This window comes from Equus przewalskii, chromosome 15, assembly GCF_037783145.1.
Source record: "Equus przewalskii isolate Varuska chromosome 15, EquPr2, whole genome shotgun sequence".
Taxonomy (NCBI): domain Eukaryota; kingdom Metazoa; phylum Chordata; class Mammalia; order Perissodactyla; family Equidae; genus Equus; species Equus przewalskii.
This window is the reverse complement of record NC_091845.1, coordinates 57,284,296-57,428,474: the sequence shown is the minus strand read 5'-3', so window position 1 is coordinate 57,428,474 and position 144,179 is coordinate 57,284,296. Positions and strand designations below refer to the sequence as shown.

Genomic DNA, 144,179 nt, shown 5'->3' with positions numbered 1-144,179 from the left:
ATAGGAATAGAAAAATCAAGTGGGAACTTGGAAAAGGGCAAACTTCTTACCAGCTTTGGGATCAAATTATATGTGTAAGGCATAACCAATGTATATCTATTGATTCTGTAGGAATTTAAAACAACTAATGTACTTGTCTATTTATTTAAAATTATGTCAATGAATTCCTTTTTGTAAAAATGTAAACAATACAGACAAAACTAAAATTCTTTACCCTACATCGAAATCCCCTATCTTGATGTAAACATTATTGTGTTTTGATTTATCTTTCTAAATTTTTTCTATACATTTCTATAAATATATATGGACCTATAAAAAATATAGAATTATAATGTGTTTTTTTTAAACTAAGTTGCATCACACTTTCTGTATTTTTCTCCAACTTGCTTTTTTCAGTTTAATATTAATTCTTGGAAAGTGTTTCATGTTAGTGATCTAGATCTAATTTAATCTTTTTTTTTTTTTTTGAGGAAGATTAGCCCTGAGCTAACTCTGCCAATCTTTCTCTTTTTGCTGAGGAGGACTGGCCCTGAGCTAACCTCCGTGCCCATCTTCCTCTATTTTATGCGTGGGACGCCTACCACAGCATGGCTTTTGCCAAGTGGTGCCATGTGCACACCCGGGATCTGAACTGGCAAACTCCGGGCCGCTGAGAAATGGAACGTGTGAACTTAACTGCTGCACCACCAGGCCAGCCCCTAATTCAATCTTTTAAATTGTGAAATAATTTTCCAAATATGGATGAGCCATCATTTGTTCCATTCTCTTACTGATAGAATTCTAAGTTATTTTCAGTGGGTTTTTTTCCTTCTTTTTTTTTAGTGAGGAAGATTGGCACTGGGCTAATAACATCTGTTGCCAATCTTCCTCCTTTTTTCACCTGAAGAAGATTGTCCCTGAGCTAACATCTGTGCCAACCTTTCTCTATTTTGTAGGTGGGATGTTGCCACAGCATGACTTGATGAGTGGTGCACAGGTCCCTGCCCAGGATTCGAACCTGCAGACCCCAGGCCGCCAAAGCACAGGGTGCGAGCTTAACCACTACACCACCGCCAGCCCCTGTTTTCAGTTTTTAACTATTACAAATAGCGTCAAAATGAACAAACTTCCACCTTCATAGAATTTATTCTAGTTGGGAAAGAGACAATAAACAAGACGAAATGTAAAATATATAGGATATTAGAAAAAAATAAATTCTCGGAAAAAATTGAGGAGGATATAAATGTCAGATTTGGGGGCCAGTAGTTATAGTTTAGGCAAGGAAAGGCTTTGTTGAGATGATGATTTCTGATAAGACCTGAAGGAAGTGAGGAAGTGACACACTGACATGTAAAGTGATATACTATGTTTTTGCTACTTAATTGGGAGTCCTCAGAATCTTTGAAATCCCCTCAGCTTCACTAAGATTATTTTTAAGATATAAGTAAGGGACAATTTAAATATTTTTAATACTACTCTATTTTAATGTGTGACTTTAATCTTTTCCAAATTGTTTTTTTTTAAATAACTCTTTAAGTTTTCCATTTTTCAGCTTTGGTTAACCACCATTTATTAGCTCCCCTTCTTTAGTTGCTAAATACACTTCCCCAATTTGCTAAGTACAAGGAGCTTTGGGATTCCCAACTGAGACTGTATCAAGTACTTTTATGTCATAGCTTTTTCTACCTATGTGGAGCTGAGCAGACTCACTAAAGTATTTTTACTTGTAGCATAAATGTTCTATCTATTCCTCCAGGAAAGTGCATCTCGATGTAGGGGCTCACAGACTCCATTGAGAATCTGATGAAAGCTATGGATCATCTCCCTGAAAAATAATATATATATATTTTGCCACTTCTGCCGCAAGATTTTGCACCTGACAACAGTGGGTTCAGAGATATCCAGAAATCCAAGCACAGATCAGGGTCCAGAGACCTTGTGTTAAGAAACAAAACAGAACAAAAAGGAAATCTTTCTGAAATCTATCCCCAGTATAAAAAGACCCTTTAGAGAACTTTGTAGCTAAATCATAGATCATAAAGCCTCTGAAGGACTGCCTTATTTTATGTGTTTCAGCTTAAAGCTGGAGCCCCAAGTGAGGAGTAAGATTAAAAAATAATCATAATAAAAACTTTCTGTAGCTTATTACCATGTTTGCTTATAAGGACATTTAACTCGTGTTTTGTTGTTAGGAAACTTCTTTGTCTAGACTCACATTGAGGAAACATTTTTCTAATTATCTAGAACAATGGATTTGTTTTAATTACAGTGTCTCCTGTAAATTTTATAATCTTGGTTGCTGCTAGAAAGCTTAGATCCTATGTGGGGGCCTCCTGTCGTATGTGGAAGGGGTTACAATAGAAGGTCTTATTTACCAAGCACTATCTGATAAACATTGTGATAAATACTTTATGAGAATTTTCTTGTTTATTCCTCATAAGAGGACTATGAAGTACGTGCTCTTTTCAGTCTCCATTTTATAGAGGAGAAAACTGAGACTAAGGTTAAGCAGACTTGCTCAAGGTCACAGAAGAATAACACAGCAGGAACACAGACCTAGTTTTGTCCGACAGCAAAATGCTCTTAACCACTCTGTAACAGTCTCCGAATAGCCAGCATTTCCGATACTAACCTCTCCCCTTTCTCTGTCTCGCCGTCCTACCTTTATTCTCAGTTTAATTCCTCTTCTTTGTCTTAAATTTATTTTATCTCAATATATTTTATACTTCTTTATAAGTTATCTTAAGTTCTTTTTGGAAAAAGGGAGAGTATAAGCAAATAATTACAGATATTTCTGGATATTTGTGTGCTGAGTAGACAGATAAAAATTTATAGCCTCTCCTCTCTTTTCCTTCTCTCCTAATTTATTTCCTCTGCCTCACAGTGCTATTAATACTTAGATGCATTCAAAATCTTATCTAATTAAGACACTGAATATTTTATTTTGTTTGAAAAAATTCCGGGTCCCAGTTTTTCTTGCCTTTCCCAGACACGTAATTTTTGCCACTCTTTCTTCCTCTTTGAGATATTATGCCTATAATCTCCTTGTTTAAGTTATCTTTAAAGCCCTCACTGCCCTCAGCCATCCTGTATGAACTAGCAGAGGTTTTTCTGAGACGTTGAACCTTCTTTAATGAAGGGTAATAAGTTGGAGTCTAAAATGTGCACTGCTCAGAATTTCTTGGAAGTTCACTGATCTATTGGGTATATTTGCGTCAAATTGCTTAATTTCTCAGAGCCTCAGCTTTGATATCTAGGGAGTGACGGTAATGACATTCACTCTATTTTTCTCACAGAGAAGTAGTAGCTAAGGATCCATGGGACTGTCTGAATGGGCAGGAAGACATGATGGGCACCCAGGGCAGTGGGGCTCAGTGCTGTCCCTGGATGAGCAGAGACCTAGGCTGTCTTCTTAAGCCTCTTGTTCCTTCTGTTACTGCACAAACCTGGATAGAGGCCATGGGCAGGGACAAGGGACGGCGGTGGAGGTAGGGCAAGGCAAAAAGGTGACGTACATGTGTTTTCAAAGAGAAAGGACTTCTAGGGACTGTTGTACCCCCTTGGCCATAGTCAGAAAGGATCTGAATGTGTTTACCCTCAGAATGGTAACGATGCCTTCTGGATGCTTTTTCTCCATGTTTCCCAAGTCTGCAGAACAGACTTTCTGCCCTTCTCCTCATTACCCTCCTCTCTCCCTTGCACCACGGCACACACTACTCCACCCTGGGTGATGCTCATCATTCTTCATTGCGGAGCCTTCAACTTCCATGCAAAACCCACTCAGAAATCTGCTGCTGCTTTCACTTGCTCTGTGTTCTATGTGTTATAAACCTACTCAAAGGATCTCATTGAACTTTCACATTTGTTACTGTCACTTAGAACATTTTCCTTTTCTTTTTTGCATCGTTTGTCACCTCTCCGGGTATTTCTCTCCCACTCAGGAGAGCTTGATCAGCTCCCACTTCCTGTTCCTGGAGAAATCTTTCTCTTGCTCTTGTCTTGAACAGAAAAGCACAACTTGTTAGCAAAACTTCTCTTTGTCATACCAAGGTAAAATGCAGCTGGTGGAAAAGTCAATTCTGTAATGAAGGCAAGGGAACATCTCTCTTAATTCTTGTCTGCTCTGTGAAGCTCTGGAAGTAACTACACAGCCCCCTTTTCACGGTAGCCTTGCCTCCTTCTGCTCCAGTCAGCCTAGGATTTTTATTTCGGGTCTCACATTAAACAGTGGCACGGCCCTCGCCTGATGGCGACTGCTTCAGCCAGTAACATGATATGAGTTTGATCTACTTTGCTTTGGTTTCTTTTTAATGACTTCAGGCCTGTTGCCTTTGGGAACCATGATTTATGGAGCTATGTGGATTAGCATCTTCTCCCTATGGCAGTCACACTCCCCACCCCACCCCCTTTTAAGTTAGTTTGCCAGTTTCTCTTCTCCACATGGTGAGGGAACTGTTCCAGCATCTCTTCCACATGGCATGTGTGCGCCTGGACTCCGATCCCTCCTCCAACTCTTAGAATTACAATAATTACTGTATTTTCTTTCTCATTAAATCCTGTATTCAAGAAGATTCCAGGATTTACCAAACAAATAATGTATAAACTGAAAGAGATGCTAGCCAGGAAGACGGGTCAGGATTCTCTTTGGAGATGGGTGGTAGCTAGGTCATCAGACTCACCGAATTTGGCAGAACTTCTATGGTAAAAAAAAAAAATGAGTAAAAAAAAATATGTTTTCTCTTTCCAATACCACAAAGAGCCAGTGGATCTCAAGGCCTCCCAGATTCTCACTTCTTGCTTTCTTCCGATTTGGGTCAAGAAAGTGAGTACTTTGTGAAATTAGGTGTACTTAGGTTTCTTGCAGTTAGGGTTTATGAGTTCTGCAGCCATGGCTGAACGAGTCCAGATCTACAGGGAGAAAAGAGCAGCTAGAGACAGGGCATCTGTTAGTTGGAATCCAGACTGGTTGCAACCTTTGGGGAGGGGACGGAGTCACGGGCACTAGTGGGTTAATATGGAGTCGTGACCTTCAGGACCTTCGCGGCAAGCTGGGCACTGAGCATGCTTGTTGCCTGCTTGAGCACACAAGAGCTGAACTCCAGGCCAGTTTATTTTTGACTTATTGAACAACCACGGTGTCAGAAGATGGCTCTTTGCGGGGGGGGGGGGGTCTCTGTTTCAGTGTTTGACATCGGTTGGTGGGAGAAAACACTTTACTTTTCTCTTGGTGATGTCAATTCTGATTCCACATCTTCAAAGCTTCTCATTGTGCCTCCTTTCTTCTTCTGATCACCATTCTCTTTTCTCTTCCCTTTCTATGCTTATTTTTTAAAGTATGAGGTGGAAACAAAGGGAAATCATGGTCAAGACAGGTCAAGACGGCTTGGATTCACAAATATAACTTGTTTCTCTTCCTGCATGTTTGGACAGAGATCTCTGGAGTCCTGAGTCCTTGCAGTATAGTCTGAAAGGATCTGGATGGATGTGTCCCCTTGGCCCACAGACTCCTTGTCCCATGGGGAGATGCATGGCAAAGCAGAGCCAGACAGGGTCCTCTAAAGCAATGCATCTCAAGCTATATATTGGGAAGGTCTGTTTCTTTAAAATTCATGATGGATATTATAAATAATATGTAATAATTGTGGACCAGCAATTTTGTACAATTTAAAGTCATGTGCTTGGATGTTGTGGCAATGTGTCAGGTTTCATAGAAGTTTTTGAATCCTCAGGCTTCCTTTCTGTATTTCCCTTCTTGCATACAGGTAACTAATGGTTTCTAGACTGACGCTGGGCTGTGGGTCACATTTTGAGGAGTCCTGCTCTAAAGCCCTCCTCCCTGGTTTTAAGCATCGGGATTGACACCTGCTACTTTAATAATAAATTCCTCTTTTCACTCAAACTCATATGGTTTCTGTTATTTGAAACCAAAAGAGTGTATGACTTATGTGCAAAGTAGACAGCTCTTTGCTCTATTTTAAAGGGCCCACCCTTTTACACAGGATGCATTCAAATAATAGATTTGCATGCTATAATGCATATTTTTGTTTCCAGAGAGTTAAAATATATTATAATATCCTTAATTACACCTCACATTTTAGATATAGTCTTTAACAAGATATTTCCATACACTATGTATATTCTTTAATTGCATTATTATTATTATTTTTAATTGCATACTTTGTAAATAAATTGAACTCTAGAGAATCTCACTGAAGGTAAAGATTTTATGTTTTTGAGATACTAAGTGGTTTTTGCTCTTGTATCAACTATATTAATTTGTGATACTTATGCTACATAAAAGCAGTGCCAGCACTTTCATTTTTCTGAATGGAATCATTCATCTCCAAAAGTTCATTCATCAAACAATGTACGAGAGTCCATATTCAGTCATGAATAATGACAAATATATATAAAAATAAATAGATAAATCTGTCCATCCCCTATCGATCTATCTATTGATCGATCTATCAATCTATCTATTGAATTAGTGGTGTGAATGTACAATAGTCAAAAGAGTGAGGAGTTCCAAAGCTGCGTATGTGAACTTTCACAATAGTGTCTAGTAAGAAAAGAAGTAAAAAATTGAAAATATTTCAAGTAAAATAAGGTAACAAGAATTGTGCCACGGTGTAACTAAATATATAATGATTATGTACATGTGAATAAATCAAAGCTTTTTATTCAATTACTTAAGTCTATTATTTGCATAAGATATTTATCCTAGAAGCACATTCCACTTTTGTTCTTCTCGTTTCCTCTTCCAATCTTATCTTCCTTCTTTCTCTAACTCTCGTCTCCCCCCTCCCTGCCTCAGTTTCTTTATTCCTTCTGTAATTACTAACCAGTTGTCTACTTTTGCCTTTGCACAGTACTAAATGTGAATATGGAAAAATACAGCAAATTTTCCTTGCCATTTGCAAAGTCATTGGGGAGACCAGATACATATAGCTCTGCAGAGTTAAGCAGTTCCACATGAGAGAAATAAGTAGATTAGGTATTATAATAGAGATAGCAGAAAGTAGTGTCTGTGATGATATATGCAGTAAGGGGCCCCAGAGAGGTGCTCCCATTAGGGGCTGTGAGTTTACAGGAGGCAGAGAAAATATTACCTGAGAACTTGAGTAACCAGGGAAAGGGTCTCTGAGAAAGCACATTTTGAGCTGAGCCTACAAGGGAGGCTAAGGCTTAGATTAGCAGAGAAGGCTGGGCAGGAAATTCGAGAGGATGATACTGGCCAAAGCAACCTGGTGTTCTAGGGGTAGAGTGTAGACTAGAGAGAGGAGGTGATTGATATGGCTGAGGATCAAGATTTGGTTCACACTATGGGCTTTTTAATTACCACCCTAATGATCTTGTCCCAACAGGATTCTTAGACTATGGCTCCTTGTTTGGAGTTCTCCAAGGCCAAACCTCAGTGCCCTGCTATAAGTCCCTTGATATTCATCTCTACACATATAAGTCTGTTTACTGCAAACACCTACAACTTTCTTCCTATGGGCGCTTCTTTTTTTTTTTTTTTTTTTTCCTGGCCATGTAAGTATGCTTGGCTTGCGCAGAGGACAGGCTGGAAGTTTCAGAGAGTTAAGTCTATCAATCAATGAACCAATGTCAGACGGTGGATACCTATTCCAGCTTCTTCACTCCTCAGTTGGGATACAACTGTGGCTTGTTTTTATCTCCCAGACTTCCCCATCAGGGATGAAATCTAGTGCCCCACAGTGGACGCTGTATTGGTAATGCACAATTTATTGGCTGCCTTCCTTTTCCTGTTGCACCTTCCTACTCTCTTACTGAGGTTTCCCAGTGTCATTTCCCAGATGAACTGCTTGCACTTGAATCCATGTCTGAGTCAAATTCTGGGGAATCCTAACCAAGATTCCACATAAGCTCATTTTCTGCATATCAGTTCCATTCATTGAAAACTGCTCCTTCCTGTATGCAAGATACCTCACTCTTGAAAGGCATTTCAGTGGGTAAGAAGATGGTATGACTTTTGGATAAAATGGAAACATTAACATATTCATGTTTAATGGTAAGTGTCCTAATAAATAAAGCCCCAATAGTAGTTATTTCTCATTCATATAGCACTCCAAGGAAATTTTCTTCCAGGCAGTCAATCAGGGACCCAGTGTGGTGGTCTCTGCCATTGTCAAAACCATGCGACTTCTAGGGTTTTTCTGGGGATCATCTCCACCCCAGTTAGTGGGAAGCAGAAAAGAGCATGTGGTGGGAAAGTGCTCATGAGAGAGGTCTTTTTGTTTGTCTCTGCTCAGTCCTGGAAGTAGTACATCACTTCCATGCACGTTCTATTCTACTCAAAGTCAGTCACATGGTCAAATCCAAGTGTAAGGGAGGCTGGAAAATGTAGACTAGCTGAGCCCTGGAAGAAGAGGAAGTGGATTTTGGTGTACAACAGTCTTTGTCAAAAAGGACATATTGGGGCCTGCCCTGTGATGCAGTGGTTAAGTTTGGTGCACTCTGCTTCAGTGGCCCCGGTTCAAGTGTTCAGATCCTGGGCATGGACCTACATTGCTCATCTGCCATGCTCTGGTGGTGACCCGCATAAAAAGTGGAAGAAGACTGGCACAGATGTTAGCTCAGGGCTAATCTTCCTCAGCAAAACCAAACAAACGAACATGACACATTAATTAAACCAATGGGTAAAAAAGGAATGTAAAAATAAAAATAAGTGTTCCATGAGGGCAGAGAGTGTTGTCTGTCTTGCCCATCTTTGTATGCTCAGTGGCTTGCACAGTGCTTGACACATGCAAGGCAATAAATATTTGTGGAGTGAATACCATGTCTTACCAGTTCCTCCCTGGGGGTTTACTATGGGTCCTTACTCTTATCTCTTATTTCCGTAGTTTTCTCTGACATTTACCTGTCGTCTGAATTCACATGGCAATGAATTTGGTTGGAGCTGCTGCTATTTCTTCACTGGGGGAGTGTACAGCCCGTACTGGCCAAAGCAAGAGAGCATTTTTTAAAATTTCAGGATTTGGAGTTTCAAGTAGGCTTCTCATTTAGACAGGGAGACCATTTAAAAAGGTGGGAAAAAAGAATGAAAATGTTTACCTCCTAACAAATGCTATGTATGTCTTAACTTTCGTGGCTGTGGAATATCAAAAAAGCTCCACCACATGGTAGCTGAGATAGTGTCATAAGATCACAGCAAATTTTTCATGCCTTAAATATAATGCACTTTCAAAGCTTTCCCAGTATGAAATAAGCGGACTGTTTCTGGGGATTTTTGAGAAATCCTCTAACTCTGTTTAATATTTTAAAATTTTTTATTGAAGTAAAAAATATATGTCAAAAGTCTACAGCTTAATGGATTTTCACAAGCTGAATACACCTGTGTAGCCAGTGCCCAGCTCAAAAAGCAGAAATTACCATCACCCCAAATCTACCCTCAAGCCTCTACCTCTTCCTAAGGGGTAAGTGTGGTTCTGACTTCTATCAGCATAGCCTAGAATTGCCTGCTTTTGTCCTCAGATGAGTTAATAACACAGTATGTACTCTTTTTTGTCTAGCTGCATTCATTCAACAGGATCTTTGTGAAATTCACTTTGTATTATTGCACATAGTCAGTCCTCATTGCTGTATCATTTAATTATACCATGATTCAAATATACCACGATTTATTATCCATTCTGTTGTTGGTGAGCTTTTGGGAAGTCTCCATTTCTGGTTATTGCAACTAGCTAGCACTGCTGAATTTTTTAGAAAGCAATGCCTTGTTAAAAAGTCACTCTACGTTCAACCCATGATCTGGTTACCAGATTCTGTTAACAGAGTTCTGTTATTGTAAGTTATTCTTTCTTCAGTAATTAGATTTCTTTTCTATTAGTAAAATAAACAGTGGGTGTAGTAAGGAATTAAGTGAGGGAATTAAAGAAACTGTTATTTCTTGCTGCACAATAAAGAACTCCGAAACTTAGTGGCTTAAAAAATACCCATTTTATTATTTCTCAGAATTGTGTAGGTTGATTGGAAACAGTTGAGCAGTTCTTCTGCTCCAAGTGGTACAACTGGAATCCTCATGTAGCTGCAAATCAGCCTGGGAATATCCAAGATACTTTCACCCACAGGTCTGGAATCTTGTCTGGTTCCAGAATGGCTAGAATGGCTGAGGGCTGCCTACTTCTCTTTCTCTCTCTGTATATGGTCTTGTATCAGCCCAAGCTTCTCTACGTGGGGGGTGAATCCCAAGAGAGGGAAAATGGAAGCTACATGGCCTCTTGAGGCTGAGGCTCTAGAACTCACAGAACATCACTTGTATTCTGTTGGTCAAAGCAAGTCGCAAGACCAAACTGAGATTCAAGAGGAGGACAATTAGACTCCCTGACTTAATGGCAGAAGCAGTGTGCTTTTACAGGGATAAAAAGAATTGCTGGTAGCCATCTTTGCCAACAATCTATCACAATAACTAATCCAAAACTTGGGGGAGGGAGTAAGACTGCTCAAAGCCTTTAAGGTTATGTGGAGAAATGACTAGTTATCAGTATAGAAAAGGGGCAAAGCTGATGGCATAGAGGAGGAAGGGTTGCTGCAAAGAGTTGGACGTGGCAATGGGGAGTCAGGATAAATACATTATGTCCTGCCCTTTGTTGCTGTGGATGTATTCATTCATTTAGGAAACATTTAATGTAGGAGACATGTGACAGTGTAATAGACTGTTAATCAATTTCTGGAAGCAGCATTATCTTTCAAGGCTTCCTGTTCAGAAAGCAGTCAACATTCAAAAATCAGCTTGCTCAAAGCACAGAGAGAGGGACTGAGAGAGGGACTCAGATAAAATTAGGACACACAAGAGTCAGGGAGTAAGGATTGTTACAGAAGCTAGAGAGGGAAGGGTCCTGAGGTCATTCCTGAGCTTCTCTGTGGGCTGCACATGACTGGCAGGTACCCACAAACTCTTATATGGGTCTAATTTAAGAAGCTAACAAAGTAGTGTAAGAAGTGTCAGTATTGTTGAGGAAGTAATCTGTGAAGATGCTTAGTCAATGTGTTGGTTGTAGGTGATGGTTCTGGATGCTTGTGAGGGATTTGGTTGTGTTTGATTAGCCATTGGAGAAAGACTTGACCTTAGGAGAACCTGGGTCACCATGCGTTTTTGCAAGTGGTTGAAGGTGAGACATACTTTGAAATTAATAGGTCCTAAGTTTCAGGCAACTTCAGGTGACATCCCTGGTGGTTTTAGTGGCCCAAAAATGATGTCAAGGTTCAGGGCTACAAAGAGAGCTCTGGTCAATTTTGGTGTAATGGCATTATCAATACACCACTCATATCACCTTGCCTGTACCACTTCAGTGCCCTCCAGCCTGTCAACTGCCAGCATCTGATTTTCTTTGCCTAAGGGCCCTCTCTTGTCATTGGAGCCAGTTTTGCCACCAGAAGAGAGAGGATATTAATATTTCTCCCTCAGTATGCCTTAACCAATGGTGTACAGGATTTGATGTGTAAATAGTCCAATTCCCGTGCCTCTCAAGGGGATAACTTTGAGGTATGTGTTCTGTTCTGGCTCCAAGTGGGATTAAGCTTCAGTAGCCCACAATTCCTAGTTGGCTTGGTAACTTACTCTTTAATGACTGCCTTCACTCTTGACTCTGTTTTAAAATATAGTGTATTAATAGAAGGCCAACAGATCAGGGGACAATTGCCACTGAAAAGATACTTTGTTCCTCATAGTTCCCAAGAGGAGGGGGCACACCATGCCACAGGAAGCAGAGCAGAGGGAAACCAGTGGGTTTGCTCAGGAGGCAGAAGGAGAGCTAAACTGTGGGAGAGAGCCCTTATTATGGTTTCCTTGAGAAGGAACAAGTGAGGCAGGATAAACAAGTTTAGGACTAGCTATTTTGAATAATTTCAGCAGGTTCTAAGGCACAGGGGCTCTCCCTAGTTGTATGGTACCCGGACCTGTGATTAAGGCAGGTGAATAATGGCCTGGAGTGTGAGAGGCCAATAAAGGAGGTGGTTAGTGTGTGGCTTCTGGATTGGCTGGTTTGTATTTGAAATTTGCTCAGGTGCAAGTTGTTGACTATCTCTAGGAATTGGCTAGCCCTGGGGGAGCAGTCCCTCCAGGATCAGCAAGGCCCTCTATGTTGAAGCAACAGAACACAGAAAATACAAGATGTGGTCAACATAGACTCTTGCTTTCTTTTTCCCATAGCCATGTTCCTATCTCCTCCTGGATAAACCACCTGAATTTGAATCTTTCTCTCAGGCTCTGCTTCTGGGGGAATATAAGTGAATTCAGGTAGTTATGATGACTTTTGTAATAATCTGGATTTTGGGTAGCTAAACTAAGGTGGTGGCAGTGAGAATAGAAAGAAAGGGGGTCTCTAGAATGTACACAATATTTTCATTCTTGGAATCATATTAGTTGAATCAGAAAGTATATATATACATATATTTTTTCCCCAAAATGAATTTAATCCCAAGTGAAATTTACTCCCAATCATTTTTATCAGCTGCTTGATTGGTATGCTGGAGCCATCTTGTACCACCACGAGGACTGATTACTAAATATCCAGAAAATTTGAAAGCTGGTTGTTGAAATGTTGGTAGCTTGAAATTGGCCATGATGAGAATATTTACACCACAGAAATTGGCAAATGCTGCAAATCAGGGCTTCACTCCCAAGAGAGCTGCTTTATCAGCACACCACTGTTATTATGGGAAGTTTATGAGTAAAAGAAGATAGTGTCATGGAGTTTTAGGGTTGGTAGAGTAATCAGGAATCATCCAATCTAACTCTTAAATTCAAACATAACAAATGAAGCCCAGAGAGATTCCCTTAGGAGAAAGTTTTCTAGAATGACAGTTGATGGCAGTGTACAGACTAATACATGTCTCTTGGTAAAAAGCTTCCTCCCAAATTTCATAGCTGGGCTGGGATTTCAAAATCAGTATGAATATTACTAGTATGGTATTTTTTCCATTTTCAGATTTTATTTACAAAGTGGTGTGTGTGTTAAGGAAGGGAGAAGGAAGGAGAGAGAGAAACAGGAGGAGAGCCTTCCACAGTATTCCCTACTGACAGTTCAGTTTAATAAAACCATTTTGTTAAAGGCTGAAAAAAATAAAAATTCCCTGAGCATTTGTTGACACTGTAAATATGGAAAGTCTGTTATTGAACAGCAGTTAAGTAGACGCCAAGGGGGAATATTGTGACAAAAATCTCAACCAAATATTGATATGAACATATTTCTGTTTGCGTGAAAATATGTTATCTCCGTATGGGAAAGGAAACTGTAAGGAGAGAAATACAAACAACACATTGAAGAAATGTTGAGCAGAGAAGCTGTTTATCTGCCAGAGCAACGGTTCCTCTTCATTCTGTGAATTTTCCTGGAGAGGTTGTCATGAAATTTACTCACACAAGTGGGAAGCCAAAATTCTTCCATTCAAGGAAAAGTGACAGATTTTAAAGGCTCCTATTTGGTAAGGTTGGAAACACACACAATATGTTTCTGCTCCGAGCAGGTATTTTGGTTGAATCATCAGGGCTTTGTAAACCCCAGAGAAAAGGCTAAGTGATTTCACTTTGAAAATTGTGTGTATTTACCTATTAACCTGTACAAATTTATATTTGGTATGGTTAACCTTATTCCCAAGAGTCCAACATGTTTTGACCTCAGTCGTTCCAACAGGAAATTCCGTTCACAGTTTTAGATCTTCCAAGTCAGATTCCAGATTAAGAAAAATCAGAATATTATCCTCCTAGCAACACTTTTTTCTTTCCAGATACAAAATATATTATTAAGACTAATTAAAAGGAAGAGATCAAGCCAGAAAAAACGAAAAATAAAACTACCCCCAAAACACGTTATATTAGTCTCACCTTGAGAAATGCATCAGACAAATCCTAATTGAGGAATATTTTACAAATACCTGACCAGTACTCCTCAAAGGTCATCAAAAACAAGGAAAATCTGAGAAACTGTCACAACCAAGAGGAACATAAGGAGACGAGACCACTAATGTATATGTGGTAATGTGGATTGGATCCTGGAACAGAAAAAAGGAGGTAAAACTGAGGAAATTTCAGTAAAATATGGACTTTGGTTAATAATAATATATATCAATGTTGATTCATTAGTTGTAATAAATGTACCTACTAATGTAGGATGTTAGTAAGAGAGAAAACTGAGTGTGAGTCATATGGGAACTCCCTGTAATATCTTTGTAATAATTCTGTAAATCTAAAACTGTTCTAAAAATTTAAAATTTCTTTGAAAAAATCAGAAACTTATTTTGGGGAAAAATAAAAGTTCTGTTAGGTTTAGCTTTTACCTTTTGCTCGCTGTTTGTGTACAGTCTTATCATGCTGCTGTCAGGAGAAGCGTCATGTGCTTGATGCAGGAGAAGGGAGATGTAAGAGGAGTTAAGGATTCCAAGGGAAAATCCCCAAGGACAATTGAAGACTTAGCCTGTAACAATATATAGACAGTGTCAGATGAGATCTGGCTCTAAAATTGCCCAGCACCCCTACCAGTGGGCACCTCATGTCCAGGAACTCCTTTATTCTGATTCTACATGGGAACAGTGATGCCTGTGGGAGGGAAGTGGCAAAGAAGAAATCAAGCCTGCAAAGTTCAAATTTCTTTTAATGGAGTCCTGCTGGGAAAAAGAGGCCAATTCATAATTAAGATTGCTTTCTATGCCTTTGTTTATTTCCTGTGTATGTTTCTTTTTGTGATAGTCTCCAAGGATGGCCACCATTAATTTCTTCTCTATATGTACATGCTGCTTTTCACATCAAGAGGTGAATCCTTGAGTGTGGATTGGGCTGAGTGACCTGCTCTACCTATAGAATGAGAAGGAACTGACATTCTGGAACTTCTGAGGCCAGGTTATAAGAAGCTTATGGCTTCTTCCTGGGCCTCTTGGGATGCTTGCTCATGGGACACTTACTCTCAGGACTCTCCTGGGAACCTAGCCACCAAACTGTGAGGAGAGCAGTCACGTAGAGAGGCCGAATACAGGTACTCTGTTTGACAGTCCCAGCTGAACTTCCAGCATCCACACAGCCAGCATTAACTGCTGGCCATGTGAGTGAGCCATTTCAGATGTGCAGCCCGGTTAAACCATCACATGATTCCAGTGCCAGCCACCATCTGACTGTAACTACATGAGAGACCCCAAGTAGTAATAGCTCAAATGCACTCAGTCAACCCATGGAATTGTGAAAGAAAATAATAAATCGTTGCTTTAAGCCACTGGGTCTTGGGGTAGCTTATTAAACAACAATAGATAACTTGAATTCTCCCTAAAAAAGCAACCTATGTAGATATGTCCCCAGGTTTGACCAATAGGTGACTTAGGTCTCTGAGAGCCGATGTGCATTGTCCCTGTAATATCAGGCACAGTTGGAAATCAATAACACTTTCATAAATATACTGAATGTACCTGGCACTATGTATTTAATAATAAAGACAAATCTGAGGTTCAAAGAAAAGATTTTTGTCTTAAAGGAATTTTATTTTTTTTTCCTAGTTTTAATATTTCTTTCATCTCCTTAGGATTATAGAACCATATAAGAGCTGGGGAAATTTGCTTTTTTTTTCCTCAGATTTTTAAATGTTCTTTTTTGGACCATTCTCAGGTTATAACATTTTTTGTGTGTTCAACAGAAGGAAAGGAAGATAGGAAAAAGAAGGAAGGAAAGAATGTCGGAGTTGATCATCTTTTATATCTTACCCTTCTATATCTCTGCATTTATTTCCCCTCCAAAATAGTAAAATCAATTATCAATTATTTATCACATATCCCAGACACTGTTCTAAATGTTTTATACATGTTCACTAATTTAATAGCCACAACAGTTTGGTACTGTTATCATGTTTATTTTACAGCTGAAGAAACTGAGGCACAGAGAGTTTAAGAAATTTGCCTAGGGTTGGCCAGTAAGCATTAAATGGGGTTTCCAACCTGGGCCATCTGATTTTAAAAACCATGCTTTTAATTGCCTCTCTACATCTGCACATTTTAGTAAGGTGTATTTACTTTTTACTTATTTGTTTATATTTACTATTTATTTAATCCACCTGTATAGTTAGCTATTTATTAGTCTTTGGCTTATCGTTAACTACTCAAGGTAGCTACATTTGCCAATTCTTTAGTAACAAGACTTGCATTCCTTGTGTGTCTGAGTAGGAAAAATAATAGACACATATTCTCTTTGTAGTTTTCAGCTTTTACAGAGAAAAACATTAGAAAGAGTAAAAGCAAGACCAAAAAACCAAATAACAACAACAACAACAACAACAACAGAGAACCATGCGATAGGCTCAGACGGACCTGGGTCTGAATCCTGGCTCTGGTTCTTGGGCAAGTTACAAATCTCTGGTTAGTTTCCTCATCGGTGAGAGGGAGGCACTAAAGCGCTTCACAAGGGCATGGGAAGTAAATGCATTTCGGTACATTAAACATCTGATGCATAGTAGAAGCAGTTTAGCACGGTGGTGAAAATCTTGGGGTTGGGAGTCAGACAGACTGGGATTTGAAATCCATGTCCAAGGCCGGCTGAGTACAGTATGCAACTTTGGACAAATTAATATGAGAACTAAATGAGATGATGTCGTAACATCTCTGGTATGTAGTGAGAGCCCAAGAGCTGCAGTTATGACGATGCTAATGTTAGCTCTCCTCCACCTCCTCTCCCTCGTTCCATTCCAGACGCCCCATCCTTTAGGGAGAAATTGGCCTGCTTGTGTTAACAAAGGTTTCCCCCTCAATTTATTTTTATTATGGAATAGTTTAAATACAGTAAATTCACCATTTTTAGTGTACATTTCTATGAGTTTCTGTAGATGCATGCAGTTGTGTATCTACAATGAAAAGACATAACATTTCCATCACCCTCCCACCCCCCCAAAAAATTCTTACCCACTTCTTTATGTCAACTCCTACCCCAACCTCAGGCCTTGGGAACCACTGGTTTGTTTTCTGTTCCTACTATTTTGCCTTTTCTAGAATGTTCCATAAATGAAATCATATAGCAGGTAGTATTTTGAATCTGGTTTCTTTCACTTAATATAATGCATGTGAGATTCATCTTCAATAGTTATTAATTACTTTAAAGAATATACTTTTTCCCCTCTGTTGCATCATGCTCATGGTGAGAGATGAACCAATTAAGAGTGAGATCTCAAGTCCCTCTTCTACTCAGAGATTATTCTATTCTTCAGTTCACTGAAGTGCCAGCAAAAAACCCAAACCAAACTAAACCAAAAGAAAAGAACAAATCACTGGAGTATCTTTCAACAAAAATTCCCTGACAAGCAAAACCTTAATATCCCCCTTTTATTTTTTGCACAATTAAAAAAAAAGAAAAAAAAGCCTCACTACTCTGATTTTTTTTCCAACCTACCCCTTCATTTTATAGGAATGCTTTCTTTAGTGACTTGGTCACAAAAATCTGAAGTGCTTTTGACTTTAATGTCTTTGGTTACCATTTTGAGCCACTTATATTCTCTGCACTTAGCCGTGATGTGATTTATACATTCATGCTGACTCCATACATACTAGTTGGCAATGGATTGAAATGAAACCTGCTGAGGAGAATCCGTTGACAGTAGGAACTCAGGAAGATCAACGGGCTTAGGGAAAATAGATCATGGTCTTTTTCATGCTTTTTCCCATTTTAACTCTCAGAGACTCCAAATCTTGGCTTCCTAGCACTTACTGCTAAGTTTTAAACAAGGAGGCAGAGAAAAATGGGACATATGGAATTGTATTTTCTTTCCCTGGAATTGAGGTGGGGAATAGGAAGGGAAGGTCCAAGATGATTCAAATGAAATGTATATAGAAGAGTTTGGGGGAATTAGAGCTATTAAGCTTTTTTACTGATTAACTGTAATGATTCCTCCAAACCACAATTCCAAACTTCAAAAGTATTATTATTTCTAAGTCTTTAGTTGGCATTGCCATGCTTTGCTGCTACAGAAACCAATAGTTGTTTCCCAATATCCATTCTGATGGCAAGGCAATAGCCCAGTAGTAGGATTGTTCATTCAACAAATGATTTTGAGTGCCTACTGGGCATTGTGCTAGATGTAGAGAATTCAATGGTAAGCGAAACAGCAGCTCTTGTCCTCATGAAATTTACAAGCTAGTGGGATTTTGTGAATATCTCATAAACTCATGATAATTTCCCAAGACACTAAGGGTACCATGATATCAATGTACCACAAAAGCATCCTCCAAAATAAGACATTCAATTTGATAAGAGGAAGAAAATATGGGAAGTGTGTGTTTGGTTTGAAAAATGAAATAAGAGGATTCCAGAGATTTTGACGCTTTAAGACTGTGGTTTTATTACTATTTTTGCAGTCTATATTTTATTTTATTTTCAGCTTTATTGAGGTATAATTGACAAAACCGTAAGAAAGTTAAAGTGTCCCATGTGCTGATTTGACATATGGATACATTGTGAAGGGATCCCCCCCTTCGAATTAATTAACACACCCATCACCTCACATATTTACCCTTTGTGTGTGTGTGAGAACGTTTGAGTTCTACTCTCTTAGCAAATTTCATTTGTACAATACAGTGTTAGCAACTCTAGTCACCATGTTGAACATTGGATCTGTGGACCTTATTCATCTTATAACCAAAAGTCTGTACTCTTTTACCAACCTCTCCCTATTTCCCCAACCCCCAGGCCCTGGCAACCACTTTTCTACTCTATGTTTCTGTGAGTTTGACTTTTTTCTTTTAAGATTCCACATATAAGTGATATCATGCAATCTGTCTTAAAATATAATCACATTTTATTTATCCACTCACCCATAGATGGACACTTAGGTTGCTTCCATATCTTGGCTATTGTGAATAATGCTGCAATGGACATGGGAATACAGATAGCCTTTCGAGACAATGATTTCATTTCCTTTGGATAAGTACCCAGAAGTGGGATTGTGGGATCATATGATAGTTCTATTTTTTAATTTCTTTTTTTTTGAAATTCTATTCTTTTTTAAATTTTTAAAATTGAGATTCATAATAGTTTACATCATTGTGCAATTTCAGTTGTACATTATTTCTTGTCTGTCACCACACAAGTGCTCCTCTTCACTACCTATGCCCACCCACCATCCCCCTTCCCATAGTAATCACTGAGCCATTTTCTTTGTCCATGTGTTTGTTTATATTCTGCACATGAGGGAAGTCATATGGTGTTTGTCTTTCTCTGCCTGGCTTATTTCGCTTAGCATAATATCTTCCAGGTCCATCCATGTTGTCGCAAATGGGATGATTTTGTCTTTTTTTATGGCTGAGTAGTATCCCATTGTATATATACCACATCTTCTTTATCCGATCATTGGTCGATGGGCACTTGGATTGTTTCCATGTCTTGATTATTGTGAACAGTGCTGCAATGAACATAGGGGAATATATGTTACTGTGGATTATTGATTTCAAGTTGTTTAGGTAGATACCCAGTAGAGGGATAGCTGGGTCATATGGTGTTTCTATTTTTAGTTTTTTGAGGAATTTCCATGCTGTTTTCCATAGTGACTGTACCAGTTTGCATTTCCACCAGCAGTGTATGAGCATTCTCCTTTCTCCACATCCTATCCAACATTTCCTGCTTTTTGTCTTGGTAATTATAGCCATTCTGACTGGTGTAAGGTGATGTCTCGTTGTAGTTTTGATTTGTGTTTCCCTAATGTTTAGTGACGTTGAGCATCTTTTCATGTGTCTGCTGGCCATCTGTATATTTTCCTTTGAAAAATGTCTGTTCATATCCTCTGCCCATTTTTTGATTGGGTTGTTTTTTTTGTTGTTGTTGAGTTGTGTGAGTTCTTTATATACTTTGGACATCAACCCCTTGTCTGATAAATGACTTGCAAATATTTTGTCCCAGTTGGTGGGTTGTCTTTCCATTTTGTTGATGGTTTCCTTTGCTTTCCAGAAGCTTTTTCAAACAGCTCCACATGGTGTTTTGAAATTCATCCCAACTTTAGGCTGAGTGAACTGCAGGTTGGACAGACTGCCAAAGTCCAAGAGTTTCAGCATTTCCTTAGTGTCAGGATCTACTTCAATGATCTCCTGATCCAGGGCTGAGACCTCAGGAACATAGTTATCCCTCTGCTCCCTCTCCTCCTCCTGCAGCTTGATGGACATTCCTCTCACAGGTCCTCACTGGATGCGCTTCCTCAGGTGGGTGACATAGCCTGCGATCTTGTTGCAGAGCTTCTTGCTGGGAATGATGGCGATCTCCTCACACACGTGCTTGTTGGTGTGGAAGTCATTGCTGAAGCATGTGTAGTACTTCTCAATGATGACCTGGGCCGCCTTCTTCATGGTCTTGGTGCGAATGCGGCCCATGTTGGCACGTCACTGGTAAAAGAGCTATTTTTTAATTTCTTGAAGAATCTCCATACTGTTTTCCATAGTGGCTATACCAGTATATATTCCCATCAACAGTGTACAAGTGTTCCTTTTTATCTACCTCCTCACCAGCAATTGTTATCTCTTGTCTTTTTGATAATAGCCATTCTAACAGGTGTGAGGTGTTATCTCCTTGTTGTTTCGATTTGCATTTCCCTGATGATTAGTGATGTTGAGCACCTTTTAATGTACCTGTTGACCATTTGTAAGTCTTCCTTGTAAAAATGTCTATTCAGGTCCTTTGCCCATTTTTTCAGTTGGGTTATTTTGTTTTCTGTTTGTTTTTTTGCTATGGAGTTGTATGAATTCCTTGTATATTTTGGATATTAATCCCTCATTGGACATGTGGTTTGCAGATATTTCCTCCCATTCTATAGGTTGTCTTTTCATTACATTGATGGTTTCCTTTGTTGTGCTGAAGCTTTTTAGTTTGATGTAGTTCCACTTACTTATTTTTGCTTTTGTTGGATTTGCTTTTGGTGCCAAATCCAAAATTTATTGCCAAGATCAATGTCAAGGAGCTTTCTTCCAACATTTTCTTCTAGGAGTTTTATGGTTTCAGGTCTTACATTAGCGACTTTAATCCATTTTGAGTTGATTTTTGTGTATGGTATAAGATAGGGGTCCGGTTTCATTCTTCTTCGTGTGGCTGTCCATCTTTTTTAACACCATTGATTGAAGAGACTCTCTTTTCCCCATTGTATATTCTTGGCTCTTATCTTATAAATGAATTGACTATATATATGCACGGGTTTATTTCTGGCCTCTCTATTTTGTTCCATTGATCTATGGGTCTGTTTTTATGCCAATGCCATACTGTTTTGCTTACTATCACTTTGTAATATAGTTTGAAATCAGTAAGTGTGATGCCTCTAGCTTCATTCTTCTCAAGATTGCTTTGGTTATTTGGGGTCTTTTGTGGTTCCATACAAATTTTAGAATTGTTTTTTCTATTTCTGTGAGAAAAGCCATTGGAATTTTGCATTAAATCTGTAGATTGCTTTAGGTAATATGGACATTTTAACAAGATTAATTCTTCCAGTCCATAAAGATGGAATACCTTTTCATTTATTTATGTCTTCTTCAATTTCTTTCATCAATGTCTAAAGCTTTAAAATTGCCAGTTAAAGAAATTCCTAGATATACAGAAGGCGTAAAACCTATTTTATTTCATTATATCTCATTATTTTCTTATACTGGCTCATTCCCAAAAGAATTAGTGGTGAATCATGAAATATAGAATGTATAACAAGTTATACGCATGCGTGCGCGCACACACACACACACACACACACAACAACAACAGCAACAACAAAGCAAAAGAAAAGGAGATTTTCCAATTGAATTAAGGGAAAGTCAGAGTAACTAAATTGAAATTTTGGAGTAAAGTAAGATTTAAAAAGTCAGAATTCCAAGTGCATACCATAAAAACTGTATTCTATATAGCTGTATCGTCACAAATTTAGATCTGTTCTGATTAGTAGCAGGGAACAAGATTTGTCACATGATTCACAGCACAAATACCATAAAAGCAAGAGAGCTGCTTGGAAGAAGCAAAACTGTTCTCGGTACTGAGACAGAGGAGAAATTTCTTCTCTGAGTCCCTTGAGGAAATAAAGAAGTTGATCTTAATATAAATAAATACCTATTTCTATTGTAAGACTTATCACCTGTAGTAACTTGAACATAGGAGATCTGTAAAGAGGACATTTATAAATATCCTTACTTTCCATTGTTCTCTGATAAAGCCATGCGTTCCTATATGGCAGACTTATCTAGATACTTACTTGTAAATATTAGGGATCTGGCTTCTTGGGAACACCAGAAGACAAATAGAGAGCTTCCCAAAGTCCAGCCTAGTGCCAGGAGCTCTGGCTTTAGGAGACAGCTCTGACCAGTGCTCTGACCCCAGGGAAGGAGACGGTTGGTTACAGTACTGCAGGTGACCTAAGTTGTCCTGGCCAGTAAGATGCTACAGATCTTTTCTACTCAAGGAACCTCCTCTCCTTCTGTCTTTTGCTCCTGACATTCTGGTTAGGCCTTGGTTTCCATGAAATCATCCATTCTGATGGTCCTCAAAACCTCTACTTTGGCCTCCACCTCATGTCATTCATCTTGACATGTAATTGTTGGCTTGCCGCTCAGTATCAACATCTCCCATGAGTCAAGGGATGGAGGCTTTCCTCCCTTCCATGCTAAGTTCTTAAGTGAAGCCAGAAACAAATGATTTTGCACACTCAGCTTCTTGAGGACTTACTGGTGTACTTTTTCACTATCCTGATATTTTGGCCCATGCTGTCCCTTTTGTCTTAGGAACTTACCCCAAGTTCTTTCAAGACTCATCCAGGACCCAATTTAGATGCGGAAGGAACAGTTCTGCACGTAAGCTGTTCCTTTCCCAAAAGCTCAGCCAAGCCTATCATAGCAAACTTAAGGTTTCTGACCCTCTCTTCTTTGGGGTGAGAACTGTAGCAGTGATTTCCTCTCATCTATTTGAGGGTCTTATCCCTACAGCTTCTACCGTCACCTCCAACTAGTTCAGTTATTTCATATCTAAGGAGCTCATCAAGCCCACATCTCAGTGATGTTATAGCTAGCCTACCTCATCTGCCACCTAAGTAGGCCAGAACATGCTCAAATTCAGCCAGTTAGGCAGTCAATAAATATTTCTTGAGGGTCTTCCATATGCCAGGCAAAATAGTGATAAATTCACTTAGTCCCTTCCTTTAGAGATTATATTTGAGTGACACTTTCAGTGGGTAAGCAGATTAGACTCTCTCTGGGACCTCACTAGACACAGAATTATTTCAGGACGGGAAGTTCTTCCACTGTTTCTTTCATCTCTGATTTAGGCAAGTTCACCTGATTGATTGTAATTAGATAGGAATATGTAATATCTTTTTAAATATTGTAGCAACTATGTCATAGCTTCATTTTAGCATTTTCACTGCTTCTTAACTCTTACCAGTGGTAAATTTTTCTGTCAAGCTCATATCTCCTCTCAGTCTTGATACCTGTTTCCTTTCAGTCTGGCTGGGTAATGTGGATGACAACTCAATGTCCTTTACAGAGAGCAATGGTTGAGAACATGCGTGTGTTGTAGCCATAATTAGAATCGTGGCGCTGGGAATGGCCACAGGAGTTTATTCTTCCTTACTAGGACTTCATTTCCCCATGTGTACAGTGGGTGAAAATAATTGTACCTCTCTCCCTTGTGAGATGAAAATAGTCAACAAATGACCTCCATTATTATTACTTAATAGAAATCATAGCATTCTAAAACTAAAATGGATCTTTAGAAATCATCTATCTGTACATAGTCGATAGCCATTTTTGACATAGAGTTTTCTCCAAGCTGAGCAAAAGGTTTCCCGTTGCGCTTTGCCTCTAGACCTGAGTGCACAAATTTTCTTAAATATTCCAGGTTGAAGAATATTAGAGACCTAAGCAGGTTAAAAAATAAGCTTGGATTTGACACCTATTAAAATAATGTTTCCTGACAAGGCTCTAATGAAAGTAAAAATAGCTATAAAAGAGTCATTTTCACCAAGCTGATTCATATCCTAGTTAAAAGTGATCACAATGTTTATGCCACTCATTAACCTGGTTTCCATTTCAGACGGGAAATGGTTGGAATCAGGAATAATCTCATCCATCTCTCTTCACACTTGGCATTGCATAGGACATTACAAGGCTGGTCTGGGACTGTGCCAGGGGACTCCCAGTAAAACAATAGACTGGCATCTAATTCAGACTGAAGAGTTCAGGGAAGAGTCAATAGGAGTTCAGAGACTAGGCTTGATTATAGAATATAGGCGAGGTTAAAGAGTGAGTATCCTAGTCCATTCAGGCTGCTGTAACAAAAATACCATAGATTGGGTGGCCTCGACAACATTTCTTTCTCACAGTTCTGGAGGCTGGGAAGTCCCAGATCAAGGTGCTGGCAGACTCTGTGTCTGGTGCGGGCCTGTTTCCCAGTTCATAGACGGCTGTCTTCTTGCTATGTGCTCACATGGAAGAAGGGGTGAGGGAGCTCTTGAGCTTCTCTATAAGGGCACTAATTCCATTCATTGTGGGCTCCACCCTAATCACCTAATCTCCTCCCAATGGCCTCACCTTCAAATACCGTCACATTAGAGATTAGGTTTCAACACATGAATTTTGGGGGGACACAAGCATTTGGTCTACAGCACCAAGTCTCCAAGAAAGCAGGCAATCTAATGAGCATCCGTGAAGTTGGTCTGTTTCAATCAGAGTTTATTCTTAAGAATGGCATATGTTATCTCAAGGCGATTTTTATTGGTCTAACATAGGCATGTTGGATCATGGCTATGAATGATCTGAAAGGACCACCTTGCTCCTAGGGAAGTGGGAAACACTTTCAAAAATGCACTTCAAATAATCTGGAGATAATTAATGCCTATATTTAGTTCAAGATTCAAGTGTCAAGAAAAATCTACTAGAATTATAGAACCAGGAGGAGCTTCTGTTTTCTTATCTGTGTAGCATCCCTCAAAAGAAAAATTCAAACATGGTCAGTTTCCAGAGGGCCATTTTGTTGTTATTCAGTTTATTCAAAGACAGATACTTTCTTTCATTGAGGAGAAATCTGCTTCCTTGTGACTTCTGTATACTCAGCGATTCTGTTTTTTGTGGGTGGAAGGAGGTAGATAACTTCTATAATGCTTGGTAAAGGAATCTATTGTGCTTGGAAACATTGTACTACTCATATTCTCCTTTCTCTCTCTCTCTTTTTTTTTTAAGATTGGCACCTGAGCTAACATCTACTGCCAATCTTTTTTTTTCTTCTTTTTCTTCCCCCCAAAGCCCTCCAGTACATAGTTGTATATTCTAGTTGTGAGTGTCTCTGGTTGTGCTATGTGGGATGCCACCTCAGCATGGCCTGATGAGTGGTGCCATGTCTGCGCCCAGGATCCGAACCGGCAAAACCCTGGTCCGCCAAAGCAGAGCGCTCGAACTTAACCACTCGGCCACGGGGCTGGCCCCTCTCCTTTCTCTTCATAGCCTACCTGGCATCTCCTGAAAGAACTTTGACAGTTGAGACAGGAGGAGATACCATGTACTTTATACAAAGTTTTGGACTGACGGCCATTTTCTTTCTGCCTTTTTTAAAAATATTATTCTGGTAAAATACACATAACATGAAATTCACCATCTTAATTACTTTTAAGTGTAGAGTTCAGTGGTATTAAGTACATTCACATTGTTGTGCAACCATCGCCACTATCTATCTCCAGAACTCTTATCATCCTGCAAAACTGAAACTCTGTGCCCACTTAGCAATAATTCCTCATTCCCCTCCACCTGGCCCCTGGCAGCCATCATTCTACTTTCGGTCTCTATGAATCTGACTACTCTAAGTACCTCATGTAAGTGGAATCATACAGTATTTGTCTTTTTGTGACTGGCTAATTTCACTCAGCATAATGTCCTCAAGTTTCATCCATGTATTGCGTGTTTCAGAATTTCCTTTCTTTTTAAGGCTGGATAATATTCCACTGTATATATATATATACACCAAATTTTGCTTTTGCACGTATTTTTAAAATTCTGTACCGGAAAAGGGAGAATCAGAGAACTCAAGGACGGGATGGAACTTCAAGGGATTATCTTTAATGCCATGTGAAAACAAACAGAAAGAGCATTATAAAAACAGCATTGACAAAACCACAGTGACATACTCATACACATTCAGTAGATTTGGTAATTTTTTTTTTTTGTGAGGAACATTGTCCCTGAACTAACATCTGTGCCAATCCTCCTCCATTTTGTATATGGGACACTGCCATAGCATGGCTTGATGAGCAGTGTGTAGGTCTGCACTCAGGAGCCCAACCTGCAAACCCTGGGCTGCCAAAGTGGAGCGTGCAAGTCCAACCCCTGTGTCATAGGGCTGGCCCCTAGATTTGCTAAAATTTTGAAAGGCTCACATCACCAAGTTATCAAAGATGTAGATCAGTGGGAGCTCTGATATGTTGCTGGTGGTTATGTAATTTGGTAAAACCAATTTGGAAAACTGTTTAATAGTATCTATCACAGCAAACGTAAAACTTAAGACTTAACAATTCCACTTCTAGGTGTATATGTAACAAATTTGTACATGTGTGCAGCAAAAACACTTATAAGAATGTTCATAGAAGTACTATTCATAATAGTCCCAAACTGGAAGCTACCAAAATGCCCAGCAGTGGAATGGATGAATAAATCATTGGTATGTTCATACAATAGAGTAATTTATGGCAACGAAAATTAACAAAAAGTACCATTACACACAATAACGTCAACGAATCTCACAATCATAATGTTGAGTGAAAGAAGACAGATAGGAAAGAGTACATGTTACATAATTCCATTTACATGAAGGTCCATGGAAGGTTCCTCTTCCATTCTATTGTCTAGGCAAAACTGATCTATAGTGATAGAAGTCAAGACACTGGTTAACTTGGGGGAACCAGTAGTAATTGGGAGGGAGAGGGCTTTGGGTTTTTAGTAATGTTTTGTTTGATCTGGATATCCACTACTTGGGTATGTTTACACTTTGAAAATTCATTGAGCTGTATACTTAAGATGTGTGCACTTTTCTGTATACCTGTTTCTTAAAATAAAGATGTATACTTTAAAGCTGATGACTATGGATTTTAAATGCCATGTGTATTCAAGGAACGTGTGTAATTATGTGTATATTATTTGAGTGGTAGGATTTTTGAATGTTTATTTCTGACACTATTTTCACAATATTATTTGTGCAACAAGTAATTAAAATTAAAAAGAGATTATTTATTATACTTTTTGCCTTCCAATGGATCCAAATTTCCCAAAGAGATACCTTAGACAGTAGAATGGAAGAGAGACAAGCTAGTTGTGGGTGATGACCAGAGCAGAAGATAATGAAAAACATAATAAAATCCATTTTTAATACCAAAATATATATTTTGCTCACTTCTTGAGCTGCTGAAAGAAAAGCTGCCTATTCCAGAATCATAGGACTTTAGTTACAGAAAGGGCCTTGGAGTTCACTGAATCCACCTCCTTCTCTAAGAGAAGATCAAAGTTTCAGTGTCACACAGTCTGAAGATGGCAGGATCAGGACAAGAATTCAGGTTTCCCGATTCTTCGTCCAGTTCTCTTCTTGTGAATCAGACGCTAGTTACTGTGTGGTTTCCTGCAAAGCTGGCACAGAGGCCAGGGGCAAGTCATGAAAAGTCTCACTATATAGATAGTTTGAAAAAGTTGCCAATTCTCAAGTCCTCTCTGAAGTCACACCCCTTTGTAATGTGACTTCGCAACTTCTCCTTTCAAGAGATGGAGTATCTTCCTGACCCCTTGAAATTGGGCTTAGCCATGTGACTTACTTTGACCAACAGAACGAGGCAGAAATCAGGCTGTGCCAGTGGTGAGCTTAGGCCTCCAGAAGCATTGAGCGATTAGCTTTGTCTCTTGGAAGCCTACCAGCCACGAGGTGAACAATCTCAGGCTACCTATGGGCAGATGAAAGAGCACATGGAGCAGAGATGAGCTGTTCCAGCCCTCAGCAGATTCGGCAGCTACAGCAGATGCTGTAGCCTAGTCTAGATCAGAACTTCCCAACTGAGCCAGCGCAAATTACTGACCCACAGAATTGTGGGTTAAATGCATGTGTCTTAAACCACCAAGTTTTAGGGTGGTTTATTGCACAGCAAAAGTGAATGGACGTCACATCAACTGACCATTTTAAGCCATGTCTCATTCATCGGTGGCATTGCAAATTGGTGTCCTTTTCTTCCAGTTTTAAATGAAAAAGCCTCTCAGAATGAAGGATACAAATTCTAGGGAGGCAAAGAAGAATTGACATTTACAGCATCTTTTTAAATAAGGCCTGTACACTTGCTCCCTTCCCTGGTAAGACCTCCTGGGGACATTTGACATTACACAGACTCTCATGTCTGTTCATTTCTGTTCTCCTCACTCAAGAGAAATAAATCCAAATACTGTCCATTATCTACCACTTTCCCTTTCTCCTTTATCATCACTCAGAGGTGAGATGGATCTTTCCCCTTGAGAACCCTTTTTATTAGGGTTGCTATAAATTGTAAAGGACTGTCACTTGTGACTGACTCTGGTTGTGGTTAGAAGTTCAACATCCCGCTCTCAGAAATATATGCTAGTTTGGCGAATGCCTTGCAGAGATGTCCTCTGTTCCTGTAGACAAGCAGTTAAGCTAAGGTATATTTCTTTCAAGAGAAGTATGTATTCATTCTGACCTTTTCCTGCTATTCTGCCCACTCCTAGAGCACTGTGTGTGCTCTGATGGTGACCATGGCCCTAAGCCAGAGGGAGGGAAGTCTCACCATATTGTTGTCAGAGTAGATAAGCAGTGGGGCACATGAAAGGGAAGTGCTCCAGGATTTGTGGGCTGCTTAGGCTTAAAGATGCTCTCTTCTGATCCAGCTAACGGGACTAATGGAAGCAATGAAACCCATGCTCATCAGTGAAGCTCAGCCTCCCAATACCCTGGAAGGAGGATGGCTGAGCAACAAGCCAACACAGTGGCTTCTATCTCCTTCTTTAAACACACACACATGCATACACACACACACACATAAAACTGTCTCACTTCAAAGGTGTGACAGCTTTCAGGAGCAGGGTTGCTGCTATACAAGATTAATGAAAAAGTGCCTTGGTTCCCATGCTTTTTTGTATATTAGTTTTCATCTTTGTGGCTGCTTCATCTTTTTATTTCCACTCCACAAACCAGTATAGAGCACCTAATATGTGCAAGGCAACTTGCTAAGTGCTACTGTGAGGGCGCAAAGGGGGCCATAAACAGCCCACAAAGTGGTAAGTGTCTATTAAACAACAGAGCAATAGGTCTAAGAAAAGAAATTAGAAAAACTACTATGCAAAGGGGAAATGTCATGGTGGATCAGAATGTTTCTTTTCATGGGAAATCCTTAATCTGTTGATGTATGGACTCTCCATTCTTTTCCTGATTATGATGGCTTTTCTCCTTTCTTATTGAGTAGAAACTTCATGCTCTGCCAATCAACTCTGACCCCAATGGATTGACCCAGCAGGGCTGGACACCTCAGAAGACGGGCCTCCATTGGACTAGGTGGTCCAGGACCGAAGATGAGAGATTAGAATAAGAGTGTGAATGTGAACACTGCCTGAGAAATACTGTGAAAGAAGGAAACCAGAGAAACAGAGTTGGTCATCTAACATACACTCTGGGGAGATGAACTTAAACTGTGTCTTTGCTGCTTTTTCCTTCCCACCTTTCGCTCTTGAGTTACTTCCTTCTCTTTCCTGCTAAAGGGGTGATAATTGGGGTCTTCTTCATGAGGTGTAATGCTCTTGGGATGCACTCTCTTCTTTTCATTTGTCAAGTTATCTCAGATCCCTCCTTGAAAAAGCTCTGGGATTAACTCAGCCCCAGGTAGGTCAGGGTGAATTAGAAAAACAAAACACAAAAACCAGACTGATTTTAACATCTCACTTTTCTACACTAACTGCCCTCCTCACTCCCAAGAAAAGCTAAATTCATGTTTCTGGTGATCCACTGAAGTTACTAGAAGGACATAGGGTGGGTAGGTGGGTGGGTGAGTTCTATGAGAGGAAAGGTAGGAAGCTTTGAAGGAGTCTTGGAAGCTCTGGGGAGGTTCCCCCAAACTAGGGAGGAGATGAGGTGTGGAATTACTGGCACCCTGCTCCTGCATAGTGCTCCAGGGAGGTGGGAGAATCTCAGAGGGGGGACGGCCAGATAGCCTACATTTGTAGTAGCTTCCAGAATTGGCAGAAGTCCCCATGCCGCTTTTGCCCAGCAGCATTGAGGTGACATGTCTTCCTTGAATATTTTTAGGGGAACCATTCAGACTGTAGTCTATGGTAAATGGCGCTCTCTTAAATTGTTTGCCATAGCAGCTCTGTTAGAGATCACCCAGACCATGAGCACCTCAGTGGGAACCAGTGCAGAGAGCTAATGCTCCAGGCTGCCTCAGACCCCTGACATCTCCTGAGGATTCCTGGGTGGTGGTGGTGAGCACTGGTAAAGACTAAAAATAATTTTCTCTACAACCCAGCAGGACGAATGATCAAAGCAGGCAAAGTTGGATTTCTCAAAGTCAAAATGATATAACATTATTTCACTTTCCTTTTTAAGTTTTTCAACAGAACAAAATTTATAACTACCCCATTGGTTTCTCTGAATGGGAATTCCAAATGATCCTGTTGTTTCTAATTTTGCTGCTGATTCAGAGCAGGTGCCCATTGGCTAGTGACTAATTTGGTCATCACCATCCTTTTTCATAGCCAAGAAAAGAAACACAGACGATTTGGGGAAAATCACATCTCAGGAATGCAAAAACATGGATGAAAGTTAAATAGCATGGCTTCCAGAACTGGATCCACATTTTTCCAGGATATCAGAAATTATTGATGTTGCAGATGCTCACAGTTGTCAGATATTCTTTACTATGGCCAAAAAATAATATATCAAAAACCTTGTTGGAGTCAAGAGTATGAAGAATATAATTGCGAAGGCTGTGTAACTTGGGGTGGATGTTAAGTAGCAGCAATAGCAGCAGCAGAAGCAATGGCTACAAGGCAGGTTTACCATCGATTTGAAATTTTAACTTCCTTTGGTAGTTAATCCACATGCCATCTGCTTAACAACTTTCTCCATTTATTTCTGATTATTTCACCTTCCTAAACACAGAGGGGCAGCACAAACGATATCCATTCATCTTTTTGATTTTGTTAAGCACTCGAGCTAGTTATTACAGGATGCAGGACTGCATCTCAGCCACCCCCAAGCTAGTTGTGCCATTGTAATCCTTCAGGTCAGCCTGAAATACATGCTTCTCCCGTCTTCCCTTGGGAGGAAAGAGATTTCTGCAAACAGATGTCCCCTGTCTGCCCTAGAGACTGCCCAACAAGCCGACAATGAAAACCAATATCAGTGATCCCTGTGTCCTGGTGGGGTGCAAAAGAGATGGGCTGCCATGCAGAGGAGGGCAGGAGCCCAATCGGACAGATTCTTCCATAGCCAGCTTCATCACTCCTGGCACTATTGCATTTTGGTGAGATAATTCTTTGATTAGGGATCTGTCTTATGTATTATAAGATGTTTAACAGCATCACTCTAATAAAGTGATAAAATTTGCAAATAATTCAGTTTTTATAAACTAGACAGAATTTATGTTTATCCCTCTAAAAGCGTTGCTGGTCATTACCAACCAAGATATTTCTTGCAGGGGGAGACAGTGGTGATGTGACAGCTATGGAAATGAGAAATGTGCTGATATGCCTTTTCTCCGCTCCAGCCTGCAGTGGGCTCCAGAGATGGACCAGTCACGGTTGTGATGCCTATGAGTAAATGCCGAGCTTTATTAGCTCTCTCTGATTTTGAGGGTTTGTCAAGATCTGGCCACACCAGTCACCCACATTTGTTTCCTGCAGATCCATCACCTGAGCAAGAGCAGAAGTAAGAAAGGTTGAATTAAACCTGATGTTCCACGGCCAAAACAATTCTTGGTTTGGCATGGTCAACCGGAATGGAGAACATTTTTACTTCTTCACCTACCTTTGTCCCAACTGCCAGAAGAACATCATATCTCATGGGAGCAATGTGCTTTGTTGAGCATTTCAACTGAGGGCATCACACAAAGAATATTTAGTAACTAGCCTTAGAACAGCTAAACTTGATTAGAGATGTTAGTTTAAAAAGCTAAAATTAAGTGTCTCCCTCTCCACTTCTTTAAAAAAGAAATATTTTTAAATTTTTCTTCTGTGTTTATGCTGTTGTCTCCACTGTAAACACCTGCTTAAAGAATGAGCAAATTCAATCTCTGTGGAATATCCTGGTATGCTAGCAATGAGTATCTTTGGCGTCAATAAATAAGATTAAAAAGAAACCTGAGAGATGTGAGGCGACTTATACCAATGACAGTTGTGATGATGCCCTTTCCCGAAGATTAAACAAAATGATTCTCAAAGGAGAAGTTGGGTCCTTGTTCTGTCTTTGAACTTGAATCCCCCTAGAGCCACCCCTCTCTCCATGCTCAGTCTCTAAGGTTCTGTGGCAGCAGGCCTGGATCGATGGTTCCCAGGCATTTATTCACTTAGAGAGCTTAACATAAATCATTAGGACCACTCTCAGAAGTTCTAATATGGTTTTGAGAGTGAGATCTGTGAATATGTCTTTTTAAGATTATCCTCTGGTAATTCTGACATGCAACTACTTTGGGATCATCTGGAATAGGTAGTGATAGTGACGACGATGATGATATCTACCCTGTAATGAACTCTTACTATGCTCCAGATGTGCTAAATACTTTACATGTGTTAGCTCATTTCATCTTTGCAGTAATCCCTGTGAGTTACCATTCTTGTTTCCATTTGAGGATGAGGAAACCAGGCTCAAGGAGTTTAATGACTTGCCCAAGTTCATGCAAATGGCTCTGGGCATTCCAAGACAGGTCTGCCTCTGGAGCTGGAGTTTTAACCATTATGCAATGTTTCCTGCCTACCATTTTTTGAACTGTAAGAGGGGAGGGAGTCAGAAACATACAGATGCAAGTGTAGGAGGTCTCTCTGAGAACATCTGGAATCTCTGTGGAATTCTGAGTCCAGGCCTGTTTCTCAGAGTTAAGGACCAGGTCCGCTGACAGGAGCGTTTAGGTGTAAAGTTGGTCTTTGTCATATCCCAGATAGGCAGCCTTGCAGCTCCATAAACATGAAATGGAGGCTACAGAACTGCCTGGGGGAGAGAGTTCATAAAAATGATATTTTTACTGAGCACCAGAAAGAACATTTTCATCTTTAAATATGCAGAGACACTAGAGCAAGTATCACAAATTCATTCTGGTGATGCAACCAACAACACTTAATTATCAGCTCCACAAGCAAATTAGGTGAGAAAATTACTTGTCTTTTTATATTTATTTTATTTCTAAAAGAATTCAAAGAAGATAACGATTTAACTACCACATCCTATTATACACAGATTGCTTCTCTCCTTGATCTGTTTTGTTCTCTCTCTCTTTTCTTTAGCCACAGGCACACCTGTTCTTTTCCTTTGCTGTTTGCGTGGACACCTGGCAGAGGAATTTGGGTATTGTTTCTTGAGGAATCCATCGGCTCTGTCCGAAAGCTGAAGCAGAGACAGTGTGTGGAAGGGTTAAGTAGCAGGACAGGAAGTACCTTCCTGAGTGCATCTACCTGAATGCATCTATTTACCATGGGTAAGGCTACTTTCCAAGAAGACTTGGAGCTGTCCTGCTCAGACTGTTCACCAGAGGTGGCTTTTGGATACTGTTTGTGCATGTCACTGATGCCAGCCTATAGTCTACAAGTCCTACTCTACACATTCTCTTTCCAGTGAGATGTTGTTTCGGGGTTGAAGAGGCTCTCACGGCCTTAGGGAGCCTGCAGAATTAACTCCCCCAGGGTGAGGGGCAGGGCCTGTCCCCACGAAAGCATATCCTCCTTCACTTTCTCACATCCCACTTAGCTCTGTTCCAAAGGGATCATTCTGAGATGCTTCTGGAAGGGAAGCTGTGGCCTCCTCCTTAATATTTTTTGAAAGCAATGAAGTTTCAGCTATTTTACTGAATATCCTGGTAACGGTTATTGAGCCAAGCTTCATTTCTTCTTCTACTTTCTCTATTTTATAAACTTCTGTGTTCTCCAGTCTGCTCAGTGTGCGGCAACGGAGAGATGGAAGGAATCTGGCTCAAGGCCCTTGGACCCTTCAAGGACAGCAACCAGTGTCCTCGTAAATCACTGCTGGCCTTACCAGCAGCATGCCCTCAGCAACTTTTGTCTCCCACTCCAAAAATTAGAACAACTAGGGGTTCTAGAGTTTGTCTAGTCTAGTGTTTCCAGAATCAAACACCAGATTGAGGCAGGCAACACAAAGAAGCGCTGTGCGCCAGGAGGGGATCGTGGGAACCAGAGACCATGCGCTCCATCTAAAGGGAGAGGGGACCTCAGCTCCATCAGACTGTTGGCATGTGGAAATGTGGACCCAGGTTGCCAGGTGTTTCCACAAAATTTCAACAATCTGGATTTTTTATGATAAATTTCATAATTTTTTAATGTTAGCAAACAAGTTCAAGTTTCAGAAAAAAGCATTTTGTGGGCCAAAGAAAAAGTGTCTGGAGGCCAGATATGGTCTGAAGGCCATCAGTTTGCAACTTCTGCTCTAGTGCAACTCCATCCTTTTAAGGATGGTTCTCCCAGAGGGTACGAGGTGACTCAGCTAGTCACTGAATGAGAACCAAGATCTGGTGTTCAAACCACAGGTCAAGCATTCTTTCCTCCATGTTTTGCCCTTAATTCTCTTAATTTTTACCAACTCAAAGGCTTATTTCAACCAGAAGTAATTGGATCCTTTTCATATGCAAAGAACTATGATAAATGTTTATTACCAGGAAGTTAACAAAACAACCTCTCTTCTCCCAAAAGGTTGGTACTTCTCCCCAGAAAGGGCAGAGAATTACGATTTATAATGTCTGTTCTCTATAGCAGGCATTTTACATCCAGTATATAAAGGAATCTTCAAAAATCCTTATGAGGTCAGCATTGTTCACCATCTTCTTCCATCAAGGTACTACAGATCAGAGAGATTAAGAAACTTCTCCAGAGTCACACAGCTAGAAAGATACAGAGCTAGGAGTTAAACCTACATCTTCTGGCTCCAGAACCCGTGCTTTTCATTCTTTTTTGTTTTGCTTATTGAGAATCGTGAGTGTTCAATAATGAAATACTGGAATACATAGATATTTAACACATGTTAATACATTCCCATGCTTTTTCTATTAGACCAAACGAGAATCAAGGCACCAAAACACAACATTCAATAATGCATGCAAGAAGAGTGATAATCACTCTGTAGGGAATAAAATGTAAAGAATATGCAAAGTTGCTGAAACAACATAGAGGCATCAGAGTGAGGGTAAGTTTGGCAAGCTTCATGGAGAAGGTGAGCTTTGAGTTGGGACTGAATGTGGACAATTGACAAGGGCTGACACTGGGTGGGTAGTCTCAGCCTTGGAACAGGTCAGGTAAAGGAAATCTGTTGTGCCTAGTCTCTGAATACAGATCGTGATGACTCAGAAACTAGGGGCGGTGGTGGCAAAAGTGGTTTAAAATCACAAAGCTGGAGGTGCCCCTTGAAGCCAGCCTGTTCCCCCGATAGAGGGGATGAAAGCCTTTATGGACTTAATGACTTACCCGGGGTTACACGGACCCCGATGCCCTGGTTGTGAGCACACCAGTCTTCCTGCCCAGCACCTAGCTCTGCATTACTTGGCCCCAGCTTCCTCATACTGGTCTAAGGCCCAATTTCCATCTTGAATTTACTTTGTTCCTCTATAAGCATCAAACATTTGACATCATAAAAGGTCCGAACTATCCATCTGACAATTAAACATCCTCTAGGGCGATGCTGACAGCTTGGTATTTATGTTTGTGCTTTTATTTTTTTCTCTTTAGTAACCCTTCCTTGGCCTCACTGTTTTAAAACATGTCAGCAAAATGCTTGCTTTCATATACCCTGGCTCAGACCATGTGAAAGATTCATTCAAGGAAGAAGACCTATTCATTTTACGCTCATTAAAGCTACACAGGCAACAGTGTCTCCTCTTCAGTTTTCCTAGAGTTAGAACTCTGGGGAGATAAGTATTAGGATCTTCTTTCTCTCTCTCTCTCTCTTTCCTACATTTGTGATGTTTGCATATTTTTTTCTAGGAGACAGTGTCTTTAGTTAATAACCCTTGATTCTACAATTTCTGCTTATGGTGACTTGACAGGTGGGTAGGATATCTAAGGACAAGCATTGGGGAACAACTCTAACAGATTGCTGGTGAGAGGAACCAGTGCTTCCATCCTAGATGTGTTTTGTAAGGCTTTTTAGTTAGATAAAGAGTTCAAGGTGAGTATGTTTCCTTATGCCAGTTAGGCAGAAAACCAGCGTTAAATTAAGAGGTAAGTGATAATTGTTGAAGATTTGTGGAAAAGCACATGACAGTACATAGGAGTTTTTATTCTGATTGCACTTGCTTTATATTTTGTTTTAGAGATCAGCAATTGATTTAAATGATGGTTTTATTAGGAAGTTGTATTTTCAATAAAAAGGACATATAATGCAATTTTAATGTGGCTTCCCATGCCTAAGGGAAGCCTAAGTGTTTTAAGAAATGAGGATTGCCTATACTTTTCCTGTTCCTGGTGGTAGCTACCTACTTAACTGCATGATTCTAGGAAGAAATAAACAACCTCTAGAGCACCAGCCTTAAAAAAGAACCTGAGTGATGACAAGCACCAGACCCACCTTCCTTGGTGGTACCGTTTTTGATTCATTAAAAAGAAATGGTTGATGTCCAACCTTCAATAGAATCTAAGCTCCATGAGGGCTGGATTCTTCCTCTGCTTTGTTCGCTGCTGTATCTCAGATGCCTAGACCAGCACTCAGCATGGAGTAGGCTCTCATAGATGTGTGGTGCTTAAAGGAAGGAATGATCAGGAGCCAAGATCAAGAAAGGATTTACCGTTTTTGCTGTTGAAAATTAACTGTCAAATTTCTTCTTTTTTTTTTTTTTTTGGCTCTTGCTAAAAAGTTCTCCTTAAGGCTGCATAAATTATATATATATGTTAAATGTTAATCTTGGTCATGCTGCTCATTTCATACTGTGGTTTCTGCAGGCAAGGACATAATCTCTTCAACTTACACTATAAAGTGCTAACCACTGGATAAAGTGATATGGATGAGTAATAAAGTCCACTTGATGACAAAATAATAAAGTTAAAATTAGATGTTGAGTAAAATAATAAAATTAAGTCCTGATAAAAAAAATTAGGGACCCCCCCCCCAGGACTGCCTACAGTAGCATATAATGACTTCCTGGTTTATTATCATCAGTTATGAGATGTTTCCCAAATAATTTATTGCTAAAAATAATTATAGCAAACATTTGCTGTGCCACATATATAGTGCTGAGGTTCAATTATATACTTGATTTTATCTAAACCTCACAAGAACCATTTTAGAGATGCAGAAGTATAGGCTTTGAGAGGTTAAGTAATTACCCAAAGTCATCTGACTAAAGAGGACTGAAGTGGGACTCAAGCTCAATCTGGCTCCAAACCCAATTCTAAACCATGATGCTACATTACTTTACATATTGCTCAAAGAGGTTAAAATACTGGTGTGTAAATAAGATGCTATTTTTATAAATGAGAGCAGAATCAAGGTTTTTCCTAGATTTTTGTCTTTCGCAGTCACATACAAGTTTGGGGGTTTTTTTAATCCCCAAAGGCCCAGTACATTGTTGTATATCCTAGTTACAAATCCCTCTAGTTCCTGCACGTGGGATGTCGTCACAGCATGGCTTGATGAGTGATGTGTAGGTCCACCCCCAGGATCTGAGCCAGTGAACCCCCGGGGCCACCAAAGTAGAGCACGCGAACTTAACCACTGCGCCATGGGCCGGCCCCTGTAACATACACTTTTATTTGCTTTCTTGAGTGGGACAAAAAAGGTGAAGTTACCTTTGGAGTATGGAATCTGTGCATATCTGTCTTCTAGGCGTTCTAATTAGCAACAGCTATTGACACATTATTAAATGTGGCAATTTAATATTTTGTAGTACGGCACTTAACCCCTAAGAAGGGGATGATCTTAGGACTTCTATTCCCTCTGTAATCTGTTTCATCAAAAGAAACATGGGGCAGCCTAGTGGCGTAGTGGTTGAGTTCATGCATTCTGCTTCAGTGGCCTAGGCTTCACAGGTTCAGATCCTGTGCAGGGACCTACATACCACTCATCAAGACATGCAGTGGCCATATACAAAATAGAAGAAGATGGGCACAGATGTTAGCTCAGGGCTAATCATCCTCAGCAAAAAGAGGAAGATTGGCAACAGATGTTAGCTCAGGGCCAATCTTCCTCACCAAAAAAAAAGGAAACATGAATACCAATCCTTAGAGTCTTAAATAAAACATGCTTCTTGAATTCTCCATAAGAGGCAACAAAGTGAGAAACTGCCCTGCAACTTATAGCAAATTTCTTTTTCTGCTGCTTCTCCCCAAATCCCCCAGTACATAGTTGCATATTTTAGCTGTGGATCCTTCTAGTTGTGGCACATGGGACCCCGCCTCAGCATGGCCTGATGAGTGGTGCCATGTCCACACCCAGGATCCGAACCGGTGAAATCCTGGGCCACTGAAGAGGAGCGCACGAACTTAACCTACTTGGCCACGGTGCCGGCCCCTCATAGCAAAATTTTTTTTAAAAATTTATCTTGTAATGTTTCTCTCCTTGAAGGTCCTCCAGCCTTGGGGGAACTCCTCTCTTCTCTGTCTCTCTGTCCCTCAAAATCCCGCCTGGCTCTTCCAGACCTTTCTCCTAGGAAATGGCTCCATGGTCTTTTTTATGAAAATCATCCTTCCAGCTTTTCCCGGCATCCTCAGTGCTGTAGCCCTGCCCCACCTAGTGCAGGTGCACCAAGTCCCACAGCTGGTGACAGCTGGTGAACACGGGCCCAGGCTGCACAGAAGGCTGCTCTGGGCAAAAGGCTGTGAATAGTTATACTTAAAACGTTTGTTTGTGTAATATGGGCATTTTTTCACTCCAAATCTGGATGATTCCAATGGATTGTGACAATTGTGTCACTTGTATCCTAGGGTTAAAGGTTGAAAACCATGTATACATAAATCATCAAATTTAACAAAACAAAAAATCCTAATATTTGGAGTGATCATGCCAAAATAATCTTTGCTCTATCTACCTCCTCACTTTTCCGTGTGTTTTGGTGTTAAGATGAAAGGCCCCAGACAATTGTGAACCTACTTCTCAGTCTCAGAACACATGGTCTCCTTTACAGGACCCAGGCACAGTTTATCGTTTCTGCGTGTTTTCCCCACCCGCCTCCATAAATGCTACATTAAAGACCACGACTAGCTCATCCATCTGCACCTGTGAACAATACGTACATTTACAAGTTTACAGACTTTCGGACAGCGCTCATATTTCCCCCACTTTATGAGCCCCTGGAATTCAAATCTACAAATAATATCGCCACTGGTTCCAGAGGGCACCTGTGCAGCTTAGCGGGCACGGCCGTGGACGTCTGTAATCCTGTACCGCCTGAAGGGCTGCAAGATCGAGTCAAGCATGTTCCCTATGTGCCATGTGTCAAGGATGATACGTCAACCCGTTACCCATGAAAACCACCCGGGATTTGTTAGCAAATAGTGGTCTGATACGAATGGGTGTACAAGAGCCTGGTTGAGTGGGGCTGTTTTGGTACTGTATCTTGAAGAGGGCAGCTCTGAGCAACTCAGCCTTAACTAAATTATATGTTCACTTCTGAGTTAAAGAATACAATTAAAGCAGATGTGTTTGAAGCTCTGGAATTGATTCTCCCTTTTAAGTAAAATACATTGATTTCTGAACAAGGGCTTATGACTTTCACTGATATTTATTCAATATGTGTGTGTTAAATATACTTTATTTCAGGATGCTTCATGAATGCATATTTTAAGTGAGTAGAATTACACACACACATATACCTACACACACACACACACACACACACACACACTCTCACATAAATCATCCAAACGTCCAAATAGCTTTTGCAGGTCAACTGTGTAATATTTATTAGGCTAAAATTATAATATTTATTTATTTAGTATATGATATTTGAATGAATGTAGAAGAGTAAATGAATGAATGTAATTGCAGAAAGAGGCCTGATTTCCCAATGCCTTTCAAACTATAATTACAGGCTATTTGATTCTTTTTTCAGGGAAAGAGATTGCATTGAGGTCCTTTTTACCAAATCATTTGAGCTATTTTGAAGAGCTTATGATAGCAATATTAAATTCATGCATTGGCTAAGAATTCTAATCACACAAGTATCCAACAATGAGCGCGTATCTCCATTTGGATGCGTCAAAGCAACCTCAAACCAGCAAGCCCCAATCAAACCCATGATCTTCCCGCCAGTATGGTCTTCAGAGCTCCCCATCCCAGGGCACAACAGACCATCCATCCAATTGTATAACCAGAAAGTGGGGAGTCATTCTTCATACCTGTCTTCCTCTACACCCAAGTTTCAATCATCACCAAAGACTGTTGAGTCTACAATCTAAATAATTCTCTAGTCCAGACTCTTCTTGTCAACTACCACATACTCACCAGCTCAACCTACCATCATCTCCTTAGCAGCTTCTTCTCTTGCTCAGGTGCAAAGCCTGCTGATTGGCCCCTCATCAAACTCTGACACCTTGCCTCTTAAAGGCTGCCCCTTCATATCCTTCCTCCAGCCACTGGCCCTCTTCTTAGTCCCAACAATGCATTATGCATCTTGCTCCTTTGTGTTCCACGTCTTGCAGTATGCTGATCTTTCTTCCGTGCCCATGTCCCCTTCTCCCAGTACCTTCCCTTCAGCTTTCGGCCAGTGTATCACTTCCTCTGGGAAGTCTTCCTTGATTATCCTAGGTTTGGTCAGGTTTGTCAAATATCTGTTCATGGTATCCTGTGGTTTTCCCTAATAACATTTTAACACATCCTTACTAATATATTCATTTGTATGATTATTTTATTAGTGACTGTAGCCCTCTCTGACTTTATAATTTTTACGAGGCCCAATCTTTTTTACTCACCCTTCTATCCCCAGTGATAGCGCAGAGTCTGGAATGAAGTAGCTATCCTATAAATATTGTTAATTGTATCAATTGATAAAGACCTACAGAGACCAGACATTAAACAAAATTCTCTGTTAAGGAGTTAAACAGAGAGAAGGACCATTGAGTGACAGCTGGAGAATTTCATTGTCTTGGAGAAGGGGCTCCTGGACCAGAAAACTTCATGAAAAAGCATCTCCAATTCAAGCATTGAATCTCTTGAATTCTAGGCAAATTTCTTGAATTCCTTAGACACAATCGCTGTATCTTGCATCGTGAAGTAGAACGGGGTCTTCCAGCAGCTGCCTTCACACCTACTTTCCTTCTGTTGGCCAAGTAGAGTTTTGCCTGTTTTGCTCCACAAGGAGAAAGGTTTCAACCGCCAAATGGCAAATCACTCTTTGAATCCTAGGACAAAGGCAGAAGAGTCCAGGTTCGGGGTGCCCAATGGCACAAACACGTAGCATTTCCTTTTCCTCCCTAGTAGAGGGTCAGCATCATGTATTATAATTATACTTCTGTAGATATTTGAAACACCATCACAAAATGTACTATGGGCTCAGTGAACTTTGCAAAGAAAGGGTCATCTCCTTTGAGCTACCTCTCAGTGTGGGCACGCTGTGTGAAATATCTCTAAGAGATGACCAGTCTCCATTGTGGAGTACTTAAAGGTGAACTACAATTTCTTTCAGTGGAATATCCTCCTTTTGGTTGGAAGTCTTACACCATCAACTTCATCCCTCTTTCAGAGGACAGATTTTCAAATACTTTGAGACTGTTGTAAGCTGCCCCTTTAGAATATTTTTTCCTCTCTTGTCTTTTTCAGTCTGTCAGTTAACATTGGATTGAGCTACTTTGAGATGTTTTTCCTATTCTTATTAACATATGGAGATTGCACATTCTTGCATCCTCAAATCAAAAGCCTAGTTTCACAAAACCCTACTATGTTCTAAAGTCTACCTGGTAATCAGTGCTCACCCAGCTCTGTAAATTTTTAGCAATATCCATTTGGCGATTACACACACACCTCAAACTTTAGTAACATTTTATTTGTCGAATATCTTTTCTTTTTAGTCAGGTTATACATTATTTGAGGAAAGAGAATGTGTATCCTACACAGGCATTGCCTAGTTGAAAGCCTGTTGACCAAAAGAAATACACATCATTTAATTGCTGTAGGGGTCAGACGCCTCAAATTCTAGTCTAATGTTTAGGGCTCAACAAACCTCAATTTTCTCATTTATGGAAGATATCAATTCTCATTCTCAAAAACCATATAAGGCTGTTGTGAGTCAATGATATATGATGCATGATGAAATGATGTTCTGAATTCCTTTAAAAGAAGATTTTAAGAGGTTAATTTTATTTCCTAATTTCCCACACTTTCTCATGGAGTTGTGATTGAAGCTTACAACACACTCAGTTATATTTGTCTCTGTCCCCTTTTCAATGCTAAGATAAACCCTGGCAGTTGGACTCCTCAAGACATGAGGACAGTAACTCTCAAATACAAGGTCCAGAATATTGGGGTCCCCTGGAGACACTCGGCACATATCTACAGATTGTATCACGGGGATCCGAGCGACGAATTCAGATTGGGCTGTGGTTTCCTTCCTCTTGGGGATTAGGGAGTAAGTAGGTATGGCCACATCGGAAAACCAATTTGAAAGGGTAAGTGGAATGAACATGTGATCTCGGAAGAAGATCTTCGGTGAGGATTAGGAAGAAGGAAGCCAGATTCAATATTGGAGCTGGGCAATCTCCATTTTAGAAGCTGGGCTGGCCTGGGGGGCTTTTAAATGCTGACAAGGGTCTACCAGGCTTCAATGGAGCAGTCTAATGCTCCCCTTTTTCACCTGTTGCTCTGATTGCATATCAAAGGAACGATTCATCCCTGCATTTTGAAAAACAAAATAAATGAATACCAATTGCTCTTCCAGACCGAAAGCTCTCTCCACTTCTCAGAACCGTCAACCAGCTTTAGGAAACAGTTTTTGTTTTTGTTTTTGAAAGAAGTCATCTCATTAGGAGTGTTTTGTAACTGGAAGGAAATACACCAAAATTATGATAGTGGGCGTTGCTTGAGAACTGGGCCCGTGGACAAGGTTTTCTTTCTTTCTGGTTTTCTATACTTTCTGAATATTATTCTGTTATGACTATTTTATAAGAACAAAAGAAAAGAAAATTCAAAGCCACTCCCCTGAAGGAAAAGCCCCTCAAACAAGTACTATTCCACCCTTTAGTTTTTCTGCTCTGAGGGAGCTCCCTTCAGTGTATGGCAAACATTTCTGTTTCAGCTAAAGACATCAAATTCAATTGTTTCAATTTAGTTGTTGTTTTTTCTCCTTATTTCCCTGTTCCCAACGAATCTTTCCTTTATCAACCTTTGGATTTTCAGCTTAACTGGGTATGGAGGGCTCAGAAATGGCTCAAAGACTACACAGTGTAGAATTCCATTTTTTCCCTCCATTTTAATTTCCTTTAGCAATTTAGCACTTCGTTTCAAATCACACATATAGAAAAGAACAGAAATTTCTTAACACCCCTTTGGCAAATCACATGGGAAGAACTGCCACTGTTTCTATTTACATGCTCTGGGCAAGGTATATTTCAAGTAAAGAGCTTCATCTCAGAACCAAAGAAGAATTTTTTAAAAAGTCCTTCGTAAGCAATTAATTCCTTCAGACAAGATGTACCATGGAAAGCAAAACACCACCTGGAATTTTATATGGTAATGTAAGAGGAATGGACATCTTAAGTATTTGTAATGCTAAATGCTATGCTTCTATCCATCGATTCTCAGGGAAAATACCATGTAAATACAAAACACATTTTGTAATTTTCTCGGTAGTACATAAATATTTACGTGAACCAGAAGATCAATCTTTAGTCAAAATAAAATGATATGACTCAGATGAAGCCTCCACATCTCAGTGTTTACACCTACTTGCAGCAGAATACTATGGCAGCTACTCATAAATTAAAAGAAAGGGTGAGATCCTGTACTGGGGAAATTCACTTAGCTTTAGATACACACACTTTTACAATATTCAGACTCTGGTAGAGTTTGCTTTTGTTTGGGAGGCAAATTATAATTTACTCCAGGAGGGAAAATATGAGGTCAGGGAAGAACAATTATTCTAAAAATAAAGAAAACTTTCCTTGCTAAGCTGTGAAGATAACAGAAAATGTGAGCTACAAATGCAAATAACTTGGATTACATAGTCTGGGATGTATTGATGTAGTTATTTATAATTTGGAAACTTTGTAAAAGAATTTAAATTTATGCTAATTTATTCTAATACATTTTCTTTGTTCATTCTAAGAGATTTCTAACTTCTGTCTTTTTTAATGTCACTATATCTCCAAATACCAGTGTCTTCTGTGTATACAGTGATTTGCAGTTTTCGAGCAGCTTTTCTCCTCTCTTTTTGAATGAATGACAATGTCTTCAACTTGTTAAATGCAAGATTTGAAAGACAGGGGAAATGTCTCCCCATTCAGTTTCGCTTCATTTGTTTATTTTCCTTTTTATTAATTTTAAATTATGAAATTAAATTTTTCTTTGGTTGTTGAAAGGTGACTGCTGGGATTTCTTCAGGACGACTTCCTCTGTTGCCAGTGAAGCGACGTTCTTTTATGTCAGAATTCACGGATCACTTTTTAGAATTTGCATTTAGATCAATGCAAACGCATTGGGCAGACCTTCGGCAAGGATGGTAGACTCAACTCTGCCACTGCTTTTTTGGGGAGGCCTGCGGTACCAGACATTGAAAATTCAAAGCAATGATAGTAGAAGTTAGAGTTCAGACTTAGAAATAAGCGGAAAATGCAAGAGTCACACCACTTTAAGAAAACACCACACACACACACACACATAGGTCAAATGGGGAAAATATTGTTTTGGTTTTCTTTGATTTTCAAATAGATTTTTTTTGCATCGAGAGGATGTCTTTATGGAGTTTTCTTAATGCATTTAAAATACGACTTATGGGGGCTGGCCCCGTGGCCGAGTGGTTAAGTTCGCGCGCTCCGATGCAGGCGGCCCAGTGTTTCGTTGGTTCGAATCCTAGGCGCGGACATGGCACTGCTCATCAGACCACGCTGAGGCAGCGTCCCACATGCCACAACTAGAAGAACCCACAACGAAGAATGTACAACTATGTACCGGGGGCTTTGGGGAGAAAAAGGAAATAATAAAATCTTTAAAAAAAAAAAATAAATAAAATAAAATACGACTTATGACTTGTTTGGTCAATATTTTTAAAGAATGATTGTTGTAAGAATTAATAGTCTCCTTCAACAATCAATGCTTGGTTTTAAACCAAATCCTCTATGCAGGAATTAAGTTGGAAATGAGATCAACGCCACTACTTGCTTAGGACATTTGCACTTTCTTGGGCTCAATTTTCTCATCTTTATTATAACTCTGAGAACAAGGGGTAGCATTTGTAATGCCCACCTTACCTTCTTCTTAGCAGCATTATGGAGATAAAGTTGGACAATATCATTTTTGGCAAAGGTGGCTAATGATCCACCTAACACATGTGTTTTCCCTTCTAAAGGCCCAGCTACATTACCTATCCTGGGTCCCCCTACATGCATGTAACTACTTCCCACCAGGAAGCCTGGTTGGAAGGGATGGGAGTCACTTCTGGGCTAAAGTTTTTAAGAAGTGGCTGTGTCTTCTGCCTTCTTTCTCTTCCACTGGTCAGAAGCAGAGGCACCAAAGCCCTAGAAGAAGGGAGAAACCCCAGATGAAAGGAATGTTGCTCTCTGAATCACCATGGAGAAGAGACGAGTTAAGGTGACGAACTGTTGTGGTTTGCTCAGGACTGAGGGGGTTCTTGGAATGTGGGACTGTTGTTTTTAAAATTGGGACTGTCCTGGGCAAAATGGGATGTGTCAGTCATGCTAAGAGGTACCCGTAGACCAGGAACACCTTCATTGGACTGTTACATGAGTGAGAAATAAGCCACTAAAACTTTGGAGTTAATTTATAGCCACCCACTAGAATCACCCTAACTAATAAACATGGAAATTACTACTGAGTGACCTTGTTGGGATAGGTGCACTCCAATGAGAAGATATCAGAAAGGAGGAAGCTTGTCTCTCATCCTCCTTAGCTCTGTCATCTGAAGCATGTTTTGGGCTTAATCTTCTAGTTGGTGTAGATTAGTGGTTCTCAAAGTATGGAAAGAGGATCCATGGGATTCCTTAAGATCTTTCAGGGTGTCCATGAGGACAAAAGTATTTTTATAACAATACCCGATATTATTAGCTTTTCAACTCTCATTCTCTCAAGAGTGTGTAGAGGAGTTTTCTAGAAACTACACAACGTGGGATGACATCATGGTTCCGACGGCTGATAAAACATGTGCTTATACTTTCCTATGGTTTGAAAATTTCTTATATTAATTTTAATAAATATTAATAGATGTAACTCACATAAACCAAAGCTCTTTTGGGTCATTCATGATTTTTAAGAGTAAGACCAAAAAGTTTGAGAACTGTTGAGCTGGATAATTTCTACGATCTTCTATAACTCTAAAAGTTTGTGAAGTAATACTCGTATATACACAAGCTAGTTATAGCATTTTTAAGTTGCTATGCTTTTTATCACTTTTTATTTTTCCCATCTTAAGCTGGGGTGAGATGATAATACTCTGGAATCCATTTACCAAAGATCTCTTTCCAGAAAAGTGTAGAAACTTCCTGTTTTATGTATCAGGAATTATGCTAGTGTATGCTCCTTATGACATGGGCAGTTGCCTTAAACAAATCATAACATAGGAAGGATTAAAGTATACTTTTTCCTTCAAAGGAGAGAAGGGTATGATGTCATTCCAAACTAGTAAATCTGATGATTATATTTCTAATTCAACCTTAATTATATATCTGTTGTGGTCATCCAGAGAGCTGGATAAAGATGCTTATAACGTTTGATGGAAGCAAACCAATGAAAAGTTGATTGTGTCTCTCTCTTGCTTAGAAACTTTCAATAGCTTCTTGTAGGTCCTTAGGGCAAAGCCCCGGGTTATACCCAGTCCTTCCAGGTCTTCACCCGCACACTCCCGCTGCCTTGGCCTCACTCCTGTGAGCTCTCCCTCCAGCTTTCTCTATTCCAGTTCCAGCTTGAACACCTTTTTCTCTAAGAAGACTGCTTGATTTGCAATCTCAATACACCTGTGCTTCTCATCCCTCAGCAACTCACTTGTAATTCCCAGTTCCAGGACACCCCACTGGATCCAACCCAAGGATCCTGACCCAAGTGTGACTGGCTCCTGGCAACAAGCCTTGCCCAACAGCCAGTTTGGAGGAGAGACGAGGCCCCCTTCTTCTGCCACAAAGGAGATCTGCATATGTCTGACGACACTGTTCAGTCTGTTAAAGAAATGACTCAGAAAAAGAGCTTTCCGTATAGCCAAATACAAAATGTTTGCTAAATATACACGAGTGAAGTCCTCAATTACCTAAATTCACTGGACACTGGTTAATTTAGACAAAGCCCAGATCTATCATTTATTGAACACACACACACACACACACCCCCAGAGACCAGTTCGAAATCCCAACTGCCATTTGAGAAATGTATGGTTGCTAATTAATTTTGACAAATTGGTGGAGTTCATTTAAATTATTTACGATAATGCTTCACAGTATATTTTACAAAAGTAATGAAGGCATAGTTTAAAAAGTTCTGGGCTTTTAGGCTTTTCTAGGGAAGAGATGAACGACTGCTGTCATTCTTCCCTTAAAATAGGATTAAAACACCAGAATTTATGGAGCAAATATGAGAGAAGTCTGTTTATGTTTAGGACATGTATATACTTCCACAGTCAAATTTAGTAGAATATCTGAAACAAAAACTCTACAGGTCTGGCTTAGCTCATCTTCCACAGGAAGTCAGTTGTGGGTGAATGGGGAGAGAGTCCAGCTACGGATAGGCATGGCTCTCTGGGTTCATAACAATGAAAATGGTAACTAACATCTATTAAACTCATACTATGTTCTGAGCATTTTACTTACATTATGTTTTTGAATGCTTATAACATCCTAGAAAGTAGGTGTTATTGTTTCCAAGTTAATGTCCTTACAGATAAAGAAACTGAGCCACAGAGAAGTTAGTCATTTACCTAAGGTCACACAGCAGCCAAGATAAGATTTGAAACTATGTAGACTTATTCCATAGCCTAGCATTCGGAACCACTAAGCTACACTGGCTTATACAGCAATCACTGAAGGGACAAATTTGAAAGTCTGTCTTCAAACTTGCAGAGAGTCTTTCTTTCCATCTGTACAAAGGATTATAAACTGCAAAAATTTTATGGCACATTTAATCAGCTCAGTAGTTCAGTTGAGATAATTGCTTTTTAAACTAAGCTATTAATTTTTATTAGAAGAACCAGAGTCAGACACAGGATACTCTCTGTTTCGTTCAATTCAACTCAACTCAGCTCAGTTCCGTTCATATTACTTAGGATGTAAATTGCATGATGGGTTTAGGGAGGGATATTGTAATTCAGGTAACAGTAAGGCACTCTCTCTGCTTTCTGGGAACACAGAATGACTTGAGGGCAGGGCTAGGGGCAGCTATAATTCCAAACTATAATCTCAGGTTCCAGGTGGCATATGCTGGGCACCACAGTACTTGTGGCCAGGGTGGGGTGAGAGTGGGCAGAGGACTGTTCCACAAGAGAGAAGATAAGCTTGAAGGTACACTTGGATCTTTTCACCATTGTATTCCAAGGCTTAGGAGACCATCAGCTCAACAAATATTTGTCAAATGAGTAATTAAGATCCTTTAGGGTAGTAAGTAGGACCAGGAAGGAAGTCATGGAGGAGAACGCATATGAGGTGGATATCTTTTAAGTTTTAGGAGAGGGAAACATTCCTTTCTGAGGCTGTAGAATATGCAAAGGACAGATGCTTTTTTTTTGAGGAAGATCAGCCCCGAGCTAACTACTGCCAATCCTCCTCTTTTTGCTGAGGAAGACTGGCCCTGAGCTAACATTCATTCCCATCTTCCTCTATTTTATACGTGGGACGCCTACCACAGCATGGTGTTTGCCAAGCGGTGCCATGTCTGCACCCGGAATCCAAACCGGCAAACCCCAGGCCACCTGAGAAGCGGAATGTGAGAACTTAACCGCTGTGCCACCGGGCCAGCCCCAAAGGACAGATGCTTAATAAAAAAATGCTTGAAAAGATGATGGTAGGAGCCCACTGAATGTTGTCGAATAAAATAATGAGCATGTGACAATGATCAAGATTTAACTTACATATATTATGCATCTCCGTTGTGCCAGATGTTTGTAAGGACATAATCTCATTTACCCTCCAGAATTGCGGTATTTGTGGTAGACACAAATGTGCAACCCAGCTCTCCCTTCAAAGAGGACCTGCTTCCCAGCTGTGGAGAGTGTGGTCAGAACACAGTCTCTGTTCGGCTGTCAGCTCCTTCTGAGTTGGCCTCAGCTGCAGAGAGCCTCCTGGCCCATATTCACACCCTTTTCAGGCAAAGCCCACATCCAGTGATGAGGGCAGTAGGGGTCTAAAGGTCAAGTCATTCTGGCCGAACAGGGAACAACTCTATTGGGTTTTATTTGCTCCAGAGCTCCCTCCAGGGTTGGCCAAGGTGTTGTTGGGCTTTCACTGCAGTTTGAATTCTCCCTTAGTCTAATCCTGCTCCCCTCCCTTTCCATTACAGATCACAGATTCCTAATAAACGTGGTTTCAGGGTCTCTAGAGAACCTAATCTGCAAGACTATGAACCTGCCATGTTCACAGACTGGAAACTGGGGCACTGAGAGGCAAAGCATCTTTCCAAAGCCACACAGCAGAGCCAGGTTTCAAACTCAGTTTCCTCCGGCTCCTAATTGAGGGCGCTCTCCTCCCACACTGGTTACAGGGACCAACTTACAGTATTTAGCCAAAGGTGCCCTCTCCCTCTTACCACAGCATACACACATCAACAGGAGTCACTCCACTGTCTGTCCAGATACATGTTTTCTATAGAAAGCTCTGGGTCATCTTGTGACCCCCAGAGCAAGCCAAAGCTCTGGGCCAACTGTGTCCACTGTTGGCTTGCCTACTCCTATCAATCTTAAAGTCTCTGCAGAATCAAAATTAGGTTTCCTAGTTCCAAGCTTTCAAAATATCCCTTAGAATACTGGCAACAGTTAGCAATCACCTCTTGGCTTTCTCCTGTCTGCTCCACAAGGCTGTAACTGCAGGAGGGCATGGGTCACCACTAACTTCCCAGAAATGAGCACACTGCCTGTCTACAGCAGGAGCTCAATTTACAATTGTTGAAGTTGCGAGTTAAATGTGTATGATAAATGCTTGGTATTTATCTCAGTCAATATTAATTCCTGTTCTCTTAGTTACCCAACTATATGAGATATTCACAAAAAAAGATCGTTGTATCATGGTGGATGTCAATTGTTATTGTTTTAGGCTCACCACACGGCTTAGATCATTTCCAAATAACCAAAAAGGATGGTCAGAGATCCAGAGCCACTCAGAGCTCCTCCTTATATTTATTGCTGAGGTCGTGTCTAACTTTCCTCAGGAGAGGTTCAGATCCAAAGACAGTTCTGATGTTTTCTAGGAATGGGGAGTCCATGAGCTTTCTCAGATGCCTGTCCCAATGTCTGGAAACCTGATAGAGGTGATATCCATCATTTTATCCTCTTGTTTGACTTGTAAACTCCTTCTTTAAAACCAAAGCCATGGGTGACGTCCTGTGACTTCCTTAAAGCCTGTAAATCTTTTTGCGAAGACTTTTCATCTTGATGTGGCAAAGGTATGAAATATTGAAGAACTGTTTTCTTTAACATTTACCCTACAAACTCATACAATAGAAAAGCAGGCTCAGGCATTTCTGACACAGGTCACTTCTATGAGTGTCTGTTTCAACTCTACTCTGCATAACATGGTTGTTGTAGACTTCAGTCATGCAGACTTTTTGGCTTAAACCTTTTCACACTAGCCTGATCTTTTTTATAATCATAAATGTATTTCTCAATATAAAGTTAATATATTGACAATACAAAGAATTTTGAAAAGAGAGAAACTAGGGAAAAAATGTTACATTCCAGCCATCTTACATGTTTGCATTTGAGGTGAATTTTCTGTCTATTAAAGCCTTATTCTTCCAGAGGTGCTCTGAAATCACACTTATGCCCATCCTGCATATTCCTGGATTTGGAATTAGAAAACTCAGGCTTGAGGCTCTGTTGCCTAATAGCTGTGTGTGCTCCTGCAGCTTACTCAACCTCTCTGAGTCCAGTTTTCTCCTTATAAAATAGGGATGGTGATTCCTGTTATTGACTTAGTAGGAATGTATTGGATCATGCAAGATATGGCAAAACCCTTTCCAACCCCTAACTCTTACATAAACATAAGTTAATATTGTTACTGATCTTTCTCTGGATTTTTTCTGAACATTATGTTTGCAGCAGATGCTGTTGGTCCCACCTATATCCCCTGGAGCCTTACTGCCATGGTAGTGCCCACAGGCCATCTCCAGCCAGCATTTGCATCTCTTCTGCCCAAGAGCTTAATCTGGCAGCCAGTTCCTGGTATATACACACAGATGGGTTAGTACCAGAGAATGAACACCTCCAGATCAGGCCACAACCCATGACTGATGGGAGTTGATCTATAATACCCTGTTTTCCCTGCCTCTTGGGTGGGATCTCTGGGAGGCTTATAGTTTACACTGGATCCCAGAGTTTCCCCAGTGGTATTAAGCTACAGGTGCCCACGGTGATAACCAGCTCAATTATACAGCATCTTTTGGCTTCCTTCCCTTTCGTGACTCACTTCTCCACTCTCTAATTGGTATTTCATGGGATTACCTCCCAAATGAACTACTTCTACTTGAATTCTTCTCTCAGGGTTTGTTTCTGAGGGTACCCCAAACTAAGCTAGTGTTTGTATGAATCACAATTGTTTCGGATGGAAGGGACAATATTCAATTTAACACAATCTAACCTAGACCAAAATAAAGGAAAAAACTTAGTTCATTGACTCATATAACGCAATGTCTGAAGGTGCCGAATCCTATTTAAGGATGACTGGATCCACTGAACTCATTGACTTGTTCTTTCCCACCACTGTTTCCCTTTGTGTATTAGCCAATTTTCAGACAGAAAAGGTGGTGGCTGTGAGGCTACTCTCAGCTTACACTGCCTTTGTAGGATGCAGTGTTTGAGAAAGTAAAAACTTTTGTCCACATCCATATCAATTACAGAAAAGGTCTCATATTGACAGTGTTTGGGATGCATGCTGATCTCATTATATCCAGGTGGTTGAAGTATTCTGGGTGGTCACCCCAGGAAGGAGACAACTCCAGTAGGACTATAGGAATGGGGAGGAGTGGTTTTGACTTTAAAGGGATGTGGGCAGCACCAAGCATCCCACAAACTAGAAAAGGCTTTTTGGTGTTTCTGTGTTCTTTCTTGATGATACCACAGATTTTTGGAAATTTTTACCCCAACGGAAGCACTTGGAACCAACATAACAATAGGATCAGTGAATTCTTTTCCAGATTCAGAACAGATGGCTCAGATGTCAACTTCTGTAATGGAGTAAAGAAAAAGAATGTATTCATTAAACAGTAAAAATAATAGTTATTTATCAAGCACACGTAAGGTATGTTCTGAATTCCAAGCTAAGTATTTTACATACGTGATTCCAGAGAAAAACCCTATGACTAGTCATAAGTATGACTAGTATTTTCATTTTACAAATGAGAAAATTGAATGACTTTCTCAAGGTTTTTCAGCTTGTAAGAAGCAGAGACAACATTTGCATCTGGGCTGGTGTCATTCAAAGCCCTGGAATGGGCTTGGCCACCATGCTGCGGTGCCTGCTTGACCTACTGATGCTTCGGGAACATTGCTTTGGATGGACCTGTCCCAGTGCTCCCATGCCCTCATGTTCCTTTGCAACATTCAGACTCAAAAAGACACTGACTGAATTCAGGGGCAGATTAACTCTTTTCCTTCGAATTTCACACTTGAGATTGGAGACTTTTTGGCCCATATCAAAGTTTCCTTCTGACCCAAGAACTTGCAAACCTTACGCCTGGAACCAATTGACCTATAAAAGCCTTTTTATTTAATGATGCATAACTGGAGTTACGTGGGTCGCTATGGTGGGTGTCCTTTTCCAGTTAGCCTAATGAAGTCTCTTGATTGAGTAGGCATTAGATCAGATCAGATTTGATGACAGCAAAATTAATTTATGGAATTTCTTCATTAGCTCTCAATGACCATCTCTCTTACCGGAGTTGTAGGCTGCAGATCTATATTTGTATTACTTTAAACATTTTGCAATTCTGTTATTGTTTAAAGATGTAAGAGGTAATTGGGGTGTGAATCTAATTATCTCCATCATCGCTTGACAAATGAGTTACCCACACAGTTGAAAGGGCTAAATTCTCTCATTGGTTTGGCAAATATTTATTAATCTACTCTTAAATGTCAGGCTTTATGCTAGGGGACACAGCAGTGACCCAGACAGAGACAAACTACCCCACAAATAAATATACAATTACAAATTGTGATAAGAATTCTAAGAGAGCTTAACAGGCAGACTATATCAGTCAGGCTCCAATGTACGAAATAGAAACAACTCCGCTTGCATGGTAGGTATTTAAAGAAGGACATAGATTAATACAAGGAATGGTGTGTTTGTAAAAATCATTGGAAGGGCTGAAAGAGCAGTTTAATCCTGGGTCTTCAGGAGTATCTCTCAGAACAGTGCAGAGCTATCCCACCAGGGAAGCCACCACAATGGAGCTTTGTCAGAATGTAGAGTTCACTGCCACCCACATAGATCCCCTATTGAAACTGCCTCTGAACACTCAGGAAGCTATTGACTGGATACCCAAGGCAGTGATTCATGATTTAGGAAGCCAGATCAAGATGCTCCCGTGACCACTAATGCCACTGTACCCTCTACTTCTTCATTGTCAGGAATCTGAAACCTGAGACAATCCAGAGAAACCTCATGTTTTCATGACGGTGCTTGCCAGTAGAAACTGTCAGGTGGAAGCCAATCAGTATCCAGAACCTTAGCTGCAAGGGAATTGGCAATGCACTTAGCACCATTCTATCTTCTCCAAGTACAAGGAAAATAGAATAGTCATTGAGTGAGTCAATCTATAGTGTCCAGCACAAGATACTGATTTAGTTTGGAGCCTGGAGAAAGTTTCTTTGAGGAAGCAACATTTCAGCTGAGACATGAAAAATGAGCAAGAGGAAGGCAGTCGAAGAAGTGAGAAATGTTCCACATAGAAGGAATAACATGAGAGAAGGCCTAATGCTAGGAAGGCCCTTGGTGTGTTGGAGGAGCTGGGTGGCAATGTTGGGGATGAGAATGAATTAGAAGGGGAGCGGTACATGGCTGGAGAGGTTGTAAAGTGCTGGGCATGTAAGAAGTTCTTGATCACATTAAAGATTTAGGATTTTACTCTAACTGCAATGGAAGCCATTGGACCATTTAAATAGGGGAAGAAATCAATCTGCTTTGTATTTACAAAGGTTCCTCTAGCAGATGTGCAGAAAGTGTTCAGAGCTGGCAGGAGTAGAAATGGGGCTAGTGCAATAGGCTTAGTGAGGAGACAGTAATTTACATGCTGATGTTGTCAGTGGAGGTGATAGAAGCGGAATATTAGGAATTACATTTTGGAGGCAAAGCTGACTGGACTAGATGTTGGGTTGGTTGAAGCAGAAGTAATGGAAAAGGGGAAAAGAATGCAAACATGACTCGTAAGTTTCTCATCTGAACAGCTGGAGGGGAGGTTCATACTACTTAGTGAAATGGGTAAGATGGGTAGAGCATCTTTGAGGAAATATCAATGTCAGTGTTGGACATAGTAGGTTTGAGATGCCTCTGAAACATCCAACAGTAGATTTCTAGCATTTTTAGAAATGCATGCATGCCTAGAGAATGGTTGGTAGGAAAATGCAGGTGAAACTTGGGGGAGGCCAGGCTAAATAAAAGATATAAACTAAAAGAATCAGTGTAGCAAAGACTATACATTAATCTATCCCAAAAGGAGAAAAAAACCCTAAAGATAGTATAGAAATTACTGCCCACATAATAGCAGCTGTAATAGTCCTTGCTTTTCTTCTTGTCTCTTTGTTCTCTTCCTTCTCCTTCTCTTTTTTCCTTCCTCCTTTTCCTCTTCTTTTTGCTGCTTTCATTCTCCTTCAGCGGTTCTTATTACATTAATCTTCAGGCTGTTACTGTTATTTTGAGCACAACCTCAACCTATATGTCAGAGCTTCAGTGAAAAGAATGATTCAAAGATTTTAAATTGTGCTAATTCTCTGAAGGGTTGTTATGTCAGGTAAGAGTTGCATTAGTAAATTTTCATTTTTTTCTGATTTGAGGGATAAGTGAGGGAAAGAACTCAGACAAGATATTATGTAGATTTTCCCCCCTGTATTCTTTGGGGCAAGCCAACGCCTTGTTTACAAAGTGCAGAAATAGTAACAGCAATGTTTGGAGGGAGGTAGACATGAGCTGATCTTGTATACAGGACTTTTTTGGGAAAATGAGTCAACGAAGTAGAGAGTTAGAAAGTTGGAAGGGGGATAAAAGCCAAATTAAAACACAGTCCACATCCAAAATTGCTCCTCCATACATCTGGCAAAGTATTGACTGTCAGCTGGGAGCTCAACTGGGACTGAGGGCAAGGGCTTTGGCTCCTCTATGTGGTTGGGCTTCCTCACAAGATGGTGGCTGAGTTCCAAGAACAAGCATTCTAAGACACCCAAGTAGAAGCTGCATTTCTTTTTATGACCTCATTGCAGAAGTATCATTTCTGCCATAGTCAGAAGTGTACCCAGATTCAAGGCAAAGGAACAAAGACCTCACCTCTCAATGGAAGGAGTTTTAAAGCATCACTGAAAGAAGATCATAGAAGATGGGAAATATTGTTATGGTATTTTGGAAAATGCAATTTGCCATACTATCCAAAAATAGGGTGATTTTTCTATTTATGCAAATCTTCTGGTGTATCTCTCTGTAGATTTTTAGATTTTATTTGTAGAGACTGGGCACCTTTTAAATAGATGATTCTAATACGTTGTCTCATTTGATGCTGTGGTAATTGGAACTTTTCCTTCAATTATATTTCCTGAGTAGTTATTGTTTGTACAGAAAAGCTGTGATATTTGTGTGTTAATTTTGTAGCCATTCACATTAGTAAATGTCCCGGGGAAGTATTAATTTAAAACACCCCTCAATTACCAGGTCATAATTTGTTTGTCATCAATTTTGATTGTCACATGATGAAGTTTCAACATTCTAGTCAAGCCCAAAAGATGATAGAAATGAAGCATCTTTCTTTCATCATATCATTCACCAAAACAATCTGTGATTCAAACTTTGTAAATCCTCCTTGTAAAAATATCTTCTGTGTTGTGACAGAAGAAGTCATTCAGCTTACGAACTTTTCTTTGTGCTTGTGCTGTTCAAGTTCTCTGTTTTACAAAATGTATAGCAGAATTTGAAGCTGCCTGACTTATTTTAATGCAGTTGTAAGACTAGATTGTAGAATGTTGCTGAAGCTCTATTTGAGCAATTTCCATGGATGAAGACCTTTTCAGAATTAGAGGACAGTTTGGGACTCAACTTGCAGAACTATGTTAGTTCAAAAAACTGTAGTTTACTGAACAAAGTCAACCTGAAATGATAGCACTACTCAATCTACAAAGAAGGAAGGGTGACAGATTCTAAATGAGCAAACAAAGCAAATGGCAATTCTTATTCTATGCTATTAAAGAACTCTGAGGTCAATGAAATTACACATATTGAAGGACTACGGAGCTACTTATTGAAAATAAAAATCACAATTTCAAAAGAGATTCCCTTATTTTTAAAATGTATCAACAAATACAATTATGGCTGCCTTTGGAGTGCAAGCTTCAGGATGTTTCTGAACATGCTTTGGTTCTGTGGTTAGCACTTATGACTAACTTGCTATATATGCATTACTTACTTATCGTGTTTATTACTGGCTCCCATTGAAAAATATTGGCTCAATGATTATGGCGATTTTCATCTGATTTTTTAAATGCCATTTCTCTAGTACCTAGAAAATACCCAGTGTCTAGGAGGGGCTCAATATATATATATTTATTGAATGAATAATTGAATAAACCAATGTGAAATTTAGTATCAAGAAGAGCTAATTGAACTGAGAGTGAAGTATACACAAAAGGGCACATTATCTGTGGTTCTTTGGATTTGAGCATGTGAATCTTAAACTTTTACTTCTACTAGATTCTGTGAAGGAACATTTTCTTTCACAAAATGAATTGAAGCTGAGTCACTATTAGTTGTATAAACCTTGATTTAGAATTGAGGCCTCTTGTTGGAAAAAAAAAGACTGGCAAGAAATAGACCAACATTGACATTGTATCTCTGGATGGTACATGAAAAACAGGCACATGGAAAGATGTTCAACATCACTAATTATCAGGAAAATGCAAATCAAAACTACAATGAGATATCATCTCACGCCCATCAGAATGGCTATAATTAATAAGAAAGGAAACAATAAGTGTGAGAGAGGATGTGGAGCAAAGGGAACTCTCATACACTGCGGGTGGGAGTGCAAACTGCTGCAGCCACTATGGAAAACAGTATGGCGATTCCTCGAAAAATGAAGAATAGAACTCCCATGTGATCCAGCTATTCCACTGCTGGCTACTTATCCAAAGACCATGAAAATACAAATGTGTAAAGAGACATGCACTCCTATGTTCATTGCAGCATTATTCACAAAGCCAAGACTTGGAAGCAACCTAGGTGCCCATCAAGAGATGAATGGATAAAGAAGATGTAGTATATATACACAATGGAATACTACTAAGCCATAAAAAATGATGAAATCTGGCCATTTGTGACAACATGGATAGACCTTGAGGGTGTTATGCTAAGTGAAATAAGTCAGAGGGAGAAAGTCAAATACCATATGATCTCACTCATAAATAGAAGATAAAAACAACAACAAACAAACACACAGAGGCAGAGTTTGTATTGGGGATTACCAGAGGGGAAGCGGGGAGGTAGGAGGGCAAAAGGGGTGATTAGACACATGTGTGTGGTGAAGACTTTGGGTGGTGGACATGATATAATCTACACAGAAATCGAAATATAATGATGTACGCCCAAACTTTATGTAATGTTATAAACCAATGTTACTGCAAGAAAACACACACACACGCACAAACAACAAAGAAAAGAAATACACCAACACTGACAGTGTATCTCTGGATGGTAAGATTAAAAGTGATTTTTTTATACTTCTTTTTTCTTTTGTGTATTTAAAAAAATTTCAACAATAAAGATGAATTACTCGTAGAAGGAAAAAAAAGAAAACTAAACAAAGTAGAAAACTATTGTGTTATCAAATTTGTTAAAAACCAGTATTTTACTAATTATATCAGAAGATATGAGTTAGAAGTACAAGATCTACGACTGCACACTTTGGTAAAATAAAATTAATTAAACTACATATTTCCCCTGATTTTGGGTAAGACTACTGAAAACACATATCTTGAATAAATGACATACTCACCTTCTCCATTATTATTAATACAGGATTCATGGCATCCCATCCACAGATATATTTCTGGCCACAAGTCCAGTTACTGAAATAGCTTTGATTATAAGATTTTTAAGGTATCTGTGACTCTCCCATTCTCTGCCACCCCAAATTGAGCTCTAATACCTATGTCATAGGATTGCAAAAACCAAATAGGATAATACACGAAAAGGCACTCTCTAAATTATAAAGCCCCATATATGTTTGATAATATTATTTATTAATTATCAACAAATTGGTTAGGAGAACACCTCCCAGGACCTGGTCTAGTTCATTCAGCCTCCCATGTGGGCGGCCATTTTCAACCTGGTGGGAGCAGGATGGGACATTTACTTACCCAAGATAAATGGAATAAGGTAATCCCTTCGGAGTCTCCTTCCTCTGCTGTGAAGTATCCGTCCATAGGGCTCAGTTTAAATAGTCAAGGTTCCAGACCTGTAATGTATACCAGAGTCTGTGCCAAGGGGGTCAAACCTGATGGAAAGATTTTCTGTGGACCAGCCCCAGCATGGTCTGAGGGAGGCATTTCCTTACAAAGCCACTAACTTGAGACAACCCTCAGCTAAGAGGATCAGAACAAGATTTGCTTCTTCTAGAATGACACTAGTTGGAATTCAGGACAGAAGCTTCCCCCCACCCCCCACAAATTATCAAGATCATGGAGATCCACGGCACATTCAGTAGTCTGTCCATACTGTGTGGCCTCATATTAATAAGACAGTGGAAGCTGGGGGTGTTCCAGCATCAAAAATATATATTATCTTTTGTTATCAAAATATTTATTTTTATTAATATAAACTATTACTTATTATTATTGTATTATTACCAGTATTTATCTCTGTTACAGGTGATTTTTATTTACCCTTTATTTTTGCTTATATTTTTCAATTTTCCATGTAATGTTTGCATAATAGAAAAGTGAAAAATTAAAACAAGTTACTTTTAAAACATTTAGAAAATACAGGCAAATGAAAGGGAGAAGACTAAAATGACTTGTAATACTGCTACCCAGAGGTAAGCACTGGTAACATTTTGGGATGCAAACTTCCAGTATATAGAATTCCTTAACTAAAAGTGGGATTGTACTCTACATATCTTATTTATCCTGTTCTTCTGCTTGTAAAAAAAATTTAAAAATTCCATATGAATAAATGTTCTTCAGACATAACATTTCAAAAACTGCTTATCCTGAGGTTTCTCATGCATATTAGTTAGTCAGTAGAATGCATCCCCTCTCTGGCCAGAAGTGTACCAGTGCCCAGTGTCCTCCCCACTCCAGTGCTGGCTTTCCCAACATTGGTGATGATAATAGTTAGAAAATCTTGGTCAGTAGTGGAATCGCGTTACTACTTTAATTGACAGTTCTCTAATTACCAATAGGGTTGATCATTTTCCCCGTAAAAGATTCACGGGACAATTGCCTTTGCCAGGATCATTTTAAAATTCTGTAGCAGTAAAGCAGTGGAAGTGGCATCTGCATGGGTGTAAGAAGTGTTCATATGTAAATATTTAATATTCAAACCACAATATCTCTAGGATCAGTTCCTTTAGCACATGGATACTCACTAAATCCCTCTTCTTTGGTCATTAACAAATATTTATTGATGGTCTACTGTATGCTCAGCCCTGTTCTGGGGCTGGTGATACAAGGGCAAAATTGGCAAGGTCTCTGGTGCATACCTTCTAGTGGGGAGAAAGAGAACAATGTGTGAGAATGTCAGGCAGAACCCAGAACAGAGTATGGGGGTTACAGAATGATGGAGGGGAAGGGGAGGTGCTTTATATTATAGGGGGATCAGGGAAGACCACCTTGATGTGATAATATTTGAGTAGAGACCTAGATGAAGCAAGGAGTGAGTGAGCCACGCAGATGTCTGTGGAAAAGTGTTCCAGATAGAGGGACCAGAAAGTGCAAAGTGTCTGAGGCAGGAGTGTGTGTGTCTTGATGGAGGACTGGCTGGAGCAGAATGACAGATGGGGCCTGTGGTACAAAGTAAGATCAGAGAGGTGGAGGGGCAGGGTCATGTAGAGGTTTGTAGGCCCTGGCCAGGAAGGACTTCAGATTCATTCAGAAGGAGCTGAGAGAGGAGGCAGAGAGATCAGTAGGAAACTCTTGCAATGGTCCAGCAGAGCATATGTAGATATGAGCCATTCCCCCCAGATAGCCCATGTTCTGCTCTGCCAACATGAGGCCTTTGCCCTTCTCCAGTAGCAGCCAATCCCTCCACTTCTGAGGCCAGATCGGGGGTAGAGGTGGGGGGAGTGTGTTATGAGGTTTCTTGGGTGCTAAAGAATCTGTGACAGGCAATCAAAATATCTAAGAGTGACAAGGCAGGATCAGTGGGTGTCACCCTCAGATGTCAATTTGACAACCTTTGGTCTAGCACTTATGGGGTCGAGAAGAACATGCTGGTAACTCTAGAGAAAAAGCAAAGTAGAGGCACCAGAAACCTCAGTAAAATGCCTAAAACAGGAGTGGCAGACACAAATGCGTCATGTGTACCAAATCACTCCATATTTAATCTCCACATGAGGTACCTGGAAATCTATAAATGACAGCAAGAAGCAGCTTGACAGGCTGCTGTATGTTTCACTTGCCAGTTACAAACTAGTTGGAAGCTTTTCTCATATCTGAAATGCCACTTTTGGATACAAACACTAAGCAAAGTGGGTTCAAAGTCCCAAGTGCAGCCATCTTCTCACAAACCAGATCAATGAGCTATCAGGCAGGAAGGGCTAGGAGGAAAGAGGACCACAGGGGCAGCACCAACTGCCTTCAGGGCCTAACCCAGTGACCCCACTTGAAGAGCATCCCAGAAGAACTTCACAGAGATACCAAAGATACAGGGATTCATGAGGGGCTAGATTTCCCACGGGTGACATGGTGGTCATTGTCCCAGGCTCTCATTTAGGGAGAACATTCAGTAGAATCTCCCTTCACTGTCCAGGCATCTTGAATAAGGCCCACCTTTTCCAGGAAACCCTCCTGACCATCTCAGCTCAAGCTCATTTCCCTCTCTGTCCTTTGTGGACCTCTGAATAGCACTATTTATTTAGCACTTAATTGTTTTGAATGTAATCTTCATGAGGCCAATGACCGTTTGGCTCACTCCTACACTCGCAGTGTGGGAAATTGTGTGTGGAACACAGTAGGCACTCAATTAACAGTTATTAAGTAGATGAATTTTAAATTCTTTTATACATTCTCCTAATCTTAGTGAGGATAAGATCAGATCTTATTTCCTCTCATTTTTGTCCTTTCCCTTTTTCTCTTCCATATTTCTGGAGCAGACACCGTCAGCGGCTTGCCCGTATGACCTTGGCCCACTCGGAGGTCTGCGACAGACAGTTCCTGTCCACAGCAGTGCTTCTGGCGGCTCTCTGCCATAGGAGAGTGCTCCGTCCCCGGGGTCTGGAAGGTCTCCAAAGAGTTAAATCAGCCTGGGTGATCCTCTAGCAATGATGGATGGGAACCAGTAGATAAGTCCAGATTCCTTGTTTCTTGCTGAAATTATTCTGAGGTGCATGCTACAGTTTCTCAGAAGCCTCCAGGGGATTGAGCCCAGTTGCTCACAGTGCTTATCCACCCCTTTATCCTTTACAGCTTTCCTACCTTCCCTCTCCCAGGTCATCAATTTCTACCTCTATTTCCTGGGACCACCTCCTAAATCCTAAATAAACTACCTACATCGACATCGTTATTTCAGGGGCTGCTTTTGGGGGAACTCTGACTAAGACAATTACCTACAGTGCTTAGAAAAACCATGCATATGGGATTCCTGAGAAGACCGCATGAGACAATGCAAGTAAGGCATCTAGCACAGTGCCTGGCCTGCTCTAAAGGTTCAGCTCTGTTAGCCATTATTGTTGTTGTCAGTGTTGAGGGTACTCATAAAATTCTTGTACATTGTTAATCTTTGAGGTGGAATTTTGAGGAGGAATCGAGGCAGAGACCAAAGGGCAGCCACGACAACAACAATAACGGTGGTGATATATGAGGAAGAACAGGGGCAAAGATCAACGATAAAGCCAGTGAAAATGGTGTTAACCTGTGTGGTACCAATTGCATAGGAAACATCCGAGGTGTTAACCTGTGTGGTACCAACTGTATAGGAAGCAAGACTTCATCTTGGGGCTAATGAATACAGCTTCCCACATTTTCAAGAGAATTGATGTAGGCCTCATAGGCAGCCAGAATAAGGATATTTATAATCTGATGGCAAAGGTCCTATTGGGACAAACCTGAAGGGAAAGGCTTGAAATTTGGCTCCCTTTGAAGACAGGCAGATTCTGTAGGTCAAAGTTCGGGAGAAGCCAAGTGGTCCAGTCTCTGGAGAGTGTGGGCAGAGAAGTGAAAAGCAAAAGGAGTAGGCGGAGCTAGAATCCTGGAGATCAGAGAAGCAAGAAAAATTAAACTTGGGAGAGTTCTGCACCCGCAGGAGCAGCATTTAAATCTTTGCTTTGTTTGACACAGTCTGTTAAACGCTATGTGAGTGGCACTTGTGTTAACTGTCTCTGAAAGAGGTCAGATCCCACGGGGGATTTTGGCATTTACTGTAAGCAGTGGCAGACCATCGGGATTGCACCATGATATCAACAAAGGTAAATGGTGCTTGTGATTTTTCAGGAGTAGGGCTTGTGCCCAACAGTATCTGATCCTGTAGCAGGGTCAAGACTGGAAGCTCCTTCAAGGCACAAACAGTGGCCTGTTCACTTTCGGAGTCCCAGTGCCTCTTGTTGTGTCTGGCACAGACTGGTCAATGAACATATCTGGAAAGAGGGAAAAGAAAAACAAAACCAGTGACGTGAAGGTAGGAAGGGAGAGGAAAGAACAAATTAGTGAATCCTCCATAAATGATGCTGCCTGGGTTGGCTGTGTGGGGGCCAGGGGCACCAGCACGGCCACTTTCTCCTCCACCCTACTGGCTGGGACAAAAACAGACCAGAGGTCCTCACTGATGTGGTTTCTTGCTAAACCACTATTATGATTTACAGCTTACCCTGACCCAGTGCAGGCTGTTTTCTCATCTGCTTTTTATGAAAGATGTGATTGTACATTTGTAGGGAGGATATGAGGTAGGATGGGAAAGGAAAATGCTGATATTCTTGCCAGTATGGAAAGGAGGCCAATGATCAAATTGATCAAATCATAAAGCACTGACAGATGGAGGACAAGCAGCTAGGGGCAGCTGGAAAGCCCGACTGAGAGTTTGGAGTCATTCCGATTCCTAGGAAGAGACAGCCTCCCATTCACCTTGGTCCCTGGGATTCCAAGTGTATCTTAGGGGTGACTGGAGCTCATAAAGTAGTCTCTTATTTTCTCAGTGAGATACTGTTGGTGAAAGTGCAGACACCCATGTGTTAAAAAAGTTACAAAGGGTTATCAGTTATCCGTTGATTCTTGGCATGACTAATTTCCTTATGAAATTTAACCGAAAGCTTCTGTCTCCTGTTTGGTGTCCCATCTGAACTGGTGGCAAGGGGAAAAAAGTGGTTCCCACACTGCCTTGACCCCTACAAAAGTTCATGGGCATAAACAGAAACTAAAACCAGTGATGTTCACCTCACATTCATCAACTAAGGAGAGGTGTGGGCTGGGAGCATCACGGCTTCCCTGAGCTTCAGCATCTTCCTCTGTGAAATGAGGCGCTTAGATGAGACGATTTTTGAGGCCTCATCTCAGTCGGCTATTCTGTGGTTCTGAATGTCTGGTTAAGACACTAATTAGGTGTAAGAGACTATGGGAGATTATGTAGTTACGCCTTTTGCTCCTTGCAAGAGGGAGGTTTTGAAAAGTTTTGTGTCGTCTCTTTCTGAATGATTCTAATTGTAGTACCTGTGGTAAGTGAGCAATGAAATTATTTGTCAATTAACTTTTCTTATGATCCTTTAGCTGCACAGTCATTTTCATTCTCTTTTAAAATTTTTGTTCATAGGATCATGTTAAAGAAAGATCTATCCCACTCAAAGATTATATAAATATTCTCCTGTGGAATTTTTCTATTAGTTTTCTGATTTACTTTAAACATCGAAATCTTTAATGCACCTGAAATTTATTTTGGCAAATGGTGTGAGTCATGGAATGTAACTATTTTTCCCCCCAAATTGACCCACTATTTCTTGGCTATTGGATTCCCCGCTGATTTAAATGTCACTTTTATTTTATGCTAAATTCTCATAAAAGCATGAGTCTATTAAAGAGTTCTCTCCTCTGTTCCATTCCCCTGGTTATCTATTCTTGCATCAATGCAGCATTTTAAATACTGATTTTTTTACGGTGGAGTTTGTAGCAGATAATGTCAGTGCTCCTCCCAGATCCCCTTGGATCCATTTTTACTGTTTGTTCCAGAGAATTTTGGAGAGAGGGGTTTGTGAGTTTCAGCTTTCTTCATCCTGCACCTTCAGCTCTTTTTGGGAGAGTTGCCTTCAGCTCCCTTTGTCTTCACCAAGGGAAATCCAGGGCTGCTCCTTCCCTTGCAGTTAACCAATGACTGACAACTGTGTGTATATGAAAACCCACTTCTCTTGCCTTGTAGAAGGCATAGAGATGACTGTGAGGCTTAACTTACACACCACAGACCCCCAATCTGATCAGCTGGAAGGTCCTTTCCTCAGGACTTTACACTCTGCCAGGCCTCCTCCCCTTCCCTGTACTGCTCCCTCACTCCCTTTCAGGTTTTCCCTGGAAGCCCTTCATCCAAAACAAAATTCTCATCTCAGGGTCTGCTTTTGGGAAACTCAATCTAAGGCAGGGCCTCTTTCATCATCCAGGCAGATCATTCCACCAACTGAGAGGAACCATCCCCACCAGCCACCCACAGAATTGAGAAAGCTATCAATATGGCATCCGTTACCACTTCCAGTCAGAAGGGCTTTCAGACACTGAGTTAAATTAAGTATAGTCTAAGCTCTTGGTGATGTCTTTCTGTCAATACAATGAATGATGGCTTTACAATTCCTAAAGAACATAAAGCTTTTAATTTTTCCGGAATTATCCAGCAGATCCTGGAAATAATGTTTCTGATAGTCAGTTGGCATCATTTATGATAACTAAGATGGTATTTGATCGTCTTTAAACTTTCAACTTAAAAAAAAGAGCAACATATGCACTTGGTAATAAATTAAACAGAAGAGTAGAAAATGAAGAATGTCTTTGTGTATTCTTTCTGAAATTTTTAGACTTATTTAAGATTTAATCATTCATTAATTATTTATTGCTTATTATACATCAAGCACTCTTTACTGAACCCCTGTCTCTCTCTAAATTAGTCCTACTGTAAAATTATTTTTACTTGTCTTTTTCAACTTAATATATTATGCACATTTTTCCATTTCAGTTCATGAAAATTTTTCCTCATTTGGTTTGATGGTCGCATATGGGTGCACCATAATTATGTTCAATCTGTTCTATAATATTTATTCCCATAGTGAGGTTTACCCTTGTTTCACTAGGTTCAAAATTATGACAAATTCTTTAAAGCAAATTTTTCCCTTCCTAACTTTGTTAATTTGATTCATCTCTTTTTTAGCTGAATTTTGTCATCAAATAGATTTTGCACATTTGAAAAGTTCTGTATCTTGCTTTAATTTTGAATGACAACATTGTTACGGAGAATTCTGAAGGCAGCTCAATTTTTCTTTTATATCCCATCACTTGAGTTAATGCATGCATTCATGACCATTAAAAATATGTATAAATGACAAGTAGTCTGTGTTTCTCTCTCTCCCCCACCTACTGATTCTTTTTTTTTCTTTTCATGTTAAACTTCTTGCCTCTGATTGATGTACAGATTTACGTCTTCCATTATTTTGGGAATAACTTCTATAAATATTCTTTTCAATTCCATTATTTCAACTTATGTTCTTGTTTTTATATAGCAAATTATATGTATGTTTAATCATTGTGTTCTATCTTCCACACCTATTGTCTCCAATCTTCTTAATAGTTTTTAACCTCCGTCATTTTTTCTGCCTTATCCTTGATGATTTAAATGCTCTCCTCCATGACTGGCACTTGGTTTTTGACTAAATCAGTTTCTTTCATTGATGCTTCCAATGATGTTGTTTTGGTTCTCAATGGGTTTTCTTAGAGTTTAGGAGATGTGTAAATCACTGAGAAGTGTAAATCATGTTTTCAAAGCATGATATGAAGTTGTACCTTGTCCAAGTGCCAATGGAGAAGGAAAAACAAGTAAAAGGTATACATGGTACATATATACCATCATGTATATACACATACCTTGTCTTTTCTTTTGCCTTTGTTCAGTTTATTAGATTAGATTTTTGGTGTATGATCTGGCTTTCCTCTACCATTATATCTTAGAAGTTGTTAACTTTTGTTCTTGATTAAAGAAACATTATTAGCAAAGATTTTCCTCTGGGATGTCTTGTCCTTGTCTAAAAATGTCACCTTTAGCAGCATCGTACATGGGCCATCAGTCTCAATTATAGATCCATTTTGGAATACCAACAAAGCAAAAACTGGGGTTCTATTCCAGAGTTCCTGAAGAATGAACTAAGAGCAGTTTTAAATGTTGTAAATCATTGTTTAAAACTTACAATGGTGAGTTAAATAAATTCAGATGGTTTTGTATCCAATTCTGCATTGTTCGGGTTTATTACTACCTGTGGTGAACAAATGGCACTCATTGATAAATCTGACAAAAATCGGCAAATAAAACCAATTAAAAATACCATGTAAGAACTTGTTCACCATCGAAAACCTTAAAACTAATTCCATTTCTGTTTTTCAATAGCAATCATCAAAGATAATTAAGATTGTATTTATGACGACAATGAACTTTCAGCATTTTGTATGAGAAATGATCTGTTAAGACTGTCACCAGGGATGAAGATTTCAAAGCTTTAGTTACGTACTTAGAAGTTTCCAATGCAGTTGTTATTATTGCTGTAGTGATGAGAATCAAGATCCCAAACAACATTCCCGCGTTTTCCTCCTGGGCACCATCTTCATCGTTTTATTCCTTGTCACCCTCCAGGCCAAAGGGGTCTACCATCTTTCATTACATGTGACTAATTTTCTTTTGCATATCAGGTTTTCCAACAAGATTGAATTGGAGGTTATTTTTGAGGGGATTTTTAATATTTGCAAGTGATATTTCCATAGATTAATAGCAATCTGACTTTTAAAAAGTTTTAAAGAAATCTTAGCTAGATCTCCACACTTCACCTCCTCTTAACCTTTTCCACTTTGCAAATGCCTATGTAAAAAACTAAATTGTGAGAAACTCCTACTAGCAACCCACGTATTTTCCCTCCAAATGGGCTTCTCATCTTTTGAGGCAGTTTTTCACATGGTTTTGGCTTTCACACTTTTGGTCATCTGTCATGTTCTGTTTATTAGAATAGATGGAGATTTAGTTCTGTCTTTCCAAAGCATGTAAAATGGAGAGGGTAAAATACAAGGCTTTGCTTGAGAGAAACGAGGGAGTTGGAATGAAGTCTTAGACATAGAGAAGAACTTGAAATTTGAAACTGGTTTCTCTTAGACTGTCTAGACCTCTTTGATGAGTCAGTATTTTTTTGTTAGGGTAGGGATCTCTGCAGGAACCAATGCTGTGTCCGTGAGAAGGATCTACCTTATCTTGACTCTCTGGGGACAGATCATCCAAAGTCCAGTGTGGTACCTTTAATTTATCTACGTCTTAGTGTGAACTTCATGAAGATTCATGTCATCAAAACTCTCTAGGACTGAGTTTTCTCCAAGTTGTACACTGTGTAACATCTAAAATGGGAGACAGAATCCTACCACTCCTACTCCCAGTTCACACAGAGCATCCTGTAACGTTGAGTGCTCGGGGGCCAGAATATGAACGGCAGCAGAAAATTCATATTCGGCAGACAGATGGTAGCCCAGGTTGGGCAGTGCTGCCCAGAACTGTGGCCAATGGGGGCCATGGAACCCAACAGAAGAGGCAGCGGTCCCTTGTGGGCATGATGGTGCTAAGCAGGAGAGGAGTTGGGAAAAAGGCAGACTGTAGATGTCATATAGTAACTGAGCTCATGTGAGAATTCTCTTAGGTTTACATTAACACAGGGAAGGGATTTCATAGGGACCTGCAATATGTATTAGCAGAGCTCTTAGGAAGGGAAACGGGGAGAAAGAACCAGCAAACATTTGTTACCATATCTTCTGAGAATATCATTTTATAAGATAACACATTTAATATACCTATCTCTACTGTTAGTGAAAATGTAGTGATGTAAGGGGAAAGTTGATGGAATAGTGTGTAGAGATATTGGTAGTTATCTTTATAGTAAAAATTTTGTCACCCAACTTATGGATAATTCATATTCTCAACATAAAGATAACAATGAAAGAATTTTACACTCCTGTGGAACGCTTACTTTTTCAAAGTCTTCCCCATATATGCTTCTCACTCACAACATTCCAACAAGGTTGACAGAGCATGCATTATTTCCTTTTTGACATGAGCAAATGGAGCCTCAGAGGACATGGAAGTATTTCCAAGAGTGGTACAACTGAAAACTAAAGGGACTAACACTTAAACCCAAGTCTTCTAACTCTGATATCACTGCTCTTTCTACCCAATCATGCTCATTATAACAGTTTTTCATAACAAAACAGCTTGCATTAATTTTTATAAAAGTAGATGAAATGTAACACTAGGCTAAACTAATTTCTGTAATCTTCTGTAATCTGTAGTCTGAATGATGACACTTTGTAGTAATGCACTACCCAATTTGCAAAGCACTTTCAAATTTTAAATAACCTTAAGAAATTAACAGGGAAGTTATTACTACCTGTACCGGACATAAAAGGAAACTGAAGGACAAGGAAGTCAAATGATAGGCCTAAAATCTTCTGGTTCCCTGTAAGTTCATCACTAGAACAGAGAGCTTCTTAAAACTCTTCCCACCATTACATGTCATCATTATAAACATAGTTGTGGCCACACTTATACATTTATTGTTACATTTTTAACTCATCATTTTTCTCCCTTCACGTGTTCACATACTGTCCTGTGTTCTCTTTCTAAGGTATTTGTGGTCAACCCTGAACCAAAGTTGCTTCGTCTGTAATTGAATAGTTCATTGACTTTCATAGAACCAAAATGAGATCATCTCTACAAACCACAGGTAGATTCCCCTCTTTACCTCCCTCCCAATCTCAGCCTTCTTTTAAAAAGAGCAAGAAGGTTGTCAAAATTGCCACCTTTTAAATTGGCAGTGTATTAGAAAAACAAAAAGAAGAAATACTTTGAAAATAATTGAGGTGTGTGGATGTCAGAGTTGTTGCCTGCTGTGCTACAGGCACAGGTGTTAACGATCTGCCTGAGATTGACTCTTGGTATCTGCTGGCCTCCTCAAGACAGCCACTGGGCTTGTACCTTCATCAAAGAGACACAATGAGACGTTTACTGATCCTGGGAATAAAGAGAAAAATGGCCTTCTTTTCTTCCTTCCTATAGTAGGCAGGAAGAGCTGCCATTTAAATTGTTTTGAAGTCAACTGGGAGAAACTGCCTCCAACACTGTGTCTGTGGTGCATCCTCCTAGAACCCTGTGTCCTTTCCCCTTTAGTATCAAAAATCAGAGTGCTCTTCTTGGATCTCAATCACCGAAAGAGGCTTTTCCAAAAGGGAATAATTAACTAACAAACTCTTGATTGAAGAGAAGTATTTTGTAAAGTAATTAAAGGGGATATTTTAAACATTTTTTCCACTTTTCTATGTTTACCTCTCCACGCAGAAACTCAATGTGATTCAAAGATTAGCTAAAACTCTGCGAAGAAATGGGAGAAGTTAAAACCATTATTGTGCTGATGACTTGGCCATAGGCTCAGAGAGCCTTTAAACGTGTAGAGGCTTAATCCTCCAAATAGTGAAATGGGAATATGGAGAGGATAGAAGTAACCTGGAGATGATAATTAAGATGTGAAAGCTCTTTGCACACTCATCGAGCCACTATCCTCCTTTCAGTTTCAAGAAGAGCCTCAAGGTATGTAGCACCTGCCCCTTCAAGGAGTGGCTTTCCAGTGTTGAGAATACACAGAGGGACATTTTAAAGTTAGGTGGTATTTATTTCTAATGGCATCTCTTCTTTTTATTTGTACTTGGGAAGTAGTTAGGCTACAGGGGAGTAATAAATAGGACCACTTAACTGAAATGATCAAATAAAAGATTTTTCCACAAAATAATTGCAGATATGACTCTTAGGTCAGTCATGACCATTTTGATTGACCAGAACACCAGTTATTACTGCCATCCCCATTCCCCAACATTTTTCAATCCTAAAAATCCGTAGCACTTCAAAGAATCCCACCTGCCACTCAGACTCTTATTGGTTACTGAGAAATAGTTTGGTGTATAATTAAATATGACATAAAATATGAACATTTTAGTAAGATAGCAGGATAAGAAACAAGGAAATGAATGAACGGTAACATAGTATAGCTATTAGAGGTGACCACTGGACTCTCAATCCTGATTCCACCACTTTCCAGCTATGTGATCTTGGGCAGTTTCCTCCAGTTACCACATCTTACAAGTGGAGATAAGAACTATACCTATCTCATTGGGTTATTGTGAAGATTAAATAAAAGAATGTCTATAAAATTCTTAGCACAGTGTCTGGTAAACAATATGTGCTCAATAAAATATATATGCTATTATTATGAGTAGCTCTACCATTCTCCTAGACTATAAGGCCCAAATCTCCAAATTCCAAACTTATCTTTTATCACTTCTTTTCTTTTGCTACAGTCCCCACTCAACAGCCAATCATAGTTAAATAGTTTAAATGCCATGTTCCCAATCCTCCCCATCACACTTCATCTCCTTTTTGAATGTCTCCTCTGAAATGCCGCTCATCATGTCCCTCCTCCTAGGCTACAGAAGTATTTTCTAATTGCTTCTGGTATCCTTTCTCCTTTGTCTCACCTACTCCATACATTACTGCCAGCTACACCTCTGAACACATCATTCCTTCAAAAGATTTGTGATCAATTTTTTAATCTCCTCATTATTTCCGTGTTTAAGATCTGCTCTTGTATGACCTTGTGATAGATTTGGTTGTTGGTCCCAATTCTTCACTTCCCTGTAATAGGGTCATACATCCATACATTAGCCTTATGCCTTCGCTATGCCCTTCCACTGCAGGTGGAGTATACTTCCCTATCCCATGCGACTTGGAGCAAAGGTCTTACATATATTTTTCATAGTTTGGCTCTTATGTTCTGGATCTGATATGAGAAGACATGTCCTGGCCTCCTGCTGCCCCTGTAACCTTGGCCCCAGAATGAACACACATGAAGACCTGAGCTCGACACATAGCCTGGATCCAAGCCACCTGATGCATAGTAATCAGAGTGACCTAGCTAGGCCCAGTTTATTTATTTATTTATTTATTTATTTATTTAGGAAGATTAGCCCTGAGCTAACTCCTGCCAGTCCTCCTCTTTTTTTTGCTGAGGAAGCCTGGCCCTGACCTAACATCCATGCCCATCTTCCTCTACTTTATACATGGGACGCCTACCACAGCATGGCTTGCCAAGCGGTGCCATGTCCGCACCCAGGATCTGAACGGGCAAACCCCTGGCCGCCGAGAAGCAGAACGTGTGAATTTAACCGCTGCACCACCAGGCCGGTCCTGCTAGGCCCAGTTTAGATCAGCCAAACTTCAGCTGACTCGCAGAATCATGAGCGTGAGAATAGATGCTTGTTGATGTGTACCACTGAATTTTGGGGTGGTTTACACTACATCATTATTGTGGTGATATCTGACTAGCACAAACCAAGTACTTTTCCAGCTTTACATCTGACTAGTCTTGTGAATGTGCTACAGTCCAGCTAATTATGATAACGATGGTCTTTGAAATGCCCTTGGCTTTTCTATCTTTGGTATCCTGGTCCTTCTTTCTGTCTTCATTGGCACTGGGCTAAATAATCATGGATGACCTGTTTGTAATCCTCTCGAATCTCAAGGTAGGCTGCCATGTCATTCGTGGTCTTGAATTTTTTAGTTTACCTTTTCATATATGTATAGTTTGATTCCATAACCAGAGAGATGGACCTTGCCTTTTGCTAAGGGGTTAATTTTTACTAAGAGGCTCTATGTTTAGAACTCTGATTGGTATTTTATAGGTAGTGTCCATCTATGAGGTAGCGAGCATTTTCTCCATGTTATAGAAGGGGAAGATGACACTTGGAGAAGTTATATACCCTGTTCAAAATATAAACAGTAGAGGTGGGGCTGAAATCCAGTTTTATTCTGTCTCTCAGTACCATGCTTTTTGGCTATACCATCTTATCTTTCACACCTCACAAAATTAATAAGTAATTGATTAATTGAACAGGCAAGTAACATGAACAATAGTGTGTTTTAAGTGTGAAGAATCTAGAACATAAAGTGCCATATCTTCGTGATTTTATCAAAGAAAGATTATTTACAAATTCAGATTACAAACCTCAAATAGCTCATGCCTCCCTCTCTTGGGACCTGCTGTGAATATTGCCAATGTTTGTTTCTTTAGGTTCTATAGAATTCAGAAGGAAACCACAGAACCACCACCCCAGGATAGCAGAGAGAGTCTGACCTAAGCTCACAAAAGCCAAAAGTAGCAGGGTTGGAGTCGAAAACTTGGCTTGACACTTTGTCTCCAACTCACACCCTGGCACCTTCAGGCTTTGTCTTTTTTTAACAGCAGAGTGCCAGCCTCGAATTTTTAAACCTTAACTCTGAATTTCTTGACTCCATGTGTTTAAGATAGACTTTGCATGTTACTATTTTGAAGTAGCTGTTTGTCAGAGCTGAAGAGGAGGGAGGGAATCAAAGAAGTTTAAAGGGAGGTGCTTGTCTCAAGAATTAAAGCTGCTGAGCTACCAAATTCAAGCGAAGTTTCTCTTGATTCTGACAAGCTGAACAGCCTCACTCTAAATCAGGGTTTCTCAACTTTGGTACTATTGACATGTGGGGCCAGAAAATTCTTTGGGGGGTGGGGGCTATCCTGTGTGTTATAGGATATGTAGCAGCATTCTAGTCTCCATTCATCAGATGCGAGTAGTACCCCTTCCCCAGTTGTGATAAGAAAAATGTCTACAGATATTGCCAAATGTCCCTTGTGCACAAAATCACCCAGATTGAGAACCAATGCTCTAAACAAATAAATGAGAGTGAGATCGTTATAGACTTTTAAATTCAGACAGAAAAGAAACGTAAAGGGATGACAGATGAACTTAGCTAGAAAAACTATCCCAGTAGCAATTAGATGAAATAATAGGGGGGATTTTACTTTTTAAAAACACCTTATTTATCAGTATTATATACATTTTAGGAAAGAAAAAGTCAGAGAGAGGAGCCAATCAAAGCACAGACTAGTAAAGCAAGCTGTGTAGAGATACCCAGTAAATTAACCGTAGAGACTAAGCTAAACTTGCTTCTCTCTTTTAGCAGGTGGATATATTGTTACAGGGCCTTGGCAGACTGAGGGCAAAAGTTTCCTTCTTGATATTGAGGTTTCATGTCCTCAGAGCCAGAAAACTTGGGAACCCTACGATTTTTAAGCTACTACATTTTGACCTCCCCTCTTGCTTCCGGGACTCTGCTTTGCGTCTTACTACGTGAGGTAGGCACGACTGTTTTTATTTTATGGTTATGAGTCTGAGGCATAGAGGGGGATCGCTTGCCGAAATTTACGAGGACCGAGCCAGGAATTAACCCCATGTCTGTCTGGCTCCCAAGCCTGGGTTCTTCGATCACTAGTGTGTCTACATCCCACAGCTAGGAGAAAACCTTGGGTTCCATTGAGCTTCACGAAGTAATCATCACATTTGTTGTCTCATTTCCCATTTAACCCAGAGCTGGTTTATCTTCTGATGCCTCTGCCTGTGGCTGATCAGGCAGGGCATTCAAGGAGATTGTCTGTTGCCACATAGGATGAGCTCACAGAAGTCTCTGGCTCAAATATTGTGTGATTCTGTGATTCTAATTAAAGCCATCCAGAAAAAGGAGGAAAGCCATGTCATTATTTATACTGAGCTGGCAGGAACTATTGGGAAGGAAGCGCTCAAGCTGTACAGAAAAGTGGCTTCAGTGTTTCTGGAAGGAATTCCATATTAGTGTAGTAGGACAGGATAGGATGGGGGGATATCTTGTACAACTTTCTTGTGATGGGCCCAGCAGATAAGGAGACCCTCTATTGGGGAATACTTGGGGGCCTAAGGGGTCAGAAAAACACAGTATGTCACAAAGAGGGGCTGACTTTTGAACTTCTGAAATTTTGCTAAGATAGTTATACTCCTTGGACTCAAGCTAAACTTATGCATTATTCATTATTAATAAAATGCTAGTAGATTTGTAATAGCCCAGGCATTACTGATGGTGAGTTTCATTTTAAGTTACCATAGCTTTTCCCAAGAGTGTGTTTTGTAAGGATGAGAAAGTTGTTCAAGGTAAGTGGACATTGGTTTGGGTGGTGATATGAATCCTACCCAGAGTGCACAGAGCAGGAGAAGGATATAAGACAGTTGGACACATTCTAATTTCACTTCTTTACCCATTTATTCAATGCATTTATTGTGGATCGACTGTGGGCTGAGTACCGTGCTAGGTGTTGGGGTTGTAGTGATGAGCAACACAGCGGGGGAAATAATGTCTTTCAAATAAACATATAATTAAATTTATAATGAATCATTGTGATAAAGACCCTGCAGGGAATACAGGGACATTTCACAGGGCTATCTGGCTTGTCCAAGAATTTGGGAAACGATTCTCTGAGGATGGAAAGTTTGAACCAAGATCTGAAGGATTGTAAAGTAGCTAGGCAAGGAGCACTTAGTGTTAGAGGCAAAGATCTTGTGCAAAAATTCTGGAGCAAGGAGAAACTTTGGTATTTGGAGGAACTGAAAGCTGGCTAGCGAGGCTGGAACTCAGGGCAAGAACAAAAGTGGTAGGAGGTGATACTGAAGAAATGGGAAGGGGTCAGATCAGATTAATGGTTTTGTTCTTTTTCCTAAAAGGAATGTGACTGACATATTCAGATTTGTCTTCTACAAAGACCTCTAATTGCTCTGCAGAGAAGAGTTTGGTTGAGAGCGGAGTTGACACTTGAGGAAGCTATTACAGTAGTCCTGACAATATTATTAGGGTGGTAGCAGAGAAGGAGAGAAACAGATAGACTGAAGAGATACTGAAGAGGATGAGCCAGTCTTCAGGCCTTGGACCCAGCTGGAATCCCAGGCTTTTGGGTGATTATGATACCAAATTATATGATATATGTTTGCTGTGATCACTAGATATTACACTTGGGCATCATGTTCTCTAGGTCTTTCGTTTTATAGATAAGGAAACTGAGGTCTGAAAGGTGAAGTGACTTGCTCAAGGTCACATGATAGGGACCTCACCAGGACTAGAACCCAGGTACACAAGACCGGACTGCTGGGGTTACTCAAGGGACCAAGATCAATGTGCACAGATTCCTTATAGCCATGGAAATGTATTGTTAGATGACATGGGAAGTGGAAAGAGATATCACCCTGAACCCCATTTCTGGCACATGGTAGGCTTTCTATGAGTACACGACTAACTTAAGTGCCTTTGCTTACCCCTAACCCGTCCCTATATGTTAGGCTGAAGAGTTTGGTCATGACTATCCTTCATGATCAACTGATGTAGGAGAACTTTGAAATGTATGTAGGATGGGAAGTAGGTGGGTGATGTGCAGGGATAGATTTAGTTTTAGCCTGATAAGACCTGAGTGTTGGTTCATAAGAAACAGAGAGCGAAGAAGGAATTTGGATTTCTTAAGTACATTAAATGGAGGATCGATTAAGAACTGGAGAAACATACTTTGGTTAATTTGGGCAAAAACAAAATAAAATAGAATAAAACAAAAACACAGCAACCAACAACAAACAAATGAAAAACCTTCAACCAACCAAACCACAGACAAAACAAACAACAACAAAAGAGAAAATTATTAGGCTATTGGCCATTCAGAGAAGCAACAAGAAGGAGGTTGGAGAACTGGGTGTGGGGGGGCACAGGGATAAGCTGGCTATGTAGGCCGGGAAGCAGGAACTACCACAATGTTCTCTCACTAGATACAATCTGGACAGGACTTTTCTGCTGGGCTAACTATAATTGCAACAGGGTCAGTCTCTGTCTCCTTGCTCAAGATGTATATTTCAAGAGGGAACGTCTGATTGGCCTGGCTCAAGCCATGTGCCTCCCTTTTGGCTAGAAGAGGATGTGATCCCTGAACACAGTACCTCTAGCGAATATTCAAATGGGAAGAAGTAGTTACAATAAAGGAAGTAGGGTTGCTATTAAGAAGGGTACATAGATCCTAGGCAACCAAAAGCAAATGTACACTTACAAGTGTTATCGGAAGAATGATTCTCACAGTGAGATTTACTTTCAGGCATATCGTTTCTTCGTAAGCCACAAGGAAAGACCCTCCTTCCTTCTTTCTCCCTAACCTGTTTCCCCACCCCAACTCTCTAGCATCTGCAGGCCCTATGATCACAGATGGTCCCTACCTGCTGCAGGTCAACAGAAACTGGGTGGAGGAGAAAAGCCATCAGCTTCAAGTGGACACCAAGTCTGAGTGGTTTAGGACTTAGGTATAAGGACACAAAGATAGAAGGATGTGAGTGTCAGGGAGTGGTTGGGCAGATACGTGGGTTGCATAAACATTAAAGACAGCAGAAAGTGAAAAGAGAAAAGTGAATATTAGGGAATGGAGGAGGTCCATAGGGCACCTCTGTGGGCCCAGGGACTGTCATTAAGTCTCCTATTCTATCCAACGGACCAGGAAGGTGAAATGCTACCCATAATGAGACTGCAGCCCCTCTGACCGTGTATGGTTTTGAAACATAACCTGAATCTCAATGAAGAGCTGCTTAAAATTTTCTTGGGGGCCAATGTTTCTTGAAAAGACTGCAAAAGCAGCCTCCCTACCATGCAGATTCCATAAGCATCCAGTAAACAATGTTCACTGTCGATCAAATGAGTTGAGCGATGTCTTTCCTACTGCTTTGTTGCTAGTGGCTTTACCACCTAGAACGAACCTAGAATCACTTGAGGGCCTTTTTAATATATCAATGCCTGGGCCCCAGTTGCACAGATTCGTGCTTAATTGGTCTAGGTTTGGGCCTGAGCATTTTTTTTTTAATTTTTATTTTTTTCGGATGTACATCATATTTTGAATTCTGTATACATTACATCATGTTCACCATCCAAACACTAATTATAGTGCATCCCCTCACATGTGACCCTAATCACCCCTTTTGCCCTCCCTCCTTCCCCAATGGTAACCGCCAGTCCAATCTCCAATGCGATGTGTTTTTTTTTTGTCGTTTTTATCTTCTACTTATGAGTGAGATCATATGGTATTTGACTTTCTCCCTCGACTTATTTCACTCAGCATAATACCCTCAAGGTCCATCCATTTTGTCACAAATGGCCGGATTTCGTCATTTCTTATGGCTGAGTAGTAGTCCATTGTGTATAAATACCACATCTTCTTTATCCATTCATCCCTTGATGGGCACTTAGGTTGCTTCCACATCTTGGCTATTGTGTATAATGCCGCAATGAACATAGGGGTGAGAGTATCTTTATGCCTTTGTGTTTTGAAGTTCTTTGGATAAATACCCAGCAGTGAAATAGCTGGATCATATGGTAGATCTATCCTTAATTTTCTGAGGATACTCCATACTGCTTTCCATAGTGGCTGCACCAGTTTGCACTGCCACCAGCAGTGAACAAGGGTTCCCTTCTCTCCACACCCTCTCCAACATTTGTTGTTTCCTGTCTTGTTAATTATAGCCATTCTGACCGGAGTGAGGTGATACCTCATTGTAGTTTTGATTTGCATTTCCCTGATAGCTAATGATGTTGAGCATCTTTTCATATGCCTGTTGGCCATCTGTATATCTTCTGTGGAGAAATCTCTGTTCAGATCTTTTGCAAATTTTCTAATCGGATTGTTGGTTTTTTTTTGTTGAGCTGTATGAGTTCTTTGTGTATTTTGGATATCAATCCCTTATCTGATACGTGGTTTGCAAATATCTTCTCCCACTTGTTAGGTTGTCATTTCGTTTTGTTGATGGTTTCCTTTGCTGTGCAGAAACTTTTCAGTTTGATGTAGTCCCATTTGTTCATTTTTTCTTTTGTTTCCCTTGCCCGGTCAGACATGGGACTTGAAAATATGCTGCTCAGACCAATGTCATAGAGCGTACTGCCTATGTTTTCTTCTAGAAGTCTCATGGTTTTGGGTCTTACATTCAAGTCTTTAATCCATTTTGAGTTGATTTTTGTGCGTGGTATAAGGGAATGGTCTACTTTCATTCTTTTGCATGTGGCTGTCCAGTTTTCCCAACACCATTTATTGAAGAGACTTTCCTTTCTCCATCATATGCTCTTGGCTCCCTTGTTGAATATTAGCTGTCCATAAATGTGTGGGTTTACTTCTGGGCTCTCAATTTTGTTCCATTGATCTGTGTGTCTGTTTTTGTGCCAGTACCATGCTGTTTTGGTTATTATGGCTCAAAAAATTGAAGAGGAGGGGAGACTTCCTAACTCCTTCTATGAAGCAAACATTATCCTGATACGAAAACCAGACAAGGACAACACAATAAAAGAAAATTACAGGCCAATATCACTGATGAACATCGATGCAAAAATCCTCAACAAAATTCTAGCAAATCAAATACAACAATACATTAAAAGATCATACATCATGATCAAGTGGGTTTCATTCCAGGGATGCAGGGATGGTTCAACATCTGCAAATCTATCAATGTGATACACCACATTAACAAAATGAAGAATAAAAATCACATGATCATCTCAATAGATGCAGAGAAAGCATTTGACAAGATACAGCATCCATTTATGATAAAAACTCTAAATAAAATGGGTATAGAAGGAAAATACCTCAACATAATAAAGGCCATATATGACAAACTCACAGCAAATATCATTCTCAATGGAGAAAAACTGAAAGCTATCCCTCTAAGAACAGGAACCAGACAGGGATGCCCACTGTCACCACTCTTATTTAACATAGTATTGGAAGTCCTAGCCAGAGCAATCAGGCAAGAAAAATAAATAAAAGGGATCCACATTGAAAAATAAGAAGTGAAACTGTCACTCTTTGCAGACGACATGATTTTATATCTAGAAAACCCTAAAGAGTCCACTAAAAAACTTTTAGAAATAATAAAGGAATACAGTCAAGTTGTGGGATACAAAATCAATGTACAAAAATCGGTTGCATTTCTGTAAACTAACAACGATGTAGCAGAAAGAGAAATTAAGAATACAATCCCATTTACAATTGCAACAAAAAGAATAAAATACCTAGGAATAAACTTAACCAAAGAGGTGAAAGATCTGTACACCGAAATCTATAAAACATTGTTGAAAGAAATCGAAGAAGACACAAAGAAATGGAAAGATATTCCGTGGTCTTGGATTGGGTCTGAGCATTTTTTAAAGTTCCCAGGGTTAAGGATTCTATATTCATTTTTCAAAGGGGAGATTTGATTAGCCTCTTTTGACACCATCAATGTAGAACACTGCTATTGAGCAGAGCCATTTCCTCCAGGGCCCAGCAACCATTAGCTTGCTTCTGGCTGGTAGAGTAGTGCCGAAGCTAACACAACTAGGCCCACTGGGATAGATGTAGCAAGAGTAGAATGTATTGATGGATACCTACATGGCTAGTTCTGGGCTTCCCAGACTTCTCCTCAGGCCTTCTGGTATACCAGGTCACTGGGTTCTCATAGAGTGCTCCCTATACTAAATTAATACACTGTGTAATGCCTAAGAATGAGATAAGCACCTCACATTTCCCTCTGCATTCAAGATCATTGCTTTCCAGGTGCAAACTTTCTTCCGAGTTATTACTAGTAACTTAAATAATTAGTATGTCAAATGAGCACAAAGCATGGATAATGTCCAAAGAGCAGCATTTTTGTCTTCTATATCCCTTTAAGCTTTTTTCCCCTTCAATGGGGTCTATCTCTTCTGCCCCTGAATGAAAATTCCAACAGGCTCATCATGACTTTGTGAATATCAAAACCTGAACAGAAGTCTCAACTAATAATCTCAGTCTCTCAGAGCCTGATTTAATATCAACAATCCGCCCTTCTCCAGGTTGGACCTGTTTTAAACTGAAAATCTGCAGTTGAGAAATGATTGGGACCCTTTTGGTTTCTATTCTCTCTCTGCTCCCCTCCTCCCTAACCAGTTGTCTTTCATCCTTGTGGGATCACTGCAGATGAGAGGATGGGAGGACAGAAAAGGGACTGCGGGGCTCTCACTTGAATCAGTGTCATAGTCAGCTATCTTTATACCCTCAGCACATGGCAAGTAATGAAACTTTACTCTCTGTTGGGATTTTCCCTGGGCTTCTAGAAAGTTCTCAGTGCTGGGCACCTCTTTCTGCAGTTCTCTTGAACTGCGTGGAAGTTTCTTTACCCATTCGAGGGTATTGTTCATTCATTCATATAGTCTTTCATTCAACAAGTATCTAGTTAGTACCTACAAGTAAATACTTATTGAACTGAGTAATAATCTAGGTAGTACATATAGTTATAAAAGTGAACTAAACAGAGACAATCCCTTCCCTTATGGTACTTACATTCCGGTTGTGAGAAATCATCAAAAAAGTAAAAGATATTAATGTGAGAAAATGATAACTGCAGTGGAGAAAAACAACGCAAGGAAGTAGGATAGGTAGGTCTCAGACACCTGTAGTAGACACTGTTGGTGCCCCTCCCAGCTCCCCTTTATTGGGAGTGTGCACCCATGTCCCACCTGCTGTGAACGCTGGCTGCTAACGGCTCACAGCTGCATCCTTTTGCTGAGACTTGTCCTCAGCTGACAGGAGCCATTTTGCCAGGAGATGACTGGGAGGTTATACACTCCACCGATGGAAGCCTGCAACCAGTGACCGGCTGCTAGGGCAGTGTATAACCCGGCCCCTTGCATCAAGGTGGGACAATTCTGTAGTGCCATTCACACTCCAGAGTTCCCTTGGGATTAGGTGGAGGAAGTAGACTTCCACTGAAATCACATCTTTGCTTAGTCACTTCCCCTGCCTTATTCTCCTTCCCTTGTTTCTTATAGATTTCTCCTGAGAGTACTCCCTCCATAAGTTCCTGCACAAAACTCATTGTTGCAGCCTCTGCTTAAGGAACCCAACCTAAGACAACACTAAGGAGGTAAAGGAGCATGCTTTGCAGATACCTGAGTGAAGAATATTCCAGGCAGAGGGCCTGAGGTGGGTTTCACCTGGTTGTTTTCAGGAAAAGCAGGAAAAAGAGGACCTTCCAAGGACATTGTAATGATTCAGGCTTGCAGGGTTTTAAACATAGGAGGGATGTGACTTGCCTTCTATGTCAGCAGACACACATCGCTAGCCTTTTTTCTGCTGAGTTCTCTTTGCCTCTTAAGGAGGCCTTTCGGAAAGCCCAGGTCGACATCATGCAGATTGTCCTCCCCCACAGTCCCCATCCCACATTCCCTGCTCGGACAGAAGGCTACTCCATCCCAACCCAGCAGTTGCTCCTAGGTGTCACCACCAAAGCCTTAGTTCAACCCTTCTCACTCTAGATTTTCTAAAAGGGAGTCAGACCCCAGTCCACAGGCTGCTTTAACTTTGTCTAGTGTAAGTCAAGCACCAGTTCCCTCCACCTCCCAACTCAAGGCTCTCCAAGGGGTGCTTTTGAAGACTCCATCTTGATCCTTTGGTTAAACAGGATCAACCCTCCTGCAGCTCTACCCAGAGGCAGGACGGTGGAGCGGGACCCTCAGAATGACAACAGCTCTATCCTAACAAATCTCTTAACCAGTGTTCTGTCCCTAACGTTCCATGGAAGCCTCCCCACTGGACTTGAGGTGAAGAGGCAGTTACAGCCCGGGCCCCGTGATGCATGACCCAGGTGGGGAGGGCCCACAGAACTCACAGCAGAGCTTTCTCCAGTGGCAGCCACCTCCCCAAATCCTCCCTCCTTCTCCTCTCTCTAATCCTCTTGTCACTTCCTGAGCCACCTCAGGGATTCAAATGTCATGGAATGAGTTTTCAAATCCATTTCCTTTGTAAATCTGCATAATCTGAAATCTGTCGCATCGGTGCTGAGACAGCCTAAAGTTAAAAATGATGCAGACCTGCCCTAACTAAGGCTGAGGCATGTGGGAAGGACAGGCAGACCTTACCCAGAGACCTCTGTTTCACACACGCTACAGCTAAAGTCTCAAGTTTTTCTAGAGAATCCATAAAGAATTAAAATTGTTTCCTTCCATACCTCTAGTGGGCTTATTCTAGTACAAAATGTTCATTCTAATCTCTTAGCTAGCTGTCAGCTAATCTGTTTACCCAACATGTGCAAACAAGATTCCCCGTTTCTGCACTCTGCAGGTTTTCCTCCCCGCTCTCACTTCTCTCTAAAATTCTGTTTTTGGCTATTCTTTGACTCAACCTTTATCCAATTCCCTCACATTGGAATTAACAATTTGCAGGTATAATAACAAATAGCAACAAACAACATAATCACGAAAAGTCTCTGAATTATTCCTTGACAGTGCCTCAGTCAAAAATAGGGCAGGAGGGCCGGCCTCGTGGCCAAGTGATTAGAGTTCCACGTGCTCCACTTTGGCGGCCTGGGTTCATGAGTTCTGGTCCCGGGTGCGGACCTGCTCCACTCATCAGCCATGCTGTGGAGGCATCCCACATGCAAAGTGGAGGAAGCTTGGCATGTATGTTAGCTCAGGGCTAATCTTCCTCACACACACAAAAAAGGGGGGGGAGGCAGGAGAAGCTCCTGTTACAATACCTTGCTACATTATCTTAGTCGGTAATTGTGCAGAAGCTACTAGTCATTCCCCAATCTCCATTTTCCCTTTTCTTACATGTTTTAGAGGTCCTGATTTTCAGGTGCCATGTGGCACTGTGAAGAAAGAATGTCTTCCCTCTGTAAGGCTCTTTAAACATCCCAGGGAAGAATTTGAATTTGCTTGGCTTGGATCACATGTCCACCTCTGGATCAATCAACATGGCCGGAGGATAAGATGTTTAGATCAAGAAGTTTCTGCAAGAACCATACTGTTAACCTGGAGAGAGGAGCAGTTCTCCAAAACAAGAGGGTCTGTCCCCACGAGAGATTGCCCCTGGCAGTCAGAGAGTAGAAGTTCGAGTTAGGGGCTTTTAAGATTTCCAAGGCTGATGCTTCCTGTTAGGATCCTGTAGCCCTTCTGTGGTCACCAAACAAGGTGATCTAGGCTAATTGCCAATTTGTATCTACAGTAAGAAGGCTGAGTGTTTTCTTTGATCTTGAACTTACTTTTATTTCTCACATGTGCTGCCCCGATAAATCTACTTATTATCACTTTCTCTATTTTGCCCTATATCCTGCATGTTCTCTGTTATATTTCTGTTGAAAATCTTATTCACACGTTTGTTTGCTTGTCTTGATGATAGAAATTTTTATTTTTACTGATTCCTTGTCTTTGCTTTACTTCAAACCCATTGAATCAATCATCAAATTACACACACTCACGCACGCACCATACAAAGCACTATGCTGAGTGATAGGAAACAAAAGCCAAAGCTTTAGCACAGTGTGGAAACGAAGGTGAGAAAAAACTTTCGAAGAATAAGCAGACCCATCTAAAAAGTGAGGGGAATGTGAATGTTGGGGGTGGTGATGATGAAAGAGAAATACATCATTCACTTCCAGAGTAGAGAATATATAGGAAATGATGAAAGGGGGGAAACTCAAGAAATAGGACTATAAGTATTTTATTCAATGATTTGAAGGCAAATGCCAAAAGAAACAGGAGAAAGAGTTGAAGGTGGCTGCCTCTGAGAAGTAGGTAGCAGTGGGAAAAAGAAGATGGGCCAGGGGGCCAATAATTTTCACAATACATCTTGTTGAATTGTTATTAAATTATGTACACAATAATTTGATAAAAATAACAATAAAATGAAAGGAGCCCCAAATCTGAGCCAGTGGTCTTGGATTTTGGCCTGGCTTAGTTGCACAGCTCAGGCATGTGTTTACATCTCCTGTGATTTGGGTCCCCTTATCTGTCCTTCTCTTGGTTTGATCCTTATTTTTGATGGCACCTCTTAGAATTACTTCCTGAGAAAAAAGTACATAGGAGATAAAATTTTAAGAAGTTGTATATCTAACAATGTCTCTAATCTACACCAAAATTTAATCCTTTGTCTTGGGCATAGCATTCTAAACTGGAAACCATTTTCCCTCAGAATTTCTCCATTGTGTTTTAGTTTCTACTGTTTTATTGAGAAATCTGAAGCCATTTTGAATCTTGGTCCTTGGTAAGTAAACTTTATTTTTTTTGTTTCTGGAAGCTTTGGGGATTTTTCTCTTTGACTGTATTTCTGTAGCTTTGGTGAAGATCTATTTTAATTTATTGTGGTGAACCTTGATAAGACGTTTTTAATTCTGGAAAATTTTCATTTGCTATTTCATTGACTATTTTCTGTGTTCTATCTTTCCATAAATCCTTTTGTTTGGATATTTACCTTTCTGGACACTCTAATCTCGAATTTGCAAATCTTTTCTCCCTTATTTTCTCTCTCGGTCTTTTTGCTCTACATCCTAAGAAATCTTCTCAAAATTATCTTCTAGCACTTTTATTGGGACGTACATTTCTGCTTTTAGATTTTATTTTCCCAAACTCAGTCTGTTATCTGCATGTTTTAAAAAATAGTATCCTATTTGCATTTCATGTATGCATTATCTTTTCTCCCAGAGAATATTAATGACAATTTTTGGTTTTTTTAAGTTGTCATCTCCCTGTTTTGACTTCTGACTTTCCTGTTGTGGCGTTCCTTAGATGTCTCATGATCCTTGAGTCACTAAATATGGTGCTCAATTTTAAGAATTCAGCTTTCTTGGGTTTATTAAGTCAGTCAATACTCGTCTTTCTGCTTTGTAGCTTCCAAAATTTTATCCCTATCAAAAAAGGGCAGAGTCTTCAAAAAGAGAATTGTGTCAATGAGAAGAGGGATGATTTTTCACTCCTCTCCTTGCTGGTATATGCAATTTAGAGCAGAGGCCAAGCAGCTGTATGGTAGGGGAACAGGAAAGGAGGACTATTCTTGCTCAATGGTCCAGAAAAATTCTGTTCTGATACCAAACTTACAAATCCCACTCCGCACAAGAAAAGCCCTGTGCTCAAACTTCCCAGCTCTCCTTAGAAGACAGCATAGGCCCCATCTATCGCAAGCCCCCGGGGGTATCACTCTTTCCCCTTTTCCTTCCTTCCCTAAGCAGTTTATCAAAGCAACCCTCTCAAGCACTTGCAAGTCTTCCCCTGAGAGCAGTTTCTCCATCTCATTACATTTCCAGCGATCTTAGTGTCTTTTAAACGTAGATGGCCAGATAACCCAGTCTCTTTTGTCTGCCTCAGTCTCCTCGTCTGTAAAAGGGGGATAATACTGCCTCTCCCACAGCACCACTGTGAGCAGGAAGTTAAATGAGGTCAATAGGAAGGTCAATGGTCAGAGCCTGCCACTTCACGCCGGCTCTGCCTCTGACAGCTCTGAAAACAGTAAGCACACTGAAGACACCTCCTGCCAAGGCCTCCTTTACCAGGGGGCCCACCGTGAGAGTTTGCACTTTGTCCCAGCAGGCCTAGAGTGTTCACAAAAGTGAAAGTAACTTTAAACCCCTTGAGATCAAAACACAAGGTGAAAAAAACCCAGTAACTAAATTCTCACCTCAACAATCATCGCAAGTAAAACCAAAGAGGAAAGAGAAGATATTAACCTCTCTAGACCTGCGTGCAGGCAACAGGGTAAGCAAGCAGCAACAACTCTACACAAGCCCAGGGAAGGTGTGAGACATGGTGGAGTCTGCTGCTGCTTTCAGACCCAGGGAATGTCTGCTTGACACCTCTCTTTCCCTCCCCCCACCCCACTTCCTTCTATTTTTATAACTTCAAGAGGAACAGGAAGGGGTATATTTTTTTAAATGTTTTTCAGCATTCAGAGTCTGCCTGTGTTCTAGAAGTTGATGAGGTTGTGAGCTTGCCACAGAAAACCATTCTGACCTGGGGCGAGGGCTTCAGGTTCTCCAACTTGTCAGAGGAGGAGCTGACTAACCAGCTCGGGGAATGTCTGCCATCTCCTCTCAGGCAGGCACAGGCAGCTCCAGTTCACACTGCATATGGTATTCAAACCCAAAGTTAAAAAAAACGACTCCAAGATTCTTTGACTTATCAGTGAAAGGCAAGGTAGCTGCAGAGCTCAGTTTGAGAAGGCGGCCCCTGAGCCAGTCTGCCAAACCAAGTCGTGTCTCCTGGGAGAGACCCCTGCTGCTGGCAGATCCATGGGGACACGTTGATTAGACAGTGACAAACTGAGGACTGAGGCTGCTGAGACCAGATTCATTGCTCAGTGGTCCAAATATGTACACATTTAGAATAGAACCCTCCATGCAAATAGAAAATATGTACATGGCTTTCAAATCAAATATATGCCCCTTCAGGGTAGTTTCCGGGTTTCTTTTTTTTCTAGCAGCCACTTCTAACCCATTCTCTCTTGTTTGTTTCCCATTTAGCCTCCAGTCCTTTTTTTCCCTTCTTCTCATCAGATTAGTTCTAATACGTTAGCCATATTTAGAAAATAAAACACAATTAAGTTTGAATCTCAGATAACCAATGAAAACATTTTTAGTATAAATATGTCCCGTGTAATACCTGCACATGTTTACAGCACAAACGTTATTTGTTGTTTATCTGAAATTCACTGGGACAGACTTGTACTAAAAATTATTGCTTATCTGAAATTCACGTTTAACCAGGAATCTGTATTTTACCCGACAAAGCTAACTCGAGACCTTTTCTCCTCTCCTCTTCTGAACACCTTCTAGAGAAAGCCTTTCTTTAAGGCAAGAGGAGGAATACACGATTACAGGCAAGTTAGTTCTCATGCTATGACCTACGGCGATGAATTCATATTGAACCAAAGAGCTAGGATGGTTTCAGTTTGCTGACTAATGGTTGGGTGAATAGAGTTGTTTTCAGTTTGCTTCTTCTCCCAGGGAATAACCTTATAATGAATATTGATAGCTTTCTGCACAGCTGTGATGAGCTGTGAAGCTGGATACCTAAGCGTCAAATTCCTAGCACATGGGTTACGTTCAAGACAGAGGATTCGGATATTGAGATCGTTCTTTTAAGCTGGGAGAACTTCAATTCTGCAATCAAATATTTGTTGAGTAAATGTTAAGTATGTAAGTCATAAGCCAGATGTTTCTCGAGTTACAAAGCTTCAGAGATAAGTCTCCCACCTTCACCACGGTCTAATTCATTTGGGGAGCACACACGAAAAGGCAGCCAGGCTTTAGAGCAGTGTGTTTGTTACAGGAGCAGTGTGCATTTAAAATATTATCGATTATGGAGGAATTCCATTCCCTGTAATATTTGATGTGCTTTTCTTCCTTTGGAAAAGTGTTTAAAAGTTCACAGATTTATATGACCAATAACCGTGTACCCCAACCACTTTGCGAATTAGCAGATCTTAACCTTTGGCATTTTTGCCTTATATAGAGAGAATTTCACACTTTTTTCCCTTATCTTAGCATCTCTAAAATTGGGTGCATTTTAAAATTAATGGCATATTATGGCAACTTTCTTCCTGAGTGATACTTAATATTGGGTTTTATATTCGATGATATCTTAGATTTAATAAAACAGTATGATTTTTACTTTTAAAATAACTTTACAGATAAAATTGGGAGATCTTTCTTCTCCTCTACTCCTCCTTCTCACTCCCACTGCTCTCATTTTTCTTCACTCCCTGGAGGCAAAGACTACCACAAATTGCTGTGTGTCTTTCAGGTTGTGATTATACATGTATATATATTCTTAATATATAATATTGTTCTCTGTGTTATTGTTCTACATATATAATTTGCACCTATCTTTTCTTTTTTTTTCACTTACAATTATGTTTTTAAATCTATCTGTGATTTATGTAGAGGTATTTATTCTATCCCCTCTATAATATTCCACTGTATGAATATACCATAATTAATTTATCTATTTCCCTATTGATGGACATTTAGGTTGCTTCCAATTCATTTTTCCAGTTTTACATTATTATAAGCAAGAATTCTAGAATATTTAGAATTTAATTTAATAATTCACATTTAGGAATGGAATTTCCAAGTTGCAAGGTATATACATTTTGAATTTTCAATGAATCTTTGATTTAATTAAGCCCACATTTAGAAGCGTTTTTAGCCTTATGGGTGAAATCTGGATTTATTATTGTGTGAGGTCTGGTTTTTTTTCCTCAAAGGAAAGCCCTTTCTGTTTTGCCTTTCACCCACTTCCTTACCAGAAATCATAATAGTACAGTGATAAAGTTACTCTCCATAAATGTCACCTTTGAAACTTCTGTGATGGTTTGTGGGCCATCGGTCAACCGAACCACCTACACTTCCTAAATCATCACTGTATTTCCAAAGACTTTCTGTGCTTGAAAGACCATACAAGGCACTCTCAGGCTCATATGTCAATCATCTGGAATTGGAGAGATGAAATAACTGTGAATTTAAAGTTATAGCAATTTGTGTCAAGGGCCTAGGAGTGGGTATCCTCCTTTGGTCCAATAGTGTCACTTCCACAATTTACTGTAAGGAAGCAATTAAAATGTGCACAAAAATGAAATGACAAGGTATTAACTGCAGGCAAATTTATAACAGTAGAAAGTAAGAAATATTGTTAGGATTCTACAATAGAAGTAATCTCCTGATTTGTAAATAAATTAGGGTGGGTTTCCATGAAAAAAATAATTGTCCCAAAAAGTGTACATAGCATATTGTTAAATGAAGAAAATGGGATAAAAGGTAACTTGAACAGTATGACTTCTTTTAAAAAACACATTCATGGAAAAATATCTGGAAGGATATAACGAAGGCATTAACAATGGCTGTCTCTGGGATATGGAATTATGGATGGATTCTATTTTCTTTTCATCATCTATCTTTCTTTTATACAACGAACATATATTATTTTTGCAACGAAAATAATAAAAAAAAGTGCCAGAATCTTGTTTGCTTGGGTCATGGTTTTATGTTGAGAATGAACATGGGGAGATGGGTAGGTTGGTGAGAGAATTTAGGGGCAAGATGAGATGCGGGGATAAGTTTAATAAAACACATTGTCTGGGAACAATTTTGAATTCTTCCTGTGCATTTTCTTTACCTTTGTTTTCCAAACTCTTTAAAGGACTCTAAGTACAAATATCCAGAGATGACTGGTGTCTTGCAGTGAATAATCCAGTTTTCCTTTTGTTTTTAAAAGACTTCTACACTTACTCCTTCACTGTAGGTAGAGAAATTATGCTCCCAGTAAAGAACTGGAGAGAAGTAGATTTGACAGCTTTCCTCAATAATAAATTTAAGAAAGATATCTCATGCTTCCTTTAGTTTTTATTTATTTATTTAATTTAGAGGAGACCAAAATCTCCTCTAGAATAACATTCTGTTTGTAGCTTCAATAGTCTTTCCCTGAATCTTCAGTGTGGGGAAACAAGTCACTTGATAAAGGCAAGAAGCTCTATTTACTCTGAGCTTCTTATCAGCTCCAAAATGTCCAAATTACAGTGCACATAAAGTGAATATGGTTGCATGTAGGTGAGCACCTTTATGGCTGAAGATACCCAAGTTAAATAATCTAAAGTTACTACTATAGCAAACTAACCAAAATTATTAAAAATGATAAAATCTAATGCTATTTGGTTTATGGACTATGGAAAAACGTATTTATTTATTACCAAAGAAACCTAATAATATGTAAAAATGATCGAAAAGTTTTCACTTTCCAAAGAAAGAAAAGTGATATGTACAAAAACATGCAAAAGACCACTTGTTGACTATCCTTTCACAATGCAATTTCAGAGCAACTGTATCAGGAAATAGTTTAAGATTCCTTCTAATTTTGAGTCACTGATTCTAGGATTCATAAAATCACAGAATTTTAGAGATGGAGGGAAATTTTAAAATGTCACCAGACAGCCTTAAAGAGTTGAAAAGATTTTCCAAAGGTCCCTCAGGTAATATCTGAGAAGCTGGGTTTGCGGTTGATGGCTCTGTAACCACGTTCTTCATCTTTTACACAGTACCCATGCACTCAGTAACGAGGCAGCTCCCAAGGAAAGACTCCAGGGCCGGAAGCAAGTTGTTGGTCAAGGCCGAGTCAGGCCGAGAGCATCTTCATGGGCTTGTTCAATTTCCCCATTTCAAAGAGGAAGAAAAAGAGGCGCAGAGAGATGCAGTGATCTGGTTCAAGGTCAATGGATTTTCCTTACTTGCTTCATGGATGAGAGAGGCAAGTGTGGCAAATGGGTCAGCAGTGTGAACCGTGCCTGATTCTTTGGGTTGGGACATTTGGACGAAGGCTGAAGAGACGCAGAAACAAGCATTGGTTAAGCAAGTACACCACGTGCCTGCCGGTGCTGCTCCCTCTGCATTCCAGACAGACAATAGCTCCGGCAGTGGTGTGAATGGCACTCCACCCCCACAATTAACCTCAAAGAAGTGTTAATTTCACAGTCAAAGTGAGGACCATTTAAATTCAGGCAGTGTCAGAAAACAAGCATTTATTTGGAACCAAAAGAACAATTTGTCTCTTTTCTTTTGCATTGTCTGCCCCATTAATTTTCCCAGAATAAAACATCTTCAAACAGACTTTCCCTGCTCCTAGAATGCCCCACATCCCAGTCCAGGCAAACAGGACCTTTAAAAGGTAAGAAAAGATACTCTCATACCCTTTGGTGAAGCTAGCAGGAGGAATGGATAATTGCCTCCAAGGAAGGCCATTTATGGAAATAAAGCTAAAACAGCACACACTTGTTCTTCTGAGTACCCTTTTTTGTAAGTGACATGATGATGTCCTTCCAGGGTCCATCGCATTTATTAGGGTGTGGACACTTTTCCTCTCAAACCGCTGATTTTGCTTATGACCATGTGGCATAAGCATAAGGTTATGGTTTTGGATGACAACTTTACACTTTTTTCCCTTCATCTCATGGTTTCTCAATCTTGGACACTATTGACGTTTTGGACTGGATACGTCTTTGGTGACTAGTTGTAGGGGAGGCTGTCCTATGTATTAAAGGACGTTTAGCAGAATCCTTGGCTTCTATCCACTAGACGCCAGTAATACGCTCCTCCCCCATTTCCCCATTCATGACAATTGAAAATGTCTGCAGACATTGCCAAATGTCTCTAGTTGAAATCTAGTCCCAGGAAGCAAGTCACCCAAAAGCTATGTTATTCTAATCCCAAAAGGCACCCAAAAGCTTTTCCAGAGTTGGGCCCAAGTCCCATGATTATGGCCTTCTGATCTTCTTGGTACTAGTCTTCTGGACCATTCACCATATTAAAATGAAAATCAAAGACTATAAATGTTGGGTTATTGGAGAAATCACAGGGATATGAACTAACTTAATTTTTCATCCCACTCCATCTTGAATACTCCCTTCATCTGTATCTCATTTGCACCAACCCTGGTCTATATCTAAAGATATTACTGTTTTGCTAAGTAACCTGTATAATAGTAATACCCACCATGTATTTAACACTACTATGTTCCACATTTTGTATTATGCACCTTAGATTGGCACAACAACCCAGAGAGTTAGGTATATGTTGTCCTCATGTCACTAGAATTTAAGTTCCATGAGGGCAGGTATCATATATTTAGTTTACCAATATAACCCCAAGAATCTGCACAGTGGTCAGTATATAATTGTGCACAGAGTAGTGCCCAGTAAATATTCTTTAAAATGAATTAGTGATTCAATAATTTTTATTGAAGAAGACCTTCAACTTCTCTCTTTCATAACCCAAACCCAAACTTTCAGCAAATCCTGCTTTCTCTGCTTTCCAAAGATATCCAGATTATATTCATTTCTCACTGCCTTTACTACTACCAGCCTGATCCAGGCCAGCATGATCTCTCACGTGGGTAATTTCAATAGTCTCCTAACTTGTCTTCATGCTTCTGCCCTCATCCTACTATGGCCTGTTATCAATCCAGCTACCAGGGGATCCTTTAAGACAGCTCATGTGACTCCACTCAAAAAACATCCATTGGCTCCCCATCTCACTCAGAGTAAAAGCCAAAGTCCTTTCAGTGGCCTACAAAGTTCTGGATGACATGTCCTCTCTTACTTCTGTGATTTCATTTCCTTCCTTCCCTCCCCCTCGCTCACTCTGTTCCCTCCATACTGCCCTTCTTGCTGTTCTTTGTGAGGCACACTCCCATTTTAGAGCCTTTGCACTAGCTGTTCCTTCTGCCACCAACACCGTTCTCACAAGTCTCTGCTTAACCCTGTTCCTCTTTAAGTCTTTCCTCAAATGTCATCTTTCCAATGAGGTCTTCTCTGGCCACTCTATTTAAAAGTTGCAACCCTCTTGACCCCCTCTGCTGATTGATTTTTCCCCATTGCATTTATCATGTTCTGATAAACTGGAATGTAAACTCCACAAAGGAAGGGACTTTTGTCTGTTCTGTTTGCTATTGAATCTCCAGGACCCAGTACCAGCACAGAGTAGGTGCCTGAATATTCGTTAATTGTTCAATGAGCAAATGAGGACACAGAAATGTTAAGTGGCAGAGCTAGGATACAAATCTAGGCTGCCAGCCTCAAAGTCCTATTCTTTCACTGGTTCTCAAACTTGGCTATGCATCAGAATCAGCTGGAGGTGGAGTATACCTGTTAAAATGTAGATTCCTGAGCCTCATGCTGGACCTAAGGAGTCAAAATATGAGAGACGGGGATTTAGGAGACTGCACTTTAAAAAGCTCCCCAGAAAGTTCTAGGCAGGTAGTCTGCTGGCTCCACAGATCTATAAATGGGAACTTAAGGTGTGATCTGGGAGCCACCTGCAACAGAACCAGCTGGATCAAAGCGTGGGATCTGAAGCTAGCCTCTCAGGCTATGAATCCTGACTCCACTGTCCACTATCCTTGTGACTGCTTGCTTTTTTTCCCCCCTTTTCTTTTCTTTCCTTTTTCTAATCAGAAAATCTTTGAGGAAAGACTCTCAAAATCTAACTGTGCTGAATTTCTTCACAGTCGAATGCCACGTCTGTAATTTCCTAACTTGACCTTGGTCAATTACTTAACTTCATTATCAGTTTTCTCATCTGTAAATTGGGGATGAGACTAGTCCTTACTGTCTAGGATCACTGTGAAGATTCAATGGATTTAGGTTGTGAAATTACCAGAAGAGTACCTAGCATTTAGAAAACATTCAATAAATGGTAACTATTATCATTGTTAACACCACTAATTTCTAGGCTTCAGCCCAGACCTATGAAATGCAGATTACATTTAAAATATAGAGAGAAAAGAAAGATCCATCACTCACCATCCTGCCGCTCAAACACAATAGCATCCTTCATTTGGTAATGCAAGTTTTAAAGGCTAAATGCATATATCACGCCCCTCCCCACTCCGCCCCTTGACCTTGCTCAGAGTGGTATTCATTTTCAGATCTACCAAAGTGGATGACTGCATTTAGCCCTCTGTATGTGTGTGTGTGTGTGTGTGTGTGTGTGTGTGTGTTTGTGTGTAGTTTCTTTGTTTTCCCCAATTAGATTTCTGCTTAGGATTTTTCCCTTTATAAGCATGTTTTATGAAGAGAATGCATAATTGTCTCTTGAATCCATCCCATTAACTGTCTGGCACTTCAGCTTGCTCTTCTGTGACCCAGAGATAACTTCTAGTCTATCTCCTTTGTGGGGAAGATTACATGAGATAACGAAGGTGAAGATGCTTTGAAAAAGGATAAAAGAGCTTAAGACCCGTGGGACAGAGGAAGCATCATCACTATAACTCCATTTGTTGAGAGCCAATGTGCCAGGCCTTGGGTACTTTGCATATTTTGTCTCTGATACTCACAGCAACCTTGCAAAGCATTACTGCCCTTGTTTTATAGACAGGAAAACTGAGGCTCAGAGACATGCAGTAACAAGCTCAGTGTCCCACTGCCAGTAATTGAGAAAGCCGGTTTTCACACCTATGTTTTCCTGGCCCTGAAGTCACTCCCCTAAGCAGCCATTCAGAGGCACACATAAAATATTATAGATTTTAGAAAGTGAAGTGTCATAAGAAATGAATAGATGGAGGGCCGTAGAATCATAGAAGGGAAAGAAGTTACCTTGTAAGTTGGAACTCGCACTTCAGTGAGCATTTAGATTACTTGGCAGATTAATTCCAAATCAGAGTGGTAGCCCTGTCTGACTGGTTCTACTAATCTAAGCTACAATAATTTGAAGATGTTATTAAATTTTCACTGAGACTTTACAATGAACACAATTTGTAAACTATACATACCTTACAGCGTGGCCTATTAGAGTTTGCAATAAATATTTGCTGAATATGTAAAGGGATTGAATGGTGGATGAATCAATGAATAAAAGAATGACAAAGCTGAGTAACTACATCAGGAAAGGTACATCTTTTTTGCTATATTTATTTTTAATTTTTTTGCATATAGGCAAAATTAGAAAATCCATGGATTTGAAGTCAAGAGACTTGTGTTTGAATGTCCACTGTGGAAAAGTCAGATGAGCTCTCTGAAACTCAGTTTTATAATTTATTAAAAGAGGAAATGATCCCGGGCTTCTGTGATAACAGATAAGATTATTGTCTGCAAAAAAACTTTGGAAATAGCAAAGTGCTATAAAATGCAAGGGAATATTATAATTTTTATTATACAAGCAAGGAAAACCCAGTAAGTATAACTTTGACCAGTGGTTCTCAAACTTTAGCACATATCAGAATCCTCTGTAGAGCTGGTTACATGTAGATTCCGGGGCCGAGATCTCGAGTCAGTGTATCTGGAGACTACATTTTATGTAGCAGTGACTTAGACAAATGATGCTTAACCAACAGCAACATATTTTCCACCCTTTTCTTCCTCCAAGGCATCTCGACTTCTCTTTTAATCCCCCTTACCTTCTCTAATCCTCAGAACCAGCTTTCTAGAATGAAAAAAATAACTTCATTTATATTTGTGAATGAATTGGTGCTTGTACACTACTTCATCTTGGAATATCAGAATTTTAAGACAAATTATGAAATGAAAACTTGCTCATCCCCTTAAACAGTTAGATTTTTAACCAGTAAGTATTGTTTCATCGTGGGGGGTGGTGGGAGAGAAGGTGAAATATCAGGCTTATGTCTGAGAATAAAAAAGAACAAAGATGGAGAGGGATAGGAAAGAGGATGTCTATGAGGAGGCTGGCTTTGTCTTTCAAAGTTTTGACTAGTGCAATCTCTCAACTAACAAATTCATCCTGCCTCTCACTTGAGTACTTGTATTTGTCTAAAATGAAAGTAAACGAGAATTTGGTGGCAAAATTTATTTGATGGAAGCAAAGTTTCAGCCTGCCAGGATATTAGAAGGTTAAGATCCTAACTACCAAAAAACTCATTAAAAATTTTTTTAAATAAATTACTCTTCTGTATAAGTAGTACAGTCACATGATTCAAAAGGCAAATATGGGAAATCACTGAAAATGGTGGAATAGGGAACCCTTGGGACCTGTCCCTCATCAGAAGCACAAAAACCTGGCAAAAACTGTTAGAATTAACCTTACTGAGCTCTGGGAGATAATCAAAGGTTTATAGTAACCAAGTGAATGCTTAGCCAAGAAAAAGCCACTGAAATATGGTAGGAAATTTTTGTGGCATTTTCACTTATCCTAGCCCCACCATTCTCCCTGATGTATCAGCAGTCTTAAAGACAGAAGCCCATGTTCCCAATGTGGGTACCAGGCTTCAGAGGGAGCAGAAAAGATCTTGTTCCCAAGGAACTGTGTTTGTCTGTTTTAACCTGACTGGGGTTTCTCGGAATAACTGGTGCAAGGGGCTTCCCTCTTTTTTCACCTCACTTGGGACTCTATCAGGGTTGAGTGGCTACATGGGGGACATTCTTCCAAAACACTGAAAGACAAAGAACAAGCCACTGCTGTCTGTGGCAAACAGTAACAATTTGAACAAACAATAGACACACCAAAAGCATGGGAGGAAAAGATGAGGAGTGAGATTTTTGAGAGGAATAGTGTCTTTGAAAAGTTTCTATGTATACTAGAGAATCTAGACAGACATTTGTATGTCCAAGGCAGGACACACACTTAGACAAGATCTGAGAAAACCACATGCTTTTATCTCTGGCTGATCTCTACATTCAGTGCTAGCAGGAAGTAAAGGCTAAAGCAGAGTTTAGAAATGGCCTAAGGAAGGAGTAACCCAACACACAGCCAGTCTGCAAAGACCTGGAGAATTTTTTCTTTACTTTTCCAGCCGTTTTTCTTTTTATTGTCTTCAGGAATTTAGGAAATCTCTGTGAAACCACTAGCTGAGCACTAAGTTAAAGGAATAGAAAACTTCAGAGGCTTCTCATGACAAGGAATACAGTCTTTACAAAAATAGTTTTAAAAAGTCACTGAAAAAACAACCAACTGAAATCCACAGCAAGCAATAACAAGAAAATTTAGGGAAGGGAGAGAATTTATTTCCAGAGTTAGCACATCACAATACCCAAATTGACCAGTTTTCAATAAAAAAATCACAAGGCACACACAGAAACAAGAAAGCACAGCCCAGGGGCTGGCCCCATGGCTGAGTGGTTAAGTTCATGTGCTCCACTGTGGCGGCCCAGGGTTCCGCCAGTTCAAATCCTGGGCGCAGACTTGGCACCACTCATCAGGCCACATTGAGGCAGCATCCCACATGCCACAACTTGAAGGACCTACAGCTAAGAAATACAACTATGTACCGGGGGGACTTGGGGAGATAAGGCAGAAAAAATAAAATAAAAATGAAAGAAAGCACAGCCCACTCATAGGAAAACAATAAATTAACAGAAACTGCCCAAGAGGAAACACAGACATTGGACTTACTAAACAAAGATTTTAAATCAACTGCCTTAAATATGCTTAAAGAGTTAAAGAAAACCAAAGACAAATAATGAAAAGAAACTAGCACAATGAAGTCTCACCAAATAGAGAATATCAACAAAGAGATGGAAATTATAAAGAAGATCTAAATAGAAATTTTGGAGCTGAAAAGTACAATAATTGAAATAAAAAATTCATTAGAGGGGTTTAAAAACAGGTTTTTTAGCAGATAGAAAAAAAAATCAGCAAATTTGAAGATTGGTGAAATGACGTCATCCAGTCTGTGGAGCAGAAAGAAATAAGGAGAAGAATGATAAGAAACCAGATAGAGCCTAAGGGACCTGTGGGACACCATCAAGTGTACCAACATATGCAAAAAGAAGGTCCCAGAGAGAGGAGAGAGAGAAAAGGGCAGAAAAAATATTTGTAAAAAAAATATGCTCAAAAGCTTCCAAAATTTGATAAAAGATGTGAGTCAACCCATCCAAGAAGCTCAATAAATTCCAAAATACACAGGATAAACACAAAGAGATCCACACGGAGACACCTAATAATCAAACTGCTGAAAGACAAAGACACAACTTTGAAAGCAGCAAGAGAGATGTGATTCATTATATACAACGGATCTTTAATTAAAGATTAACAGCCAGTTTCTCATCAGAAACCATGAAGGCAGTGGGATGTTTAAAGTGCTGAAAGGAAAAAACTGTCAACCAAGAATTTTATATCTTTCAAAACTATCCTTCAAAAATGAAGGAGAAATTAAGACATTCCCAAATAAACACAAGATGAGGGAATTCATTACTAGTAGACCTGCCCTACAAGAAATGCTCAAGGTTGTCCTTCAGACTGAAATGAAAGATCATTAGACAGTACTTGAAAGCCATATGAAGAAATAAAGAATAATGGTAAAGGTAGTTGCATAGGTAAATACAAAGCCATTATTACTGTATTTTCATTTGTAATCCTCTTTTTTAGTTATATGACTTAAAATTCAAAGATATAAAACAATAATTATAAACATATGTAATGGGCACACATATATAGCAATAACAACATAAAAAGGAAGGATGGAGACGGATAGGAGTAGAAGGTTGTATACTATTGAAGTAAAGTTGTTATTAATTCAAACTACATTGTTATAAGTATAAGATGTTAATTGTAATCCATAAGATAACCACTAAGAATATAATTTAAAAATCTATGGAAAAGGTAATGAGAAAGAAATCAAAATGATACACTACACAAAAATATTAATTAAACATAAAAGAAATCAGTAATAGAGGAATTGAGGAAGGAAAAATATATTACCCATTGAAGACAAATAGCAAAATGGCACAAACCCTTCTTTATCATAAATTACTTTAAATGTAAATAGATTAAAATCTCTGATTTAATAGCAGAGATCGGCAGAATGGATTAAAAATAATTAACATGATGCATCTATTTCCTGTCTACAGAGATTCACTTCAGAGCCAAAGACACAATGTGGTTGAAAGTAAAAGGATGGGAAAAGATATTACGTGCAAATAGCAACCGAAAGAGAGGTAGGATGGCTAGCTTTACAAATATCAGATAAAATAGACTTTAAAGCAAAAGTTCTTACAAAAGAGAAAAAGGGACATTATATTTTGATAAAAGGGTCAATCCATCAAGAAAATAGAACAATTATAAACATATATACACCCAACAGAGAGCCCCAAAATATATGAAGCAAAAGTTAACGGAAATAAAGGGAGAAATAAATAGTTGTATAATAATAGTTTTAGACTTCAATACTCTACTTTCAATAAAGGATAGAACAACCAGACAAAAGGTCAATATAAAAATAGAAAACTTGAGCAACACTACAAACCAATTAGATCCAACAGACATATACTGAACTATCTATCCAACAACAACAGAATATACATTCTTCTCAAGTACACATGGAACATCTTCCAGAATAGAACACATGCAGGATAGCCACAAAACAAGTCTCAATAAATTTAAAAAGATTGAAATCATCAAAGTACTTTCTCTGACCACAATGGAATGATGCTGGAAATCAATAACAGAAGGAAAACTGAAAAATTCACAAATATGTGGAAATTAAATAACACATACATGAGCAACCAATGGCTCAAGGAAAAAATCACAAGGGAAATGAGAAAATATTTTGAGATGGATGAAAATAAACACACAACATACCAAAACTTATGAGATGCAGCTAAAGCAGTACTCAGAGGGAAATTTATAACTGTAAATGACTACATTAAAAAAGAAGAAAGATCACAAATCAAAAACCTAACTTTATAACTTAAGGAACTAGAACAAAAGAGCAAACCACCCAACGCTAGCAGAAAGAAGGAAATATTAAATATAAGATTGGAGATAAGTGAAATAGAGTATAAAAAACAATGAAGAAGATCAATGGAACCAGAAGTTGATCCTTTGAAAAGATTAATGAAATTGACACACCTTTAGGAAAAAGTAAAAGAGAGAGAAGACTCAAATTACTAAAATCAGAAATGAAAGTGGGAACAATACTACCAATCTTACAGAAATAAAAATAATTAAAAGAGAATAATATAGACAGTGTACACCAACAAATTAGATAACATAGATGAAATGGTCATATTCCTTAAAACACACAAACTACTGAAACTGACTCAAGAAGAAATAGAAAATCTAATAGACCTATACAAGTAAAGAGATTGAATCCGTAGTCAAAAACCTTCCAACAAAGAAAATCCCTGGACCAGATGGCTTCACTAGTGAATTCTATCAAAACACCAATCCTTCTCAAACCCTTGTAAAAAATAGAAGAAGTGGAAATACTACCTAATTCATTCTAACAGGCCAGCATTACCCTGATACCAAAACCAGATAAAGACGTCACAAGAAAAGGGAAAAGACCAATATTTCTTTTGAATATAGGTGCAAAAATTCCTCAACAAAATACTTGCAAACTGAATCCAGTAGTATACTAAAAGGGTTATGTACCATGACCAAATGGGATTTACCCTAGTGATGCAAGGGTGGTTTCACATATGAAAATCAATCAATGTAATACAATGAAGGAAAAAAATAGACATTATGATCACTTCAATTAATGCAGAAAAAGCCTTTGACAAAATTAAAACCCTCTCATAATAAAAACACTTGACAACCTAGAAATAGAAGAGAATTTCCTCAATATGATAAAAGTCATATATGTAAAGATCACAGCTAACATCATATTCAATGGTAAAAGATGGAAAAATTTTCCCATTGGATCAGAAATAAGACAAGGATGCTCACTCTCACCATTTCTATCCAACATTGTAATGGAAGTTCTAGTCAGAGCAATCAGTTAAGAAAAAAATATAAAAGACATCTAAATAAGAATGGAAAAAGTGAGACTATCTTTATTTACAGATGATATGATCTTATGTATAGAAAATCCTGAAGAATGCACAAAAAACTATTAAAGGTAATAAACAAATTCAGCAAAATTGCAGGATACATGATCCGCACACAAAAATCAGTTGTATTTCTATATGCTAGCAATAAACAATCCAAAAATGAAATTAAAACAATTCTATTTATAAAGCATCGGCAACAGTAAAATACTTAAGAGTAAATTTAACCAAGCAGGCAAAAGACTTGTACACTGAAAACTATAAAACATCGCTGAAAGAAATTTAAGAAGACCTAAATAAGTGGAAAGACATTTCATGTGCATGGATTGGAAGACATAATATTGTTAAGATGGTGATATTCACCAAAGTGATGAACAGATTCAATGTGATCCCTGTCAATATCCTAATGGCTTTTTTTGAAGAAATGGAAAAGCTGGTTCTAAAATATATGGAATTGCAAGGGGCTCCAAATAGCCAAAACAATCTTGGAAAAAAGAACGAAGTTGGGGGACTAACATTTCCTCATCTCAAAACTTGCTATAAAGCTATTATAGTCTGTGTGGTACTGGCATAAAGATATATAGAGAGATCAATGGAATAGAATTGAAAGTCCATAAATAAACCCATCCATCTATGCTTAACTGATATTTGACAAGGGGATTAGGACCATTCAATGGAGGAAAGAACAGCCTCTTCAACAAACAATGCTGAGAACTGGATATCCACATGCAAGTAAATGAAATTGGACATTTACCTCACACTATATACAAAAACTAACTCAAAATCAAAGAACGAAATGTAAGAGCCAAAACTATAAAGCTCTTAGAAGAAAACATAAGAGTAAATCTTCATTACCTTGTATATGGCAATGCATTCTTAGATATGACATCAAAAGCACAAGCAACACAAGAAAAAATAGATATATTGGAATTCATCAAAATTAAAAATTTTGTGCATCAAAGGATACTACCAAGAGAGTGGAGAAACAACCCACAAAATGGGAGAAAATATTCACAAATCACATATCCGATAAGAATCTAATATCCAGAATATATAAAGAACACCTACAATTCAGCAATAAAAAGACAATCAAATTAAAAATGCACAAAGAACTTGAATAACATTTCTCCAAAGCAGATATACAAATGGCCAGCAAGCACATGAAGAGATAGTCAACATTATTAGTCATTAGGGAAATTCAAATCAAAACCACAATGATATCACTTCATACTCTATATGATGGCTGTAATTTCTTTAAAAAGGAGGGGCTGGCCCCGTGGCCTAGTAGTTAAAGTTGCACATGCTTCACTTCAGTGGCCAGGCTCGTGGGTTCAGATTCCAGGTGTGGATCTGCTCTACACCTCTGCCATGCTGTGGAGGCATCCCATGTACAAAGTACAAACTAGAGGAAGACTGGCACAAAAGTTAGCTCAGGGCTAATCTTCCTCAAGAGAAAAAAAAGAGGAAGATTGGCAACAGATGTTAGCTTAGGGTGAATCTTCCTTACCAAAAACCAAACAGACAAAAAAGGAAATTAACAAGTGTTGGCAAAGATGTGGAGGAATTGGAACCCTCATATATTGTCAGTGGGAACGCAATATGGTACAGCTTCTATGGAAAAAAGTTTGATGGTTCCTCACAAGTTAAACATAGAATTAGGGCATGACTCAGAAATTCTACTCCTTGGTATATACCCCAAAGAATTGAAAATTGGTATGCAAACAAAAGCTTGTATACAAATGTTCATAGCAGCACTATTCACAATAGGCAAAAGATGGAAACAATGCAAATGTCCATCAATAGATGAATGGATTAAAAAACATGTTGTATCCATATAGTTGAATATTATTTAGCCATAAAAGGAAATGAAGTACAGATGCATGCTACAATGTGGTTGAACCTCATGTTATGGAAGCCAGACACAAAAGGCCACATATTGTATGATTCCACTTATACGAAATGTCTAGAATAAGTAAAGCATAGAGACAGAAAACAGACTGTGGTTTCTAGGGGCTGGGGAGAAGGGAGAATGGAGAATGATTACTTAATAGTAGGTATGGGGCTTCTTATTGGGGTGACGAAAAAGTTCTGGAACTAGATTGTTACAATGGCTGTACAATATTGTACTTAACGTCATCGAATTACATACTTTAAAATGGTTACAAGAGTAAATTTTATGTGTATTTTACTATTAAAAAAGAGTCAAATATGAAAAGACACAGTGAGACAAGTGTCTTGATCCATGTGTATACACCCTCCACCTAATCCCCTCCTCCACCCTGACTCAGAGGTAAACCCTTTAGGAATTTATTGCTGATTTTTCTGTTACACATTTATGAAATACAAGCAAATACAAATATCTATTCATATAGCTTTTTTTTTCATCAACTCTAGCACGCTATGTATACTAATCTTCACTTTGTCTTTTCAGTTAACGATATACCCTGGAGATCTCCCCAGATCAACATGTAGAGATGGTCCTCCTCTTTTACAATCACAGGTCCTCCACTGTGAAAGTGCTCATTCCTCTAGAGACCCACTGAATATCACTGAGCTTCTGAACAAGAATTATAGCCCTTTTGATGGAGGTGTTAGCCAGCACTATGGTGGTAATCATTTTGCAATATATAAGTGTATCAAATCAAAACATTGTACACCTTAAATGTACACAATATTACATGTCAATCATATCTCAAAAAAGCTGGAGAAAAAAGGGAAAAGTTTGGTACTTTGCTATGTTTATTTCCAATCTCAATAACCAGATCTGCTTTTCATTAAAAGCTTAAAAGATCCAAATGACTCCAAAAGCAAAATTCTCTACCAGGATGCAAATACAAGATAATTTCCTTGTGCTCTTTCTCATCAACATTTCTCCCATGGCCTTCTCCTCACTGCGGGAAATGTTTGGGATTGGTGATGGTGGTTTAGAGCTCAAATCATGTGAGATTCTGGATGACATAAACCCTAACCATTGTCATTTTGGCACTTTCTCCATGTCTGAAGGTGAATACAAAGAGAGGAAAGAAATAGGACATTTGCTCCTACAGGCTTCAGAGTTTCTTATAGGATCCTCCAAACCCAGTCTTTGACTCTGATTCTTGAATGCATGACAGTAAGTCTTCTCTCTTGCAAGCATCAAAGGAAACCAGCAATTCTCAGCTTCTTCAGTAATTTGGTTCAGAAAAGAAAGTGGTTAGTAACTTGCTGAAATAAACCCAATCGAACTCCAGATTTCAGCAACCATGAAAGAAATTGTTTTCTTCACACAGATGTTTAGCATAATGGGTGAATAGATGAAAAGGAAAGGAGTTTGCAGAAGGTACCATGGTTAGTCTTGACTATGATTCAGCAGACTCCTTGGTATAGCTTCTTTCCACCTACAAGTCAAGTTTGGTAACTTGGCATGGCTGCTTCCTGGGCTGAGGCAAAGGCAGCTCTCCATCTTCTGCCTATCTCGATCTCACTATTCCTTCAAGAGCAGGACTGACTCCACCTCCTCATAGCCTATAATGCCATCTCATATTGACTTCCTTCTCTGCTCTGCATCACTTATACTCAGCTGCATTCAGAGGGCACATAGTACGCACTCAAGAAAGATATGTTGACTGTTGAATGAGGGCTAATATATTCTGCCTGTATAATTCTATGTAGTCTTCCCTATCAGTCAGGCATAGATATATAAGAGGCCATACTTGTTGAAGGCCAGGTTCTTGTCCTCTGACAACTTCTGCTTTCCCATAGCCAGCAGCTCAAAAGGCAGCTAGTCACTCTGCAAGACCTCCTGAATGAGCTAATATCCACTCCGGACGTAGAAGGTCCCCTGCAGGAGGTAGCCTTTGGGGAAGTGGATGTGCTGCTGTGCATCTCTCTCTGCTCCTCCTTTTCTCACACGGCCTTGATCCATAGCCCACTCAGCCACTCCACCACCCCAGACCTGAGCCTCTGCTCCAGCTTGACCTCCTCCACCATGAGGCTGAAGAATTCCAGGGGCAGGCGGAATTAGGAGGCCAGGGGTGAAGGCCGGAAGACCTTGCAATGTAAGTCCAGCTTGGCTCGCATGGGCTTGGTGCTCAGCAGCTGCTCCTTGTGCTTTTCCAGGGTTCAGGGCTGGGCCAAAGATGCCTCACTCAGCATGTGGAAATCTTCAGGGCCCTCCTGAAGGGAGGGATATTGATCTAGGATATATATATTTGGGATATATATATATATATATGGTATCACCTGGGCTTGCCAGTAGAATTGAATGAGAGGACCTATTTTCTCTGGTAATGGCTGATTACTACATTATCTTCTTAGGTGGCTGGTTTTTCAGTTACTGTGTAAATGGTGGGGTTTTTTTTCTATTAATGATGTTAATATATTGCTAACAAGATTCTAAATTTAAGAAGGAAAACAAAGACATCTATCTATCATCTGTCTATCATCTATCCATCTATATCTCGCTATCCATCTGTCTATCTATCAATCAATCAATCATCTACCTATCGAGAGAAATTGATTTTTAAGGAATTGACTCACCTGATTGCGGTATCTGGCAAGTTTGAAATTTGTAAGGCAGGCCATCAGGCTTGACACTCTCAGGCGGGAGCTGATGCTGTAGTGTTGAGGCAGAATTTCTTCTTCTCTGGGAAACCTCAGATTTTGCTTTTAAGGCCTTCAACCCGTTGGATGAAGCCCACTACATTATTGAGGGTTAGTCTCTTTTACACTAAAATCAAGTGATTGTAGATGTTAACCACATCTACAAAATACCTTCACATCAACACCTAGGTTAGCATGTGATTAAATAACTGTATTGTAGCTTAACCAAGTTGACACATACAATTAAGCATCACACCTCTTCATCCGATTTACAAATACCCCGAAGGCTGGAACCGCAGCTCTGCTGAGGGCTTAGTGTGTGCTTTACTGCCATTCGCCTACCTCAATTATTTCTGGCCCAGGTCCCTTCTTTCTTCTGGAGATGTCTATTATCTTCTAAAATTCCAATCTGCTTTTATTCTTGGTGCAGGCTGGTCTTCCCTTCCTGGGCTATCCAGAAATATGCCCCGCCTGGTCCCCAGCTCCACTGCTAGGCTTGTGTCTGGTAACTTGAATGATATAAAATTTTGTAGTTATTTTCCATGCCACGGCCACCAAGTACTGTCATGCAGGTTGTATAGTGCACAGGTCTGGGCAGTGGGATCACACCCTAGATCATGTGAGTGGTAACCTCTGGAGTAGCACAGTGTATGGCTCTAAAACCCTAAACAGAGACTTGACTTCCTTCCTTTCATCCATCCATCCATTCATCCATCCACCCATCTACCCATCCATTACCCCATCAGTGTTACTACTCGCCTCAGCCATCTCTGGGGGAATCCACATTCGAAACTCCATCATTTGAGAAGACCAAAGTGTAGTGAGATCATCTGAAGTTGCAAATACCTGAGAGCAGGCTTAAAGCCTTCTCAGTCACTAAATCCTCAGTGTAAGCAAGGTTAGCAGATTTTCCCCTGAAGGCGTATCTTGATAAGGCCTGTAAGATAGATAATATTCCTGACAAAGGGTTTCAGAGTATTTATCAGAAGGCAAAAATTTATGAAAACACAGTTTACAAATTTCTCTACAGTTAACCTTGTCCTATTCTGCTCTTAGTGCTTGGGATAAATTTTGATTATGTTTTTCTGTTAGGATTACTTGAAATCCAAAGCTCTCCTAAATCACTGCTTACATTCTTTTTCTTTTTCTCCAGCTACCCTCTGTCTCATTCACTCATTCAACAAATACTTGTTATGCACCTTTCGTGGATCAGGCGCTGGACTAGACCCTGGTCCTTTTCCTCCTAGAGCTTCAAGTCTAGTCTCCCGCTCAAAACTACAGGCCCTGCCCCCTTATTCCAAGTAAAGACATTTGTCCAAAATGCCCAAACACATTTATAGTCTCTGGGCTGAGAAAGAATTATTTCTGGTTCATTCAGTAAGATTTGGGTGATGAGATGATAGAACATTATCCAATGGAGCGCATGGAGGCATTACCTTAATACATAATAGACACGCTACTTCGTGCGGGCAACGAGTATGGTCGCCTCAAGGTGAAATTAAAGGTCTGGTAGTGTGACTATGCTAACAACACATACGAGCTAAAGGAAGAAAAGATGGATCTAAAAGAATTCTGTAAGCTTTATGCTTCCCTCTAGCAACAAGTTTACTAGGTGGAAACTGATTTTGGCAGTAAATTTACATGTTTTCTTTTGCCTGAGAATTTGGAAAACCACAAATCATAGCCCATTTTGGGCTTAGGAAGCCAGTCTGACGGTTTGCTTTTGCCAAGAGCAAGGCTGAAGTGAGTTCAATAAGTTCGACTCTCTTTCTATCTAGAAATCTATTTCCCACCTTGTTCCAAGATAGTTTTAATGACTCAACAAACATACATGGATTGTACCAAGATAAAAAAAGAGAAGTAGGTGAAAAAAGCAAGAGAAGGAAAAATAAAAACAGAGCTTTATGAGTCTACAACTTGCAAATAGCTTCCATTTTCTTGAACTTATTTGCAAGAATGTTGTTTCTTACAAGTTACCACTTACATAATTTAATTTTTTCTAATATCCATATTTTCTCCACATTTTATATTTTTGAAATTGAAGCTCCTTTTACAAGAGATGGAATTTTAGATAAACGAAAGACGGTAATCTAGCATACCATAACTAAAGCCATACCTTATTTGCTAATTGTCTGTCTTATATGTATTTCAATTGCTTCTCATGTCCACATTTTGTTTTTCTAATTAGAATTTTAAATTCCTTGAGGCAAAGAGAGTCCCTAGTAGATGCCAGGCACTTTATACACACTATTTTATTCTGAATTCTTTCCACAAGTCTGTGCGATAGATTATTCTCATCTCACAAACCAGGTAACTGAGGCTCAGGGAGGTGAAGTTATTTGCCAAAGGTCCTATAGACAGCTTAGTAGGAGAAGCAGGACCTAAGCTCAAGTCTGTCTGGTTCCAGTGTCCTTCGTCTTTCAACTGTGCCATCTTGCATCTGCTCTCTCCAAGTCATAGACTGGGCCTTACTACTGCTTTTGAATTCCCCATAAAGCTACTTATCATTCTCTGCACATAGTAGGTGCTCAATAAGTGCTTGTCAATTGGGTGAATGATTTATATCTCATGTCCTATTTTAGAGCAATCCAGTTAACATGAGATCAACTTTGGTTTCTACTTTCTCTCTTTCGTTTTGGGTCAACCTATTTGGGATGCTTTGGGTATGTTGGAGCTGCCGGGAACAGAAAAAAGAAAGCAGAGAACTTCTTGAAGGGCAAATCATGCCTTTTAACTCCCCCACTTTTGCTGTAAGGGTCTTCTTGCTAAGCTCAGGGTTGTAGGAGTAACTCTCTGTGGGGAGGTAGGGGTGGGGGTCTGTGTGGTTTTGACAAGGGTGGGCTAGAATTTACCCTGGAAATCTTGACTAAAATGTTTTTGTGGGTCCAGGGCACAGTTGGTTCACACCTAGGAAACTCTCTGAGGGTAAAGCCACAGCTTGGTTAAATTGGGTGACTCACAAGTGTGAAGGTTCATATTTTAGCACCTGGCAATCAGAGGCCGCATTAAACCACTTAAAAATGAACACTGATGAAAACTCAGAACCTTTGCAAGGGCTCGAGGCCACAGCACATATTAGAATCTTAATTGCACCAAAGAACCGAATTACCTTCTAGCTCATCTTTGATTCATATTAAAGGAATCTGAAGCGACAACTCTAGGCAGATGAGTGAGCCTTTAAGTCCTGTCCTGGGGTCATGTTCTCTGCTTGAATAGATTTGATTTCTGGAACCCCTCCTTAAAAGCAGGTTCATATGGTATTTATTGGATAGACTTGGAAGAGGGCAATTATGAGGACTTGAAAGCTGTAATATAGATTTTTAAGAGATCAAGCGTCAGAAACTTGCAGAGATAAGAAAAGACAACTAGTGTTGTACAAGCATAACTAAAATTCAATACCTCTTTAGTTTGAAAATTGCTCTTTCTTCAGGAAAATTTGCAATTATTTGTGGGGGGATTAAAGAGCGAGAAGGAGAAAGATCCTACTACGTACTGGTAGTGTGCTCTCAACAGCTATGTCACTGAGCAAAGAAGAAAGAGAGCTTCTGACCACAGCCCACCTCTCTTCATTATTTTGCTGCATGGGAAAATTTGCAGATTTCTCAGGCCTTTTGTTTAATTTTTAACATTTCTACTGTTCTTTTGGGGAGTCTGCCAGGGTAGCAATTTACAGACGTGATTGAAGTTATGAAAATGGGAGTATTTTGTTGCTGACTGGCAGGAGAAAGTGTTGGTGGTAGAGATAAACTTGTAGTTCATCTAATTACTCTGCCTCCTTTAGCCAGCTCTCAGGCCCTTTTGATCAGCGTATACTCCACAGATTTTTAAGAAAGAGCTATTTAGATTTCCCACCTTTGACAGTTTTTCAGAATTTTTGTTTTCCCCACAGTTTGAGACATTGACTTTTACAGTAAATACTGGAGGTTATACAATAACTAAAGGTTATGTGTTAGTAATACGGATGCCAGGCTCTTACATAGGTGGCGGGGAATCTTGGTGCCCAGAATCAGAAAGAAGACAAGTAAGAATTGGATCCACATTAAACCTAATCATTTAGACCTCTTCTTTCCCACTGGACTTCAAGCTTTGTGAGGTGAACCGTGTCTGTTTTTCCCCAGTTCCTCTCACAGTGCCTAGGACATAGCAGATATCAGGTTAATAAATAAATGAATAAGGGAACAACTCAGGGAAAGGACTGCCAGTTCGTAGTATCCCCAGACCATAGCATAGAACCTGGCACTAGTATATGCTCAATAAACAATTACAGACCTGAATGTCTTCCTGGAACTTAAAATAGCAAGTTGTTAGGCTTTGTGAAATTCAGCAATTATTTATTATATAACTAGGTTGATCTTTACAGACTAGTTAATATTTCAGGCTTGTGGTTCCTAAATAAGCAAGGGCCAGATCTTATTCTACAAATGGGCCCCAACAAGGTAATCTCCCTATAGGTGCCACCAGCTTGCCTAGCTTTGAAGGGGCCAACTCTTGATTTGTTTACTCTGACTCCTATGACTCTTTATGAAGTATGTTCAAAAATCAAATCCATCCTTGTTCTGTTATAGGAATGAGGTGAGGTGGGGCAGTCCATGTTGTGGAGCCATGTTACAGAAACTAGAACATCTGGTAGCGCCTGGAATATGTCTCCCAGAATGCAGTGTAATAGAGAATGAGGAACAATGGATTGGGAGTCTAAAGGCTCTGGTTTGGGTGCCTGCTTTGCCAAAACCCATAATGACTTGCTTACCTTCTTTGAGTCTTTTTCTCCTTGTCTGCAACAGAGACATTTTTTTTGAAGTAACAGTATCAAGGAAATCATGTCCAGAATAAAAAAAAAATTACAGCTGGAAGATACATGTATCTGTTTGCAAACATACAATCACATGATGAATACCAATTTGCTCATAAGTAAGTTCTTACGGATGAATTTCTGATGCTTTGTTAGAGAACTTGAAAATTCAAATACAAGTATTTCCCATTCCATCTGTGAAAGGAGCCTATAGATATGAAGTCTAATAGACTTATTTGATGCATTAGAAAACTTCTTTTAAGTTCATGATTTGTTCGTTTTTTTTCTCTTTTTCTTCCTATTACAGGCAAAATAATATTTGCCAACTCAGTCCTAGAGTTGGATGGGACTGCTTTGCCTCCTTATCCATCCAATGTGTGGTACTTTGGTCTAATTAAAATACTTTCTCAATGTGCTATCAAAGAAATTCTAATCATTACAACATCAACAGCATACAGGAAACCACCATCTTGATGTTAGAAAAGAAACAGGAAGCCCTGCTTATCTCTGGGCCGTCAAGATTTCTGAAGCACTTACCTTCTCTGCTGGGTTCATACTCTGACACCAAAGCTGTCAAATCATTTGTGACATTTCCCAAGACTTAACCTAGTTCTTCACAATACCTCCAGCTTGGGAGTACTTTGCCGAAGAAAACATTGCAGAAGTTCACGTCAGGAAAAGAGGACAGATATTAAAACAACTCAAGATCAAATAATAATTTAGTAGTCTTTTCAAATACTGCTTAATTTGAAGAGGATCTAACACTGTATGTACAGTAGGACCTCAATTTTGGAAAACACACCCATAAATACACACACACCCTCGAAAAGAAGATGGAAAGAAATACACCAATATGATAGCCATTGCTCTTTCTAGGTGGTGGGTGCAGGACGCAGTTTTACCTGCTTCTTTCTGCTTATCTGTGTTATCCAAATTATATCCAATAAACGTATATTACTTTTGTAATCAGAAAATGTTATAAAAAGAAATATTATTGAAAACTATGTTAAATGAAACCCTAGTGCTTTTCAGATATTCCATGTTGGAAATCATAGAATTCTTGAGTGGGAAAGACGCATCTAATCTAAATACTATAATTTAATAGAGGGAGAAGCTCAGAGAAGTAAAATGAGTCGCTCGTGGTCAGGGGATAGAGGTGGGCAGGGATATGAGGGAGGCCAGGATCAGAAACTCAGGTGGGAGATCTGAGAGTCCTCCAAACGTGGTTGTTGTTGTAGAACCCGTTAACATACCTGTAATACAAAGGTAGCTCTCCAGAATAAAAACGACTCTAAGATCTACTCCAAGGGTTCACTGGAAGGGAAGTGCAATTTTTCTAAAAAGCACGATAAAATATCTTGTCCCACTTGACTTGAATAATATGCCCAATTATAAGAAAATAAACTTTGTCATTGCTGGCAACAGGTGAGCTCAGTCTCATCAGGCTGAGTGGGCTGCTCTCCCAGCCGAGAGATGCTGGGCGGACTCGAGGCCCAGCATCTGCCGTCTCCACCAACAACCTAAATGAGGCATCAGCTACCAAGAAAGGCCTAAACCCACAGACAGGGGGGAAGAGGATGATGACCAGACTTTTCTATGAAAAGGAAAAGAAAAAACCAGATTTTGACGCTGTAAACAGGAGCCCAAAATAAAACGCAATAACCTTGTAAGAGAGGTTTTTAAAAATTCCATTTTACAGATGAGTAAACTGACATTGAGAAGTTAAAATATGTGTCTAAGATTATAGCTAGTAAATAGCATAGGCAAAATATGAACCCAGGTTACCTTCCACCCAGACTAGTATGCTTTCTAATCTTTTCTACAATCATGAAACCCTGTTTATTAGGAAGTACAATAACATTGCATAAAATAGATGACACAGAATGTTAAATTGGAAGTTTTGGCCAAAGAGCAAGGGTACAGATGATATCACAGACTATCAGATGGGACTCTCAAAGTAGCCACTAACCTGTTAGAGATCTGAGATGGATGCTGTTTGTGCCCCACCCTGGGCCCCTATACTGGGCTAGTGCATCCCTTCCCAGCTGCTATGAGTGTTGACTCCTAAAGGCTCGCCGCTGCCTCCTTATCTGGAGGATTGCCCTTAACTGAACCACCAATGAGACCCACCTCACCTGGGAGGGAGCCCACATCTCATCATTGACTGACATGGAAGTCCAAAGGCTGAATTTAAGGTAGGACCCACCTCGTGGTACAATTCACGTTCCAGAGCTCCCTGTGGTATCTGAAGGAATCCTGTCTCCAACTGAGACCATATCCTTGCTTAGCTTCCTTCCCCTGCTCCATTTTGCATCCCTCTTTCCCTTCCTCCTGAAAGCATTCCTTCAATAAATCACTTAACAAGAATGAGGGTTGCCAGATTTAGGAAAAACAAACAAACACACAAGATGCTCAATTAAATTTGAACTTCAGGTAAACAAAGAATATTTTAGTGTAAGTGCATCTCATGCAATGTTCGGAACATACTTTTCCTAAAAATTTATTCACTTCTTATCAGAAATTCAAATTTAACTGGGCATCTTGTATTTTATCTGGCAACCCTAATAAGAGTTTGCATTTCAGATTCTGCTTCTGGGGATCCTAACCCACAACAACACCTCATCCACATCAAATATACAAAAGTAACCAGCAGTGGAAATAGGGGGATTTTTGTGGAAGGATTTCATTGACAATTTCCTCCACCCTCCCATGTACTTAAAGTGGAAGGGTGTGGTGTTTTGTCTCCTGATCCCAAGCTGGTTAGAGAGAGGGACTTTAGTAGGACCATAAAGAGCTTTCACACTTTTCCCTGCAGCTGGGGGCCACAGTGGAACAACTTACCTGAGATTTCTGAAACACCCTGGGGCAGCAGGGTTGATGGCTACAACTGGGAAACAACTATATTCCCCTTTGATGTCAGTTAAGGAGTGTGAATTTCAGGGACTAGATGTGGAACACATGGGAGGAATATGGACCTGGGATCATTCTTAAAAGAGGTCATGCCCTAGAGGGTGGCCTGCTAGAGAAGGGGACCCCGGCGGGTTGTAAGGTGGACTGAGTGGGCTTCAGGAGCAGCCAGCCAAAGGAAAGACAGAGCTTAGGACAGGGGCTGGAAATCTTTTCTCTCAAGGGCCCGATAGTAAACATTTTAACCTCTGGGGGTCCTACAGTCTCTGTTGCAATTACTCAACTCTGCCGTTGTTGCACGAAAGCAGCCATAGACGTTATGTAAATGAATGGGCACAGCTGTGTTCCAGTAAAACTTTATTTACGAAAAGAGTCAGTGGGTGGGATTTGGCTGACCTGCCACAGTTTGCCAATCCCTGATTTGGTACAAAAAAGAGGCAATCAGAGGGGAACGTACAAAGAATCTATGAACTTGTCTATCGGAGTCCACCTTAAATGTCTAACCATTTTATATCCATAACAGTCTATAAAATCATTTCTACTCTCCTTTCATCTCTTTTCTTCCAAAACTGCAACTTTGGAAGGGTCAGGAGCTGAAATTAGTAAACTGAAAAAGAGTGGGAAAAGAAAGGACTTAACTTTAAGTCAAGTTTGGAATTTTGATAAAGGGACTAGACATCTTTAATTATTGAATTGAGACTGTGATATAAAGTGACTGGAATTTTCTGTTGCCTTCAAGTGGCCAGAAAAGTCACAGAGTCTGATTAGTTTTCATCCAGTAGCAGAGAAAGAACGTCCTCCCCTGAATAAATTTTAAAGGAGTGGTGAGATAAGAATAAAGATGTTTTCTTATTACCTGGTATATGTCCTACTTGTTTGAGGCATCTCATACATTTATATTTGCGTGTCCTCGTGTGGAATGTAATCTGAAAATGTTCCCAATGTTGAGTGATCCCCCAAAAAGCCAAGAAAGGTACCTCTTGAGAGAGTAGCTTTTGAACACCATTGAGGGTGGAGATTACAAAGCTCTGATAGGAGCAGGCAAGTAAAAACCTTCCTGTCCACTTAATTCTCCACCTTCCTCTCTGATCCAATCAGAAGAGTGGGAAAGGGGAAGGAATCAGAAATAAGAGCAAATGGGGGGCAGGTGGAGAGTGAAGCAAGGGGAAGAGGATGAGCAACCCCCTTCCCTGAAGGCAGTGGTGGGCTGGGGGATGGTTGGTGGTTAGAAACCTCACCTTTGAAAGAAGATTTGTTTTGTTAAAATGTGACTTGCTATTCTACATTTTAATCTCTGAACTAAGACCGTTTATGGCTTAAAGTGACTATAGGGCTTTCTGGTACCTAAGAATTCACAGAAGAATCACAGGACTGCCTAACTTCATCCAGAGTGGGAAAGGACTATTCCTATTAAGCAAGACTGCGAGACTAAAATGAAGTTTCTGTGATTATAACCCACGAGTCCCAGGTGTTCAACATCCTGGGTAAACAGATAAATGTGAAATTCATCTGGGGCAGGATTCTGGGAGCGCCATGTGCTGGCTTTCTCCCTACTTTGCAGGCCCACGGCCCCCAAGACCTTCCTAGGAAGCCCAGGTTTTCAGGATACACAGTTTGCTAACCACAGCAGCACATTTAGAAATCCCTTAATTTGGAGGCCTGCAGAAAATAGCTTAAACTGCCTAAAATCATGATGACACCAACTAATTACCTCTTGGTATTTCCTTGGAATGTGGCACAAACTTTGTCAGAGCATATTCCAAAGTGATACTATATTTTCGGGGTCAATAAACTTGTTCTCTAAAGGGTTGGATGATAAATATTTCAGGTTTTGTAGACCATACAGTATCTGTGGCAGCTATTTAGCTGTACTGTGCTGAAACATCTATTCCCTATTTTTCCAATAAGAGGCCCCATTTTTCCTCTAGAACCACCCCTCCCACCAGCTCTACTCCCAGTCCATGTGATCCAAGTGGTCCAGGCCCCATTCTTGATCCAGGAGTGGACATGTGACCCATGTCTGGTCAAACATTGTGAGCATCCTATATCCACTATGATTGACTTATGGTTGGGTACCTGAGTCAAGATGGTCAAAGTCAGATCAAATTAAATTAAGGGACTTTTGCTTGGACAGCTCTGGATTTTAGTCCAGAAAGATGTACACCTGGAACATTTGGACCAGCATGTAAAAAGAATCTGCTTGTTTTTGTAGGATTCTCCTAATAGAAGGATTTTGTTCCCAGGAAAACCTGAGGGAGTATATGGAAGTTGAATTGGGAAGAGAGGGAGGCCAAGCAAGGATACAATATCAACCAAAGTTCTGTAGCTTTGACTAAGTTCTATGAGAGGTGGGACAGCTCTGGGGGCAACCTCAACTGCAAAGTCATTTGCATTGGGGGTGAGGGAGTTGGGGCATTTATATTTCTGCACCTGTGAGTCATGGTTAAGATCTACCCCTGGGGAACTTACATTCCAAGGCATGTTTAGCTCTCAGAGCAGCAGCAGGCAATGCTGGCTTCAGGGCCAGAAGGCAAAGAAGCACAGATGCTGTCTGTTGGATGTGAAAGGACGCCAGGCAAAGGTATATGAGGGTCTCTGGGTAGAAAACCATCAGTTTCTGCTATACTGCTAGAGAGAGAAGTGGACAGAGATAGGAGAAAGGGAAAAAGGTGGGGGAAAGCCTGAGGTCTGAGGACAGCTTTTGCACTCCTGCATGCAGTATTCCTGAAACCCTAATTTAGCTCTGGATTTTAAAGTTATATGGTTGAGCTGGGGGGAAGTTTTGAGTTAAGTTTTCTATCACTTGCAAGAAAAAATGTCATGATTGATAGAAACACATGATTGATCAACTTTTGCCGTAATGCAGAGTGGGAAGAAAACACAAGAACTGGTATATTGGCCTTTGTACTTCGAGTCTTGGAAACATCTTCTCTCAGCTGAGCTTCTGTGTCTCCATTTCTAGTCTTAATAACAGCCCAAATGCAGAATTGCAGGAGTAGGAGCCTTTTACACCCTTATAAGGATCCAACTCCTGAGAATGGGGGAGGGGGGCGGTGGTGGGCGCCTGAAAACTCTGACCCCAGCTGGGGACGAACCCCAGTGGCACTCAAGACCTTAATAAATAATGGAGCACAAGTAGGAGAAAAGGCAAGAAATGTGGGAAATGTGATATCTCAGTTCCAAGGCCCGGTGGACCAACTTGGCAATCTTGGATAGAAACGGATTAAGTGTGAGAAATCACTCATCCCTGACACACAGTCGTTTCATAGACTTTGCCATTGTGAGGAGCATTCAGCCTCAGTAAGTCACAGATAACAAAATGTGCATTTTTTCACTTCAGAGGATTTAGTCAGTTGATTAAGTAGAAAAAAAGGGAGGTTGGTGGGTAAAAGACTAGGCTTTCACTTCAGGGAATTCTGGTTGAGCCCTCCAAGAAACGGAGTTCACGTCTCAGCTCTGGGACTCTGGTGGATAATAGCTCACATCAGAAAACCAACATAAAGGATTTGGCAAGTGGGGACGAGGGCAGGGGGTATGGTGGGCAGAGAATTATGGGAAATCTCCCCTCCCATCCTCATGGTTAGGGAAATTCTTAAAGATACAGCAGAACAAGTGGAGAATACTAGAAAGCACTGATTTGAAATCACCTCATGTTTTCAGAGAAACAAGGAACGTGTAGTGTCTATAAAGATGATGGTCATGGACATATTCTTCCTCACTAACTCTGTATGTTTCGTCTTCTTTTTCTTACTTTTAAGGGAATCTGCTTGTCACCAGGATGGGAAATCAGGAAAACACTCAGAGATTCACAAAGATCACTGTGTTCAGGGCTGGATTTACCAATAGGCAGATTGGATTAGATGTGACCTGGTTACATGGCTGATATAAATCTCTGCAGGTCTATTTTTTTTTAAGGCTATTATTTCAAACATCTAGTAAAGGACCCTGACTCCACCACCCTGTAGCTGTGTGACCTTAGGTAAGTAAGTCCTTAGATCCTTAAGGCCCAAAAATCCCCTCTGTTATAGAATAAGACGATAAAGAAAATGTCTTATAGGGTTCATTTTGAGAATTAGGTGAAATAGTTCATATAAGGAATCTTCATATACTAAGCACTAAATAAATGTTAGCTAGGATATTACAAATTATTATTATCATAATTATTAGGGCAGGTCTGGACAAGACTGGAAAATGTAGAACCCATTTTCCATTTTCAGTCAGCCTTCCAAGTCCTCCTTTCTGAACATTCATCTCCCACATTGGCAACAACGAAAGAAGCTGAACTTGGAGTTATAGATCTGGGATGCAGTCTCTGCACTGCCACTTCCCAACCGTGTAACCTTAGACAAGTTACCTGTAGGTCTCCAAGTTGCAATTTCCTTATCTGTAAAGGTGAGGAATACCCATATGATGGGTTTGTGGAGAGATTAAATACAAATTTCTACCCCTGTGCCTGGTACACAGTAGGCACAGATTAACATCCTACCTCTTTCCCTTCCACCCTGTGACTCCTTTCCCAAAGCCTGACTGCCACTTCCTGGATGCCGAATGGCTCCATCTTTCTTATAGGGCCTAAGTCTCTCCTTCCTCCCCAAGTCAAAATCTCACTTCTCCAACTTCTGTTTCACCCTCTTAATTTGTTATAGCATTTGATTAAAGGTATTAATAACATTCATTTATTCCAGAAATGGTTTTATTTACTAGGTGCCAGGAACTAGGGTACAACAGTGAATAAAACAGACAAAAATCCCTGCCCTCTGAGAACTTACTTCTATAGGGTTTGAGTTGAGTTGTCTGTTACTTCAGAAAAAGTAAAAAGTGTATACAGCGTGTGAGATGGGAATAATTCTCAAGGGTGAAAAATAAAGTGGAGAAGATGGAGGGGATGGGAAGCCTGTGTGTGTATGTATGGGTACAGTTTTAAAGAGATTGCCCAGGAAGGGCTGACTGAGAATGTTTTTCCTCCCTAAAGCCCCAGTACATAGTTGTATATCCTAATTGTAGGTCATTCTAGTTCCCCTATTTGGGATGCCGCCACGGCGTGGCTTCCTGAGCGATGTGTAATCCGTGCCCAGGGTCTGAACTGGCAAACACCAGGCTGCCAAAGCAGAACACATGAACTTAACCACTCAGCCTTGGGGCCAGCCTCCTGACAGAGAATTTGACTTTGAGTACAGACTTGAAGGAAGAGAGCACGCAAAGCAAGGAGGAGATGTGGGGACAGGTGCCTTCCAATTCTACAATCTTGTCATATAGTACATAATCTATGTGACAGGACTTTTGTATTAAATTCAGAATTATTAGCGTTCACTCCTAAATCTACCCCAAGGTTTATTCAGCTTTGGCCATCCTTCTAATACTGCAGATGGAATTAAAAACTGATATCGGGCAAACCAGGCTAACTTACCTGATCCAACATGATAATGTTGGCAGAAATGTCCACTTCCACTTAATCACAGCTGAAAACATCCTGATTGTCAATGCTTGCCCCCTGTCCCCTGACCCCTGGTCAAGATTTTTTTCTCTCAAAAACGTCCTTAGTTGTAGCATACCCAGTCTGCTGCTCTAAAAGGCCATGGTCCAGAGGCACAATCACAAATTAGAACTGAATAATGGTAGCCGCCAATACATCCACAATACTGAGAATGTACCAGGAATGGTTCTAAGTGCTTTATGTTGTTACCTCATCCTATCCTCTCACCCAGTCTGTGAGGGAGGTTCCTTTATTATTGTCATTTTCCAGATGAGCAAACTGAGGAACAGAAAGATTAAGTAACTTGCCCAAAATCATGCAGCTCATAAAGTGCTAAGGATGGCATTTTGAATCTAGCGGTGTGTTTAGCACCATATCACTGCTTTTCAAACTCCAGTAGGCAGTAGTGTCACCTGAAAAGCTTGTTAAACCCAAATCGCTGGGCTCCACTCCTGGAGATTCTGATTCAGTAAGTCTGGGGTAGAACCTGATAATTAACGTTTCTATCAAGTTCCCACGTGGACCACACTTTGAGAACCACTGTGCTACGTTATACTGCTTCAAGCTGGAGGGGACTAACTTTTCAGGTGCTATGATGGAAGAAAAAAGTGCTGTCCTTCAAAAATACTTTCATTGTGTTTATTGATAACAAACTGGGGAATCAGAGTGCTTGTGTTAAATTTAATTTAATGGGTACTGAGCTCCTTCTAGTAGCTCTCAACCCAGTTTACTATAGTATAAGACAACGGGACCAATAATTTTTAAAGAAGGCAGAGTGTGATCCGATGAATCTTGAGAGTTTTTGGGGTCCACAGAAGTACATAAACAGAAGGTAGGGAGTTAAAAATGGCCCCCAATAATCCTCTTTGTATCTACACCCCTTTGCAATGTGATGCTGCCACTCCTATTATGGAGTGGAATCTATTTTCCTTTCCCCTTGAATCTGAGCTAGCCTATTGCTTTGACAAATAGGATGTGGCAGACATGGTGTTGTTCAAGTTCTAGGGCCTAGATCTCCAGAGGCCTTGCAATTTTTGCTCTTGCCCTCTTGGAACCTTGAAATCACTAAGCCATGAAGAAGCCCAGCCTAATTTACTGGAGAATGAGAGGCCATGTGATGGAGAACTGAGATGCCCTGGCCAAGAGCCAGTAGGAGGAGCCACAGACAAGTTAACAGCGGAAGTGATCAAGAAAGCTTCCTGGATTTTTTTTCCATATTGGCAGTCCCTTCCTGCTCCAGCCCCACTCACCAGCAACTACTAGTTAAAGATTCCAGGAAGCTTTAGTTACAGATTCCAAACCCAACTGCTTGCCTGGCATTGGAAAGGCCCATGTTTACCTGCAGGTGACTTCTGGTATCCAGCTATCCTTAAGCCTAAGAATCGTGTTTCCCCGTGCACACTATGGGCCATGAATTTAGGGCCCATTGTGAGTTGATTATCAGTATCACATAGTTATTCCTTTTTCGGTTCTCTTGTAACACTTCTGGTTAGGTCAAGAATGATTGCACTTGCTAACCAACCTTTAGCACAAAGAGAGCAGCCTTAGGCAAAGAACTTTGGCAGCCAACAGTATCTATCTAGGACTTAATAACATTATTTTGTTTTCGTTGAGTATGTGTGTATCAGTGTTACCTATTTATGTATAGTAATTCTAGTTTTTCATTTGTGTTTTTCTATGAAATTTTCTTTTCAAATAAATGTAATAATTCAAAGTTATATTCACTTATGGAAAAAGGTAATAATGATAGCACAGGAAGTAAACATATGTGGCAAAGTCTGTGAAAGTGGTAAGCAAGATATGGCAAATGACTGAGGTGCTAAGATGATTGCCTCCATGTTTTGGTGACCTCATAAACCTCTAGTCTCCACTCTTCAGAGCATGTACCCTGATGGCCACAGGACAACTGTCATGGCTCCCAGTTTGCCTTTCCCTTTTCTTTTTTCCACCTTGATCCAGCCTCTTTGGAGAGGGGATCTCCCAGGCTTTAGAACACGCTGGACAAAAGTGAAACACTACCTCCAGGGGAAGTGGCCTCCCTTCTTGTGTCTCCTCCTTCCCAATTAGCATAAGACCTGCCTGTGTAGCTTCTTTAGTGAGAAGTTTCTTCTCAGCCCCTTAATGCCCTTTCTCTTCCATTTTTGAAATGTGGAGGTGCTTTTTAGGGCTGAGTATATCTTATTCTTGGAAAACTCCTCGGACTCTGAAGGCCTGAGAAAGCCGGGTGACTTACAGCCGGTTCTAAGCCCTAGGCTATGAGAAAGAAGGTTATCTGGAGCTGAGAGTTTCATTTGACAGCATCAGCCCGCTCACCAGTCTAGGAAGGCAGTAGGCACTGAGGGTGAAATCCAAGCTATGACATGACAAGAGAGGGAAACTTTGCAAGAATCTCTCTTATGATGTATTTAGGAGTCTTAAAAGAACATAAATCCAGCAGAAAAGCAGAGAAGGCAGGAACTCTCAATATTTAAGCAGTTTGTATTTAGTCTTTTATATATGCCGGGCACTGTTTCATGGACTAGGGATGCAGAAGTCAACAAAACAGACAGGGACTCTGCTCTAGTGGAGATGACAGTCTGGTAGCAAAGATTCATACTAAACAAGTACACAAAATAATATGTAGAAAAATACCAGAGAGTGATAATAGCTATGAAGAAAAATTTAGCAACTTAAGGGCATCAAAAATGAGTGTGCACATGAGTGTGGTGTGTGTATCTGTGTGTGTGTGTATGTGAGCTGCTAGTTAGGGTGTTCAGGAAAGCCTTTTTGATGGGGAGACACTTAAGTAGAGTCAAGATTGAAGTATCTTAGTTAGAGTTTGCAAATTGGCAGGATTTGGGCCAACTTCTGACCACCGATGTGATTTACCTTGATGACATGCTTGACTTGGCCAACATTTCACATAAAAACCTGGACTTTTGGCTTCTCTTGAACTAGTTTTAAAAGCAACACTGGGCCCACAGTCCTACAGGACAGCACTTCACTGGAGTGAGCCATAGCTGCCACCGTTAAATGAGCCCTCAGATCTCTGACTAGACTGTTTCTCTTGTGTACTTTACCTGTCCAGCTTTTGTGGATATGTGAGTTCATTGACCTTTGTTCTGAGATCAGAAAACAAAACAAAACAAAAGCAAGGGTTATTTCTGCCTCTAAATATTATTAGTGAAACAAGCTCTGCAGTGTTTTAACACATATGTATTTGGAAGACTATGCCATAGCCTAGTGGGAAAAATGCATCATTAAGTCAATAAGCATTCTTGATGTGTAGGCTAGGGGGACTCAGAGAAAAAAGAAACAGAATGATCAAAGAAATGTCCCCTGCCCTCAAGCAACTCCCAGCCAAGTGGGAAAGACAGATATTTGAAGAAATAATCACAATGCTATGACAGCGCTGAGGGAACACAGGGAGGGGCACGAGCCCTACTTGGGAGTGTCAGGGAATATCCGTCATAGAGACAAAAGGTCTGGATTAAGAACTGAGAAAATTTAACCCTGCTGGGTATAATGGTTATGGAGGTGGGGGAAGCATTCTAGAAGAAAAAAGTATGAATAGGGCATGGAGGTGAAAAAGAACAGGGACTACCCCTTGTGACTGGAATTCCCCCTACTCCACCTGACCAATTGTCCTACCCTCCGTGGTGCCTTAACTCTCTAGAGTTTGGAAATTTTCTTTCTTACAATCTCGTCTTTATTGAAGATGAGCCAAGAAGCTGACAGCTGCTTTGGGAGAAACATCTGACTCCCTCCCCCGTTCTTGGAGAGGTGAGGTAATTGAAGATCTGTGCAAGCAGAGTCAGATTCCATGGCTCTTCATAGGACGCATGTTCACAAAATGGTGGCCTTAGCATGATCTGAGGGTGAAGTTTTTAGCCTCTTGATGTCAAAATGTCGCTTATCAGACATCTGGATGGGCCTAGTTGATACGTTGGTGGTCTCAACAGGCCTGAAGTGGACAAGGGGTTCCAATCCCTGAAAAACAGCTCACACACCCATTACCATGGTGACCCAGGCTCCAGGGAGATGTTATTTATAGGAACGTATTGGGAGTCAGATAGCATATTGCCTAAACAGCACAGTTAACAATGGGTGGGTAAACAGTTAAAAGCCATAATCAGTAATTGCAAAAAGGAAAAAAAATGTTTAATTCCTAGCTACTTAATCACCAATGGCTAACTGTTTGCCGGTTTCAGCTTCTTTACTCACATATCTGGTGCTCCGTTGCCTCTCCCTGAGGCTATTGGTCAAAGCAGTCACAGGCCAGCTCAAAGTCAAGGGGATGGAAGAATGGACTTTACCTTCAAGAGGGAAGAGTCATGAATGTACTAGGAGGCAATAAATTGGTGGCAACCATGGAGACATGCGGTGCCAGGAGGCGTAGGGAGACACCTTCCCAGCACTCAGGCAAGTTCTGGTAATGTCGGGTCACTGAAGGGGGTTCCATGGGTTAGGACTTTTAGGGCTATTCTTTTGGAGGATATTAGGTGTCGTTACCTGTGAGATGTTGCTAGCAGGCATCATTAGAATCAGACGTCAGCAGCAATATCTGGTTAGCCTTCTTGCTCCTCAATATACTCCTGGCTCCCCAAAAGAAAATTAAACTGCCTGCCAACTGTAAGTATACTAAAACTTCTCTGGGGTGGCCACGAGATATGAAGGAAAAAGCATGGCCTTGGGCCCAAATAAGATACGGACTTGCTTTTAGTTTCTGCCACACAAACTAGCTTTGCAAATTATTACTTTTTCTGAGAAATATTTTCTTTATCTTCAAAATGGGGCTAATAATATATAGTGTTGCTCCAAGGATTAAATGGATCAATGTATGTTAAATGCTCATTGTACGTATTAAATAAATGGTTGCTGAGGCATTACTAGAAAAAACTAGAATCTCGGGTTCCTCAGATCAAACATTTAAAAAGATCCTTCTTTTAGGATTGGGTTGAATTTACATGACAGAAACCCCAAAATAGCTGTGAATAAAGCCAGACAGAACTTGATTTCTCTACCACATGAAAGAAATATGAAGTAGGCAGTACTAACCAATATTACAGTCCCATGATAATCAGGGACCAGGGCTCACATTACTGTGGTGTTCTAATGGTGATTTTTCGATTTCCTTTATTCCTTACATACTTATTAAATGGAATAATTCTGTAAGAAAGAGTTGCCCTTTCTTCCTTATTTATTTTATTTATATTTATTTAATCCTTTCACATGCTCCTATCTCTCTCTCTCTCTCTTTTTTTGGGATAGCACTTTCTTGCTTTATGGCACCACAGAGGTTCTCATACTTATCTTGTATTTTCCTTGCTCCAGCCCTGGAATCAACCAATTCTCCATGAAGCCCTGGTTTCTTTTATTGTAAAGTGGTATTTCAAAACCAAGATCTAGGTCCTGGGTTGCTACTGGAATTTCACGGCTTCTTGGACCTGTAAGCATGCTTAGTTAGATGAGATAGATAAATAGACAGACATATCTATCTATTTAACTATCCACATATCCCAACTCATACATATGTTCAAATCTATGTTTATTTCTGTCCTATCCTTCTGTATACATATTTACAAAATGAAGGGTCCATCCTGAGGCCTCCCACTGCACTACAGCACAGTAGGATTCTTCCTAGTGTTCCGCTTTTGCTTATTTTTAACTTCTCTTCTTTCCCTGACATGAGAAATCTGGCCCACATTATCATATATAGGAATACCTCATTTTATTGTGCTTCACTTTACCGCACTTCGCAGATATTGTGTTTTTTACAAATTGAAGGTTTGTGGCAACCCTGAGTTGAGCTAGTCTATGGCACTATTTTTCCAACAGTATTTGCTCACTTTGTGACTCTGTGTCACATTTTGGTAATTCTTGCAATATTTCAAACTTCTTCATTATCATATTTATTATGATGATCTATGATCAATGATCTTAGATGTTACTATTTTAATTAATTTTGGGATGCCATGAATCATGCCCATGGAAGATGGTGAACTGAATCAATAAATGTCTGTGTGTTCTGACTGCTCCACTGATGGGCTGTTCCTCATCTCTCTCTCTGTCCTCAGGCCTCCCTATTCCATGGGACTCAACAATATTGAAATTAAGCCAATTAATAATCCTACAATGGCCTCTAAGTGTTCAACTGAAAGGAAGAGTCTCACATTTCTCACTTTAAATCAAAAGCTAGAAATGATTAAGCTTAGTGAAGAAGGCATGTCGAAAGCTGAGACAGGCTGAAAGCTAGGCCTCTTGCATCAAACAGTTAGCCAAGTTGTGAATGCAAAGGAAAAATTCTTAAAAGGAAATTGAAAGTGCTACTCCAGTGAACACACAAATGATAAGAAGCCAAAACAGCCTTACCAATGATATGCAGAAAGTTTTAGTGGTCTGGATAGAAGATCAAACCAGCCACAACATTCCCTTAAGCCAAAGCCTAATCCAGAGCAAGGCCCTACTTCTCCTTAATTCTATGAAAGCTCTGAGTGGTAAGGAAACTGCAGAAGAAAACTGTGAAGCTAGCAGAGGTCGGCTCATGAGGTTTACGGAAATAAACCATCTCCGTAGCATAAAAGCAAGTGCTGATGTAGAAGCTGCAGCAAATTTTCCAGAAGATTAGCTAAGATCATTAATGAAGGTGGTTACACTGAATGGGAGACTTTCAATGTAGATGAAACAGCCTTATATGGGAAGAAGATGCCATCTAGGACTTTCACAACTAGAGAGAAGTCAATGCCTGGCTTCAAAGCTTCAGAGGACAGGCTGACTCTCTTGTTAGGGACTAAGGAAGCTGTTGATTTTAAGTTGAAGCCAATGCTCGTTTACCATTCCAAAAATCCCAGGGGCCTTAAGCATTATGCTAAATCTACTCTGCCTGTGCTCTGTAAATGAAACAATAGAGCCTGGATGACAGCACATCTGTTTTCAACATGGTTTACTGGATATTTTAAGTCCACTGTTGAGATCTACTGCTCAGAAGAAAAGACTCCTCTCAAAATATTACTGCTCATTGACAATGCACCCGGTGACCCAAGAGCTCTGATGGAGATGTACAAAGAGATGAAATTTTTTTTCATACTGCTAACACAACATCCATTCTGCAGCCATGGATCAAGGAGTAATTTTGACTTTCGAGTCTTATTATTTAGGAAATACATTTTGTAAGGTTACTGCTGCCATAGACAGTGATTCCTATGATGGATCTGGGCAAAGTTAATCGAAAACCTCCTAGAAAGGATTCACCATTCTAGATGCCATTAAAAACATTCATGATTCACAGGAAGAGGTCAAAATATCAACATTAACAGGAGTTTGGAAGAAACTGATTCCAACTCTCATGGACGACTCTGAGAGGTTCAAGATTTCAGCGGAGGAAGTAACTGCAGATGTGGTGGAAATAGCAAGAGAACTAGAATTAGAAGTGGAGCATGAAGATGTGAGTGAATTGCTGCAATCTCGTGATAAAACTTTGATGAATAAGGAGTTGTTTCTTATGGATGAGCAAAGAAAGTGATTTCTTGAGATCGGCTCTATCCCGCGTGAATATGCTGTAAAGATTGTTAAAATGACAACAAAGGATTTAGAATATTACATAAACTTGGTTAGTAAATCAGGGTTTGAGAGGATCGACTCCAATTATGAAAGGGTTGGAAAGATAGTTTTCATTTTGTTGTTAGTGTCAATTGAGTCAATTCTGACTCCTAGCGACCCTGTGTACAGCAGACTGGAAACCTGCCTGGTCTTTTTACACCACCCTCTCACCTTCTGGTGCTGTATCAGACAATGCTGCTATTCATAGGGTTTTTTTATTTTTATTTTTTTGAGGAATATTAGCCCTAAAGTAACATCTGCTGCCAAAAATCCTCTTTTCGCTGAGGAAGATTGGCCCTGAGCTAACTTCTATGCCCATCTTCCTCTACTTTATATGTGAGATGCCTGCCGAAGCATGGCTTGTTAAGCAGTGCATGGGTCTGCACCCAGGATCTGAACCTGCGAAGCCTGGGCCGCTGAAGCCGAACGTGCAAACTTAACCACTGCACCACTGGGTCATCCCCTGTTCATAGGGTTTTCCTGGCCAATTTTTTCAGAATTGGGTGACCACGTCCTTCTTCCTAGTCTGTCTTAGTCTAAAAGCTCTGTTGAAACCTGTCCACTATGGGCAATCCTGCTGATATTTGAAATACCAGTGTCATAGCTTTCAGCATCACAGCAACATGAAGCTGCCACAGTATAACAACCGACAGATGGGTGGTGTGATTCTCTGAACAAACTCGGGCTGTGATGTGAGAGTTCTGAATCTTAACCACTAGACCACGAGGGCTGGCTGTTTATATAAACAAACAAACAAACAAACCTTTGTTCAATCCTAGTATATTTGTAAAGTAATTTAAAAACTGCTAATATGTAGCTCTGTGCCAACTAGAGCACTGTGATTGTGTAGTTTTTTGTCTTTAGCCTTACAACGTCCAACCAAATCACTATTTTCCTAAGTTATTTATATGATACTTCCAAACTTTTTTTCAAAACGGCTGTAACATATTGCATTCCTATCAGCTGTGTATGAGAGTTTTAGTTTTTCTGCACCCATGTGAGCCCTTGGTATTGCAGATTTTAAAATTTTCGCCATTTTAATAGGTATGCAGTTTTATCTCCTTGTGGTTTTAACCTGCATTTCCCTGATAACTGATGATGTCGAACATCTCTTCTTCTTCTTATTTACCATCCATGTATCTTCTTTGGTGAAGAGTCCATTCAGATCATTTGCTCATTTAAAAATACTTGAGTTTTTTGTTTTCTTTGTTTTTTTATTGTTGAACTATGAGAGTTATTTATATATTCTGGACATATATCCTTTATTGGATATGTGATTTGCAAAGATTTTCTCCCAATCTGTGGCTCTTCTTTTCATTTTCTTTTTTTTTTCTTCTTCTCCCCAAAGCCCCCAAGTACATAGTTGTATTCTAGTTGTAGGTCCCTCCAGTTCTGCTATGTGGGACACTGCCTCAGCATGGCTTGATGAGTGGCACTAGGTCCGTGCCCAGATGTGAACTGGTGAAACCCTGGGCCACTGAAGTGGAGTGTGTGAACTTAACCTCTTGACCATTGGGCTGGCCCCTCATTTTCTTAACAATGCTTTTCATAGAGCAGAGATTTTTAATTTTGATAAAACCCAATTTATCAATTTTTTCTTGTGTGTACTACATTGTTTTATTAAAATTCAAAAACTCTGCCAAGCCCTAGTTGTACAGATTTTGCCCTGTTTTTTTCCCCCTAGAACTTCTATAGCTTTACATTTTACATTCAGTTATAATCTATTTTTAGTTAATTTATTAGAAGGTGTGAGGTATTTGTTGAGTGTTTTTATTAATTTTTTGGTCTGAGCAACTGAAAATTTTTCATTTATTAAGATAGGAGAGGGGCCAGCTCAGTGGCATAGTCGTTAAGTTCAAGTGCTCTACTTTGGCAACCTGGGGTTCATGGGTTCGGATCCCAGGTGCAGACCTACACACCACCCTTCAAGCCATGTTGTGGCAGTGTCCCACATACAAAACAGAGGAAGATTGGCAGTGGATGTCAGCTCAGAGCCAATCTTGCTCACCAAAAAGAAAAAGAGAGAGAGAGAGAGATAGGAGATTTTGCAAGAGAAGTCCAATTCTAGACATTTAATTTTGAGATGGCCATTTGCCATCCAAATGGAGATATTGAGTAGGCAGCTGAGTTGGCGTTTAAGTCTGAAGTTCAAGGGGGAGATACAGGCTGAAGATATAGATTTGAGAAAGTTTAGTACTGTTTCTTTGATGACACTTTCCCCTCCATTGTTCTCTGCTATCTATTTCTAAGATTCTTATTAATCATAATTTTAACTTCTCAGATTGAGTTGGTTAATCTCTATCTTTGCTTTCATATGTCCAGTTTCTACATTTTGAAGGGTTCAACTTTCTGAGAGATTTCCTTGACTTTCTCTTCTCTCTATTTATGTATTTATATTTTATCATCATAGTTTCATTTTTCAAGATTTTTGTTTTTGATTGCTCCTCGTTTATATTATCAGCTCTGGTTTTATCAATTCAGGATTTTCTTGTATTTCTTTAAAGATCTTAATTGGTACCTGAAGTTTTTCACTGTTATCTACTTATATTCTTTGAGATTTCTTTGAGTAAGTGAGTGAATGAATGTGTTGTTTAGAGACCTTTCTTCATATGTCTAGTGACCTTGATTGCCATGATTATGAGTAAAACACTAAAAATCTTTTAGAAGCTATTACAGACTTGTGTTCCCTCAACATTCATATGTTGAAGTTCTAACCCCTAGCACCTCAGAACGTGACAGTATTTGGAGATAGAGTCTTTAAAGAGGGAATTAAGGTAAAATGAGGTCTTAAGGGTGAGCTCTAATCTTATATGGCTGGTGTCCTTAAGAGGAGATTGGGACACCCAGATAGAGAGAAGATCACGTGAAAACAGGGAGAAGACGAAGACCTAAGCTAAGGAGAGAGAAGTCAGAAGAAACCAACCCTGCTGACAACTTGACCTCAGACTTCTAGAACTGCAGGGAAATAAATTTCTGTTGTTTAAGCCACCCAGTCTGTGGCACGTAGTTATGTCAGCTCTAGCAAATTAATGCAGAAGCCCTCGGACAAAGGGCTGTCTTCGCTTTTTGGTGATTTGCTAGAGAACTGGCTGTTTCATTGGTGCATACCCCTTTCTCTCACAGAAACGCATACACACAATTTCAGTAGATAGTGGTCATTCAAAATCTCTACAGATGAATCCTCCAACTTCTGCCTGTAGGTAGATGCCTAGTTATGCAAAAGCTTGATGGTCCAGCTATTCATAAGGCAAAATTTGCAGTTGACTATTTCCCACTTCCTTTACAATCTTGTACCTCCCTGCCACCTTCTGCTGTGTGTGATGTTTCTGAACACAAGTCTCACCCTTTCACTTTCACTGGAGAATAAAATTCTGGCTTTCAGCAGTGGGGAGTTGGAGGCAGTTGGCTGCTGGCATCTCTGCATGGGGTGGGGAAGGCAGTGTATGAATGTACATCTGGAATTTCAAACCATCCATATGCTTTTTTGCTTTAAGCCTTACTCCTTGCTGTGTGTCATGGTAGTTGCACCTGAGTTCTCAAAGGCAAATAAGTCCACTTCTCATTGGTATCCCCTTGGGCATGTACTTTAGGTTTAAACTCTTTCTTCTGTCACATCTCTACCACTTGCTTTATGTCTTTCAAAATGTGAACAAGCCTCTCCATTTCCTTGCTGGATTATACCATTTTTATTCCTTTACTGCCATCTTATTGGAGGAGATAAAGGAATGTGTTCAATCTGTCATTTTTAGCTATCTAGGCAACTTGGAAAAGGAGATAGATAAGACAATTGTAAAAATATATCTTTTTCTGACTAGAAATTGGAGTTGATAATGAAAATAAAACTCTAAAGGCTGTTGCAAAAAGTTGCTTTAATAACCAGGAGAAAGGAGAATTAGGTCCGTGAACTGGGTTAACTGCACTTGATGTCTGTGCATTTCAGTTAGCTTACTTGTGCAATAATAGAATAAGAGTGAGTAACTGGTTCTCCAACCCAAGTGGTTATTAGAATCAGCTTCGATGCTTGTTTATAATCCGGATCCCCAGGCCACAGGGCCAGAGATTCAGATTCCATAGATCAAGGGTGGAAAGCATGAGACCAGATAATCTTTTGGGGCCCCTGACATTTGGATATCCTGTGAGTCTCTGAATTTCATTTCTGTCACTTGACTTCCTCTTTAGCTGGGATCTCTTTTGTGAATGACAAATATTCTAAATAGTTGGCCATTGTAGCCCCATTTAGAGCCTTAAAGTGAACTTCAATATTGCCCAAGAATAGGCCATGAATTGTTAACAAATGGAAGCGTACAGTTGATGTAGTAGGTGGCAGGAACAGAGTGGGATATTAGGAGAGGATGATATGTGATTTGAAAAAAAATATTAAAATATAGTTTTACATTTGGAAAGTAAAACAATTCTTTTCATATAATAACTTAAAAAATTAAATGCCATAATTTTTTCTTGTCTGACATGATATGCAGGAAATGGAATTATTTTCTGCACACACAAAGCTCACTGCTCAGGGTGGGAGTTAGAGGTGGAGGGAAAGGTGTCAGGAGATTTTCAGGTTTCTCCAAAGGAATCATGGGTTTAGAAAGGTTGCAAAGCACTGCTGCAGTGAGATGGATTGGTTTCTGAAGCAAAGTAAGAAAAGAAAACCATTAGGTCCAACTGTCACTCTTCCAACTGAACATTGAAACCACTTGGGAAAAAACTTTGAGTGAGGTTTACAGTCATAAGCAACATTGGTGTTTTTGAGGTTTGCCTGTGAATCGCCACTTAGCTGTACCACATGCTTCCTAGAGATGTGATTAATTGTCATATTTTAAAGCTTTCAAAAGGGTTAAGTTGCCTGTTATACCAGGCTAACTTATGAAAAGGTTTCTGTTCACTCGGATTAGTGAATTTGTGTGTTGCATTATGGCTTAGTGCCAGAGGATTCAGGAGACTGGGCTTTCCATTCTACTTTCACAATGATGTGGTGTATGAACTGGACCAGATCCCTGAGTATTTTATCTTTAAGTCTTTGCGTATCATACATTGCATGCAAGGGTGATTTGGCTCAAAGTTTGTCACCCATCGACTGCCAAGGTTCATTTGGCTGATTGACCGACTTGGCCAACTAGGTAAGTGTCTTCTTCCTCCTTCCTTCTTTGTACTGAAGATAAATACGGTTGTGTAATCCAAAGTGCCAGTGATAGCAGTAACGGTAGTAATGGCCGTAGTAGTCTTACAATACATCACTGCCTAATGTGAGAGAGGAAACTGATTAAGGAGACCAGAACATCAAGCCTAGTATTAAAACAGTGGATCTAGAGACATGAAGGCTGATTCTGAGACCTAGTTCTCCCGGTTCTGTGAACTCCATCGGGATGGTCTAAGCTCTCAAAGCTTCAATTTCCTTGTTTGTAAAATTGCGATGATAATAGCTACTTGATAGAATTGTTTTGAGAACTAAAAGAAATAATATTTTTAAGCACTAAGATCATGCCTGGCATTTTGTCCTGAAGATGATGGGATCCACTGCAAATTTTTAAGTAAAAGAATGATACAATTAAATTTATTTTTTAGTAATGTGAATGATGAGTTAGGAGGCACATAAAAATTGAAAACAGGAGATTTGAAGGAGGGAGACAGGTGAAAAACTTACAGCATAGTTAAAAAATTACATGATCTTAAATAAAGCAGAAGAAGAAATAGAGAGAATGAGACTTACCTGAGTGATAAGAGAGTAAATTTCTTAAGAGTGAGCCCCATGTCTTATTCATCTTTATGTACCTAGCACCTAGCACAGTGCTGAAAAAATATTTCTTATTTGATCATAAAATTGACTCAATTTTATTGAATGTCATCAAAAAAGGTAATAAGGTGAGAAATTTTGTAATTCTAACTGAAACGTTTTTCTATGTTTCCTATTACCCTTATCTCTCTCCCTCCTATTTTCTACCTCCAATTTGGGGAGCTAGGCATTTTGCCTTCTTTTCTTTGGGAAAGGGGCACCACAGGAGAAAGTAGACTTTAAAAATGTGATAAAGTTCATAAGTTTTGATTTTTCAAAAGAGCTTAGGCCTATTTGGAAGACCACATGATGAATCAGGGTCAGTATATCCTTCACAGAGGTAAACAAAGATTCCTTATCCTGAAGGATGGAGAGATTCAGAGGGGACATGATGAGACCTGGGGGCGTCCTGGAGCATTGGGAGTGGGCTGAGGGTTGAGCAACCTGGAAAAGTTTGGAGGTAGGAGAGCAGAGGAGACTTCAGCTTCTGTCCCTGGTTAGTGCCTGGAGTACGAGTGGGAACAGGAAAGCTCCAGTTCCCACCGTCAACCGGATCAGGAGGCTTAACTGTGGTCTGGGTGGCGTAAGCCTCACGGAGCTCATTGTGTCAGAGGATGGCGTTGCAGCAGGAGGTACATCCAGGACCTGAAAACACAGCAGAGTTTTCCACAGATCGGAGCAGGCCCTACAGTAGAACTTCCCCCACACATAGGTGTGACTTAGAGGAGAAGCTGGGGGGGGGGGGGGGGGCGGGGCTTAAAGAGGCCTTAACGATGGGAACGAAAGGGGAAGGTGGGAGGGTACGGTACCTGCCAAATGACCAATGACTGAAGTCGAAAAGGGAACCAGGATATCTGAGTGGATGATAGTGTAGATACCCACTGACAGCCAGCTGCTTTCTCCTACTCCATCCTGATACCTTGACTCTTTGAGTTCTTTGAACCTACTGTTCCCAGAATTCTGATGCAACCCTGGGAAGCAGAGAAAGCTGAATTTGAATTAACTCGAATTATTACCTTTCTGCCACTCAGTAGCATGGAAACTCACAACGTAAATTGAATTCAGTTCTAAGAAAACAAAGAAAAATTCTTGAAAACCTCCTTTTGTTAACTGAGATTCAAGCTCTCTATATGAATGAGGTTTTAGGACATATTACTAGAAGTAGAGTAGGCATTGCGTTTAAGTTGCTGCATGAACACACTCTGTGTTGCACAGATCAGAACACATCTGAGATACAGGTTCAATCTAGGGACTTAATTTTCAAAAGTGTATTGCCAAATTGGAGCCTGATACGGGTGGAAAGAGAATAAAAATCATGCAATCTAAGAAATCATACAAGGATCTGGGATCCTTAGCTGGGACTCCAGCAGTTTTCTAGTAATTAAAGAATGCAATGAAGACCAAGGGTAGAATTCTGGCTAACTTTTACGTAGCACTTACTATCTTCCAGGCACTGTCTCAAGAACTTCATAGACGTTTACTGCTGATTCTTATGACCAGAGCAATAGGTACTCTTATTATCCCCATTTACCAGGTGAAGAAATGGAGGTGTGGAGGGCTTACGTAATTTGTCCAAGTTCATACGGCTCATAAGTGACAGAGCCAGGATTCAAACTCAGTTGTGCTCCACGATTCACGGCCTCACTTTGCTCCCTATCGTGTTCTGAATTAGTGTAATGAAGAACTTTTCAGTTAGAAAGAAACGCTGGCCTCAGGAGGAGTGATTTCACTGAGAGTGGATCAGGCAGGTGTCAGGGATGGTATTGAGAGATTCGAGATTCCAGGGGAGAGGGGCATGGTGCAGAAGGACGCCAATGTCTCTGATTCTGAACCTCAGGAAGGCCATTATTCCCTTGACATTTCATTTGTTGGTTAAAATTTTTAAAAATTCGGTTTGAAATAGGCTTTTTCTCCCTCAAGTGGCATGTGAGACTCACTCAAGAAAAAACTGCAAAGAAAATCTAGCTCAGGTTATGAAGCACTCATTCTATGTACATAGTCGTAATTAGAAGTATCCTATTGAAAATTCACAGACTTTTGTAAGTGAAAATATTTTGTTTATGTAGCTACAGAAATAATTGAGGATAACTTGGTGAAATTGTTTTCAGATTATTTTATACTTAAATTTTTTTTTTTGGTGGGGATCTCTCATCCCCTGATTGTTGATTCTGTTGGCTGAATTTCCAGGGGTTAGTTTTCCCCACATGTTTTGGAATTTTGGTTTGAGAGCTCATTTTGGGTGGTCCTCCATCCATCCCCCTTTCTTCTATCTGTGGTCACCTATCTGTCTAACATACCTGAGATTATCATGGTTGGTCCAGCCTTACATCTCATTATGATAGTGGGAATGTCACATGCGGTGGCCCATGAAGGCCTATCCCTTAGGAACGACAATAGCTTGCAGTACTTCTGGAATACATTCAGAAAGTGGACGTGTGTAATGAAATGAGCCCAGAACTTGTTTTAGGTATGCACTAACTTTTTCAAGTATGCAGCTACATAAAAATAAAGACAGGATTGCATTTTGTTTTGGATTGAACTTTATCAAAAGTGGGTTACCATTTTAGAAAATCACGTTACTGACAGTCTCTCCACTTAGGCTTCTGAGTTGCCAATTCTGCTCACCCCATCAATCTGCTTTTGGAGCTATCTTATTTACGGTGATTGCTATGTAGAGTTGCAAAAATCTAACAACTTCCTTACACCTTTTACTGTAACTGTGACCAAGGCTTTACATATTGAAATTATAAATTTCTTTCCTCCTATTTATCCTTTATATCAAAGTTAGACTTACATCAGTTCTTTAAAATCTATGTGTAGGTAGGTTAATTTGTTATAAATTTCATTTGGGGTAAAACAGAGGGCATTACAAAATACTTATAAAATGGAGGTTTGAGGATTTCTAGAGCTTTCATTTTGTTTTGAGTTTCTATAACCTCCAAAACCTCAAAATGAAACCAAGCCAAAACCTCTCAATTTAAAAACCAGGGCTTCCTTGAACCTTGACTCAGGTTTACTAAAAACCTATACGACAATTCACAAAAGTTAGTAAGAGGTAAGGTTTCTGTGGAGGACAGTGTGAAGCAAATATCAGGTTTAGGAGAACTCATTATAAAAATAAAATTTTACTTTCTCAGAATATTTTCAGAAACTTTTCTGTTCACACGGCATGTTCTGAAAAGCGAAATAAATGAGCAGCAAGTGCTGTGGCAAGACTGCTGTGTTGATACACATTTCTACTAGGGTTTTTATCTATATTTTCTCCTTCTCTGATTCTCTTACCTGGATGGTTTGATATCAGGGGATAAATTTATCTTCGAGATAGCTGTGATGAAAAAAAGACAACCTTCCTTTTTCAAACTCAACATTGCTTTGGGCCTGAGGGGCATCTATTCAGTGGAAATTCTTTTACCTTTACTCTATTGCCCTCTTTGAAATATCTTTTCTCTCTTTATTTGCACTCTTTCCAGTCCTCTGTTATACATCTGAAAGAATAAATGGGCAAAAATGTCTTATGAAAAAAGAGAATCGAAGCTTAATGAGTGGAGAGTCATCTTGCCAAATAATAAAATGTATTATTAAGCTATACTGAATAGAATAGCATGTGAATGGTACAAGAACAGGACACATAAAAGAGATATTACAGAAGCAGATTTCAGTTTATGAAAAATTATTATGATAAAAATGACATCAGAAGTGAATACAGAAAGATTATTAAATAAAGAATGAGTATACAGTAGACAAAACTCTGAGAAGAAAAAATTTTCTTCTTACTAAATATTTTGGATTAAAATGAATTTAACAGAATTAAACAGATTTTTTTAAATATAAAAAATAGCGAAAAATATAGATGATTAGTGCCATGATCTCAGAGAGGGAAATAACTCTATAAGCAAAAATAGAAGGCAAAACCAATGGAGGAAATCACAAAAGAATACATTGACCACAGTAACTACTTTAAATTTTGTTTTTATTTATAGTAACAGCAATTTCTGTCTTTATTTGTGCTTATACTATGCTAGGGTAATGGTCTCCAGACCTTATGAATGTGCATCTCCAGCATAAGAGCACAGCTGCTGCTTACAGGTGTCCAGCTTGTGTCCTATGTGAGGACATGATAACTACGAGAGTGCCATTCACATGTTTATTATTTTGAAATCTTTTTTATATTTTTAGGTTTCAAAGATAGGCTCTTTGTATCCTTATGACAGTTCCCTGACCAATCAAGCAAAATATCTTCTCATAAAGAGTAGATAGATGTTATTTTGCTTTGACTCATGAAGAAGAAACATGTTCAACAAACAAAAGACTTTGCTGATATAACGATAAACAATGCTTCTAAACCTAGAAGCTATTTTTCACATTCATGTGCTCATAAGAAAACATCTTAAAATGAAAAAGAAAAATTCCCTATTGGTAAAATTTAGCTAAATTCTGTGTTCCATTTTGCAGTTCACGGTATTGTTATTTTACTAAAATGATACTGCAGAGTTTCCAATTTAAGTCTAATAGTACTTTCATCTGACATGAATCACTATATAAGTCATATTTATTTACCATGACCACATAATGATCTAATTATATCATAGTCATTATTTATTGGTTGCTGTGAAATGTTATCACACGATTTTATTTGGTGTTAAAGTTTAATGACTCACTAAATAAAGGTAATTAAAAAATTTTGCAGATTCTAAGGTCAATGTATTAAATGATCACGTTATCTCTGTCCAGATATTCAAAAGATAAGAAAATAATGTATCACAGAAAATGAGAATCCACTAAGCAATAAAATGAGAGAAAATTCTTTGGATCATTGAATGCTAGAGTGAAAAAGGAAGAATATCTAGTCTCAGAAGAACCTAGCAAAGACACTTCACAGAGGTAGCAAGTGGTGAATTCACCATCTATTTCCTCTGTTATAAGAATGGATGAATTCCTTTAAAAAAGTGAGAGAGAAAAAAAATCATGTGGAACCCATTAAATGAACTATACTTCCTGTGATCCAGGTCCATGTCCATGTATGTGAATATTAAACAGCAGAACTCTCTTGTGGCGATTAACCGTCTCAAAAATGACAAGATTATCTTCCAGAAGAAAGCATAGACAGGAAGTTTTTTGGAAACTTCTTAAACAAAAGTTATGACAAATGGTGAAAAAAATTCTAACTCCTGTTACCTTATTTTTTAAGCTGAACACATTCTTTCTAAAAAAAATTTTCTTCCGTAAACCCTTTAAGGATGGAAAGAAAACAACTGAATACAGAGAATGAGGTCACAGATTGGCAGATTTTTATCACTCAGTTGTTGTAAAACAGGAATAGAGGGAACTGCACCACGGACATTTTATTAAGTGTTTAAAATTTAAAACTTTTGAAAAAATATATAATTACTAGTGCTATAGAAAATAAATTATCTGAAGATGAGAAAATATTAACATGTTATTAGTAAATGTATACTGCAACTAATTACTTGCTTAGCAAAACAATTTAGCATTCAGAGAATAATCAAAACTGATGACAATGGGAATCTTCTTCATTTAGTAGGAACCATAGCAAAATTTGGTAACATTATGACTGACAATTCTGCATAATACAAACGTCAGGAATAAACAACAATATTGCACATTATTTAGGGGATGAAATAAAAATTTAAGATTATAGCAGATGGAATGAATGAGATCATTTAATAAGATGAGCAATGCTAATTATTATTCAATTATTTTAGGTACAACCGGTGGCATGATGACAAACTGACTCTCTTAAAAAAGAAAAAAAAAAAAGCCCTGATTTGTTGCATTTGTCAGTTTCAATGGTGTAAACACTCCTTTGGCTGATCTCAAGCTCCCAATGGTTTAATAACTGGCTCACAAAATTCCTGAATACGCAACAGTAGGCTTTTACCAGCCAGTGCAATTTGGCTCCTACACACCGCGTACACGCGCAATCTAAGCCATGTAGAACAGATGACAATCCTTGCTAGATCCGTGAATTTCAAAATGCAAGTCTTCTATTTCTACATGAGATCATTTTGGGCAATTTTTTCTAGTAGGTGATATAATTAAAGAAGGATTGTAAATATTTTTAGTAGACTATTTAAAAGATAAAACCTGGAAATCTAAAATCTGGCTACAATAATAACATAAATGTACACAGAAAACATAACAAATTACAATTGACAATGTTTGAAAATGATAGAATATCCTATATGTCGCTTTCTGTGCAGTTTTTAAACTAGGGGGAAATGAGACAGCAAAAATCTCTTTGACATCACTGAATACTTTTTATATTGCACAAACTATACAACTGTTTTTTAGCCTTAATAAAAATTAAAGAATGTTGGAAACACATTTACCAAATATAAGTATTTAGTCATCATTGAATTTGCAATGGGAAATGCAGTTGGTAGCATCATGTTACTAAAAACACAATTAGAGGGAGGTTAAAAAGTCTTTTAGAGTTTTTTATGGCCTTAATGGAGTTGTAAATTCTAGGATAGAAGCCAAAATATAATTGAAGAACTATCAACTTTTATATGTATTTCTTTGGTACTAATTTATCATATTTTTTAAAATGTTAGTTATAAGCAAAATATTGCAGAAACTGCAAAAGACATAATATCTTTGAAACTTCAAGGAGATTGAGAAATTCCTTTAAAAAAGAAATTGTGATTTTTGTGAAAAATATTTGTGTTGCTAAAGAAGTTGTACTTTCTTGACATAGATATGAACCTCTCTGTTGTAGACAAAAATAAAAGTGAGAAGACTAGTTTTGACTGGGAATCCCAGAATCGACCCATCTCTGATCCAAAACCAAAATTTCCAAGTTAAGAATTCTGGTTTTTATATTGGATCTGATAATATCATCATCATTAAGGAAAGTTTTATGATGCTGAGAGAATACTATGCCTGTTTCGGTGTTCTAGATAACACATCATTTGAGGAAAAATAAGGAATATGAAATACTACAGCTACATAACAAGTTACAATTGGTGTCAATTGATGATTATAACAGAGAATGTGATATTGATGGGTCGTGAATATCTGAGAAACTAAAATCTTTCAGTTTTTTTCTAGACTCTAGATTGATTTCCTCGGAAATATCACAATTTCAATATCGAGATGTTTGCAGCAATAAATTACTGGACACATTTCCAAACACTCTTCTAGCTCTAACGCTACAAGTAACTTCGCTACTTTCAGTTGCCAGTGAAGAATATAGAGATTCAAAATTAAAATGTACTTAAAACTACTTAAGTTCTGCTACACCTCAAGAAAACCAGTAAGTAATTCTGAGATGATTTTTGTGAAAAATGAGATACTATAGCAAGTAAGCATTGAAATCACCATAAAGAACTTCATTTCTGTAAAACGACTATTAAAAATACATATTCTGGCTGAGCTATTGTAATTATTTTGATTAAATTTTTTATTTTCTATTATTTTATGCTCAATAATTTTATCTTTGTAGTTTATACAGAATATTTCAGTCCTTTTGTATTTTGTAGAAATAAAGGATATACTAATTAAAAAACTTTTAAAGAAAGAGCACTATTTCTAATTTGTCCATTGTGTGGGCCAGCAGTATTCCTGATTATACACATTTATTTATTTACACATGGTCATGTATGGCTATATGTAAATATTATACACAAATACATATTTTTAATGATGTGTAAAAGATGAAAATGAAAATTATTGTATTTTATTTGTTTTATTGTGTTTATTTTTGTATTATTATTAGTAGTAATAGTATTTTATTTGTATCCCAATAGATATAAATGTTTTATTAACAGGACTGTGATTGAATATGCTTCACTAAAACTTTAGCTATTTTTGAGAGAGTGTTCAAAGGACTGTTTCTTAAATTTATTTCAACACTATGTTTTTTACTGAGTTAATATTAGTTTACATCATTGTGAAATTTCAGTTATTCGCTACTGCTCGTCCGTCACCATGTAAGTGCTCCCCTTCACCCCCTGTGCCCACCCCAGCCCCCTTCCCCTGGTGACCACTGAACTGTTCTTCAGCACCAATCTTTCATAGCTGTCAGAGCTGAAAATTTTCCTCAGAAAGATTTTAAACAACAAATTTGAGTATAAACATCTATCATTATGCTTACAGCAAAAAATGTAAGTGCTGGTTGAGTATCCGGTGAATTTTAGCGTCTGAGAAAAAGTCTGGAGATTTGTCTACACACATTAGATGGTTATGTAGACCCCTCTGCCAGTCCTAGTGCCTTCATGCTCCCATTAGAAATCAAGATAAAATGTACATGTGGGGTGTAAGTCTGTATGCGTCAGTCTTCTCGTTCATTTCACTTGTGATGGCCAATCTCTTGGCAGATCTGATGAGTGTTTAAAGTGGGTAACAGGAAGTAGTCTCAACTCAAGCCTGCTATTTTCTTGCTGTTCACTTATGTTTGCACTGATAATAGTATGTTCAGTCCACATTTATTAGCACGAAACTTTCTAGACACGTCTATATTTAAAGGCTGGTTTAAGTAAAGCTGGGTCTTATAACCTATAAACCTATTTTTTAGGCACATGTAAATGGCAACACTCGGAAATCCTCTGAAAAGGAAGGAAGACAGAAGGGCAGCACCATCAACCTTCTATGTTTTACAGGCCCCATCTTCTCTCAGGATATCTCCTATACCTGCTGTGTGAGCCAAGCAAAGGCCCCAGGCTTCATGTCTATGTTAAGTATTGGTAAAGTTTAATTTCCATATTTTTAAAAAACAAAATAAATAAAAAGAGCTATTTCAATATTTTTTTCTCTGCTCTCTTAGTGAACCAAATGTATACCCTGGGAGTATGCGCCTTGTCCTATACCAAACCCAGACAATTGGAAATGCCCTTAAACTAGGAAAGGCATTAGGATGTTGAGCTGCCAAAAAAGATGATGAGTGTTCGTTATGATTATATATTTTGTGTATTATCACTGGATATGTTACCAAAAATAAAAACTTCAACAGATGTTGCTTCTTGAAAATTAAAAATTTTAGAATATATTTGGCATATAAAAATGTAATACTATAGAACAAATTAAGGAACAGTTTTACAACAAATATGATAGAAAATGGGTGAACATCCTATTTTCTTACAATCAACAAACTTAATATATAAAGACTACTTACAAAGTAATTTTAAAAGCTGCTGGAGAAATAAAAAAAAAGTCACAAACATGAACAGATGATTCACAGAACTACAAATGACTGGGAAATATTTAAAAACCTCACAAGTAATCAAAGAAAGCAGTATCATCATCCCTCTATCAATTTGTCCGTAGTCAATGGTCTCTAAAGATAGCCAGCCATAGTTCCTCTATTACTGTACACACATGTCACGCCTCTCATCAAGAAGCGGCATTTATTTCTTCTTTGGAAACTAAGCTGATCTTGTGACTTGCTTTGAGCAATAGAATGGGGTAGGAGTGAGGCTGTGCATCTAATATGTAAAGATGCACATTGCTGGTATGCATACAAATTCATAAAGCTTGATCATATGGTAATTCTATGTTTAATTTTTTGAGATACTCCCATACTGTTTCCCATAGCAGTTGCATCATTTTACAATCCCACCAACACTACACATGGATTCCAATTTTTCTACATCTTTGCGAACACTTATTTTATTTTTTTACAGTAATCATCCTAATGGGTGTGAGGTGGCATCTCATTGTGGTTTTGATTTGCATTTCTCTTCTGGTTAGTGACCTTGAGCATTTTTTTTTCAAATGCGTGTTGGCCATTTTTATATCTTTGGAGAAATGTCCATTCACATCCTTTATCCAAAAGAATTGAAAACAGGGTTTCAAAGAGATATTTGTACACTCATAATTATAGCAGCATTATTCACGATACCCAAGAAGTGGAAGCAACCTAGATGTCCATCGATGGATGAATGGATAAACGAAATGTAGTATATACATATAATGGGATATTATTCACCCTTAAAAAAGAAAAAAATCCTGTCACATACTATAACATAAGTAACCTTGAAGACATTTTCCTAAGTAAAATAAGCCAGTCATGAAAAGACAAATATTGTGCGATTCCAATTATATGAGTTACCTAAAATAGTCAAATTCATAGAAACAGAAAGTAGAATGGTGCTTACCAGGGGTTGAGGGGAAGAGGACATGGGGAGTTGTTTAAGGAGCATAGATTTTCAGTTTTGCAATATGGAAAAGCTCTGGAAATTTGTTGCACAGCAATGCAAATATACTTAATGCCATTGAAATATATACTTAAAAATGGTTAAGATGGTAAGTTTTGTGTTTCTTTTACCACAATTGGAAATTTTTAAAAGTTGATAAAGCCTTCTTAAAAGCAATTGGACAAAAATATCAATATCGCTAAAATGAAAACTCATAATCTTAGTCCAGGAAATAATAATATAGGCAGAGATTTATAAGGATGTTCATTACAGTGCTATTTCCAGTAGTAAATTAGTAATTCATTATTGAAATATCCAAAAACAGAATTTGGGTTGTTTATGTGGATTGTGATGTATCTTTATGACAAATTATTTCAATAACATGAGAAAAATTTTGTAGTAAAATACTGATGAATGTAGCATGATGCAAAAACTCTTTATACAGAGTGATCCAAATATATAAACACATACATACACGTATATGTACAACTAATAATATATGATACAACCACGCACAGACATATTCTCTACATGTATATAGATATATTTTCATATAATACTTATTATACACATGCATGTAACCATTTTATTAAATAAGCTGGAATGTGTGTACTACAAATATAAAGTAACTTTATTCTTCCACACAACTACTATTTTCAATCAAACTCTGGAGACTCATTCTTCTCATAGCCAAGATGAACTTGTGAGCAGATCCTTTAGCTTGTCTAGTCATTTGAAGATATTAAAAAATCTAGCCTAGGCTAACTTCAAAACTTCAGTCTCTTACTTGATGCAAGCTTCTCTCCTGGCCCAGCTTAGGAAACCTACGATAGGAAGAAGGCATCGGTTGCTTTCTTCACAACTGTCACACTTTGTTCTTTCATCTTCCTTTCTACTCACTCAGTTGCCTCTCTATCCTGCTGGGTTGAAGGAAGGTAGGAAGAAAAGGAAAGGTCAGAAAAGATCACTGCCATCCTCTCTTAGCATGTGACAAGCATTTAAATGCTGCTTTTTAGAGGGTGTATCGGTGTTCTTTAAAGACCATCTCCCTGGCCCCACATAGTCCTCCTACCCTTTCTCTCTTTGCAGATCTCCCTCCTACTTTTTCCAATCATGAGATGCCTTCCTTGCCTAGTTTCTTACTATTGTCTTCTCAACCTCCACTCCTGGTGGTCCATCTCTATTTTAGATATCTCCTTAGAAGTGATCTCTTTTGAGATGATTGCAGCTATGGCACAGAAAAACAGAAAAACAGGAATGATTATCCCATTGAAATCACCACGTGCAGGTACTTCTTAGGTCAGGCTTCTTTTTCTTTTTTCTGAGGCCATTGATTGCTTCTCTCAGCCCCTCCTCTTTAGAGATTTTCCAGGAGTGAGTCAAATGCTGGTAACTGTGTCCACCAAACTCCAGAGGATCCTAGCCACCTCTCCAAGTAGTTTTCTTGAATCTCCTTACTTGAATAAAGGTGAGAGCAAAGCACACTTCCAACAGATGTGGGGTGGAGCAGTGCATCTACTCTAGGACAACTCTCTCTTTAAGGCAAGTTTTCTGAATTGAGCACTATTGACATTTGGGGCTGGATGAGTCGTTGTTGTGAGGGGCTGTCCTGTGTATCACAGGATAGCAAGCAGCAGCCCTGGCTTCTACTCACTAAATGCTATTAGCACCACTCCCTATTTGTGACAAACAAAAATATCTCCAGACATTGCCAAATATCTTTTAGGGGGCAAAATTGCCTCCAGTTGAGAGGTACTGACCTAAAGGCATTCTTTCTACAAACTTTCCTACTTTCTGATCACTTACTCACTTTGCCTTTTTTAGGATGAAGATGGGTGGTGGGCTAATGCTGAGAAAAGAATACCCCAAATGCAAATCCTGCA

General features: G+C 39.5%; 2 long non-coding RNA genes and 1 pseudogene across 4 annotated transcripts; 1 reads left to right on the top strand and 2 right to left on the bottom strand.

The window, feature by feature from the left end:
• Positions 1–19,911: 19,911 nt before the first annotated feature.
• Positions 19,912–20,319, bottom strand: LOC103551660 (small ribosomal subunit protein eS17-like; annotated as a pseudogene).
• A 30,188-nt stretch (positions 20,320–50,507) lies between these two features.
• Positions 50,508–105,733, bottom strand: LOC139076184 (uncharacterized). Of its 2 annotated transcripts, XR_011527528.1 has the most exons (4): positions 105,557–105,720; positions 62,951–63,478; positions 59,046–59,143; positions 52,527–52,660 (listed from the first exon to the last, which is right to left on the bottom strand). It is a non-coding gene; the product is annotated as an uncharacterized lncRNA (long non-coding RNA). The 2 variants fall into 2 exon arrangements; XR_011527529.1 differs by lacking the exon at positions 62,951–63,478 and having other exon boundaries at positions 50,508–52,660; positions 105,557–105,733.
• Positions 105,734–131,162: 25,429 nt separating this feature from the next.
• LOC139076045 (uncharacterized) lies at positions 131,163–140,986 on the top strand. 2 transcript variants are annotated; one of them, XR_011527276.1, is made up of 3 exons: positions 131,163–131,489; positions 139,203–139,418; positions 140,679–140,986. It is a non-coding gene; the product is annotated as an uncharacterized lncRNA (long non-coding RNA). The 2 variants fall into 2 exon arrangements; XR_011527275.1 differs by having other exon boundaries at positions 139,214–139,418; positions 140,679–140,985.
• Positions 140,987–144,179: the final 3,193 nt, after the last annotated feature.